General features: G+C 47.7%; 1 protein-coding gene across 2 annotated transcripts; it reads left to right on the top strand.

Annotated features, from left to right (window-relative positions):
- The first annotated feature begins 44,889 nt into the window (after positions 1-44,889).
- Positions 44,890-104,163, top strand: RPS7 (ribosomal protein S7). 2 transcript variants are annotated; one of them, XM_085610756.1, is made up of 7 exons: positions 44,890-45,026; positions 48,264-48,345; positions 51,190-51,261; positions 52,188-52,331; positions 78,618-78,682; positions 80,613-80,763; positions 104,054-104,163. In XM_085610756.1, exons 2-7 carry the CDS (start codon positions 48,271-48,273, stop codon positions 104,129-104,131), a joined length of 585 nt encoding a protein of 194 aa, XP_085466882.1. In that variant the 5' UTR covers positions 44,890-45,026; positions 48,264-48,270; the 3' UTR covers positions 104,132-104,163. The 2 variants fall into 2 exon arrangements, with proteins under 2 accessions (XP_085466882.1, XP_085466883.1); XM_085610757.1 differs by having other exon boundaries at positions 45,004-45,368.
- The last annotated feature ends 40,016 nt before the right edge of the window (positions 104,164-144,179 follow it).

Genomic DNA, 144,179 nt, shown 5'->3' with positions numbered 1-144,179 from the left:
GCCATGGCAGCAGTGGGAATGGAGCGCGCCGGGAAGGGGGCAGGCGGGGAGCGCGGGGGGGACACCCTTTGACCCGGGTGTCAGCGGGGGGGGCACGGAGCGCGCAGGCCCCGGAGGGACCACGGAACTCCCACCGGGGGAAGCGAGCGGACGGTGGCGAAAGGTGAGCGGCAGTAGAGCGCACAGGTGGAGCTGAATGAAGGGACACGACGCCGCGCGCCGCGCAGCGCTGTGTGAAAGGCTCAGTAAATAACAACCCAAACCCAAACAAAACAGTCTCGTAAAGAGAGACCCCAAACAAACCCCGAACCCCAACCCCCCACCCCCCACCCTACACTTCAAAACCAGAAGCATCTGTCGCCCGAACTGAACCAACAGTCACAAGACCCCAAGCTCAGGTGCTCGGGTATAAAGAGCGTAGTGGACCCCTCCTGAAGTACGGATTACAATGTGCTGACCTGGGCTGGCACTGGGGAGCGCAAGATTGTGGAGCCCCCCACCCCCGCCCTCGGGCAAGGCTGTTACCTTCCCTGCGACTGCAAGAGAGAAAGTCATATAGCGGGACTGCGAGAAAGGTCTGATGAGTCAATGTGCGTGTTGAGGGGGGTCGGAGACCCGGTCGGCCCAGGCGATGCTCGGTGCCGGGATCCCCCGGCCGCCCGGGAGGAGGCTTCAGAAGAGGCGGAGGAGTCTCTCACTGGTCTGCCAGAAGCGCTCACAGACCGGGCCTTGATGACCGCGGCACCTCGCCGCTGCCGGGAGCGTGTGCGCTTCCCGCGCCGCGGCCGCTGGGACCCAGCCACAACGGGGCGCCCGGGCCCTGCAACGGACGGCCCTCCGCCCGGCTGCCGCAGAGGCCGCTCCTCGGTAAGCCATGTCCAGGCCGCCCTGGGGGTATCGAAGAACAGCGTCTTACCCTGAAAGACAAGTCGGAGGCGGGCCGGGAACTGGAGCTGGTACTGAAGGCCCAGGGAGCGCAGCTGCTGCTTCACCTCCGTGTATGAACGGCGCTGCTCCTGGACCTCCCGGGTGTAGTCTGGGAAAATCATAATGGTGTGGTTGTCATAAGCCAGTTTGCCACTCACCCGAGCCTCCCGCAGAATGGCATCTCTGTCCCTGAAGTTAAGGATCCGAAGAATAAAGGGGCGTGGGGGGGCCTCTACCGGAGGCTTGGACGCCAGCGACCGATGCACCCTCTCCACCACAAACCAGGTTGACAAGCTGCCCGCCGGCATCCAGGATTTAAACCAGGCCTCCAGGAAGTCATCGGCCCGGCCCGACTCGACCCCCTCCGGAAAGCCCACCAAGCGAAGGTTGTTGCGGCGGGCGCGATTTTCGGCATCCTCCGCCCGCCTGTGTAGTTCCTTGGAATGGGTCGTGAGCTCCCGGACCTGGTCTTGTAATTGATGGATGTCGTCCTCCATCGCGGAGATCCGCGATTCTGCCTCCGTGATGCGGGCCGTGGCGTTGCGGAGATCCTGCCTCAGAAGCGCAACATCTATCTTCACCTCCCCAACCATCCCTTCCAAAGAGGTGCGAGAAGCATCGATTGCGTGTAGGATGGTGGCCAAGTCCTTGTTGGGGGCGGGCGCCTCCCCTCCGCTGGCGTCCGGGGTCGCAAAGCGGTCAATCTTCGTTTGGTGGGATGCCGCCAGCTGCTTAGGGCCTTTTTCCTTGTCCATGGTGGGTCCACGCGTCTCACCCTCCGAGTCCGAGGCCGGGCCAGCACCGCCCCGCCACTGGTCCCGCGCCGCGGGCAGTCCCCAGAGATGGCCCCTGGACAAGCCGCGACACTCGGGCCGCACCAACGCTGTCCACGGCCTCAATCCGCAGGGCCAGTCCAGCAGCCCGGAGCACCGCTACTGCCCCAGCTCAGGGCCTACAGCCCGATCCCTCCCGGGATGCAGAGGTCACAGGGCGCCCCTTTCCAGCCCGACGCAGCTCCGTGGGCAACCTCGCCGGGCAGGGAGGACGAGGGGCAATGGGCAGGGGGGGCCCCCTCGGCAATAGCCCCCCAGCAGGTGGCACCAGGCGGAAACAGTCCAGCGTCGCTCCCCCGTCAGGTCGCCGCCGCGGGCGCCAGGGCGCGACACCGCTCCATGCGCGGGGGCCTTCCACAAGATCCGGGGGGGGGCCGAGCCTCCACGTGGGCACCTCGCCAGCAGCAAATCTCCACTAGGTGTGCAGAGCAGGAGGGCAGGGGGGGCAGAGGAAGGCAGTCCTCCGGAGGACGCACCGGTCCACAGGCCAAGGCACGAAGATGCGGCGGGTGGCGGCAATCGCTTAGCCGGGCCCAGCCCCACGAGCTCCCATTACCCGGGCCGATCCGCCCGCCGATCAGGGCCCCCGCGGCCTGGGGCGGTCCGGGGAGGCGCTTAGGATCTGTCCCACCCCCCCCCCCCAACTCACCCGCAGTGTGCCACAGGCCGAGGTGCTTCTCCGCGGGCTTCTCCCGCCTCCGGACAGCCGCCAGCAGACAATGGCCTGCGCCCCTCGTGTAGCGCCGCGGGCGCTCGTAGCAGGCGCCGCCGGCCGAGGAACCGGCAGAGTGCGCGCCTCAGCCCCGGTGTCACTTTCAGGCGGCAGAACTCAGTCCCCAAGGCTCAGAAGCGGCCCAAAGTTGCAGCGAGGGTAGGGAAGCGGAGTGCGTCCAGGACGGCAGCAACGGAGTAAGAACGGATGCGAGGGGTCAGGCATCACAGAGCTCTACCTCGGCGCGGCCATCTTGGCTAGCGCCACCTAGCGCTTCTGTACTCATTATTTTTACTAAGTTGGGAACCTTTTTGGAGAGGAAAACAAACCTGGTTTCCTAACTACAGTAAGATTTTGATTTGTTTAAACTGTTGTACTATAAGGGACCTAACCAGGGCCCTATCAATTATTTAAAAATGTTGAAAAATAGTCCATTTGAAAAATACAATTTAAATAAAGTCAATTGTGACTCTTTGTGTGGTCACTTTATTGTCAGAGTGGTTCACAAAACGCAAAGTTGTAGACCCCACCATGGATCCACCAATGTAGGAAACCCACCTCTCTATATAGTGCACCACAATGGGGTACACTGTGGAGAGAGGTCGAAGAGACCCTTATTGGTTTACAGAAGCGAAAGTAGATAATACTAATGCTCTATTTTGTGGTAGTGTGGGTGAGCAGTTAGGCTTATCAGAGGGTAGTGCTAAGCATTTGTTGTGTTCACAAAACCAATAGATGATAGACACACTTATGGAATGAAGTGGGGCCCAAAAAAAGAAAATAAGACTCTTGGTATATAAATATTTAGACCAAGAATTTAGGTAGAAGATAAATACTTTAAAGCACAATAAGATGCAATAATCACAGCTGTGCGCATTTACGCACAATACATTTCCGATGGAAAGAGAAAGGCAATTGGTAAGAGAAATGCAGTGTAGTGATGATCGTTATCTACCTATGAACAACGCTAAGTTAGCATAACCGCGTTCAATGTTAGAAAGCCATCTTTCCGCTTTTGCTGCTTTTGCACACGACACTGTAGTCACATGTTATTAGAAGTGAGAAATGCTTACTCGACTTTGCTTCACATGAGAACTGTCTGTTGTTAACATCTTGAACAGTGAATAGCGACCTTGGTCTGTACACAGTGTAACAGAAACAGTCTGGATCGCTAGACGGTGCATGTTGTTGAGTTCAGGTTGATCGGCCCACTAGTTTAGCCATAACACGCACGCAGCTCCAAATACCTGAAAGTCGAATGCTTTTAATATTGCAGTGTTACATGTTTTCAACACATTCGGAAGAAGAGTGTTCCTAGGAGCAGAGCATAGCTGATCCTGTGATGTGAACTCTGAGCTGATCTAGACGGTATGGGGTTCCCCATTCAAGCCTAGAGCACTTTTATTAGTCTAATAATACTATTAGTGTGTTAGAGAAAGGAAGGTGGCCAATAGCCACTGTCATTTTAGTATGATTGCTCCTTTCATTTTCTATGGTATTGTAACTATGCTGATGGTTTTGATTTTAATCGTTTGTCTGCTAATGTTAGCCAAACTGCTGCATATTGGGACACGAGGTTTATAAAATAAACTCTTTAAACTTTTCCCGTGTCTCTGTTTATTCTGTTGTGGACTGGTACGAGAATAATTACGAAAAGGTGTTTCTGATTCCCACCATTCCTGAGAAATATACTAAGTCGCTTGTTCTGGGTTGTCTATACATTGGGACCGCCGAGCTAAACCTCGGATAACAAATGGAACACTGATGCTGGCCGGATAGGAGGTTATGGGTTCTGAGGTGAGTTTTTGGTACACCGCAATTCACTGAGGGCCTGGGTTCCTGAGCATAGTTCTGCGCATAAGCGGAAACCCTGCAACATGGCGCACCTAACGTTTGGTCTATTGATTTGAGACGCCTTAGTAGTGCTTGTATTAGTCCACAACACCCTCACTCTGGTTTCCGGATAACGGGAGTGACGGTTTAACCTACCTGTGTTTCGACTAAATAGGTTCATTCAAGCTTGATCATTAAAAAGGTTATTTAATCTGAACCCTAGTGCTACTGTTATATTGTAGATTTACTGTTTGTGTCCTAATGGCGGTCGATATTGCGGCTCATAGCCGGGCACCTCTGAAACGTCATCTGGCGCAATATGGGGTGTCAGACGATGGTATGGCTGTGATTTTTGTAGTAAGTGCCGATGCGTTGTTTCCATTTGAGTTGTTCTACTCTTGGGTTACTTTGTCGGCGGTGAGTGATGACGATGATACGTTCCACACCTATACCGCCACGGCTCTACCAGCCAACTATACGCCATATAGGACTTAGGAAATTCCTATTTCTGCCTGGCAGCATAACATTTGGTTTAATGGCGCCCTTCCCCATGCGGTTATACCGGCGAGAATGGGCCCTTTGTCAATCGCAGGGGCCACATGGCCGGTGTTAGCCGGATATACGCCTCATCCCCGCTACCTACAGGTGACGGTGGCTGAGTTGCGTGTACTGCACACAGCCCTTATTACAGTACATAGGGCTCTGGTGCAGTACGTGTCACGCAACGTGCAGGTGGTCGCTACTGCTGTTGTGGGACAACCGACGGACCACCACGCGGTGGTTATTAGTCCTGTTATGGTCAATTTGGTGGTAGGCAAGCGACCTCAGAATAGGGATGATTTCCCTTATTTGCTTGCTGAGAAATTTGACCAAATAGAAGCGGTTTATCCGCGTACATCTCCTGTGGAGAAGCACAGGATCCTTACCATAGCCTTGCCTAAAGACTTGGTCCCAGATCTGATTGTGAAAACTGGGGTAAGGTCTTTGCAGCGACATACTCGAAGTGCTATGGCACTCCGTCTCTGTCGGTACTGCCCTCCGTTATAAAACGTGTTCAGGAGAATCATGGTGCGGAGGCTGCTTCACCGACGCCTGCCGTTTCCTTGTGGATTGACGGAGGCGGCCTTAGAGCTGCAGCGGCGCCACCTCCTGCTCCCTCCCGCCTGCCTCTGGTACCCTCTACTCTCACTCTCAGCGAGGCCGACACCTGAGGCCTAGCGCTACACAGATAGCACACACGCCTACTACATACTGCCGCCCCGTCTTGAAGCAGTGCAACCAGCGCGTAGCTGGGGGCTCAGGCGGAAGGACGAGGCCACTCTGCCTCGACCTGCCACTCCCCCTTCAGCGTAGCAGAGCGCCCTGCGCGCAACGACTCCCACCGTGGGCGCTGCATAGATGCTTTGGACTCTCGACAAGACCGGGGGCCCCTCCACCCCCCCCCCCCCTCCCGGCCGCTATCTCCCGCGCACGGCGCACGAACCCGCTATGCCTCACTGGGCGGCTGTTGACCTCCCCGCACTGGTGCAAAATGACCTCCCCCCTCACCCCCCCCCCTTGACCCTGTTTGAGTTAAGACCCTTCACCCCTATTACCCCTACTGCCGTATAAGCGTCGGGAGCGGTTTGCTTATCGGCTGTGTTTCCCGACTAGATTCCTGATTTGTCGCAGATAACACATGGCAGTTGCGCTGTCTAGCATCCCCGAAGCGCTGCCCTATTTTGAGTGCCCTGCTTACTGACGGTGGAGCGGCGATGACCTGTCTGCCCTGCCAGGGATGGGAGCGACCGAAGCTTGCGGCAACCTCTTGTCAAGGGCGCGTAGAGCTGAGAGCTGGGCATGCCCCGATGACCAACAGATTGAGAGACACAGCGCTCGGGGACTGGGCGCGCAACACACAGCACACACATGGGCCCGAAAACGGCAGCACAGACTAGAATTGCTTGACTTAAATGCAAGGCTACACCATTGCGAATCAGGTACACCAAGCACACGCATACAACAAAATAGACCTATCACTTGCTCAGGTGCGCGTCCAAGGGCTACAACAATGCCACCATGTACAACGCCGCCGGACCCCAGGGTTGTCGGCTGAACGGCTGTGTCATATTGTTAAACAAGCACTCATCAATTGCATAACTGATTTGATACCATGGATGGTGCACGTACACTATGTAAAGATACCGCTGTGAACAATAAAGGTTTTCCCAAAAAAAAAAAATGGTGCGGAGGCTGCTATTGAATTGGGTATGCGGCTTGTCGGTGTCTTTGATGTGGTTGCTACCATGATATTGGGCAACCTCAAAGGGGATGCTATGCAGTGCCAGGTGCTTAATAAATTAGACGCAGTGGACGAAGACGACAAGCCAAGGGAATTCGCGAAAATTATTGCGATGGCCTATAAACAGGTTGGTCGTAGCGCTTTAGGGGTTAAGCCGACTGAAAAATCCTGATTCTCAGCAGACATGTCTCCCCCTGATAGACTATATAATATAGTCCTTCACATTGAAGGTGACATACAACGTACAATTCAAGGTTTTTTTTGGGATAATCTGACCACTACCTATGATATTCTGTTGGCGGAGGCAGATTGGCCCCCGGCTTTCGTTTTGGCTGCTCCTAGAGGGGAGGAAGGGGAATGGGCTCAGGTGCAAGCGCCTGCGTTATATCGGACTCAGGTGGGCTGGGATAAATTGTCCCCCGGCCATGAGATTCCGTTGCGGACTACGCCACAGCCACAACCCCAATACCCCATGCGTCGTGAAGCTAGATCTCACGTAGCATCTATCCTTGAACAATTGGAATATCAGGGAGTTATCGAAACATGTGTGTCAGCTATGAATAATCCCTTATTTACTGTGACGAAGCCTGACGGGTCGTACCGCCTAGTTTTGGATTACCGGCACCTTAACTCTCATTGCCGGACCTGTGCAGTACAGAATACCCACAGTTCGGCTCTCGTCGATAGTCTCGTGAGAAAAAGGTTTAAAACCACACTTGACTTTTCCAATGGCTTTTACAGCCATAACCTGTCCTCTCTTAGCAGTGAGTGGACGGCTTTCACCTCTGGTGGCAAACAAAAACAATTCAAAAGATTACCAATGGGCTACAAGAACAGCCCGGGAGTCTTTGCCGCTCGCGTGGTCTCCCTCTTGGAGGGTATAGACCCGGATGCGTACTCGTACGTGGATGACATTTATCTCACGGATGACGAGTTAGACCCGCATCTTCGGCGCGTTGATCGCATTATTGTTTTGTGTGCAGACTTCGGTTACAAATTCAATTTTGCGAAGTCTCACATAGCAGAGTATACAGTGTTGTTCTTGGGGTACGAACTCAACAATGAAGGTCGAGGATTGGCTCCGCACTTTCTAGAAAAGTGCGCATGCCTCCGTGCTCCTACTTCACTGAAAAAATTGCAATCCCTGCTGGGTTTTCTGAATTTCGGTCGAACTTATATCCCGGATTATGCCCAGCGTATCAAGCCGCTTTACGCCTAGGTACAACCTACTTTTTCCAAATCCTGTTAGCTGCCTGAGCATTCAGCTATATTGCAGCTATTGCAAGATGATCTTCTTGCTTCTAAGTACTTACTGACACGTGATAACCAAACTAACCTGGTCATAAGAATAGTGCCCGGCGCAGTGGGTTTCACATACTTAACGTTCAATGAGGGCGACACCGTCCCCATTGCTTACAAATCTCACTTGTACACTTCAGCTGAACTGCGTTTTTCCGCTGTCGAGAAAGTTCTGACAGCAGTCCAGATGGCGATTCTGAAAGAACGAGCGCTGTCGCAAGGGAAACGCATGTTGGTGGTAACACCCTATCCTGCTCTAGAGGCAGTGACGAAAGAGTGTACTGAATTCTAAAGCTTTGCATCCAAGGTGGATACAGTGGGCCAATTCCTTGACCTCGCCGGATGTCACTTTTATATTTGACGCGGCACTTCAGACTCAGGAGTTTTTGCAGTATGAATTCGTTCATCCGGCTCCTCTGTCCTTGCGCCCGCTCGAGGATTACCATTGTGTCATATACACTGACGGGTCTGCGCAACCCGCAACTGGATCAAAGCACGCCTATTCAGCGGCTTGCGCAATTGTAGTGGGTACTTTCGTAAATGGTGAATTCCTGTCCGATTTCGTGCACACGCAGTCATTGGGTGATTGTACCGCTCAGTTGGCGGCGCTTCGTGCTCTGGTGCTTGCACTGGAGTTTGCTGATCCCCGAGTCACTACTCTTATTGTGAGTGACTCCTTCTATTGTGTTCAATCTTACGACAATCTGCATTTCTGGTCTCAGAATGACTTCCATGATTCCAAAGGTAGCACGATTAAGCATAAATTGCTTTGGGTTCGAGTGGCAGATCTTAAAGAACGTCTGCCCCTCGTGAATGTAATTCACACTCTTGGTCACCAACGCGTTGGTGTCCATCCTGTCGGCAACAGCTTAGCTGACGAGGCAGCTAAAACAGCAGTGGCAACATACTTAGTAGCAGCAGTTACAAGATCCAAAAGTAAGATCGATGATGACATCTTGGCAGCTATTGCGGCTACAGAGCAGGGCACGAAGCCGCCGAAAGGTTTCCCTGCTCGTTACCATTATCGCTTAAGTCCTGATAAAGTCCCATTAGTGAGGATTAATGACGTTGGTGACAGATTGATTCCCAACGCGGACTGCAGACCTTCTTTGATATTAGCAGCCCACGAGGGCATGGCGTCCGCGCATGCCGGCGTTGCGGCTACTGTATCTTTGTTACAACGTTACTGGTGGTGCGGTTTGTACAAACAGGCCATAGCTTATGTTCTTAATTGCGACATTTGCCAGCAGATTCATTGCGACATTTGCCAGCAGATTAAACCTTCTTCTGCGGCGCGCCCACCACAAACTCAGTTGTACATATCTAGTAAACCATTGGGTTGTGTTTATTTAGATCACTGCGGTCCTTTTACCTCTGATACTGCTTTCTAGCAGTGGATTCGTGCACACGTTTTCTGTGGGTATGGCCACAAAGGAGTGCTGATTCTCGCACTGTCATAAAGGATTTGCGTGTCTTTGTTGGAAGTTTTGCGTGTGGTACCTTTCATTCTGATCAGGGCCCGGCGTTCGCCTCGAAGGCGTACAAAGAGGCCATGAGAAATTTGGGGGTCCAAGTCAAATTTTCGTCTCCGTACCGGCCTGTGGGCAATAGTGTAGTGGAGCGAATGAACCGTGACTTACAGCAATCTTTGACAGCCAGGGTTTTGGGTACTGGCCGGAACTGGCTTGCCCACTTGTATGACGTGCACTTAATAATCTCCCTAGAAGGTCTCTGGGTGGGCGGACCCCATACATGATGCTCTTTGGTGTTCGAATGTTTGTTCCTGACCTTGATGGTCTAGACATGGCGGCGTCAGCCGCACCCTTTGAGATAAACACTGTGCTGTATTGCAGACTCTTCAAGAAGCCAGAAACAGTCTAGCGAAGGAAAACGTACCCTCCTCATCTGAATCTGAGGTTCAGATTCCGGTAGTCGGCTGGCTACCTCGAGTTGGTGATCTGGTCCGTGAGAAGGTGGAGAACAAGAAGGAGTTCGGCCCCTCTTATCGTGCACCGGTTCCAGTGCTTGGAGTGCAGGGTTCAAGAACTGTCATTTTACCTCCTCTCCCTGGTCGAAAGGATAACAGGTACATTTCGATTGACAATGTCAAACTACGAGTGGCCGATTCTTCTTAGTATGACTCCGGCAGTTTCGTGCCTTTTGATGCTGAGGAATTCTGTTGTGGCCCGAGCTTCTGACATAGTGCCTGATGTTGCCATCGAGATGCATGCCGTTACTGGTCCCTTGTTGCCACAAACACCTAGTGGCGTGCTTGAAGAAGTTGAATATGCTTATCCTGCGGATGTTACCTTGCCTGCTTTGCAATCCACCACAGTTGCCCTCTCACAAGACTCTTTTGATTCTGGTTCAGTAACTTCCATTGTTTCAATTTTTGTGGCTTGGTTCAAGAGACATTTTTTGATACCCCCTTGGACTTACATTTGGCTGGTGCTCATATGTGTTTTTTTGTTTATGTCCATTGGCTTTGTGGTAGTGTTTTTTAGACTTATCAATGGACACTACCTGAATGAACGATCTACGATTCGACTGATTAATGGAACTTTGGCCCCCCACTCCTCATCACACATTATGAAGAGGGACCAGACTTTTGTGAACATTACTGCCTGGCCTGTACGTGATGGGATCGCTTGGGATGCCGTTAAATTTCAAATTCATGGCCCCACTGACTTGATTAATGTGCCAAATGTATTTCGTGTTTCTATGGGTGATGTCGTTAAACAGAACATTCACTCAGATGATTGGGATGTTCAAGCCATAGAAGCACTGTTTTCTGATTTGAAATATTATGCTGCTTTTGATGCTGAGGATTTGTAGTTAGATACTGCTAATTATGATGAGCAATTTTGTTATCAACATTATGGCACACATTTCCTGCACAAGGCAAATACGTTTAGAAATTTTGTAAATTTTACACAATGGGAACACTGCCCCGCCCCTAGGATGGGCAGCTCTACCACGTTAGTTGAAAAATTCCCTTATTTTTCTGATTTTAGTGTAACCCATCCAGCGTCCTTTTATTTTAAGGTTGCGCCTGAGGCTGCTTCTAAAGTCAGACTGACACACACCAAATTATTGTATTCCAAGTCCTTTATGGAGGAGTTGGCAATTGGCGGGTATGATCTGTGGAAGGCTACAGTCGTTCTTAAATCGGTTTGGGGCTCCAAACGATGGCAAGTACAGGGAACAGAAGCTTTGCATCGTGCCTGTCTTATCCCGAATCACATATTATTTTTAAATTCCTCGATTTTTCAGACAACCTGTTTTGGATTGGCTACGTCTAAAAAATTAAATTCTCCCTCCATGCCGGATCTGGGTGCTTATCCCAATTGGGGTAATCATACTGATCTATCCCTTGATATGTTGCAGACGCAGGTTTCCAACACGTCCTTCAATATTTCTACATTGAATCCGAAGGGTTGGTTGGTGTGGCAAACGAGTTCGGACTCCTGTCAATATAGGTTTCTGGATTTGAAGCAGGGGTATACACAGGTTTGTGTGGACCCCCGTTTTGAATCCTCTCACACTGTAACTACCTACTCAGTAGGAAAGTTATGCCAATCTTGGCTGCAACATTCCACTTTAGCGTCTGTTAAACTCCATTTAGCGCGATTAAATGACAAAATAGATTTGAATGATTTTGTGACGGGTCCTGCAGTCGGCAGACCCAAGCGATGGGTGTATGCTGTTTATAACGAAGTTTGGAAGTTGTCACAAATTGAGGCTGCTTCCAGATTACGTGCTATTGATCAAGCCAATATGGAAAACGTATTGGCTGTTATAGATAATAGCATTAACACTCTGTCTTCCAGAATCTATACTTTAGATAATATTGTTTCATCTGTGGTAGACATTGTGCAGGATGATTTATCTGTATTGTATCATGGTCAAAACCAATTGCGATCTATTATGCGGTTTGCATGGACATTGCAAACGTTGAAGGCGGGGAAAGTCCCTTGGGATTACATGAATACTTCATCTTTATTCCTTCCCTTTAACTTGACTGCGAAACAGCAATTCATGTTCATGAAAGATGCTACATATTCATTGTTGCACATTGAAAAGTTAGAACCTTTGCCTTTCTCTGTTGCCGAACTGAATTCGGCCGTGTGGCTAGTACATGGGTTGATCACTTTACCGTTTCCCTTGTTTAAGTTTAGTTCGTGCATGAAACATTATGCCTTAGGCAGGTACGAACAGTTGGGTACTGCCTTCCTACATGAAGTCTGGTCGCTCCCTTTCACATACAGATGTGTAAGGGACGGCAAGGAGGTTTACTTGAAAGGTGAAGAGTGCACTTCCGCACCGGATCACTCTGTTGTGTGTAGGCACATTCAATTGCATGGTGCATGTAATGTCCATGCCCCTAATTTAGCTTACGTCCTGAAAGGGATTCCAGTGCCAGTTATTACTCCATCTTTTACGCTGCTTGCTAACGGTAGTTATTTGCTGTTAAATAATGAAGCTTGCTGTGGGATGTTAGTGGGGATTCCCTACATCGTGACTGTATCACGGAGAGTAGTTTGCTGTAATAACGTCCTTTTCCCACCCCCGCATGGCCGGCTGGATGTCTCCATATGGCCTTCGATTCCAACCTTGAAAGCAGAGTTCAATAAGATGAGCAGAATAAGGGCTCTTTTGTCTCAAAAAGAAGTTGCTCTGACTTCATCCCGGGAAACATTTGTCCTTCACGTAGCTAACACGCGCACTGAGGTGCAAGCGCTTTTGAATACTGATCTCCCACTTCATTTTGGGACCTTGATACAGACTATCTTTAATGCCTCTTCTACAAGTGGCAAAGCTCATTTTTTTTAAATCGTGGGCTCCGGCCTCGTGACCTCTTTTCAAACTATTTTTGGAGTGATCCTGGCCTTTTTTCATTCTATTTTTTCCAGTGTCTTCGGAGGTCTCCCTTTACTTCTTGCCCTCGTAGCTGGAATACTATTGTTGATCTGTGCCTTGCGCTATGGATGCACAACTTGCGTGGCACAACAACATGTCCCGGCTGCACCATCTTCGTAACCAGATGATTGACTTCTATGGCGCCTTACCACTGGCGACTCTGAGCGTCGCCTATGGATTGTCCTTCCGGTTTGCCTACTTTACTTGTGTGCAGCCTGTCTTTCATTGCCTAGATTGTCCGTTCCAATGGGCTCTGGATTTGTGTCTGTCAAACCCGGTGTCTCCTGATCCGGATTATGATCGGCTTATGAGCCCCTTAGTGGCCCACGAGTCGGACTGTTCTGGTGTCGGGATTATGGCCTGTGCTGCAGCGCATGGAGTTCTTGGTAATTGGAACATCGGAGCTGCAGCGATTGACTTCTTAACGAACAGTTATCTTGAGGTGCACCCCGGTAGTCCTCGCCAGGTGCTGGAGGCTCCGGTGGTTGAAGAACATGTCTGTTCTTTCCCCGTCCTGAACTGGATGGCAGATACTTTTGCGGAACGTTCCAATAATTTCCTCTTGGAAGCAGTAGCAATGTATTGTGCATACACTTTGATGGATTGACTTTTGAACTTCCTTTCGGTCCTCAGTCCTTCATCGATTTTTAGTCAACTAAATGTTTTTTTTTTCTTTCGAACTTTTTCACTTACCTTATGTGGACTTCTAGTTCATGCCCTTGGTTCCGTTCTATCGAACTTGAACTCTGCGTTCTTGCTAGTGCGCCCCTAGTGGTTAGTGGTCCGATCATGGGGGGGGTGTAGTGATGATCGTTATCTACCTATGAACAACGCTAAGTTAGCATAACCGCGTTAAATGTTAGAAAGCCATCTTGCCGCTTTTGCTGCTTTTGCACACGACACTGTAGTCACATGTTATTAGAAGTGAGAAATGCGTACTTGACTTTGCTTCACATGAGAACTGTCTGTTAACATCTTGAACAGTGAATAGCGACCTTGGTCTGTACACAGTGTAACAGAAACAGTCTGGATCGCTAGACGGTGCATGTTGTTGAGTTCAGGTTGATCGGCCCACTAGTTTAGCCATAACACGCACGCAGCTGCAAATACCTGAAAGTCGAATGCTTTTAATATTGCAGTGTTACATGTTTTCAACACATTCGGAAGAAGAGCGTTCCTAGGAGCAGAGCATAGCTGATCCTGTGATGTGAACTCTCTGAGCTGATCTAGACGGTATGGGGTTCCCCATTCAAGCCTAGAGACCTTTTATTAGTCTAATAATACTATTAGAGTGTTAGAGAAAGGAAGGTGGCCAAAAGCCACTGTCATTTTAGTATAATTGCTCCTTTCATTTACTATGGTATTGTAACTATGCTGATGGTTTTGATTTTAATCGTTTGTCTGCTAATGTTAGCCAAACTGCTGCATATTAGGACACGAGGTTTATAAAATAAACTCTTTAAACTTTTCCCGTGTCTCTGTTTATTCTGTTGTGGACTGGTACGAGAATAATTACGAAAAGGTGTTTCTGATTCCCACCATTCCTGAGAAATATACTAAGTCGCTTGTTCTGGGTTGTCTATACATTGGGACCGCCGAGCTAAACCTCGGATAACGAATGGGACACTGATGCTGGCCGGATAGGGGTTCTGGGTTCTGAGGTAAGTTTTTGGTACACCGCAATTCACTGAGGGCCTGGGTTCCTGCGCATAGTTCTGCGCATAAGCGGAATCCCTGCAACAGCAGTACAGTTATTGTGAGGTTACCCTTTTGTAAATCAGAAGGTTCAGGGCCAAGGTCCAAAGTGCCATGGCCAAGTTCCCTGGAGCTTCCTGGGAAACAAGGACCAAGGGGACTTAGTAGCTGGTACATCATAAATCCGGGGTGCCCCAAGTGAAAGCAAAGCACTGGGGGGGATTAAAAGCATGTCTGGGGGCTCTCGGGGGACAGTTGGGTTCGCAAGGGCTCTAGGGCCTCATGAGCACAAATGGTTTGAAGATGCCCTGACCGGGCTGGCTGGGTGCTGTGACGATGGGCAGCTGGGCAAAGGCGCGGAAAGAAAAACCTCACGGTCAGGGGCTGGCACCATGGAGTGACAATTCTGGAGCTACTAAGCCACTGCCAAGGTGGGTCTCCGGAGTCCTGAAGTCCCTCGTCGGGTGCTGGCTTGCTGTAAAGGTGGAATCCGTCTGGACTTGGTTTTGAAGATATTTGCAGCAGGGGGTCCGGTACCCCTGGAATTGATGCCTTGCTGCTCCGTTGGGTCCTTGTTCACTTACAATATTCAAGAATCAACATGGAAATTGCAGGGACATATCTGCTCATGCAGAAATGTCCTCACAGGAGATATAGTGCACCCTGTCATAGGACTACAAGTCCTGCTATAGGGGTGTCTTAACTATATCCCATGGAGTGTCTGTGGGCATGGCATACAGGGATGTGTACCATCTCGACTTTTCGGTTTTGTATGCACCAAGGTACGCAGTCTGCAATGGCAGTGTGCATGGCCTTGGTGAGGGGACCCTAGGGTGGCACAATTCGTGCTGCTACCTTTGGGGTCCCTCTTCAGTGCCAATGCCCTAGGTACCAAGGATACCATTTACTGGGGACTTACAAGGGGTACTCAAATTGCGCCAATTGGGAAACGAAAGGTACCGTTTAGGGATAGAGCTTCTGGCACAGGGGACCTGGTGGGCAGGGACCTTGTGCACTTAGTCAAAATTACATCATGTTCAAGGCGATAAGTGAGGGCTAACCATGTCTAAAAGAGGCACTTTCATATACAATATATATATATATATATATATATATATATATATATATATATATATATATATATATATATATATATATATATATATATATATATCCAAGTAAAAGAAACGCCCATTTGAGGAGCCACAGAGGAAAGTTGATGCCTTTAATGCAGGAAATTGGCAGCGTAGTATAACAACCGTGTCTTTCTTCCAAATTGCAACCCAACGCGTTTCGAACGTGAAAGTTCTTGCTCACGGGTTCAGGAGGTGCAGTGGCAGTGCTGATTAGGAACACCTTGATAAGTAGACTTGGCTCCGCCTCCGTTAGTGAGTGCTGCTGGGCATGCTGGAGCCTGTAGTTCTGCCTCGTTTTCCCCAGTGGGGTCTGCCAACAAACAACAAAGTAATCCATAGTAAAAACCTCAGTAGGTGAAGGTGGACTCAGTGATAACTTGCGTGCTAATATTTCTCAGTCCTGCATGCAGCCTTTCCCCTCTATGCGCTCGAAGTTTCCCAGCGCTCGATCTGCCCTAGATTCGGCAGCGAGCTTCCTCGCGACCGGACAAGGCCGCTTTACATCCAAGTAAAAGAAACGCCCATTTGAGGAGCCACAGAGGAAAGTTGATGCCTGCATTAAAGGCATCAACTTTCCTCTGTGGCTCCTCAAATGGGCGTTTCTTTTACTTGGATATATATATATATATATATATATATATATATATATATATATATATATATATATATATATATATATATATACATATATACACATATACATATATACACACACACACCATTAAAAGCAACCGCTTAGGCTTTCCTGTCTTGCAGGGGTGTTGCATTCAGTCGGGCACAGTGGCCGACATCAGTATCAACGACATCAGAACCACACCATACTATAGATCAAAAAGACGCACTCAGGACTGCAAAATAAACCTTCCTTTATTCAAAAACTAAACAGCTCAGCGACGTGTTTTGGCCATCTGGCCTTGCTGAGGGTGATCTGTTGAGAAGCATAACAGGGGAAATGAGTTACAACTCTTTTCGTGAAACAGGTCTCAACCCTGGATCCATTCAAGAAGTTCAGTACAGTCAGGATTTTAATGGTTACAAAGATGTATTCATGTTTGTTGGAGCTTCTAATGACATAATGAATAGTGTTGAAGAAGAATTCAACAAATATTTAATGCACCATATTCCATCAAAATAAATCAGTGTAATTGCATACTGGCATTCACAGAAGCAAGCATGGCCAACACTGTGTAATCTTTCCTTGATTCTTATGGCAATTCCAGTATTGTCTGCAAATATTGAATGGATTTTCAGTGGTCTTCATCTCACTAACAAACCAAAAACAGCCTCAGTGTCTTCAATGTCTCTTGAAATGCACATGTGTTTGTACCACAATGGCAAAGTTTTCAGATGAATATATTGTGTTTACTTACTTTTGCGTATATATAAATATATCTAAACCGAAGTTAACTGAATGCAAGCTTGCATTGTCTATTTAAATAAATGTGAAAACATACTAGATGAATTATCTTCTTTTGCCTGCGACAAAAATAAACATGAATAAATGCAGATAAAATGACAACAAAATATGCATAAATACAGACAGAAATGTGTTTGAAAAAAGGTACAAATACCATAACACTGGGAACCCTGTTCCCCATTATTTGGGAAAGATGTATAAACAATACATTTATAATTTGACCTTGTGCATTTAGATACATGAAATGTAGCACCCTTATGAAAAAATACTCAACCTGTAATATCCAGAACATGCACATCCAATACTTGCCTACATGACACCATGCATAAAATCATTGTCAATTTAGGAAATAGTTGTTTTGTTAAATCAGGGTTATCTGATCAATGCTCTAAAAAGCACAAAACCCCCAACATGTTCCACAATGTTTTATTTTTGGGTAGAGGTGGATTAGAAAACGTAATACCTTGTAAAAGTTTACAGATTAAAGGTGTTCTCCTAATGGCTTGCCATTTACCTGGCAATGCCCTGCTGATATGGCAGATTGGAAGTTGTCCACTGACCTATATGCAAGCCCTCCCCCTTAGGCTACTTTGCAAAGAAATTTACTAAAGAAAGTCAGGGGGGGGGGGGGGGGGGGGGGGTTGGCTTGACTTCGAGCTTTAAGATGGCAGTCGCACTAAGAGTGCTATGGAACCCTCCGTCATCTGCTCACATCCTTGTACTCCTCAAGTAACGGATACCTTTCCAAAGCACCCTGAACAGAGTGGTGCCCAAAGCGGCAGTGCGACCAAGTCCGAGGGGCGTTCGGAGCTGGGCTATGGATGCCGGTAGCACCGATCCGTGGCAGTACCTGAGTTGCGGCAAGATGGCAGCGGAATAGCCTGAAACGGTTTAGGTTATGGGCTGCAGACCGCAGGGTGCAGTTGGGCCTCGCTGGGAGGTAGAGGAGGCCACTGCTGTGCATTCATCCTTCATCTGTGGTGATATATGCCCTGAGGACAACCCGAGAGGGATGGAGTGCCGCTGACCCGTTCTGTGGTCTGGCAAGATGGTGTCCGGCATATTGAAGATGGTGGGCCCGGCAGGGAGCAACACCCACGTGAGGTGAGGTACCAGGTGGGAACCACCGGACGGCCGGACCTGCTGACAGTGCCGTGGCAGCCCTCCTGCTTTTCTTTTTACCTCCCTGTCAGGGAAGGTGGTAAAGACATCGGCTTGCGATCTGCAGGACAGCGCATCGGCGGCCACCCTCCCCTGCAGATGTGTGGGCCCTGTGCGACAGAAAAGGCAGCGCAGGCGTTTCGGCTGCTGTTGGTCCTGAGCTGAGGATACAGCCACCAGAGCTCTTCCAAGCCAACGGGACCCAGAGACAATAAACTCTTTCCTGGGGTGTGCTCGAGACAAGGCTGAGAATTTCTCCCTGAACCACTGCAAGGCCAGCAAATAATGGATGGCAACACGACAGCGGCGCCCTAGGGAGGGTTGACCGGCCCCCCCACATGCCCTGGCTGAAGCAAAGTATAGGGTGGAGAGTTGCTGAGAGGGCTGAGTTTGTGAGAGGGCTGATCTGGTCGGTGGATTTGGCAAGACTGGGCTCCCCCCCCATTGGGCCCCGGGCCGACCTGAGGTGTGTGGAGTGACATCTGCGGCATCCGTCCAACACCCTCCAAGCTGGGACTGCCTCTCTCGTGCCCCCCCTCCCCGGCACACTCGACCTGCGACTCGGCAGGGCGGCTGCTGGAGCCCTCTCAATCCTGAGACTGGGCTATCACCTCTACTGAGGTCCTGCTGGGGGGGCAGTGACACACGCGGGTGGACCCAGGGACCCAGCTATAACGAGCCCATGGCCTGGATGGACAATTTGACTTGCCTTCTGCAGTCCTGTGATTCAGCATCTACATCGGTGGCACAGCTGTTGGACCCCGAATGAAGTGCAGATGTCCCAGTTCCTGAGGCAGCGATGCTAAAATCAATATTGAGCGGCATCTCCTGTAAGACTCTGGGGCCCTGAGAGAGTGTGTCGATGGGCTAATCGCCCTGGCCCCTTTGGTCCTGCGGTGCTCCAGATGCTTCTTGGGAGGGATCTCCCTGCTTGGGCCGCGAGGAAGCCTGATTGACGGTCAGGGTCCAGCCCCACCTCGGATCAGGTCGCATGATTACTTGAGCCGCGTGGGCACAGTCAGGGGCAGGCAGTGAAGCGAGTTAATCTTGCTAGCCATTACCAACACTGAGCAAGAAATAAGAGAATCAAACGGCCCCCCGAGCATCCCCAGAGTTCGAACAAGGACTCCTCTGAGCCCCACCCTGATAAAGGCTCTTATGGAGGATCCCCGCAGGAGCTGAGATTGGCATGAATAAGCGATCTTGAACACGCACCATTAAGAGCTGAAGATTTAGTCCCACCACCACAGATATTCAGGAAACTGGGATCTTGGCAACGGTCATACGTTGCAAATTCACACTACCTCCTCCAACGCAGCTCTGCCATGGAGAAGGAGCGAAACTGTCGCTAGCCCAGACCCGCATGGAACAGTATGCTACCGGAGGCCCCAGTGGCGGGGAGACTGCACAAACTAAGATCACTCACTCGGAGGGAGACCTAGCTACGATCCTGCAAGTTAAAAAGTCCCCCTAAGATTTTGTGGAGACCAAGATAGGTGAAGTTTGGGTAGATACGGCCCTAATCAGCCAGGATCTTCGTAATGCCACAGCCCGAATAACTGAAGCCGGATCTTGACTGTCGGAAGTGGAAGATGACGTATCACACTTGAAGGAACAGGTCAAGCAGCTATTATCCCACACGAACGACCTCCATAAGCATGCTGAGGATGCGAAAAACCAATCATGCTGGAATAATCTCCACCTAGTGGGAGTTCCTGAGAGGGCGGAACCCGCGCAAGTGACCACTTTTATTGAAGATTGGATCAAATCCTGAATGCCTCCGGACACACTTTCAACATGGTTTGTCGTGGAACACCCCCACCATGCACTTACACCCAAGTGGCCACCAGGAGCCCCATCCTGGCCAACCATTGTTAAGATCTTTAACTTCATAGATCGAGATGCCGTCCTGCAAGAAGCTCGCACCCAGCCTGCCTTGTTCTACCAGGGCACCAAAATATTGATCTTCCCGGACTACACTAAGGAAGTGCAAGTACAAAGGAGATCATACTTCGCTGTAAAACAGAAACTGAGAGCCCTTAACCTGCCCTAAAGACTAATTTCTTCGACAATCGGAGGCGTCATGGATGAATGGTAAATGCCCCGCCACTTGGACCGCAGGCACCATCGCAGTGACGAAATCTGCAGGCTCCCTCGGTCCCAGGAAGGGTGAAACACCCAGAGGGCGGTGTTTACCTCACCTGTTGGCACCCCCCAGAGAACGCATTTATCGCCTGCACCTCAGGAATCACCGAACCCCTCAAGGAGCCTTAATAACTTGTAAGGGGCTCCAGGAGAGAAACCTCCTGAATCTCCAATGCTGCGATCAGAAGACACAGACCTCTCGCGAATCCCCCAAAACTAGTTTACAATGCACTGCCACCACTATTCTTACTTTGGAGGACTTAGAATCCTGATCTACGAAGGGGTCCACCACTCTGTTTCACACTTAGCTCCATAGCCTACTCTGTTTTGAGTTTTAGTTAGTTGGGCGACAGATGCTTCAACAAGAGAAGTATATGGTGGGGGGTTGGTTGGGAGGTTGGGTAGGGACTGTTATCCCTGTTTTTGTTAGTATGGTTCTGTTTAACTGCAACACTGAGAGTGACATCCACGATGCTCTGCCAGGCGTCCTTCGTAGCACGACTGGACACCCCCAGATGCTCCCAGGTTCTAGGCACTCGAATCCATTAAGTTGCGCAGACCAATGGCCAATCCTCTGGGCCACTTTGTCACCCTCACAGGAACCCTAGGAGACACCACCATCAATCTGGTATCACTTTATATACCTCCGATGACCCTGGAACCCACCCAATGAGCCACGGTAGAAGTAATATCCTCACTTTCCCAGGGTTTGACAGTGATTGGAGGATACTTTAACACAGTTTTAGAACCCACTAGGGATGCCACAAGGACAGCCTCTTCCCATAGAAGGTTGGGCGCTAGACGACTTGTAGACTGGACAACCTTGTTGGGCCTTTGTGATGTCTGGTGAACTTGGAACCCCAGAACACTCCAGTACACCGACACATCTGCTGCACATAATACCCACTCCCGTATTGACCTAATCATTATGCCAGCTCCCGACTGTAGGACGGTCACCGATATCCAAATATTATCACAAGGCATATCTGCTCACTTTCCCCTCCTCTTCCAAGTTTGGGGCCCCAGGGGCGCTCCACATTCTGTTTGGAGACTTAACGCCTGGTTTCTCCAAGATCAGGAATATAAAAAGGTGATTGAGGATGAACTTAAACATTACTTGCACACTAATGAGGGTACAGTACAATCTCAGTGTACATTATGGGAGGCGGGTAAAGCCATGATACGAGGCCACGCTAAGGGATATCTCAAACACAAACGCTTGACACAGGATCTTCACCTATCCCAGGTGAGGACCAGGCCCTCCGGCTAGAGCAAAACACCTCTGCGGCAGATGGATAAGCTGATCGCCGGCAGCTCCATTTGATAAGGGAAGAGATGAGGTGATAAAAATGCAAGATGCTTCATTGGATCGCTTCCCATCCCCTGGCCAACAGTATAGTTCCAGAAATCCGGGATACTCAAGAATACACCTTTCAATACTTTTGGGAGCGCGCAACCAAGATGGCCGCGTAGGCTTATGGCTCTCGAGGGCCTCCGCAACCTCCCACGTCTATCCTGACTTAATCCTGGTTTATTTGACGGGCTTTTGCTGATGAACTTGCGCTGAGGTGCCACCCGTTTTCCAGGTTCAGATCGGACGCCGGGAACCGGAATGGTTGCACTCCGAAGTTTGCGGCCTGCTCTTGCCTTGGTCCCGATCTCGAGCTGGTGAAGTGCCCGGGTACGAAGTGAACAACAGCGGCTGGCTGGGCTTGACCTGCCACGGACCCTGCACTTTCACTTTCGTTTTCAAGCTTGTTTTCTGATATCGGCTGAGAGACTTTGGTGTTTCAGAGGGGCGCGGATGGCGGAGTGTCTGGCCTGACTCTTGGACTATACAGGGGCATACTGTCGGCGACGGCTGTGTTCAATTGAATTAGCTACCTGGTCCCTTTTTCCTGGTGCGGGCGGGTGCCAACCTTGGTGGCCTCCGGACGATGGCGGTGAGACTAGACGGAGACAAGTCGAAACCCAAGTCAACCCGGAGGGGTGCCTATACACAGGTCAATAACATGGATCATTATGCGCAGGCAAAGGGATCCCCTAGTGGCTCGCATAAATCGCCTGAGAGGTCTAAAGAGGTCTCAGGCCCATCGTCAGAATTGACTTTGCTGGACGTCATGGGCGCCATTGAGGAGATGAAGACCGCTGTGGGTCAGCAGTTTGATACCCTGGCTCATAAATTGGACGCGGTCCTGATCGATGTGAATTTGGTCAGGGCAGACCTGTCCAAAACTAACGAGCGGGTCGACTCCTTGACTCAAGCGGCGTCGAGCCTAACTGTGGACGTGGCCGCCCTGCAGACGGAGGTCCGTAGGTTGCGGCTAGCCAGTGACCTGACGGACCGTCGACTTGAGGACTCCGAAAGCAGGGCTAGACGGAACAATGTTCGTATCATTGGAGTGCCAGAAAGATCGGAGGAATCTGCTGCGGATCTTTTTGTGGAGGATCTGGTGATCAATCGTCTCGCGCCCAAGGGACTGAGCAAATTCTTTGCGGTGGAGTGGGCCCACAGGATTCCGGGTGGTGCGCCCAAAGTGGGTGCTCCCCCGCGGCCTATAATCGCCCGACTCTTTAACTTTCGGGATAGGGATGCTATCCTTCAGGCGTCGAGGGTGGCCGGGTCGCTGAAGTTAGAGAACTCTAATGTCAGCTTTTACCCGGACTTCACGCAAGCGGTCCAAAAACAACGGCTGGGATTTTTGGGCGTCAAACGGCGCTTGAGGGACATGGAGCTGAAATATGCGATGTTATTCCCGGCTAGGCTGCGGGTTGAGTTCCGGGGTCGCTCACACTTTCTCGACCGGCCGGAGGCGGTTGGAGACTGGTTGGATGCCCTGCCTCGGGGACAGGATCGAGACAGTCGGATGGCGGAGAGCGGAGAGGATTTGGTGGGGCAGGACTAGAACTTGGTTCCTGGTGATGGACTGGACTGGTGACGTTTTGTACCTTGGCTCAACTGGACCCTAGTTTGGCACAATATGCCCTCCAAATGCCTGGGGGTTGTGGGGAGCTTATTGGGGTCCTTTCCTCCTTCTGGGATTCTTTTTGTGGTATATGTTAGGGCGACAGGCACACTGCGAGTTGGGGGGGCTGTTTGGGCTCAAGCAGGGGTGCAGGGAGGGGGGAGTTGTGGTTTTGGGATTGTGGGGGAGGGAGGTTGTTGGGGATTGTTTGTTTGTTTCGCAAGGCAATGTGAAGTTCTCTGCTGATTTGTCCGGGTTGTGCTTTCCGGGATGTGGGTATCATGCACGGGAGTGGGATGGGGGGTAGGGGATTGAGAATCCTTTCGTGGAATGTGAATGGACTGGGGGACACGATCAAGCGCGGGGTGATGTTGCAGTTTTTGAAACGGATTTCGCCCGACATTGTTTTCCTGCAGGAGACGCATTTGATTGGGAACTCCTTCCATGCCCTAAATAGGAGGGGCTATCGCCTTGCCGCTCACTCTGGTTTCACTTCTGGCTCTAGGGGAGTGGGCATTTTGGTTAGGGCCTCTCTCCCATTGGAGGTGGACGAGGTGCTTCACGATGATAGGGGGCACTATGTGGCACTGGTGGGGAGATGGGAGGGTAGGACTGTTTCGCTCGTTGCTGTGTATGTGCCTCCGGGGTTACAGACGGCTACATTTGCTGATTTGGGGCGTCTGGTCCTGGGACTCCCTGGGGGGGTTCTGGTGTTGGGGGGTGACTTTAATGCTGTCGTCTCCGGGTTGGAGGACCGTCACCCCCCCAGGGATCTCCCTAGGGCTCAGGCCTGGTTGGGTAGCTTTTTGGACACTTTGGGACTTGTAGATTGCTGGAGATTGATGCACCCGGGACAGGCGCAATATACCTTTCACTCGGGGGCCCATGGGAGTCTCTCGAGACTTGATTACATGCTTATGCCGGCGATCCAAGCTGGGATGATTGGGGAGGTGCGTCATTTAGCCCGAGGTATTTCTGACCATTCCCCTATATGGTTGCAACTGAAGGTTGTCCCTGGGGCAGAGGGGAGAGTAGAACCCATTAGCCCCTGGTATCTACGTAACCCTAAGATCCGCGCGGAACTGGTCAAGTCCACTGATCACTACTTCAATGATAATGTGGGGTCGGTGTCGTCGGCCGTCTCCCTATGGGAGGCTTATAAAGTGGTGATCAGGGGGCAGGCCTTGTCCCTTATCTCCCATGCTAAGAGGTGCGAGAGAGCAGAGGTGGTTCGCCTGGAAACTGAAATAGCTGAAATGGAGGAGGACTTGGAGCGGGGAGTTACTGATGAGAAATTGCACGTTCTCAGCCTCAAACAATCAGATTATAGAGCGCTAGTCACGGAAGCCGCTAAAGGGATGAGTAGAGAGCAGCAAGGACGACTGTATGATGTGGGGGATAAAGCCGGAAAGTTGATTGCTTGGTTGGATAAGAAGGAGAGAGCGAGCAGGGTGGTGCCCGTTGTGGAGAGAATGGATGGAGTGCGTGTGACTGACCCGGTGGAGATCGTTAACTGCTTCGCGGATTATTTCCGCGGGGTATACTCTCCGGTTTCTGTGCGTTCGGAGGAGGATTCTCATCTGTTGCTTAGAGACATTGCATTGCCAACCCTATCGGAGGCTGATGCAATATTGATGGAGGCGAAGTTGTCGTCAGATGAGATCGCTCTGGCCACTCGCTCGATCGCATCTGGTAAGGCTGTGGGTCCTAATGGTCTTCCCATCGAACTATATAAGTTGCGTCCCGATAAGATAGCGCCATATCTTCGGGACATGTTTTTCGCGGCACGTGCGGCGGGCTTCCTCCCCCCTGACCAACGCCTCGCCAATATAGTTGTGATACACAAGGAGTGGAAGCCGCGAGATCGCTGCGCCTCCTATAGGCCCATTTCACTGTTGAACGCAGAACCCAAAATTCTGGCTAAGGTATTGGCTAATCGGCTGGTTCGGGTCGTGGGCGACTTGATTCATCAGGATCAGTCCGGTTTCATACCCCATCGGAATACCGCTCTGAATTTGAGGCGGTTGCACGGCGTGCTTGCTAGAGCGGAGTTTATACGTGAGCCGGCCATCTTGGCATCTTTAGATGCTACTATGGCGTTCGACACTTTGGAGTGGCCGTATATTTGGGCCGTGTTGGCGAAATTTGGGTTCGGCCCTGAGTTTATTGGTTGGGTAAAATTACTATATGCTGACCCACTGGCTCAGGTGGTGGTGAATGGTAGGGTGTCGGCTCCCTTCGCACTGGGGAGAGGTACGCGGCAGGGATGTCCGTTATCACCCCTTCTCTTTGCACTTTCTTTGGAGCCTCTCGCCGCCTGGTTGCGTTGGGAGCCGTCGTTGCGAGGCATTAGATGGACGCCGGAGTTTGAAGACCGTGTCTCCCTTTACGCGGATGACATCCTTCTGTATCTCACCTCTCCCCGACAGTCGCTAATTGTATTGGTGGACGTACTGAATTCCTTTGGTCGCAACTCTGGCCTGGTCATCAACTGGGCCAAGTCGTGTGTTTACGTCCTATCGGGCGAGGCCCCCCTCCTGCCACGGGATTGCCCTATCCAGATTGCAACACTGGGGTTCAAATATTTGGGAATCTTTATCTCTCTGGATCCCGCGGTCCGCTATGAGCGAAACCTTCTCCCTCCCCTCCAGCGATTGAAGGCCGACGTCGCGAGGTGGCGACGACTTCCGCTCTCGCCGCTCGGACGGGCAGCATTTTTTAAAATGATGTCGCTACCTCGCTTCTTGTATGCTTTGCAAAATACTCTAGATGTCGTGGAAGCCCGTTATTTCCGGGAGGTGGAGGGTCTTCAGCGCCAACTGTTTTGGGACGGGCGGCCGCAGATCGCTCTCGCCAAGTTGACGCTCCCTTGGTACGATGGGGGGGTCGCCCTCCCCGATATTAAACGATACTATTGGGCGTCTCAGTTGGCAGCGGTGAACCACGGGATGTACGGTCCTGCCTTGAATCCGGCCTTCGAGATGGATACATTTCTGCTCCCGGGTGGGGATTATAATAGGGCGCTGTACTCGGTGACCCCGGATACGCGGTTGACAGAACCCACGCAGGTTGCGGTACGTGTGTGGCACGCGGCGAGTGCTGCGATGGGGTGGAGGGATCGCTTGACTCGGGCGACGCCGTTGTATGCCTCCGGGCGGCTGGGCTGTTTGTGGAGATCGAAAGGCTTTGAGAAATGGGATATGATTGGTATATGTAAGGTGGGTGATCTTTGGGCGAAGGGGTCTTTCAAAACGTTTGAAATGCTTAAAACTGAATACAAATTAAATGATAGAGAGTACTTCCGGTATGCACAAGTCTACCATGCGCTGTGTTCGGTTTTTCCGGACGTTGCTGCTATCCCCGAGTATTCCCCGCTGGAGGATAGAGTGTTGGATGGCTACGTGCCCGACAGCACTATTTCTCTGATTTATAAAAAACTCATTAATGATCGCGCGGACTTGCTGCTCCGTTTGCGGGAGGCATGGACGGGCGATGGCTTGGAACTGGACGATGAGGACTGGGTATCGGCGGTGGCCTCCCCGAAAGAGGTGGCGATCCCGGCCCGCTTACGATTCGTACAGCTGAAGATCCTTCATAGAGTGTATGTCACGGGGCCCGGTTTGCTGTGTATGGGTTACTCGAGGGATGGACTGTGTAAGCGTGGATGTGGCCTGCCGGGTACCTTTCTTCATATCTTATGGGAATGTTCGGAGGTTGTGCGATTTTGGAACGGTATCCACACCGTAATGGAGGAGGTCACACACGTTGCTCTGTTGCCAGAGGCTAGAAGGTGTTTGTTGAATGTCTGGGAACCGAATGATTATAATGCGGCACAGACGCAGTGGGTGACTTTGGGGTACATGGTGGCTAAGCGTAACATTGCACAGCTGTGGGGCTCCCCGAGGCCGCCCATGGTCGCGGTATGGAAGGAGAATATGGACTGGTGTATGTTTAGGGAAAAGACGGTGTATGTGGCGAGAGGCAAGCCAGGGAAATGGACTAAGGTATGGGGTCCATGGAATTTATATCGTGGACGTATCTGCACCCCGCCTCTGCCATCAGAGGTCGATATTGCTTTGTCCCCCTAGCCACACATTCTGCAGGATTGTGTGAGGTGTGTTCCATGCTTTGTCTTCCCGTTGCCCCCCGCTACCGCTTCCAGTCAAGAACTACTTTGGACATTGTACGTTGTTCCCCATCCTGGGAAGAGTACGCTGCTATTTCGGACTCTCATTGCCTTGAGTGTGTTTTGTATTTAATAGAAAATGAAACAGTTTTTTCCGATTGCTCCTGGCCTATGGCCACGGCCTGTTGCATGTACTCACGAACTACCGGGAGCTCGGCCTCTGGTTCATTTGAATGTGTGGCGTTGCATTGCGGGCCCTCGGGCTCTATAGCGGCCGGCCTTGGTGGTTGTAGGCTCTTGTATGTATTTTATCGTATAATAAAGGTTTCTAATAAAAAAAAAATAAAAAAAAAGAATACACCTTTCACACCCCCGCCACAATTGCACAAACCTTTGAGTACTACTACATGGAGCTCTACTCAGCAGATCAATCACAGACACCAGACTCCACCTCCCAATTTCTACTGGGTATCACTCTTCCGAGGCTTTCAGAAGTGGAAGCCTAGGTCATCAATGAGTGCATCACAGGAGAGGAGTTTGGGGAGGCAATCTCACTACTAACTCTGGAGGAGGATCCTCTGTAGCTGCCTCTGGAGTATCTGTTACGACCACCTCGCCTAGATGGGAAGAACGTTCCCCTCTCCCACTGTTGTTCCAGTTACCCTGTGTTCCTGATGGGAAACCTCTTTGGTATCCTTGGTACACAAAACTGCAAGGCAAACCTCCTTGGTATCAACCGGCGCAAGCAAAAAGGCCAGGCTGAAAACCCTTCTTTAATGACATCTGTGCCTTGTCTAGTGTTGGAAACATGGTAATGAATCTGCTTAACTCCCTGACAAACGATCGTCAAATAATAATCTATTAGCAACAGGCCTTACATACGCAGACTCTATTTCCGTCAGTTTCGGGTTGACTCGTAGGAGAATGGATTGCAGTCTTTCAATCGAAATAGCACAGCAAATATTCCTTAGTTAGCATAACGCATTTTGAGACCAGCCGACCAGAGTAAATGAGTAGATGGGAATGTTAGACTCCTTTGCCTGGTAGGCCATCTCCAGTATTTTTATTAGTGGCCCTGCCATATCAAGGAGCTTTTCTGGTCAAGCGTACCAATATCTGTCCAAACCCTTTTTGAGATCTCTTAGAAACTTTTTTTATGAACGTAACCATTCGAGGATCCACCTCGGGCTTGTCTGCCACTGTTCCCGAGAAAACTGGCCCGGGGCATTCCACCCTAAGGCAATTACGTACCTCTTTTTGGAACTCTTTACTTAACCTAGATTGTACGTGATCAGCCACCTCAGGGTCGAATATCAGTCTGATGACCTTGGGTGGATAATCTCATCCAGGTGAAATGTAAGGCACATCTCCTGGTTTTTCTGCTTCTTCCTGCTGTCAGAAGACTTGCATTTTCATTTTACTTTGTCCAATAAAACGGGTTCTTGCAAAGAGTTAGAGTGCATAGAAACAGCATATTTTGCATTTGTTTGAACCAGGATTTGTAACCTGACTCTGTTAGCGGCACCGAGGAGGCACTATAGCTGTGGTCAGATGGGCCAGATGGAAGAGCCTTTCAAGAGTTTCAGAGTACTTCCCAGACTTTTCTTTGGCCTTGGTAGGCTTAGTATTGGAGGCACTTGAAGTGGAACCAGCAATCTTGCCCTCCTTCTGTCACTGCGCATACCATTGCAGCCACTGGTCCCTATAAAGTGCGCGCCTGGGTCGCTGTGGACGCTAAAATGAGTCTTTGTGCAAGCGGCACACTGGAGCATGCATCAAAAAGAGGAGACCTTTAAAGGCTAAGTGAAGAAATGAAAAGAAATTAGGCTACTTCAACATAAAAAGCAAACATTTGCATCTGTGGATGAGATCGGGTGATCTTTTTCGCATTTGCCAGTGTTTATCTTTGTGCTCTAATTTATTGGAAATAAAAGTTAAAGTATGACATTTTTGGAAAAGGCAGCTACAGGGTTGCCCACTGTATGCACTGAGAGGTCTGGGGAAATTTGCTGATGCCTTTCGACTTCACTGCAAGGCATAGTGAGATTTCCATTCCCACATAGTTTTGTTTTTTTCCTGTGATGTGTCATTAAACCCCAATGTTTTGCAGACATTTAATTCCAATGATAGCTACTATTTTTAGTTTAGCCATTCCATAAACACTATATATGAATACATCTCAAGATAAATAATATTTAAAACTGAGTACAGATAAACATTTGATTGTCAAAAGAAGGTAGAGAAAAAGTTATATATAAATGGCAGTTGAAGGCGTCATGCAGAAACGCATCAGCCAGAGTTCCTGTTTTTATCCGGTCATGGATTGAATAAACTATGCATCAAAACAATAAGACTTGGTTAATGTAAGTATTACTCTGTCCGGGTGCTGGTGGCACCGAATGGAGCCATGTTCTAGTTGGCGCATGAGCATATATTATATACACACACACAAAAACACATGTATAACATTTTCTTTCCCTTCTCTTGACAATTGTTTACCTGTATTCAGAATTGAATATTTGTTATTTTTCTTGATGCTATCTCCTTTTTGTCAATATTGTATATTTTTAATTGCTTTTTGCCAGTCTCTTTGTGAAGCGCTCTGACGCCTGCTGGGCCTTGTGTTTGCTACATAACACTACCAAAAAATGCACATTTTATTTTTTTAGACCAAACAAAAAAAATTATTTCTCTTTTTTTTTTTTAGACAAATGACGCATCTAAGTCTACATTACTTTATGAACTGAAAGCTATATTAGCCAGTCTGGTGGAAACCTTTTGAATTTAACATAGTTTTAAGTGCTCTAATGGCACAGTTCCATGAGTTTAACAGCACCCCTATCCTCTTCATTGATATGTTTATTTAACTAAAATTGGAGAGAGAGAGAGAGTGTACAAGTATTTAGCGTAGGACCTGTCACTGGACACTTGGGGACCACTTTGCCAGCCAAGCTTTTGCTTCCAACACAAGAAACTGTTTGCTTTGCCTCAAGCAGTAGCCAACCCCACCCACACCGCAGCCACTACAAACCACAGTTTTAACAACCAGGGGGTGGTTACATAAGACTGCCTGACTCAACTTCCCTTTACAGACATTACTGCAGAAGCATTGGCGAAACCAGCTACAGTGTTCACGGGCAAGGTGACCAAGCCCTTGGTTTTTGGCCAGCAGACTCCTCTTCACCACTACCTTTCAAATCAGGCTAAAAGCAGACTCGCATGACAACCAGCAGTAGCAGGTAGCGTGGTGGGAGCTTAGGGGCTGCCACCAAAGTGTAGAGCCAGGGGGGAGCGGAGATGGCCTGACTAGGTTCAGGTGCAGTCTGTAAGCCCCCTGGAGCTTCCCCGCACCTGTACCCCGCCCTATCCGTCAGCCGAAATCGGCCTGTCTTTCTGCTCCAGCACCTCAAAAGGCTGTCAGCCTCAACTACAACGACAAACATAACCACCTGGAACAGCTCCTGAACTAGTGACTAGCTCATCCCGCATAGCGCTGGGGACTACAGACAACAACAACACCTACAATGCCCAGCACAGTATTGGAAGCCTTGCCACTGTAGTGTGCTTGTGCCCTACCTATCCACCTTGACCAAGCCCCATAGGACAGGGTCAAGATAGCAAAACGGCGTTACCACTGTCTCAGCCGCGTCCCGTCAACCGTGCCAGCTCAGCCCGACCTACTCCAAGCAAGCTAGGATACATGTAAAGCCCTAGGGGTCATGCCAAAAAGAAAAATAGTACCTCGGAGGAAAGGAACCACTCTCTGAGCGGACATCTCTTCAGATCTACTAGCCACCACGCCTCAGGGGCTAGAACCCATAGCCCTTCCTTCTACCACACCAGGAGATAAAGGGGTGCAATCGTCACAGTGACTCATCAGTGAATACTTAAGCAAGGCTCCACCTCAGGTGTGTCTGTTTCCACCCCCAGCGGCACAGCTGAACTCACCAGCACTTGATAAATCCATTAACACCACAAACAGACCTCCAGCCAGGCCATCATCCGACACGCCTTGCTCTCACCCAAATCAACAACAGGTGGCCATGGGCACCTCTGAGCCTCTCCAACTCTTCCATCCCTCCCCAGACAAACTACCATTGACCCAGGCCAGTGCACCTGTAAACCCAGATACAAAGGGATGCAACTAACATTCTAGCTCAAAAGGGTCCTGGGATATCAAAGCTTTGCCAAGCATCCGCATGCGAACATCAACAACTGCCCAGATGCACACATGCGCAATCGACTCCATTTCTCTGCCAACATCTGAGGAGACATCCAATACCACTCAGCTGGATAGCAACACACCAGAGTCAAATCACACCCAGACACCCATAAAGAAGAGGGAAAGCATACCAGACCAGGAGCTAGGCAACCTATCCAACCGCTTCCTTGAAGCCCACATTGAAGCCTCATTGGCTCAAACATGGGGTCTCTGCAGAAAGCATCCCCCCTCCTGTTCCTCTGAGCCCCTCCTCAGACTCACTGGCCTCTTACACTGCAAGACACTCATATGGCAATCCCAGAAGATGGAACTTCAGATAGACCTAATTCAATCAATGGCCTCAACCTTAGCAGGCCTGAGCTCCGAACTAACCTCCATGGAAAAAGTAATTGGGCTATCGGAAGCAAACAAAACATGTCCAAGCTCCCTATTGGCTCAATAAACTAAGCTCTCTTCCCGAAATACTATGCTCTCTCAGAGACAGCGTCAATAACAATGTCTGCTGCGCCGGAAACCCAATAAAAAACTTACAACAGTGGAAAACGTCCTTTCCTACACCAACCGAAAACAACAGGGCTACATCTGTACTAACAAGGGGAATCATCCCCTCCCCAATAAAGAGGGCTCTACCCTGTTACCAAACAGTTAACACACTCTGCCGTTCTCTTAGCAGAAACACCTTCCCTGGAGGCGAAGGGTGCAGTGATAGCCACCCGCAATCATAGCACTGGGGTCTCACCCTCCCCAAGCCTGACCAAGGAAGACGAAACTGCTCTACAAAGGGACCCATCAATTTCATCTCCCCCCTCCAATAAAACCAATTCCCTCCAGAAAGGAAAAAAAGAAACTTAAAAAACAGTCAAAAAAGCAACGCCTCGAAAAAAGGAGATCCTGGATCTCAGGGATAGGCAACACCAACAAGGCAGACAAGGAACAGGGGTCTGCAATGCCCTTCCCCATCTTTAACTTGAATTTAAAACCAAAAACAGAGATTACCGAGCAAAAGGAAGTCATTAATGACACAAATCACCCCTAAAAAAAACAACCAAACCTGCACAAGAGACATTCAAGGAATCCACCCAGGAAATGCAGAAGCTCCTAAACTTACCACTGGGTCAATCAACGCACACAAGGAAGACCTGGGAGAAAGCCTCATACTTAGAGGGTCGTATGAAGTAGAGGGTAATGCTCCTCTCCCACGCACCACTAAGATGGGACTGAGCTCAGAAGCCCCCCCACACTCTCTAACGAGCATACAACACAAGTATGCCATGACAACCACACAAAGTTTCAATGGGACCAATAAACCTAACACCAAACCACAGGCCTCCGGAATCCTCTATACCACTACAGTGGTCTACCCGAAAAAAAAAACCAACAGATATAAGTACTAACACAAAGCCATCACATGTCATGCTAAACAACAGCGCACCTGGCATCGACACCCCCACTTTTGCAGCAGCACTCAAAATACACTTTGGTTCAACCCTCTATCGCTCAATAATCACATCCAGGGGGCACGCCACTTGCATCAAAATGACAAGCTCCAACCAACCCTCTTCAGCCACCACCATGCCCAGACGCCTGATGGCTAAAGACAGATCAGGGTTGCATAGAGGCCCTCATTGGACTCGATGAGCCGCCTCTCTGGAGAACTCAGACCCTAACCACCTCCTCGGGTTCCACAGTTTCTACCTCCAAACCAGACGAGTCTTCAAGTGAAAGCACCTTAGAACAGCTTGAACTGGCTTTTATTCTGCACTATACCCTCAAGGACTTGCACGACATACTCAACAGGGACAATCTACGCCTATTCAAACATATCCCTGCCTGGAGGGGGCTAGCCTCCTTCGAATTAACATCCACAGCGTTTGCCCGAATCCACGATAAAGGAACCTCAGAGGCCACCATTACCACATGGTCTGGAGCGAGCTGAAAGGACCCTATCATGGGCAAAGAATGAACTTTCATGGGGTGGGGCATCAAGTTCCTAGAATCTCATCCGCAGAAATATCCACATGTGATGCTTCAGGAAGAAACTGCAAGACCTCATAAGAGTGTGCTGAGGGGGACATGGGGAGCACCCATGACTGGCTCTCAAAAGCTGAAAATATCATCAAAGTTGTATGCGCTAACAACCAGCGACAGGTAAGATGCTCAACAAGTACCAACTTCAACTCTAGTGGGTGGAGCCAGCTGGGCAACCTCCATAGAGGGATTGCAGATAACTGCTCCTACTTTGAACCCCCAAGGCCGTCTTCATGCTTAGACCTCTCAGCTAAGGCCCAAATTCACAATCACTTCCTGAAACGTGGCGGGGCTTAGGTCAATACTCACAAGCAAACCCATGCTAACCTATTTGAACAGAAATGAAATTTTCTGCCTACAGGAGACATGGGCTCTTACTCCATGTGTTATCGCTATCACAAACTCTTCAAACCAGCAAAATGCACCAATCTTTTTGAGCGACCATCAGGGGGCCTATCTATTTTTATTAAACACTCTTGCAAGATCAAGGCCGTAACCATAAAACGTAATTCTCTGGCCTGGCAAGCAGTCCTCGTTTCTGGCATATCAAGTAGCAAGAAAGATACTTCCCTTCTTCTAAGAAACTCCTACCACAACGTAACCAAATATCCAAATTGCCTGCTACCAAACACCTAACCGACAGCCTGGAGAATCTCCTCTTGGAGTTTGTCACCCATGAAAACTTGTTAGTGGGAGATTTTAATATCAGGGCACTGGGGAGCACCTACAACTTAGTACATAAAACCAAAGAACAGGACAAAATGAATACTCTTTTATCTAACCACAATCTACTTTCTGCCAAACAAATCTCTCGGGCACAAGACCCTCACGTTCAGTTCCCTGTCACATTCAAAGGGATCTTAACCATAGACTATATTTTCCTATCAGCCCACTTAGCCACTCAATTGGTCAAACTGGAGATCCCTGACTGCCCTGAAAGCAGCCACAACACCCTTACTGTAATACTTGACCTAAATGCCACAACAGCCGCCAATGTTCAGAAGTAGGACTTTCTTCGCTGACTGAAGCACACAAACTAGTCAAGAGAATCAAATGGTGACTGTCAGATACCTTCAAGGTAGGCAAGCAGCTGGAATACGTAATCTTACAATTCAACAACAACTCACTGGGAGACTCTTACTACAGGTGAGATTATCTAATAAACAGGTTAAAGGTCAACCTGGTGGGATCTGGTGCCTCCCATCAACACCCCAAGACCCTGGTGAAGGACTAGACCTGAAAGCCGCATAACAGGGCTATTATCACTGCACAAAGAGCATTAAGGAGGGCAACACGCGCTCACAAACTAAATCCCACTGCAAGCTCCGCAAAGAACACTGCCAATCTATGCAAAACATACAAAAAACTAACCTGGGAAGCAAAGAAAAACACTGAGCTAAATAAATGACTAAAAAATAAACCAAATGTTGCAAGAGAAAAGCCTGGCCCACTGCTGGAAGCACATCAACAAACTCAGACCTCCCAACTGCTCTGGGAGACGTGTGGTTCCAGGAGAATCCTGGGTGTGACACATCAAAGCTCTATACAACAGTCTGCATCTAGGCCCTATTGACGCTTCTGGCTGGATGACTGTGGAGTATATGCCTGGGGAAACTCAAGCTCTGGCCACCGAGCCCCAGGTCTGTAAATATATAAAAGCCATGAAAATCGACGGAGCTCCATACCCCAATGGCATCCCAGACAGTATATTCAAATGCAGCAAGGAGGAGTGGGCTAAGGTGTTAACCCCCCCTCTTCAACCAAACCTGCATTGCTGAACAGATCCCTTACTCATGAAGGGGCTCCATCCTATGCCCAATCTTCAAAATAGGAGACCAGACAATTCCATCTAATTACCGACTTATAGCCCTCCTGGACCAAGAGGCCAAAGCCTATGCCCAGTCTCTTCTCAAACAGCTAGAGGAATTAGTTACAGAAAACAACATTTTCTCTTACTTCCAAACCGGGTGTCACGCCACTGCATCAACAATCAATAACATCACAGCACTTGCCATCCTCAGTCGTCATGCAGCCCAAAAATGCCAGCCTCCTCTTTACAGCGGTTTCATTGATTACAGTGCTGCATTCAATAAGGTAGACTGCAACACTCTTTGGAGGAAACTAAATGCATTGGGGTTACCCTGGCAGCTGCTTGGGGCCATCATCTCTCTGCACTCAAATAAATGAGTCGGTGAGAATGGGCCTCATCACTGTATCCTCAAAAATCACAACCAATGACAGCCTGAAGCAGAGATGCGTCCTCGCTCCCCTCCTTTTCAACCGATTCACAGCTGACCTGGGGAAATTCTTGGAGTGTAGTTGCATGCTACCACCACAACTCAGCCACTCAAAGCTACACATTTTACAATATGCTGACGACATCGTCATAATGGATCACACCAAACTTGGAATCCAACGAGTCCTGAATAAGCTCCAGGAATACAATGAAGCCAACTTTCTTATGATCAATCAGGACAAGTCCAAAGTCCTGATCTTTGGTCACTGCAAAAAAAAGAAACTTTTTACATGGTGTATGGGAGCCGGGACTATTAAAACAACCATGAAATACAACTAACTACCTGGAGGTATGGTTCAACAAGGCCACCAGACCAACGGCCCACCTAGCCGCCCTGAAGAAGAAAGCAGGAGCAATCATACATTGCTGGACCTGTCGTAATAAGAACTTAAAAAGTGACTCCGCAGTACTCATACTAAAGGTCATGAAAGCCTCTCTTATAATTGCACTACAGTCAACGAGCCTTCCCAGAGCCCTGTGCCCCAAGCCTAGATCACGCTCAATGTACGGCCTATAAGGGAGTACTTCAACTCCCCAGATATATACGCAGGACCGGATTACGATTGGAATAGGGACTTCCAAGACAATCCCTCACCCGCAAGGCTGACACCCTGAAATGTTATATAAGGGTCCTAATAGCACTGGCTAACACACTTAAAGTACGCCTTGAGACATTTGAGAGTCCTGGGAATCCCTGGTACGGACAAGTTCAAAAAGCTTATAGCCTCTTCACAAATCGAAAGCACTGTGATAAACTCAGGCATTATCCCTAACACAGCCTGGAAAAGGGACAAAAACAGGCAGCTGAACTTAACCTCACATCTGCTGGAAACCTGCTCTTTTAAGTCCTCAACTATCTAATCCCCACTGAATGATTCCTACCTACTGGGGAAGTCACAGCCATACCTCTCAGAAGGTATACACAGACATCCTATTCATGCACCTGCTAGGCCTACCAATGGCTGACTTCAACCAATGGGCCACATTGGGAAAGCAGGGGGCCTGCAGATTGTGCAATTATAAGAAAGAATCATGGTTTCACCTTCTGTGCTGCCGTCCCATGCTTGCTGTCCCCAGGAGATCTCTCCTTAAACCAATTTATCTAAAGAAGGAAATCCACTCATGCCTGGATTCATCGCCACTGTGCTTCTCCCACACTGACACAAAAAGCTTTAAGACCTACTTCGACCCCGCCCTGCATCTCCCCACCTGCCAAATTTGCTCAAAAACTGATAACAGACTATTTCATGACATGATCCAAAAGTAGGAAACGGGGCAGCAAGAGTCTCTCTGGCAAAGCATAACACACTAAAAGTAAAGTGGTTCCCCTCGCCAACCTTTTCATCGCTCTAAAATGCCCAACATGCATCTCACACAGGCCCAGTCCTGTTCATTTTTACCCTCCCCCCCCAGCACTCCTTGGGGGTATCAACACCCGCACTTTGCACTTTTTTTGTTTTTCTCACTGTTTAAAGAAGATAGGGCAAGTTGCTTAATTTTTAGACACTCAAACACTGTACATATGGCTTCCTCATTCACTGTATAACCTTATCCTTGCTATGGCTAACATCGGTGCTTCTTTTATCCTTTTAATAACTGTTTTATTGTGAAATTGTTATGGCTTTAACTAACTAAATAATAAAGCTTTACTTACTCACTGAACTGAAACACAAACAATTTAGGATTGGCTTTACCCTTATAAGGGCTCATCAGATAGGTATGGCCAGACATTGGTTCCTCACACAGTGTGACACTGGAACCGAGCTATACCTTGCTGATTTGCACTTAGCAGGGCGAAACCGGTGGCAGGTTGCTTATGTGTTTGATGTACCGCCCTAAGAGGCAAGGCCTCTTCCCATGAGGCGCAGGGTCAATGTTTTGTTTGAAGATAATTATGACAGCGCTTATCTCTTTAGAGCAACAGAGGAGAGGAGTTGGCCTAACGACTGGGGTGCTCGACCTCGGACCTGGGGAACTGGGTTCGAGTCTCGGTAATGACGCTGAACATCCTGTGATTCTGGGCAAATCACTTCATCTCCCCGTGCCTAACAAAGAATGAATGTGTGTCCTAATGTAACGTAACTGGTGCTATGTAAAGCGCTCTGATACCTGATTGGATTCAGGTCAAGTTTGCGCTATATAAAACTCTGCAAAACAAAAAAAAGAAGGGTGATGGTGCTTGTTATATATGATGGGTGAACAGAATGGTGATTGGTGCACTGTGTAATGTAACATTGTTCAGAGATTTCTGGAAATGTAGTTTATCGGAAGAAAAAAATTATCTGATTAACTGCTATCATATTCTCAGGACCAGTAGCGGTCCGTGGAGGGAGTTCCGTGGGGCGGTGAGGCGGGGCGGGGGAGGGGCAGGGTGGGGGAATGTAAACACCGGAATATGGATGAACGGAGGTAAGTACACATTTAAATAAATAAAACTAATTCCTTTGCGCGCGCTGCATCGCAAAATGCGATGCAGCGCGCGCAACAAAATTTGTTTTATTTATTTAAATGTGTACTTACCTTCGTTCATCCATATTCCGGTGTTTACATTCCCCCACCCTGCCCCTCCCCCGCCCCGCCTCACCGCCCCACGGAACTCCCTCCACGGACCGCTACTGCTCAGGACTTAGGTCCTAACACAAAATTGATCTCCCAGTAACAAGTGGAAGGAAGAAGCAGTGGGAAGGATAGGACAGTTTAATGTTTTTCTGTACATTACATCATAATACATCAAATCTACTGTGACTATGACCCATATTTTATGGCAAGACCGGAGGCTCCTATTATGCTTTCTTATCTTGCTTTTATTATACAGCAGCCAAGATAAGTGAAACACTACAGTTCCCAGGGGTCCAAGCGTGAAGGCTGGCCAATGGGAACTCAGGAAAAACGAGACCGAACAACCAATCATCAAGGAACAACTAATAAAACGTCACATCTGACTGCGGAGCTTTCTCTTTTCTTGCTGCTCGCAGTCAGATAAGTGACTTATCTTTTGCTCCCGTATTGTTTACGGTTATTGTGCATGTGATAATATTTGGGTTACTCTGCCATTTTATTTCAATTGCTGTGCACTCGCGCCCTAACGGCGCTTTTGTTGTAGCGCATTTCTCGCTCCCGGCTCCTCACCCCCGCGCGGGTGCCTCCAGTGGTTCGCGCTGTTGCGCACTTGATTCTGTGAGCTCTCTCCCGCTCCCGCTTACCGTTAACTTCCTGTCAGTGTACTTTCTCACGACCTTGCTCGCTCTGCTTCGTGTATTCAGCCCTTTCTTCCCTACGCTCCCGGTCTCCTCTGCACGACCGTTTATCGGAGCTCCGGAGGGTTTTTCCCATTAACCACACCCATAGGAGTGTTTTGCTCCTCACGCCCCTCCCTCCTCTCCTTTTGTTAACCCTTCATTGCCTCTCTGGTACATTTTGTTCATTTTACTATGGAAGTTGACAGTTCTCCCGAGCCTATTCAGCTCAATGATGAAGGTGAAGCCTTTAAAAAGGACCTAAATAAATGTATTAATTCTTCTGTGGAAAATGCAGTGGAAGTGTCTATGAGACGTATGTCCAAAGGTATGGAATCTTCCATGTTGAGTCTCCTGTCCAAAGCTTTGGCCCAATCTGCGGGGGATAGCAGAAAAAGAAAGGTGGTTTCCTCTGCTTTACATGCTTCTCATTCTGCGTCACTTTCGACTGGCGGGGTTTCCTCGCGCTTGACTGAGGACAAAGTGCCTCCCAGGCCTCCTGCTCAGGAGAGGATTCTAGGTTCCGAGGGCAAACGTAAACAAAAATTGAAGCATGCAGAGTCACCAAAAAAGTTGGTTATATCCACAATTTTGGACACGGATGACGACATGAATGACGCAGATGACCTTTTTGATGTTTTTGATATCTCTGACCCTCCTTCTCCTTCTTCCAAAAAATTCAAATCTGATTCTTTTACTTTTGACCCAGTGTTTGATTCCGAAGGAGTACCCATGTTCGACCCGGCTGTAATTCGCCATCCCAATTCCACTGAATGGCTGCCCTCCCCTCATGTGGGAGAATACATTGCAGCAAGATTACGCCTTCCTTTAGATGTCTCGGTCAGATCCAGGTTAAAGTCGGAGTGCCCCAACCCCTCTTTTCCTGATAAGGTTACCTTGGTCCCTTCCATCGACCAACCCTTACTTACCTTTTTCTCCAAATTCGGCAAGGACCCTCGCAAAGGGGTGGACAAGGCCTGGTCCACCTGCCAGGATAAATTGCTCGACGTCGTGGGTCCTTTGGAGCGCATCTTCGACATGGCCGAAACTGCCCGTTTGGACGGTTCAGAACTATCGGCAGAGGACGTCTCCATGTGGGTCCAACGTGCCTTTTGTTTACTGGGCAATGACAATGCCGCCATAACACATGAACGTCGTAAAGGACTTTTGATCAAATTGGACCCCAAACTGGCCAATTTAGCTCCTCAAGACCCCGGTGCCAAGGCCAATGGTCTTCTCTTTGGGGAGTCTTTGGTTAAAGATCTAAGCAGATTTGTGTCCACCTTTGCTTCTTTGGACAAAGCCCAACAATCTATTAAAAAGGTGTTTTCTCCACGGGTTTTTGGACGGGCCGGAAGAGGCAGGGGTCGCTCTTCCGGCCGTTCCTTCAACAACCAAGGCTCCAGAGGATCCTTCAACAACTCTGCACAAGAATACAAGCCGCAGTTCTACCCTCAGCGGGGTAGAGGTTCCAGGGGATGCGGCCAGAGAGGCTATCACACCAATAACTCCAACCAACAAGGTATGTTCTTCTTCCCCTCCCCCGGTGGGAGGGCGCCTATCTCTGTTTCTCCAAAAATGGCAAACTATCACCTCAGACCCTTGGGTTCTAAACACCGTTCAAGGCTATCTTATAGAGCTTTATTCGCCGCCTATCCTAACGGTTTTTCCTCCACCGCTAGTGTTTTCAAACGACATGACCGCTCTCATCTCATCAGAGATTCAGACCCTTCTTCAAAAACAGGCCATTCAAATTGCCCCGTTTGATCCGTCAGGTTTCCTAAGTTCCATCTTTCTTGTCCAGAAAAAGAACAAAAAATTGCGTCCAGTGATCAATCTGAAATGGTTCAATCGGTTCGTGGTTTATCGCCACTTCAAAATGGAAACAATCTTACACCTAAGAGATACCCTTCGTCCACACGATTGGATGGTTCGTCTGGACTTACAGGATGCTTATATCACCGTCCCTATTCATCCGTCCCACGCAAAGTTCCTACAATTCCAGCCGTCAGGCATGACTTATCGCTTTACCTCTCTACCTTTCGGCCTTTCCTCGGCTCCGTGGTGTTTCACCAAACTCTTAAAACCAGTGGTAGCTTTCCTGCGCTCTCTGGGGATCAGAATGATCATTTATCTCGACGACATTCTCCTCATGAATTTGCACAAACAACTTCTACTCTCCCAGCTAGGCGTTACTCAGTCCCTGCTCTTGGATTTGGGTTTCTTACTCAATTTTGAAAAATCAATGCTTATTCCTTCTCAGAGCATCGAGTTCTTAGGCTTCCGGGTAGATTCCGTTGCAGCCTCCCTCTATCTTCCTCAGTCAAAAGTCTCTTCCATCAAGGCAGAAATCTCCCATGTCCTCCAGACTTCTCTCATTTCACTGAGGTCTCTAGCAAGAATTGTCGGACTTCTCTCGGCGTCCATTCAAGCCATCCTTCCGGGTCCCCTGCATTACCGGGCCCTTCAACGCCTAAAAATCAGGCATCTTCGCCAAGGTTTAGCCTACTCCGATCTTATCGTATTAGACCAAGAATCTCGCATAGAGCTTCAATGGTGGATAGACCATTTAAGATACGTGAAACGGGCGAACTATTTTTGCTTCGGCCCCAGATCTTGTGTTAGAATCCGATGCCAGCCTGTCGGGATGGGGCGCCCGTTGTGGTCCAATATCGACTGGCGGTACATGGTCACGCGAGGAGTCGAGATTGCACATCAATTGTTTAGAGATGCTTGCAGGCTCCTTTGCAATCCAAAGCCTTTCAAAGAACAGAGTTCGCTGTTCTATCCTTCTTCACATGGATAATGTTTCTGCGGTCCGCTACATCAACCATCTCGGTGGCACCAAGTCCAAACCTCTGGCAGAATTGGCAAAGAGCCTTTGGGAATATTGCCTGTCAAATCAACTTTCCTTGACAGCGGAATATCTGCCGGGAGATCTCAATTCCGTGGCAGATTGGCACTCTCGTTTCCTTCGGGATTCCACCGATTGGAGACTGCTTCCATCCGTCTTCCAATCCCTTTCCAAAAAATGAGGCCCTTTCTTTATCCATCTCTTCGCTTCTCGCCTCAACTCTCAGTTTCCCTGTTTCTTCAGCTGGCGTCCAGATCCTTCGGCCCTGGCAACGGATGCTTTCCTTCAGGATTGGTCTCGTCACCTCAACTATGCCTTTCCCCCTTTCATCATGATCAGCAGAGTTCTTTCCCAAGTACGTCGCCAGTCAACCTCTCTGGTTTTGGTAGTCCCTTTCTGGCAATCTCAGATTTGGTTTCCGTCCCTGCCGGAAATGGCAGTGGACTTCCCGGTTCTTCTCCCGTTCTGCGAGGACTTGCTTCTGAATCCTCAGGGCTCGCAACACGATCTCATTCTCAACAATTCCCTGGTTCTTTCGGCCTGGAAAGTTTCCAGCCTTTCTCTCCTGACGTCCTCATTTCACAAGAGGCTTCTCTCTTCATCAGCAAAGCCTGGGCCCCCGGGACCTCAAAAGCTTACAAATCCGCTTGGTCTCTTTGGGCAAGCTGGTGTCTGGAACGGCATATCGATCCCCTTTCAGCCCTTCTAAATTTTATAGTCAAATTTTTGGCCTCTGAAGCTAGTTCAGGTAAGTCTTACAGAACGGTAAACTTATACAGGTCCGCCATTTCTCTCAACCATTCTCCCATCGACTGCAAGCCAGTTGGCGCTCATCCTTTAATCTGTTGTCTTCTTAAAGGAGTTTGTTGTTCCAAACCTCCGTTGGCTAAGTATTCTAGTTTATGGGATGTTTCTGTTGTTCTTAAACTGTTTCCGGATTGGCCAGACAATGATGCCCTTTCCCTCAAAATGTTATCCGCTAAACTTACCATGCTTTTGTGCCTCGTTTCCATTAAACGAGTTTCTGATGTTAAAGCTTTGGATATTTCTTCCCGTCAGTTTTCCCCAACCGGAGTTCTCTTTCAGGTCCATAGACGAACTAAAACGAATTTGAATTCAGTTTTTTATCCTTATTTTCCCTCTCACCCTAAATTGTGTGTAGGCCAATGTTTAAAAATGTATGAACTTAGGACTTCTGATCTCAGAGCGCCCTCTCATTCCAAACTCCTTATCTCTTTCCGCAAACCTCATCTCCCTGTCTCCTCCGCTACCCTGGCCCGTTGGGTTATGTCCCCTGCGGGCATTGATGTCTCTGTTTTCGGAGCCCACTCCACTAGGGGAGCCATGGCTTCTAAAGCCTCTTGGGCAGGCTCTCGCCTAGAGGACATTCTGAGATCAGCAGACTGAACAAACGACAATGTTTTTCGTATGTTTTATTGCAAGCCTATTGATACTGTTGCTACCTTGGTAGTAGATATGCTTTGAACAAGCATAATAGGAGCCTCCGGTCTTGCCATAAAATGTAGATTTTCCTAGTTATTATGACGGAAAGTCTTAATTTTATTAAAGACACGGAGGCGAGTATTATCCCACCTCTTCTCTACTAACATGTGTTTCTCCCTCCCTTCAGCAAATCCGGCTTTGCCGCCTGCATCTTCGTGATGGTCCGTTTCCTCAACAGAGATGGTCTTCTCCTTACCGAATCATCCTTCCTCCCAGTTTGGACCTGTCCTCTGCAACTCCTGTTGTTCGTTCCTCCTGGATGGATCTGGTGCAAGAAGTTTGTTCCTGGACTTTGGCTATTTCTATTGTTTTTTCGATTGCTCCTTTGTTTTATGACTTTATCTGATCTGCTCGTCAGCGAAAAGAGGAAGCTCCGCAGTCAGATGTGACGTTTTATTAGTGGTTCCTTGATGAATGGTTGTTCGGTCTCGTTTTTCCTGAGTTCTCATTGGCCAGCCTTCACGCTTGGACCCCTGGGAACTGTAGTGTTTCACTTATCTTGGCTGCTGTATAATAAAAGCAAGATAAGAAAGCATAATACTCGCCTCCGTGTCTTTAATAAAATTAAGACTTTCCGTCATAATAACTAGGAAAATCTACATTTTCCTGGACAGTCCTGGTTCTCCGAAGACTTCCCCGGCGTCCCAAAGCTTTTCTTGATACATTCCTTGGTGTTTTGCTCCAGTCCAAGCTTTTTCATTTACATTATTGGACTTGTAATTCTGTTTAATCGAACAAAAAAAGACTATGTTCCAGAATTTAAAAGAAAAATACCTGGGCTGGAGCAGCTCATCACACCTGGAAAACTTGAAGGGGTGTGGTGTACACACACAGGGCTACGCAAAAACCGTGACATACTAGACATAGAAAGGCTTTAGTCCTGCTTTTATGTCTGGCCTGTATCGCTTTTTGAAAATCAAAATCTGGTGATTATCAAAAACCAGTAAAGTACAACCAGCTTAAATTCTTATACCATATACACCTAAATTTAAATGCATAATGGTAACCGACGCACGCCTATTGTAATGAACAGTATTATTTTAACGGCTCTTTACCATGGGGCAATATTTTGATAAGGTGCCGATCACCTCTCGCTCGCTCGCTCGCTCTTTCAGTGGACGTGGAAGGTGGCAGCCATGTTGCAATGGGATCCGCGATTACCTAGCCATTCGGTGCGAGGTACTTTGTTATGCTTTTTAGCATGAAAAGGTATTTCATATAAAAGCACTGCTGCTTCTACGATGTTAAATGCATGCCGGAGATAAACGCCAGTATACCAGTTCTACAGCAAAACCAAGACTTGTGTTATCCACTTCCGGTTTAGAACTTAGAAACCAGCGTGGGCCCCTCCTTCTTCCCTTTACCCTTAGCGCGACAGCGAGATCAAGCACGCTCTCGCGAGGTTTCTCCCTCTTCCTAGGCCGTCGCTGAACGAGGTGGGTGCGAGCGATTAATGCCCCACAACGTTTTGCTTGTTTTCTTTTTTTCTATTTTTTGGATCAAGAAAATTCACGTTTAAGTAGCGACAGGCTTTGGAGGGCTTGCTGATGCTAAACTGTGAGCTGCTGGTTTAGGATGATGATGGATTGTGCTGCTGCCTCCGGTGATAGGGAGCCACCATTGGGGAATGGTGTCCGTGCTGCCTTATTACTTTTAATAAGGGCCTCAGCCAGAGGGTTGTATGCGCGGCCAGAACTCGCGTGTTCTCATGTCACTACTGGCTGTCTCTGGTAACCGGGCGTCCCTTCTTGGAAAGATCATGTTTTCTACAATCTTTGGTAAATTTGTTTGGAATCCGATGTACTATCCTTTTGCAGACTTTGCACTTTCTCGTCCGTGCTGTCTCGAAGTATCCCGTGCTGTAGCGGAGGCAAGTTGAAGAAGCCTTTCTGGCTAGAGACTAGTTTACCCTGTTGTGGTAGCCGACTCTCGCTGTACAGAAACGCCAGTCCTATCTGACTGTGGCCCAGCTTAAAACCTTCGATCTTGGTTTTTGTTCGAAATATGCACAGTGCTAATGGTAGATGTGTAATGATGAGCGAAATCACTTTGCAAAGTTAGACTACCAGTCCAGAAACAGGACATACTGACCTGACATCTCGTGGTTATGGCGCGTTGTTATACCAACATTTTTAAGTTACGCGGTTGTATGAGCCAGTTCAGGTTTTCTGCTCAACGGCTGGGGGTTTTTAAGTGTGTTCATTTGAATCTGATTTGCAAGTCCCTAAATTAATTTATGCCGTCTAAAAAGCTACAACAAGCACGGTGTAGGCAGTTTATTTGATGGTAATGCAAGTTTAACCTACGTTACCTATCCCGAATATAACTTGTGTTCCCGCACATACCATGTCAATGAACATGACGCGTTTTTTTCTCATGTAGGATTATCCTGTAAGTTAAACTTTAGCTATAGGTTTGTATTTCCTTGTAGTCTCCAATCTAGCTATGTCATTCTTCAAAGTAGATCCGTATTGATAGGATATCTTTTATTGGGTATAGTAGTATCCAAACTGTTGAATTGATTTTCGACCTATATTGGGTTGTTTGTGAAGTACTTCATTGTGGTAATATGTTCATACATGTCCAGAGTAATAGCGTTAGGATGTACTTCAATCGTTAACGTGTGTTGACCATCCTGCATGTTTTTTAAAAAGTGCGATGAATCACATATTTCAACAGACTTAAGTTATCAAAGTACAATTCCTTTTAAACGAAAACAAGCCACAACTGTGAGCCAATGAAGGAAGAACCATATGATCTATCCAGCTCCCAATTCAGGCTGGAACACGAACATGCCTCAATGTTCCCTTTCTATACCCCTACCACAACAGGCAACTCTGCTCTGTTGACGTTACAGATAAAAACTTCCCTACCGCATGGCACAATGATGTATCGCACCTTAAGATTACTGTCATTAGATCTTGTACAGCGAAGCCGTAACAATCTAAAAATCGGTAGAAGCAGTATTCTTCTACTAATGTCAAAGCTGATGCAAACTAAGTAAAATCAAAAAGGTTAATTATATATTGGCAAAAGGGACACTTCTCCTTGTGCCCATGCCTGTCTAGCCAATTTCCTTCTTGTAAAAGCTGGGACCTGCCTTTATAAGATGCTTCGGGGCCTACCTCCTCATATACCTGCTTTTTATATCTCGCAGGTAAGGCTGGATATGCAGCTCCCCCCCCCCCCCCTCTAGATTTCCTCATTTTAGATTATACAAATTATCTATATTCCACACATCCTCTATCACTCTTGGAGCACTCTTTGAGATGAAACATGATCTTCATATATTCTGTCAATTTAGTAGTGTTAGTTTTGAGATACAAACAGGAGGAAACGATGTACTACTGTTGGCATGTTTTTTTCTCTATTTTATTAAGTCTGTCCACATCGAGGTAGCTCGTGACCTACTGGTAGCTCACAGTTGCTTGTAAGTAGCATTCCTGTTTTCTTTGTTAAATTCACATATATTCCATTACTCATAAGTTGATGTTTGGGGGAAAAAATGGTTACATTTCAAAAATATTTTTAAATTGATATTTGAGTGATGAAATTCAAAAGGTTTTGGGTATAGTTTTTACTAATATTAATTAGCAGCAGTGCAGTAATGGCCGTTGGGTGTTAAACATGTAGACATCGAGTACGCATTTATTACATCACTGCTAGCAGCCATGCCTGAGGTGATTACAGCTGGTAATCTTGCATATGTTGTCCTCAAGTGCTTATCTTGTCTTATGTGGTTACTATTACATATCTGACATTAGTAGTAGCTCCGGAGGATTTTCATATAACCTAAGTAGTTACTTCCAGAATAGGTTGGAAACCCCTGGTCCACATATTCCACCTTACTTTCACATACTGTTATGCAAAGTAAGTATCCTTTAGCAAGGTTTACAAACAGTATGTTAGACGTTTAATATATCTCACTGCTTTGAAGATATGTATCCTTGTAGAAAATAAAATAGTACAAAACAATCGAATGATCAGTGGCAGTGCCATCATTTCAGGAAGCATAATTTGACCCATTAATCCTCCATTCACTGTGGTTGCCCCGCTGCCAATTTCGACACTTGCTTTGACTACTGTATTGACTCTGGGTATTCATCATGGACTCAACGAGGGGGCTGCAGTTTACCCTGTAAACAATGAAAATGCAGTTTTGGTCAGTTTAATACTAGCAGTAAGGTCGAGGTCTACGTAACACTTGGCTTGTGTGTGTTTTAATTGACCTATGCTTAAAAAGCATGATCTTTTACATGTGGACGGCCAGTAAGAGCAGTTACTCTAAACTATTCAGTTTTAAGAGCAAATATGGCCCTTTTACTGTGCCCCAGCAATTTTGCTGCTAATGTACGCTTATTCAGTGTAGACCTAGAGTATGTTTTTTCCGCCTTTTTCTTGCATTTTTGCTTTGAGAAAAACGTGGTAACTTCTGCTTTGTAGTCCAGAATCCTTGTCATCAACAAACATGTTGTTAAATAGTGAACTGTTAGGCTAATGACCTAGTTAATCACATCTTGAAGTGTAACCACCGTGGTCCCTGCATCCAAAATCACAACAGACCAAGAAGACTGTTCCAGTGCGTTTTTATTACAGTTTCGCTTAAATATGTTTTTTAGCTTAGTTTGTATGTTTCATTGCTGTTTTTTAATGGGACCATAATTCTCACCCAGACAGGCCATGTTCAGCTCAAGTGCAAAGATCGTGAAGCCAAATGGCGAAAAACCAGATGAGTTCGAGTCTGGCATTTCCCAGGTAAGATCATTGGTTCCAGTATTGAAACGGACTTGTTTAATGTGGTTAACTCTGAATAACTTCGCTAGGTTGCCCACCATAAAAAAAGATATTTTGGTCGTTGGGTAATGTTTTCCTCTGTGGTCCTGAACGGTTAACCGTTCGTGATATTCTCGTTAATATTTCAGTTGACAGAGCAAGTTTACAAAAGCCTTAAAAGTGGGTGCTTTTATGTGTATAATTTAGCTACATATGTTGTATTTACCATGGTTATTTTCTGCCCGTCTTGTTTGGTTTAGGCATGGGTACTCAAAATGTTCCCATGAGGCCAAAAAGTATGGTCTGTGGTTTGCTCAAGAACTGCATTGATTCCAGCAGGGTGGGAGTGGGGCGTTGCAGGGTGTTTGTATACAGGGCGATGTGCCGTTTAAATTGAGTCTCTAAAAGTCATAAAGCGGACAATACAGTGTTATGCTGTATCTTAATCTCTATTGCACCATGGGGTAGGCATTCTCTAGTTGCTATTGTTACCGTGTGAGTCCAGTGTACAAGGAAGTAACATGATTATTGAATTGGAATGAAATAGAATTGCACAGTGTGAAACCCGAAGACCTTGGACCGGCTTCCCTGCTTGACCAAATCGTGTGATCCCTGCAAATTTCACTTCCCTCCTAATATTTTTTAATTGTCGCACACAAGAATACCTTGAAATGAATGAGTTGAGGATGTGCGGTGTACAGAACATTGTTGTGTTTGATTTGATACTCTTAAGATTTTGTCAGTGAAATAACCCAGGCCACCCAGTTGGGTCCACATGACCACTGACTAATCTTAGTTCACTATTGTCATTGTTGGCGGAGGCATGAATGTTGCTACCTTTTTTTTTTTTAATTATTATTTTTTTGCTACATCACTTTTAAAAATACTCCTCAGAGCGATTATTTCATCTGATGTACTAAGGTGACACTCCTCTGCATGTTAATGAAATACACTTTTTTGAACATTGGATATATGTCATATTTACACGTTTTTAGGTCTCGCCTGAGACAGCGCTTTAGCGCTGTTCTGGCGAGACTTATAGTAAGCACTTTTGGAAGTGCAAACGAGTGCTTTCAGGCCGCCAACTACTGTGCATGTGTGCCGGGCGCGCGCACCATTTGGCAGCCTGAAAGCACTAGTCTTTCACTTTCGCCTGTCACACAGCCCGCTGTTGTTTCCAACCTCCCCTTGAACAGCGTGAGCAGAAAGGCCACAACAGTCCCGAGTCAGCCTCCCCCTCCCAGATGGCATCGGCTGAGAGGACTCTGTAGCTCAGCCTTCTGCTTCCCCCTGCCCCCCTCCCATGCTGCCTTCGGACAGTATCAGCAGAGAGGCCACGCAGCACAGCCCTCTTCTGCCCCCTCAACCACCACCTTCGGACAGCATCAGCAGAGAGGCCTCGCAGCCCAGCTGTGTTCTGCCCCCCACCCCGCCTTTAGACAGCATCAGCAGAGAGGCCGCAACAGCCCCCCCCTCCCCCCCCACACGCCACCTTCAGACCACATCAGCGGAGACGCATAGATGCCAAGGTTTCATATTGCTTGTGTATGACATTTTCATAACTTCACTTTAATTCTGAGTGGCATTCAGCGATTATGGGTGACACTTTGTTGCAAGCAAAATGAAGACGAGGGAAACATATACATCAGAAATTACCTGTCTTTTTCAAAAATAAATTGACTGCTAAAGGTGACATTCGACATCTTGAAATCGTAAATAATAAAAAAAAAAGGCAAGGCATACACGTGCATACGTCATCACACTGGGCCGCCACTTATTTTTGCTGGTCTGTCCCTTTTACATCCATCTGTCCTCTTTGACCCCCGCGCCTCTTACATTGTCCCGCTGTTTCTGCCGCTCTTATATCCACATCACAAAAGTCTGATGCCGCAGGGACGCACACATATACCGCAGCAACTCAAATGGACTTGGGAACCTGCATGTCCAAGCAATACCTGGTCCCCGTCAGAATTTTTAATGAGCAACACCATTATGCTTACTGATCTGTGAAAGTTAAGTGCATTAACGCATTTAATAACATGAAGCCTACATGAGTCTTCTAAACCTGAACAACAAATACATAACCTACATGGACCACCATGATGCGTCCATAGATTGTTTTTGCATTGCAATAATAAATATATAAAGTATGACAACACAACGTGACACCAAAATATATATCAGTAGCTTTGGGAGCAGCTTCACCCTGACTATGCTTTTTACAAGTATCCCCGGCCTCCAGCATGTAACTCTACCTTTCTCTAACTCTCTTTTCAATCTCTATCTCATTCTCTTTCTCTCTCTCTTCACTCTACCTCACACTTGTATACGCAGATAACTCTAACTATCTCTATGTAGCAACTCGTTCTCCCTTTCTATCATTTTCGCACTTGCTCTCACATAAGTAAAATACATTTCCATTACAACGCCAATAACTCTAACTCTAAAAAAATGCGAGACCTATTGCATTGCAAATGCTTGTTTGCAGTGTGTCCATACATGGTGTTCTAAAGTTAAGTAGTGTAGTACACCTTTGTTTCATTACTTTTTTTTTATCCTTTAAAATAAATTCTGTGTTTATTTTCTGACTGTTCTTGCTCTGTCAGGTAGACAGCAGCTGTTCATCAATGGGCCAGTAAAGGTCTGGAGGGCCTCACTTTGAGTATCATTGGCTTAATGCTTTAAAATAATCCCTTCCGACTAGGCAACCCCCACCCCCCACACACACACACGTGGTGCGGATTCTCAAAATGCCTATTAAATGTAACAACTTTTATGCTGTTTTAATGTTCATTGTGAAGGATGGTTTGTTGCACTTTTCTCTAGGCTCTCCTCGAGTTGGAGATGAACTCTGATTTAAAGGCGCAGTTGAGAGAGCTGAACATCACTGCAGCTAAGGTAGTTATATTTCATTTGTAAAATTTGGAATTTATTTAATGCATTTATTAAGGAAGGCAATTTACCATATTACTGCAGAAACTGGTTTAATTTGGGTGTAAACTTTCATGACAAGTTTTTTTTGTTTGTATAAACCATTGTCACTTTCATATTGATCAACATTTTAATGTTCTGTCCCTCGCTGTGATATTCAGTGAGGTTGCTCTTACATGGCTCTGTCCAGGTGGCATAAGGGAGCATAACACCACTTGATGCTGTGGTGTACAGCCCTGTTCACATCGTTTGGCTCAGCTGCTCATTCCTTCAACTTCCTGAAGTCCTCGGACTGTTACTGGGAAACAAAACCATTCTGGATATACATTAAACGTAAATAGCAGAACTGGTTATTTTAGAATATTTACTTATGGCATAACATTTCATTCTCAGGTTTTCAGTGTACTTGTAAATTCTTTTGTGTAGGACAACATTCTACGATGAATGAGATCGTTAGTATGAAACTTGCATCTCAAGCTTTTTATTATTGATTGATTTGGTGACATAATTGTAATAATTGTAATCTATTGTCTACCCCGTTTTACCAAAAATAAGATTGCTCCACTGAATTACTTTTAAGACCTCGGTCCCCACCACCTTTCTGCCCGTTATCCGTATTCAAATGTATTGTGGTGTGTACGTTTTGACATGGTGATCCTGAAAACTCGCAAAATGCACGGCCCTGTCCCTGTTGCTGGTAGACGAGCAAGTGATGGATTTTCAAACCTCTGTTAGAAGTTTTTTATCTTGAAAGTTTCTGTTGAAGTCTATGGAAAACGGCATGCAAGCTAAATAGTCTTTACTTGCAGCACAGTGTTTGTGTTCTCTTACAACTAATGCAAAGGCATGATTGGACTGAAGGGTGTCTACTGATAATTGTAAATTGTTTTTAGGAAATTGAAGTTGGTGGGGGTAAGAAAGCTATCATCATCTTTGTTCCAGTCCCGCAGTTAAAATCTTTTCAGAAGATCCAAGTGCGATTAGTACGTGAGCTGGAAAAGAAATTCAGCGGCAAACATGTGGTCTTCATTGCTCAGGTAAATGGGTATTTGTTTGCTTAAACTATACCTTTTTTAATATTTCACTATCGCTTCACATCTGTTCAGCACTGTGCAGTACTGCGTGGGTTCTTGTAAAGCATGTAGCTCCCTTCTTTCTGGCACCTGTGAATAGTTTACTTAAGATGGAAAGAAGGAATTTGATAGGGGTGGAGTGTACCACATATATACGAAGGATGCAGATTGGAAACTGTGATAAATGACGCACTGTTGCTAAAACAGACCGTTTAAACAAAATCCATTAGGTTTGATTTTCATGTGTACTATTGCAGGTGTATGTTATACTTTTTTTAAGCTGCATGGTGACATACCATTCGGACAAACGATGTATACTTCTATTACATGAGCTTGTTCTAGGTATGCTCGTTTTTGTCGTTAGCAGAATTGTACATCCCTTCTAAGCATGTAAACATGACAGGGGCATTGGGTGTTATTCATGTGAACCTTGAAAGTGCCTGTAATGTAAGTGTTTTTTGTAAAGTGCACTGCTGCCGAGGCGTCGTGGCGCTGTAGACCGCTGGGGAACCCGTCCTGGCTATCCCTGTGAGATGGTCCCTTCCTGGGTATCTCCAAGGTGAAACCAGGCATCCCCGGCGAATGTGGGGGGCCGTTGTGGAGATGAGCCAAGCTAATGCCCAGAGTTGCCGAGTGTGATCCCTGGTTAGAGTAGGCACCGAAGCGAGAATTATCGGTCCGCTGGCCCTGGTCCACGACCCTGCTGCGTCGGGAATTGAACCCTGGTCCCGGGCCGTCCTCTGCTTCCGGGTCTGCCGCCTCTAACCAGTGAGCCACACTACTCCACTATCCTGTAGATATGATTCTTCTAAACCGCATCGCATACAAGCAGTCATGAGAATGTTTATTGGGTATAAATTAATATAGCTGTTATTTTGAAGACCGTAACTGTAATTAGTGGAGCGTGAAGCGCAGAAGAAGGGCGTGCCGTAGTAGAAGGCGGTTTGGATTGTTTGCTTGCTTCTCATGTACACAGATGCACTCCCAATAAAGGAATTCATGAAGTACTTTAGAGTCGTAATTGTTTTCCAGAAATGTATTGTTACAGACTCCTACACTGGCAAAAAGCGGGATACTTAATCACACTGTAAAACAAAAAGTATAGATATATATATTAACTTTGAGGGCTTGCGATTGGGTGCCTTTTTCCTGCTCATTTCACAATTGGTTGTGAGGCCATAATCTGATTGGAGTGCCTCCATGCGGACGCGCGCAGCTGGCGCCCCAAAAGTAAGCCCGCCTGGGCCGGGCCTAGTGCCAGAAATTTTATCTCTGCTGCCAGAACAGTCTCTCACGAGTGAGTTTATTCTATCTTTACATATTGTTTTACCTAATTGTCACAACTCATGAGACGCCGCTAAATGGGAGGGACCCATTAGTTGTAAGAACTGCAAAATACAGTCCATACAAGTTCCTGTAAGAACGCCACGCTAAGCAGCCTATGAGGTGGCCTTATAAATGCAAGGTCCATGTGCAAGCATGCCCTTCATAGTTACAATTTTAATAAACCATGACAATCTTGATTGCCTCTTTGTTACCGAAACCTGGCTAAAGGCCTGGTGCAAGCCGGATATTGTGTGGGGGAGACCTTGCAATTATCTATCGTAGCATTCTTAGGTGCTCTGTAGCTCAATTATCCGACCTAAAACGAGCAGAGGGCATCAGTTTCTGCCTCCAGTTACATGACTCCTTGTCGTTTGCAGGAGCACTATTCTACCACCCACCAGAACCCCATAATGACTTTTTAGATAATATTGGAGAGGTGGTCAGCGCACTGGCTCTCAGATTTTTCTAACTTCACTCTGCTAGGTTATGTCAATATCCTTCTCGACTCATGCAATGACTCGGGGGCAACATGTTTCAAGGAGATAATGGGCATACTTTGCTTAGAACAACACTCCTTATTTGTCACATACAATGCCGGCCATACGCTGGACTGTTTGTTCTAATTTGGAAAACCTTAAAGTCAAGCCCCCAGCATATCAAACATGGACCGATCGCAAATTAATTCCTTTTGAGATTTCGGCAAAGAATAGGCCTCTTTAAGGATAGCACCAGGGCCATCCAACAGGACAAGCTCCCCTTTTGATACCTGTACCCCCATGCTATTACATGCTCTTTCCAATATCGTTAACCTCAATATAAATATTAAACTCTTCTCTCTCAACAGCCAAGATTCCGGCAGATTGGAAACTTGCAGCTGTAAAGCCACTCCAAAAGAAACCACTTGCGGATCCTGGTACTCCTTTCCAATGTGCGTCCTTTGCCTCTTACCAAGTCTGTGTAAGGCGGACTTGCAGTATTTCTTAGCGAAGACTTTATCTGGGACCAGGAGATAATACCTATGAAGTCACTGAACAGTCAATGTATTAAGATCAAGTGCCAGAAGGAGCAAACCGGCATACCAAATGATTTGCTTATCTTTAATCTATATATTCCGCCTGGCCCCAAATTTGATCCTCTTATGTGCGAAATATTCCAGGAAATGGAAGAGGTGGTGGTAAATCAAGGATTCCCGTCATTATTCCTTACAGGTGATTTTTAACGGGTAAAATCTCCAATGATCTACTGGAGAAATGGGAATATGGACAACAAGAGGAGGTCCCGTCAATATCTACCCCTACCTTTCCCGCAGGAATTAAAGCGGATAAACGAGGGAAAGTGATACTTTCCTCGTTCCAAGCTATTAATGGAGTCATCTTAAATGGTAACATCGAAGGTGACATACAGGCAGCCCATACAAGAAAAGGTATTTTTATTTCCTCAATACTAGATTTTATGATATGTAATCAGGATCTGTTCAGGAGAATAATACACTTAAGCATCAACTTCAATAAGGGCAATAATCACGCAAGCTTAAAACTCACCACTGGTTTAATAGTGAAATCTAGCTCTACAGGTTACACTATGGTCCCACAAAGTCCAGCACAGGTGAACCAGGGGCAAGGACGTCTCATTTGGAATATTCGAGTACTCGATGGCGATAAAATAAGGAAAACACAAGTGCAAATACTTGCGAATTCAGACCTCACAGATCCAATAGGAAAGTTTGGAGTTACTCTAAAGAAATTGGTGGAATGTCTGCAAGGATTTTTTTAACCAGCTTAACTCACTCAAAGCACAAAAAGAAAAATATGGATATATATGCAATAAAACTCAAATTAATTTGGGCGCAATTTTTACAGTATTCCAAAAGTAGACAAAAGGAAATTAAAACGCTTAAAAATCGTCATCGAAGGGCAAAAGATAAGCAAAGAAAAGCACAACAGGATAAGAAATGGATGGACATCCAGATCGCAGTTAAGCAAAAAAAAAACATGTGTGAATACTGGGCCCGTTTCATTGCAAAAGAAACGGGCACAAAAAAATCCCTACAATCGGCACCAGTTTCTCCAAGAGAATGGGAAGGGTATCTAACAAGATTATACAAGGAGAACGAGGGAGCAGAAAGCATGAAACCCCAAGTAGATAAGACCGGAGTAACCACTTTCGACAATCTTGCTCCATCACCCCCCCACCCCCCCCCCAATCGAACTTGTAAGAAAAGCAAGATCCTCTGAAGTAATGGGCCCAGATTTGATACCGATAAAGGTGCTCCAAAAGAATTCAAAGGAGTGGAGCTTGTTTCTAGCTCCTCTCTTTTCTTATTTCTTTGTCACTGGCGAAATTCCTAGTTCCTGGAAAGGAAGTATAATCATTCCAATTCATAAGGGCGGCTCTCGACTGTCGCCCTGTTACTGGAACATCTCAGAGTGGGCTTTTTCAACTGGATCCATACCGATAAATCAAGCTGGGTTCTGGGAAAAACATTCTGTAAATGATAATATAGCTATGCTCCAAGCAATAATTGATAAATACGTGGTCTCAATCACAGGTCATCTACTCTGCCTTCATTGACTTCTCAACAGCATTTGACAGGGTGGACAGACCAATACTCTGGCGAAAGCTACAAAAATTGGGAATCCCAGAAAATCAACGTCCTATAATTGTTGCACTACATTCAGAAACCTGGTGTCAAGTGTTACTTGGGCAAGAAAAGGGCCTTACATCCCCAATTAAAACATCGAATGGACCTAATCAAGGGTGCCTTTTAGCTCCTCTATTTTCTCTGTACCTCAGTGACCTTCCGCGTTGCTTTGTGCAGGTAAACAACTTTCCTCCGAAAATAGCAGTCTAAAATGTACACCCTGCTGTACGCAAACGATGTGATTTTTCTCGACCTTACTCCATTCGGTCTTCAAAGGAATCTGGATGCACTTTCAACATATACTGAAAAGAATTTCTTAATCCAAAATATAGCAAAAACAAAAATAGTCCCTTTCTGAGGAAAATTAAAACGTACCAACTACATCTGGACCTTAGGAGGGAAATTGCTGGAAATAGTGGAAGAATACACCTATCTGGGGCGTATTTTTACTAAAACTTTAAAAAAATCTTTCCCACTTCCAGCACTTGGCCCACAAAGCAGATGTTCACACTGGGGCGCTCCAAAGACTGTACTCCTCTAAAGGGCGCAGGCATTTCTTATCCCTTCTGCAGGTCTTCAGTACAAAGATTCCATCTGTTCTTTCATATGCTCTCGAACACATCCCAATAAGTCAATGGCATTCAATACAACTTAAAGAAAGCCAGAGCCTCCGCAAACTAAGGTGCCCCAAGCTGTGCCTGTGCAAGCCCTGCGTCTTGTTTTCTCTAACCAGTACATATGCCAGGGGAATTACCAACATAATACGATGGGCATATAACATCTTGCACGCAGAACCAGGAACCCTAAGAGCACTGCTAAGATCGGAAATCTTTGATCAAGGATCTACAAAATGTTTTTTTATCAAAATCTAACGTTTGCACTGAAGTTAGCAACGTACAGTGGATCTGTTGAATCCCGGCACACTTGAAACTTTTTTTTAAAACATTCAGCTCTAAGAATAAGTTACGATCTTGAAATTTTACACTGTTCAAAACTGCTACTATACAAGGCATATGCAGACTCAATGGAATTTAAGTAAAGGCAACACTATCTTACTTTTACTTTAAGTAACGTAAGTAACGGCGCCCAGCGATGTATGATTTTAATTCGACTTGGGATTCTCCCTTTTAAATCCCTAACTTGCAACTATACACAAAATATGCGACCTCTGTCAAGGATGAGTTCAAGACTTGATACATGCACTGTTCATATGCCCTAATCCCACAGTCGTAGCAGCTAGAAAGAGGTTCATAAAGCCAATCCAAACAAAGTGCAACTGTACAGAGTTTGATTTCTCTTTTAAAATCACCTCCTAATGAATTTACCCGTTATAACCTGTTAACATTTTTAAAAGTATTTATAAATTTATATTAGGATGAATGTTGTAAAGTTTCTTAGTTGCAGATGTCATTTTGCTGTTTTTAAACTTATTTGCTCTCAGTAGAGAACTAAATCAAATAAAAATTCTTGATTCTTGACAAATTTGTCAATGTTAAACTCTCTGGAGGAAGTAAACCTGCTCCAATCAATCCAGTTTCAGCGCTCAACACTACAGAATCTGCCCTATTGTATAAGTCCGAAACCCTAAGAGCAGCCCTGGATCAAGGAAAAAGAGCAGTCCTGGTGTTAGACCTGTCGGCTGCTTTCGACAGTCTCACACGCCATTCTTTTAGACCGTCTAGCATCCTTTGGCATTTCTGGTATTGTCTTAGCTTGGATAAAGAACTTCCTGTAAGATCGCAGACCAGTGAATACACTAGGTCAATACAACTCAGAAGAAAATACACTGCTCTCAGGGGTACCCCAGGGTTCGAGCCTTAGCCCAACTTTCCTCAATGCCTATATGGCTCCACTGATCAGGCTGATATCGTCCTTTAATATGGAGACTCTCGTATGCGGACGATCCGCAGCTTATTCTGGTCTTAGACAATAACGCCACTCGGGCGGAAGAAAATCTCCTTACCGCGACTTTCAGTTGGATGAAGACTGACCATCTTAAGTGTAATTGTTTAAACTGAAATTCTACCTTTAGGCCTAGAAAGCTTTCTCTCCCAAACTCTGGTGGCCAGCGAACACCACCCCTCCTCCAAACAGTAAACGTGGTCAGGAACCTGGGAATAAAATTTGATAACTTTATCTTTTAAACAGCAATCTTTCAGTTGCCGACACCACCTGTTTTCTCATCATAAATAGCCCAAAATTCTTCGATCTAATTCCTATTTCAGCTAGGCAAACAGTTACAGTCGCCCTAATTACTTTCAGAATAGACTAACAGCCTCTATGCACGTACCAACAAGTCGGTCCTACACAAGCTACAAGTGGTCCAGCATGCTGCAGCACAGTTAGTGCTGGAGTGGCCTAGGAGGTCATCTGCTTCTGTGGCGCTAGATATACTCCACTGGCTGCCAATCCATAAACGCGTCCTGTTCAAGGTCCTAATCATCCCTTTTAGGGCATTCCATTCCTTGGGCCCTCAATAACTCCTAACAAGATTCAAGTGCTCCACTCCCTCCTGAAGTCTAAGATAATCAAATGCCAATCTACTGAAAATGCCAGCTTTCATACTGGCATCGAAGGGAGAAAAATCGCCCATAGTGATAGGCTCAAAGGCATGGAATAAACTTCTACAGCTCCGCCAGATCACATCAGTCACTTTTTAGGAAGGCCCTAAAAACCTGAATTTTTAGTGCATCTGACACTGCAAAACTCTGATCTGGTTTCCTGTTTCTTACCGTCAGCAGTTAATCGGGCCTTTTGATTCCATCTCTGGGTTCCGTTTAGGGCCATGATGCTCCTGAGTGAGTCGCGCTCTATAATGTGCTATTACATTACATGTTGGAAATCCCGCTTTTCTCATTGGATGTTTCTGTTTTTGGCCATCTGTTGAAGCCGATAGGAAGGTTATGGAGTCTATTTGAGGGTTAGAGTTTTCCTGAGTCTGAAGGATTTTAACGCTCTTATTGGGTATCTTGTTTTTGTCCATGCCAGTTTGCCGAGGTTGTAGGAAACATGGATTGACTCGGTTTTAATCACTGTACTGCATTTCTCACCCTGGAAAGCGGTGTATTTCTAGAACTTTGGAGTTTCCCAGTAAATCTAACTCGTCTTTATGTAGACAACAGTGACTAGTGTGTTTTTTTTTTTTTCTTTTTTTTTTTTTCTCTAGTCTCGCAGCTTTGGTATTGTGCATTTTTTGTGTGATCATTGTCTGGCATTGTAGATCTCCTAATCGTTCCTCAACTGTTCTGGGGTACCACCCATGGACTGGGAAATGTAGGAGGTTCTATTTCTAGCATATGTAGAGGTATTGGAAGGAGAAGATTGCGAGCCTTAAAGGAAACTTGCCTTGCTTAAACATTGTCTTTGTGAAAGAATTCAAAAATTGGAATGATCTGCCTTGGTCCTGGCAATGTCACAATCTACCTGTTTGCATCTAACCTGCTTAATTTAAGGTATGGGAAGAAAACCAATATTGTCATGGAAAGATCCTTTTTTTTATTTATTTCAGGAAGCAACGTGCACGTATTTAAGAATGTGTCCACACTCCAGTCTTTAGCAACCATATGTGATTTTGCTCATATTCCTTATGAGCAGGTACTTGGACCAAATTTTGATGAGTATCAATAAGAAAATACGAGTTTATGGACAAGCACTGACCTGTCCCTCAATGCTGCCATTGACATTTCCAAAGTTATTGAGGGTTCAGAAAAATGTATATAAGAAATAAGAGGGGTTGAGAAAGGTGACATCGATGTTGTACACCAAATCAAAAAGAACGAGTTCATATGCCCAAAAAAAATTCATGGCAATCTAATAATGGAAGTCTTGAGCAGCAGAAGCAAGATGCAAGGAAGAATGCATTTGTATCTTATAGATGTAGTAGCGATACTCATTTGGGCAATGCAAAAGTGTCCTGCTATGGACAAAATATGTTTGAGGTGTATCAAGAGGGATATTTTAGCAGTGTACAAAGTCATGAAGGATCTGATGGTTCTAATGATAGCAGTGAACCTGACATTATTACAGTATTGGTGAAGAATCTTATTACAGTTTCCTTCATGGGAAATCAGTGTTGATGGAGTCTGGCTGTGTGCACTAGTGGATTCTTGTGCTTGGTACTCCGTTATTTCACATGTTCTTAAACAAAACTGGCCTAGTAGGGAACTCATTGTCTGTCACACCTAAAGGATATACTGGTTATAAAATTGATTTGTTAGTTTTGGGGCCAAAATATAATTTTCTGGGAGGCAGACATTTAGAAAGATTTACTTTGCCAGACCGGACCGGTCCTTGTTGGGTTGGCCACATCAAGAAGAAATGGTGGTCAAATTTGATCCTGAAGCGTTCCATCCTGTGTATATTGTAGCTGCCAAAGTTACAAGGCATGTGAATGGCACTGTATTGGATCTAAAATCAGTTTACCAGGGTTTTTAGCGGTACGTTAGGAAAATGCAGCTCTTTCAAGCGCCACATTAGACTATGTGAGGATGCAGTACCCATTCACCATGGAGTGCTTATAGGGTGAACTGTAAGACGTTTTGCATGATCTTTGTCAGATGAAAATAGAGCCAGTGGAATCTTCAGCGTGGGTTTCTCCCATTTTCATCTTGGTGAAACATTCTGGAGAATTGATACTTTGCATTTACTTGCACAGCCTCAACAATGCCAAATGTGTGGATACACATTGCCTACCAAATCGACACAATGGTCATGTCTTGACTAGTGACCTCATCTCACCGGGTTAGTTTTAGAATAATTATCAAGGAATTTAACAGTATTTAATACTCTAGAAGGGTTATTTCGGTTCTTTCTTATGGCCTTAGCTGACATGGGTTTTACATTGCGTCCTGAGAAATGCAAGTTCAAGCAAACTGAAGTGTTGTATTTAGGACATTCTATTAGTGGTTCGGGTATTAAGCCTAAACCATGTGGAGAACATCACTAAGGCTCCTATTCCTAGTTCAAAGGAGCAATTAGTGGCATTTTTAGGGTTAACAGTTTTACTCTAATTCCCAATGTTGCTGCTACAGTGGAACCTTTTAGATGTTTGCTTAAGAAAAATGCACAGTTCAATTGGACTGATGGGTCTATTGCTTTTCAAACATTGTTGGAGTTTATCGTTGACGCACCTAGTTTGAAACCTTTTGTAGTTGTGAAACTGTGTTGTGATGCTAGACGCCAGCAATTGTGGATGAGGGTTTGTACTTGTGCAGAGAGATTGAAGTGGTGAATGGATAGTTGCCTATGCTTCCAGAGCATTAAGAGAAGCAGAACAAGATTACTCTAATTGAAAATTATTGGCATGCGTGTTGGGTGCAGAATATTTTTAGAACCTTTTTAAGGGGGTACTAAGTTCATTATCAAAACGGACCGCAGACCATTAATTTGCATGATGGCACCGGGCGGTGGACTTTCTATGTTTGCAAGGTTAGCAAGATTAACGTCTATGCTGCAAAACTTCCAGTGCCAATTTGTGCATGGGAAAAATAATGTGCATTCTGATTGCATGTCCTGTTAGCCTTTTCCTAATGGTGTGGATGATTGTGGAGTAGATGAGGAAGACTGCGAGGTTGCCTTCACCCTACAGGATGTCAACTTTATACATGCTGAGCAACACACGTTACTAGAATCTAGTTTGGCTGAGGATATGGACAATAATAGTCAATTTAAGAAGGTTAAGCAATCAATCCTGCATGGTTTGCCAGAGGAAAAATGTGTTTCTGGAGAAATTATAGGATACTTGAAGGTGAAAGAAGTATTGGCTGTGAAAAATGGTATCGTGTGTGGGGATACGTTTCTTCCTCCGTTCAGTCTAGGGAGACTTCTTGTGGACATAGCCTATGTGAGTCACATGGATATAATCATTCTGGAAGGCGGGTCAGGGAGAGCTCCTGGTAGGGATATATTTGTTGAGCATCAGGTAAGATTGTGCAACAAGTGCGCTTCTAGTGATAAGTGAGCCAGGACTATTTGTATTGAGCCTCAGCCAGCGGAAATGTCCCTTGGCGTACAAAGGGTTTGTATCTTATCGGCCCATTTGCGGTATTGCCCAGGCACCAAGCTTTTGGCATAGAATTGATTGACTATTATTCCATATGGCCAGCGGCTAAGATGGTGAATGAGGTCACTTCACAAGTTGTGGAATGTTTAGATTAGGTTTTTTGTAGGGAAGGTATTCATCCGGAGCTTATAACTGAGAATGGTCCCCAGTTTACCATTAGGATAATGAATTTGTTTTTGGGGGAAGTGTAGTGTGACACATAGATTAGATGTTTTCCATCCTGAGGCCAGTGGTTAAGTTGTGAGATTAGACTGTAGTCAAGGAGGTGATCCAATTGACTGTAAAAGGGGGACTTAATTGGAGAAATGTGTTAGTCTATGCTGTTAACTTATAGGACTTCACCTACTTCTGTAACCAAATTGAGTCCTTTTGGGTTGAGAGGACAAGACTTGGTATCTGGTTGGTCCCTTTGTGGCCATGGAACAAACGTAGTGACATTGGCAAAGCATCTGTTAGATTTCAAAGGGATACGGCGTAGAGTGGAGGAATAGAAAATGAAAATTTAAAAAAGTTAAGGAGTAAGGGCCATTTAAGCAAGTGGGTGATTTGGTCATGTCAAGAAGCAAGAGTTGACGGAAAGGGTTATGCTGTATGGTCCGATCCTGTCAAAAGTATTGAGGTGTTTAGAAATGCTGTGAGGATAGATAGTGATGGAGTTTGGAATTTTAACAGTGCCTTTTTGTTTAAAGAGCAGGCGTGTTCAGACTTACATGGGAACAATGTTTTCCAAGACGTGGAGGAACAAGATTGAGAAATTATGGTTTGGTGTGAGTAACGATGTCCAGGACACACCCAGAAGTTGGGTCCCACTTGGAGTTACAGGATTATATTTTCCCCACAGCAATGCGACACGTTGTCCCCAGCCACAGCCTCTCGCTGTTACTCGCAGGCTGTGAGCACCACCCGCTTCAAGTTACAGGCACCCAGGGCTTACGGAGGGCAGCACCAGCCTGTGCAGCATCCCTAGACTGGGGACCAACCGCTCAGAGCAGGTTAGGTCCACATGACTTGGGAAGTGAGTAGCTCACAAACGGAAGTTTTGAAGCGTTAATATTTCTGGTTTCGCTATGCTGTGCATTATTCTGCGGTCTAGTGGTTGGGTCCGGAATCGTAGTATTCCCCCCCCACCTCCCCCTCCCTTAGTTTCCCAGGTGGGCATCGACGTCCCACCATTTGGTGTCCTCCCGTGAAGTCAGTGCGCTTCTGTTTTCCGCTGTTGGGTCTGGATCGTCACCGAGGAGGGAGTTTTTGGAAAAGAGAAGATGAAAATCAAGCAGAAAACGCCAACATTTGGAGTTTTTCAACACCCGACCAGGAGCACAGAGCTGGGACGATTAAGAGGGTGAGAAAGATAGAACTTCGACACCCAACGGAGGATGTGCACACAGGGGGGGCCACCCTGAGAGCAGGAATGGCCAAAACCCCATTAAAATTTTGCCGTAATTGCCACAAAAAGTATGCGCTGAAGGACCAGCACCCAGTCTGCAATCTCTGCCTGCCAATTGACCACGAAAGTAAGGATTGCTACGCCTGCTCGGCATTCACCCCCAAGACCCTCAGAGTGAGGGAGAGACAGAGGATAGCGAACTACACCATGCAGGGGCAAGGACAACCCCCGTCGCTCCGGGACTTGGGCGGAGAAGAGGACAACATGGCCGAGGGACCAGAGGACTACACGGTCGCAGAGACCGTTAAGTCAACAAAGGAGGTAAAAGACGTCGACCCTTAAGCCCCGACAGACTCTCGAAAAACTGAGCCAAAGTACTCGAAAGGATCACTGCTGTCGAAGCACTCAAAAGCCACAGCTGCGTCCACGGACAAACAGCCCAGCGGATCCCTCAAAAAGTACTCCCAGACGGCGAAAGCTCTAGAAAAGCCTAGGTCATTGAAGCACGGTCCCGAAAAGCCACGCTCGACACCGAAGGAAAAAGAGCTGAAGGCAACTTTGACGTCAACCTCGACCTCTAAGAGAAGCGCCAAAACTCTCGACGCCGAACAAGCGGCCAAAATGGACAGTATCCTCCAAAGGAAAAAGGACTTCGAACGGATGAGCAGATACATCATCCCTACGAAGCCCTTGACGGTAGTCAAAACTGAAGTCGAAGAGGTGTTCGGCGCTGCTGACCCGCTGAAAACTCCGGAACCAGCAGAGCAACAGGACGAATAGGGGTACTGTATTACGAAGGAGAATGCGAGGACGATCAGCAAACATACTTGGGCTCGACATCGTCGGAGGCGCAGGGCCTCGAGGCCTTCATCGCCAGACAACATTGGTATCTACAACATGGTCATCAAGAACGCTGCAGCAACATATGGGGTTAAATTAGAGGAAGAGTAACAAAAGCTTGTTTCCTATTGGAGACTCTGCTCCCCACTCAAACTAGGAGCCAATTCCTACCCATGCTCCCAAGTGTGCTGGACCAGGGCAAAGAAGCTTTCCAGGAGCCAGCAGCTTGCAGATCTGTCACCCCTAGAACAGAGAAATACAAGCGTTCCTCAAAGGACCCAACATATATCCAGGGATCTGTACCAGCTGACTCCATTATAACCAACAGCCAGGAAGAGGGCCAACATTCCCACAAACTCGGGGCCGCCTCCAGACAGAGTAAGATTAGACCTCATGGGGAGGAAAGAGGAATGCAGTGAACGCCAATGCCCTAACAGGCGCGCATACCAACTTTGGGAGGAGGTCGGGCAGCTGCTCAAACATCTCCCAGAACAATACCAGCAGAGGGCAACACCTGGTGGAGGAAGGCAAAACCATGGCCAGCACCTGCCTAAAGTCATCCCTGGATGCGGCAGACACATCCAGCAGGCGTATGATGATTGGGGTAAAGGAGAGGAGGCGTGCCTGGCTGAGGATCTCTGGTTTCAAACCGGAAGTCCAGAACAATATTCTGAACACACCCTACAACGGGGAACAACTGTTTGGGACATCAGTTGACGAGAAGCTGACATCACTCAAAGGATAATGAAACTGCAAGGTCCATGGTAGCCCTGCAGTTCAGAGGTATGAGAAGGGGCACACCCTCAAGGAGACCGGGCGGCAGAGGAGGAAGCCAACCGGGAGCATCGCACCAGGCCTTCCAGCAAACTTATCAAGGAAACAACCAGGCGCAGCAGCAAGGTCAGCAACAGCAAAGCTTGCAGTACCAACAGAGGGGTCAGTCCTTTCGGGGGTGATCGGACGGGAACAAACGAGAAGAGGGGTACAGCCCGCCTCCAAGTGAATCCGCTGTACCAAAAGTGCCCACCCAGACAACCTCTCTAGAGGGGCGGCACAACAAACTACTCAAAGCAATTAGAGACACACCAAGGAGAACTCATCGAACATTCAACACCGGTAGGAGGCAGACTAAAACACTTCTTCCAGGAGTGGAAGAAGATAACGGACAAATGGAAACTAACCATACAGTTTGGCTACTGTATGGAACTGAAAAAAACGCCACCAAACAGGCGGCCAACCAACAAAACTTGCTCAACGAGCGCTCTCGCTCCTCCTTCAGGAGGCATAAGAACTCTTCCACAAGGAGGCGATAAAAACAGTGCCGTACAAGGAAAGACACAAGGGAGTGTACTCAAACTACTTCCTCATACCAAAAGTGGACGAAACATTAAGACCCATCCTAGACCTACAGTTCCTAAACAAATGCATAAAAACGCAAAAATTACCTCGACTGGCTGGTAAAGGCGAACTTCTACAACCAATGCAAACTACATGCTCAGCGGGTCACGCACACGCTGACAGAACTAGGGTTTTCGATACATTGGGGAAAGTCCTTGATAGAACCAGAACAGGTGAAGATCTTTCTGGGCGCACAGATCAACACCATTCAGGGCAGGGTGTTCCCCAGCGAGAAGAGCACCTTCGCCCTGCTAAATGAGACACGTCAATACCGGAAGGGGCAAGCTCTGACAGTGAGGACAGTGAGCAAGCTGATGGGGATGATGGCGTCCTGCATACACCTAGTCCCCAATATTCGACTCCACATGAGACCATTCCAGGAATGGCTCCAACAACAATGGTCACAGGCAACAGGGAGTTGGGAAGATCTAGTGGTTGTAACGCACGCCGTGCAGGAGGAGATAGCGTGGTGTAACAAAGAGAGAATAACCAGGGGGAAGCCATTTACACCACCAACTCCAACAGTGACCATCACAACAGACTCTTCCCAAATGGGGTGGGGAGCGCACATGAACCGGCTCAAAGTGAGGGCTTTGTGGATACAAACTGATGCGATCAAACACATCCACTACCTAGAACTAAAGACCATGTTCCTTGCCCTAAAAGCCTTTCAGAAACAGCTGTATGGGCAAAGGGTGTTGATACAGACAACACCACAACGATGTTCTACATCAACAAGCGGGAAGGAACACAATCAATGGCGCTATCGAGGCAGGAGATGTGGAGATGGCCCATCCCACTACAAATAGACCTCCTGGCGATACATCTACCAGGGAAGGACAATGTGAAAGCAGACTCAGCAGGCAGACATCAGCATCCCATGAGTGGGAGCTCAATCCACAGGAAATGCAAAAGCTATTCAAGAAGTGGGGGACCCCATAAATAGACTTGTTTGCAACACACCAGAATGCAAAATGCCAATACTTCGCATCCAGACAGCCAGGTCTGCAATCCCAAGGAAATGCCCTATGGGTAAGCTGGTTGAAGACATTTGCTTACGCTTTTCCCCCGATACAGCTGATGCAAAAGGTGCTCAGCAAGTGCAGAACCAGCAACATAACGATGATTCTGGTAGCACCACAGTGTGCCAGGCAGTCCTGGTTCTCACAAATAGTGGAAATGGCACAGGGGCCACCACACAAGTTCCCAAAAAGAAACCTGCTCTCGATGCAAAACGGAAGGGTACTCCACCCAGAACCAGAGAGCCTCAGCCTAACAGCATGGCTCCTGAAGACTTGGAGTTCGTGCACCTAAAGCTCCCAGAGAGCACGCTGGCGGTGCTGCGGGAGGCAAGGAGACCCACCACACGGAAGTGTTGCGTAGCAAAATGGAAAAGGTTCACCCAATGGTGCATCAGGGAAAAGCTCCAGAAGCGAATCTCCAGGGAATCGACATTGCTAAGATGCTTAACACACTTGCTAAAGAGTAACCGAAGCTACAACTAAGAGTGCTCCTAGCAGCAATAGTAGCCTATAAAAGAGGAGAAACTGGGAAAAGTTTGTTTACATCCCAGGTGGTAAAAAGATTCCCGGAGGGGTCCAAACTAATAACCACCACCCCCCCAAAAAAAGGATGCCACCTCCGGCATGGAACCTCAATGTAGTTATAACGCAACTTATGAAGGCACCTTTCGAACCCATTCACAAGGCCTCTCTACCTATGCTCACCATAAAGACAGCCTTTCTGGTGGCAATCGCCTCGCTACGCAGAGAGAGCGAACTGCAAGCGCTAACACAACCCTAAATTCAAATGCACAATGACAGGGTGGTAATGAGAACACACACATTTCATGCCAAAGGTGGTGTCAAGTTCCACATAAGCCAGACAATACAGATACCAAGTTTCTTCCAAAAACCATCCACAAGCGCAGAGGGCACTGCACACTCTGGACGCTAGAAGAGCAGTGATGCATTACATTGAAAGGACTAAAGATTGTAGGAAAACAAAGCAATTCTTTGTGTCTTTCGCAAGCAGTTTCTTGGGAAGACCGGTAACTAAAAACACCATCGCACGATGGATCGCACAGACCATCCAATTCTGCCGCAGGCAGGCCAAGAACTACAAGGAGCAGCACAAGCTCACTCTACCAGGAAAAAAGGGAGCAACAATAGCTTTCCTGGCAAACACACCCATCCAAGACATTTGCCTGGCGGCAACATGGGCTTCAGTGCACACGTTTACTACGCACTACTGCGTGGATATACAGATGAACAAGGAAGCACAAGTAGGACAAAAAGTGCAACGCTCATCTTCCACCGAGCCGCCGCAAACCGCTACAAAGTCTATGCACATCATAGTGAATCCAGAAAGATTCACGCTGTAAAACAAATAGTTTCTTACCTGTCGGTGTAGTTTTGCAGCTTGAAGACTTTCTGGATTCACTAGCGAAACAACCCACCTCCGCCAGAAAGACTAGGCAGGAGGAAAGGGATTAAAAATGGAAAAAGACTTTGAAAAAAGAAGAGGCAAAACAAGAATAGTAAAATACCAGAATAAAAGAATCCGAAGATGTCGCCCAATGGTGGGAGCTTCCTGAGAAAGCGCGCTGATGTCACGGGAGGACGTCGCCCCCCCACCTGGGCCACGAAAAACAAAGAAATACTATGATTCCGGACCCAACCACTAGACCGCGGAATAATGCACAGCATAGTGAATCCAGAAAGTCTTCAAGCTGCAAAACTACAATGACAGGTTAACTATTCATTTAAAGCTGCAGGTAGCTCCCTTAAATCTACCTCACAAAGCAGAGTTAACGAAAGGCGAGGGAAGAGACTGGCCACATATCGGGCAGGATTTAAACTGCGGAGACTGGAGCTCAGAAAGGAATGTTTGGTAGGCCATCTTGCTTGGCCAAGCCCCCTAGAGTGTAAAGGTTGAGGTCTTTACAAAGTCTTTGTGGGAGGCAATTTTCTGTTGGCCCGTGAAGTGAATATACCCAAGTATTACACTTGTTTACTAATTTTTAGGTCGGTCCAACAGACCATGCAAGCTGTGTGTTTGTGAAGCAACCATTGTTTGCTTACAAAGAACTTAAAACAAAAAAGATTGAATTCAAACATATTGGAATAACGCTGTTCCAAAAAGGGGATGCAAGACCATTTGTCCAACAAATCTCACCCCCCCCCCCCTCCCCCACACCCCTAAGCATATCCACACAATATGCCATACTACTTGATTCCAGTCAACACAGGTCCACTGTTTGGTGTCCTCACTTGTCATGTTATCAAATTTGAATAAGTTACGTTTTTACCACAGTTGTCCATATGAGTCGCTTTGGGTGTGTATTTGTGTACACGGTCAATTAGTCTTCGCAGCATCACAGAGCGAGTTTGCTTGGCAATTCTCCAAGGCAATAGATCGCTCCGCTTATCCTGTAACTGCAGCATTCTGGTTATTTGAAGAGTACTATTGCAGCAGAGCCTATACATCTTGAGGTCTAGTCTACGGCGACATGAGTTTCCAGTATGCGTCCAGCTGTTCATTGCAGTAGGCAGCATCATCCAAGCCATGCTGACATTTTTGCACTCTGCCCACAACCACACTTGGTTGTCAGTCTTTGCTCAACAAGTACTAGCATAAATACTGCAAGTCTTCTATCTTGACGATGGGAGGGGGTGTTTGCACATCTCCGAGCAACGCAATGAAGGAGTTTGATTTGCAAGCTATGGTTTAGGCTCTGGTATTTAGTTTAACAAGAGCTCGGTGTTCTTAAAGCCTGCCCATTGCTTATCATTTGATTGACTTTGCCACTCTTATTTGCTTGCTTATTATTCAGTGACTTGCCTTCTCCATCTTGTTTGTACCGGCCCTAAAGAATAGTATGTTCGAGGCATATGAGCTGCAGATTACACACTTTTGCATAGATCGCCATCTGGTGTTGGGCCCGGATGTTTGCAGTTTGTTTTTCCTCTTGGAAAGTCTTTGGAAGTCACGAGGTCGGTGACTCCTCCCTTGGATCGTATTGCACATGGGCTTCGGCTCCATCCTCAGATTGTTTTTTTCCGCCATCGGGCTCTGATGTAATACTTCGCGCTCCGGTTCCGAACATTTCCAGTTCGACGATCGAAGCGGAATCCTCGCTCATCGCGGCATTGTTCAGATCCAGATCTCCTCAATCACCTTCTCTTCGACACATCTTCGATTCCAGTCGTCGACGGCGGCCTTCGGGCCTATCCAAGCTCCGGTCCCGGCTGATGGAAAGAACTCCATTCAAGAAGTGCCCTCTGTGGGTCCAAATTCCCCCACACCGATCTTCATGAGGTATGCAACCTCTGCCTCTCCCCTGAACACGAGGCTCGAGACTGTCCTGCCTGCAAGTCTTTCAGATCGAAAAAGACTATTCGAGATCGAAGGGCCAGACGAAACATGGCGCACTCCTCGACCTCTGTTCCAGTTGACATCTTCGGAGACTACGGCGAAGCTCCGGGAAAGCAGCACACCGAAGAGGACCTCGTCAGTGCTTCCGAAGCCGACGACTCTGATGTGGAGGACATCACTCCAGCGCAGAGGGTCGCGAGTACTATACCCCCTCCCACACCCGCGCTGACACCCAAAATGGCTTCGGTCGCGCCTTCGCCTCCGGGGCTAGGCAAGACCAGAGACACTGCTTCAAACACCCCACCTTCGGGCCCGGTGAAGAAGCCACATAAGCCTTCCGGCTGCTCTGGCTCCAGCCAGCCTTCCAGCGGTGCCGAGAAACACACTTCGGCACCGAAAAAGAAACCACCCTCTACCTCGACACCGAGCTCCGCTCCGAAGCCCTCGGGGTCAAAACCCAGCCTTTCGGTACCGTCCAAACCCCATAAGGCCCTCTGCACCGACACTTCCACGCTGAAGCCCACCTCGGCGCCCGCAAGAAATCGGAGGTTCCCAAAAAGCACGGCACGGACAAGCCTAAAAAGTAATCGGCCCCGAAACCTTCGGCGCCGACGGAACAAACGTTGTCACAGGAACTGTTTACACCGGATCCCTTGCAAAAGACACTTACCAAGGATCCAAACACTGGACATTTGGCACTCTTCTATAGAAATTTGGACAAACCGGCTCCGCCTCCACCTCCAAAGAGGAAAGACTCTGCTACCTCCCCTTTCAGAATGCCTTCCCACCCTCTCCACCTCCACCCCCTCTGCCCCCACCTCATCGCTCCCCGACCCAGTCTCCAGACGATGATGATCAGGGGGACCCGTATTACGATCCAGGGGATGTGCCACAAGACCCCACCCCTACAGGATCCCCAGACCCATGGGACAACTATAATAATCCAGATATTCCAGACGTCCCACAAGATGACCTTTACCCGTCCAGGCCATCTCCACCGGAAGACTCATTAGGTTTCCACCGCCTACTTCAGAGGGCGGCACATTATCACGGGGTAGAGCTACACACTGACCCGGTAGAGGAGGATTTCCTCCTAGACACCTTTGATACCGCACATAGGTCTACCTCCATACTACCTATGCTCAAGGGGGTAATAAAACATGCGCCAGAGGTTTTTAAAGACCCAGTCAGGGCTAGGGTCATTAACCCACGCATAGAGTACAAAGCTGCCCCCACAGATCCTGCCTATATCAAAGGGCCAGCGCCACTAGATTCCCTAGTGGTTTCCACTGCACGGAAGAGGTCAAACTCCCAGGCGTCTGGCGAAGCACCACCACCTGACAGAGTCAAAGCTCCTAGACGCGTCAGGAAAGCGCACTGCGTCACAGGCAGCCAATATATGGCGTATCGCCAACACTCCAGCGCTATTGGCCAGATACGAGAGAGCGCATTGTGATAAGTTAGAAACCATCATGCACCATCTCCCAGAAAAATACAAAAATAGGGCCAATGAATTAATTCAAGAGGGTAAGACTATAACTCCTCTATACGCTATGCCTTTAGACGCAGCGCAGACAGCCTCCAGGGCCATTAACACTAGCGTCGTCCTCCGTCGCCATGCTTGGCTGAGAGTTTCAGGCTTTAAACCTGAGGTACAGGCCTCCATCCTAAATAATCTTTGACCATCATCATCTATTTGGCCCAAAGGTAGATGTGGCCCTCGAGAAAATGAAGGACACTGATACGGCAGTCTATGGGAGCCCTGCAGTCACGCCCTCCTAGGCGCTCCTTTCACCGCTCTTCCTTTCGGGCTACGGCTAGAGGCTACTCCTCAGATAGCGCGTCCACTTCCTACAAATCTCCTGCTCAATCCACCTTCACAAGGGGTTATCAAAGAGGCGGCAATAGGGGCAATAACAAAGGTAGAGGCAAAACAAATATCGCCCGCTCTGCCACACCGCCTACCCAATGACACCTAACCCCCCCCCCCCCCCCGCTCCCTTCAGACCATCCCACTCCGGTCGGGGGCAGGCTACAAAATTTCCTTCAGGTCTGGGAGACCATCACCTCAGACAGATGGGTGACCCAAATTATTGTCTCGGGGTACTGCCTAGAATTGACATCTACACCTCCCCCCACCCAGGCAACGCCCAATGTCACAAGAACATTCCACATTACTAAAACAGGAGGTAATCTCCCTCCTACAAAAACAGGCAATAGAACAAGTCCCCGCCAATCAGCAACATTTAGGGGTCTACTCCCTATATTTTCTGATACCAAAAAGAGACGAGACTCTACGACCTATTCTAGATCTCCGGCCTCTAAACACATGCATACATACATTCGGACCATTTTCACATGGTAACACTTCAGCAGGTACTTCCGCTCCTCTCCCAGAACGACTTTCTCACCACACTGGGCTTGAAAGACGCATACCTACACATTCCGGTACACCATGCTCACAGAAAGTACCTCAGATTTGTAGTGGACGGGCAACACTACCAGTTCAAGGTGCTCCCATTCAGGGTCACAACAGCACCAAGGGTATTCACCAAGTGCCTAGCGGTAGTGGCGGCACACCTCAGAAGACCGCACATTCACGTCTTCCCATATTTGGACGACTGGCTAATAAAAGTCACGTCCTACAACCAATGTGTACATCACACCGCCACTACAATCCAACTACTTCACCAGCTAGGCTTCACGGTGAACCACCAAAAGTCCCAGCTAACACCATCCCACACAAAGCAATACCTCGGTGCCACCATACACACCTCAAAAGCCATAGCCTACCCCAATCCTGCCAGGATTGCAAACATTCAGGCTTTGCGTCAAAGATTTATACCTCAACACTCTCTCCCAGCAAGAGTGTCTATGCAACTGATAGGGGTGATGGCCTCTTGCATTTTCATAGTGCCTCATGCAAGACTCCAGATGCGTCCACTCAAAGAGTGCTTAGTGCGCTGATGGAACCAGGCCCAGGGGCAACTGACAGATCTGGTGTTGGTAGACGGTCGCACCCATCGCTCTCTGCAGTGGTGGAACACCACAAACCTTTCCAGAGGTCGACCGTTCCTGGACTCGGTTCCACAAATAATCCTAACAGACGCATCGCTCTCCGGCTGGGGAGCTCATCTATTACACCTCACAGTGCAGGGCACATGGACGACGCAACAAAAGTTACTCCATATCAACCACCTGGAGTTACTGGTAATCTTTCTAGCACTAAAATCCTTTCAGACACAGATTTTAGGCAAGGCAGTCCTTATTCGCACAGACAACATGACGGCCATGTACTACATTCAAAACAAGGCGGCGCACACACTCCACAGCTCTCAACTAGCACAGAGCATATGGAGATGGGCAATTACACACAAAATCTTCCTCCTAGCCCAGCATGTCTCAGGAGTCCAACACCATGGCAGATCTGCTCAGCAGACAGACGCAGCAGACCCACGAGTGTGAACTTCACCCGTTCTTTCAGACGTGGGGGCATCCACAGATAGATCTCTTCGCCACCCACGAAAACAAAAAATGCCCAAGCTTCGCTGCCAGATACCCACACCCATTGTCCAAAGGCAATGCGATATGGATGAACTGGTCAGGCAAAGACGGAGGTCCTCATCCTGGGCTCCTCACCCTCCGCCTGGGACGACTCCTGGTGGCCTCCCGCCCTGGGCACCGCACCCAAACCGACAGACCATGCACGCAACCTGGGCTTCCTCCTGGACTCCTCCCTCTCCATGACCAGGCAAGTCAACAACGTCTCCTCTGCGTGCTTCAACATCCTACGCATGCTACGGAAGATCTTCTGGTGGATCCCCACCGAGACCAGGAAGACCGTCACCCAGGCCCTCGTCACCAGCCGACTGGACTACGGCAACGCCCTCTACGCCGGTACCACCGCCAAGCTCCAGAAGAGACTCCAGCGGATCCAGAACGCCTCAGCCAGACTCATCCTCGACATCCCACGAACCAGCCACATCTCCGGACATCTGAGAGACCTTCACTGGCTCCCCGTCAACAAAAGAATCACCTTCCGCCTCCTCACCCACGCACACAAAGCCCTACACGACCAAGGCCCGAGCTACCTCAACAGCCGAGTCAACTTCTACGCTCCCAAACGCCACCTCCGATCAGCCAACCACGCCCTCGCCGCCGTCCCCCGCATCCGAAGAGCGACTACAGGAGGAAGGTCCTTCTCCTACCTGGCCGCCAAGACCTGGAACTCCCTCCCTACCGACCTGCGCCTGACCCAAGACCACCTCTCCTTCAGCAAGAAGCTGAAGACCTGGCTGTTTGAGCAGTAGCGGCTCCTCCCCCCCCCCCCCCCCCCCCCCCCCCCAGCGCCTTGAGACCCTACGGGTATGTAGCGCGCTTTACAAGTGTCATTGATTGATTGAAATTTGTGTACGCCTTTCCACCTCTCCCATTAATTCCATTAGTGGTGCGAAAGCTACAACCGCACTCCCTCACACTGATCCTAGTAGCTCCAACGTGGGCCAGACAATCGTGGTACACCACGCTGCTGGAACTCTCTGTAGTACCACATCAAAAGCTACACCTCTCACCATGCCTCCTAACCCAGAACCATGGAGAGATCAGACGCCCGGACCCAGCTCAGCTCAACCTTGCGATCTGGCTCCTGAGATCCTAGAATTCGGATACCTTAACCTTCCCCCTGACTGTATGAACGTCATCCGAGAAGCTAGACGCCCTACCACTAGGGCCTGCTACACTGCAAAGTGGAAAAGATTTGTTGTGTATTGCCATCACACAATCAACCCTCTAGATGTATCTATACAGCACATCATATGCTACTTGCTCCATCTACAAAGGTGTAACCTAGCGTATACATCCATTCGGCTACACCTCGCAGCAATTGCCGCTTACCTACAGAACAGACAGCACTTATCGCTTTTCAGAGTGCCTGCCATTAAAGCCTTCATGGAAGGCCTCAAACGAATAATTCCCCCTAGAGTGTGTGGAACTTAAATATAGTTCTCACGAGGCTAATGGGACCGCCCTTCGAACCTTTGCATAAATGCGGACTGCAAATTCTCACATGGAAAACAGCCTTTCTTGTAGCCATCACTTCCCTGAGAAGGGTCAATGAGATACAAGCACTTGCTATACAAGAACCTTTTCTCCAAAAACACTATTTCAAACCACTGCAACAGATACTGGTGGTCGCCGCTAAGTTTGTGAACTGCTATATAGTTTATGCAAAAGTGTGTAATCTGCAGCTCATATGCCTCGAACGCCATATGCTACTTACCAGTATGTATCTGTTCTTGGCATGTAGAGCTGCAGCTCTACACCCGCCTCCCCTATCTTATTTAGATACAACACACATGGGTTTCTTCACTATTATTACTACGCTCCATCTTTCCCTGTTGGCGAAAAACAATCTGAGGATGGAGCCGAAGCCCATGCGCAATACGATCCAAGGGAGGAGTCACCGACCTCGAGACTTTCCAAGAGGAAAAACAAACTGCAAACATCCAGGCCCAACACCAGATGGCGATCAATGCAAAAGTGTGTAGATCTGCAGCTCTACATGCCAATAACAGATGCATACTGGTAAGTAGCATATTCCTTTTACTTATGTTCTTCCACTGCTCACTTTCATGTACTTCCCCCATCCCATGCACTCAATGTGGCTCCCACCCCGCACTCTGTTGCTCTTGTTGGGGTGCTTCCTACACCCTGCTTTGTTTTGCCTTAAGTTTCTCCCAATGGTTGAAGTGTATTAAAAAAAAAGTATGGAAACTATGATGGTGTGTGTAAAGGCAGTGTCATGGGCACGGCTAAAAAAATGAAATCCATTAACTTTTGTCTTCCACCTTCAGGTAGCTAAATACATTTAAAATCAGGCACAGATTAAATGAAAATAAAATGCAATTTAAGTTTCTGTGGGCAATGCACTACAGTACATTCTAAAACAATTATTTGTTAATGCACTTTATAGGTCTGCTTTGTAACCAGAATGTCCCAGTCTTTGGCGCTTCTATTTTAAGAATAGCCACAGCCTTTCCCTTCCCAAAGCGTCTTATATCCCAACCCCCGCAGCATTTGCTGCTCAGCCATAAACAACTACCGCCTATCCTGTTAATATCCCCACTCCCTACAACACTTTTCACCCAGAGTTCTGCATCTAAATAGCTTAAGGCATTACCTGGCAGCTACACAAACGAGCATTTGCAATTCAGTAGGTCTCGCATTTATGCAAGTTTGAGCTATTGACATTGCAAATAACACTGCTTTTTATTTTGAAACCCTAAATAAAAGGCATTGTCATTTACACAATGCCATTAGCTTAAACTCTAGTAACTGCAAGACATATTGCATTGCAAATACTTGTTTAGGACTTGGGCTTGCTGTCTGTCTAGTGCCACTGCGAAACACTGGTGAGAAGGGTTCAGATACATATGCTCTCAATGAAAGGGATTTCATGGGCGCAGAGGAAAGAAAAGCTAGAAAGCTGAGGGTGAAGCTAAAAATAATACAATTAAATCGGGGCAGTCCGATCACAAGCAATTCTGTTTGCCGGCCCCAGTCGAGCTTCCATTAATTTCGACCAACTCCAAGCGCTGTGTGAAAGGCGCTGTGTTTTCAGAGAGGCTTCCGGAGAGGCAGCGTCACAGTAGATGTCTACTATGCGAAAACTGATCCTGCTCGCTTTGTGTGCCCTGAAGCTGGCGCTGCCAAAAATGCACATCGCTGGTACCCTTGGCTTAGTTGTTACTATAAACTATCGCAGCAGTTCGTGCGCCCTCCCCCCCCCCCCCCCCCCCCTCCTTCTTCCCCTTGGCGACAAATACATCTTGCCCGGGTAGGTTGATGGCGGTGCTTTAGCAAGAGCGTAGCCTAATTTATCCCACTAATGCGCGTCATTGATTCTGTGTCGGAAAATGAAAAGCCAGGACTCTTCGCAAAGACTCATCATTAGGGTTTAATAATTTAAACTGTGATAATGAATTTACTGACCATTTAAGTGCAGTTTCAGTATTTATATATCCAGTACTAAAATAACTCAAAACCAAACTGTTTCCCGGTGGAAAAACTGTCACGTGGTTTGTGTGGCCCCCCTCCCTGATTCCCTGCACTCTTTACGCAGAACGAAATCTTCCCTTTCTAAACCTACATCCTTTTCTAAATCAATGACAGGTGTCCTTAATGTAATTGGATAGTGACTGAGACCCTTGACCAGCTGTGCGCAGGCAGCGCGGCTGAACTGAATTCTCGCAGATATCCCCCCCCCCCACCCCCCCCAAAAGAAATTCCTCTTTGCTCCGAGAGTACAGGCAAGTGTGCTTTTCAGCCTTTTGTTCATATCTTGACCTCAACCGAGCTAAACGATAACAGGCACATCACTCCTACAAGAAGATGGGTCTAGGAAAATAAGTTTAAAAAAAATAAGCGCGGTCCCGAAAGGACCGCGCCGGAGCATGGGGATCTCTGGTCTTTATGGGGCCATATGTTTCTAAATTAAACACATGGCCCCATAAAGATAGTGCTTTGCGACAGCAGCAAAGCAGTAAGCCAGTCCGGCTCGCAGGCGAAAGGGCGTCCACCAAAAACCCTCATTTCCAATTGCAGGCCACCGTTCAGCATAAACGGTGACGCCAGCCAATGGAAATGAGGGGCGGGGCTTCAGCGCATGCACTGCAACGCTACGCGATACCTAAGAACATTGGCAATCTAAAGGGTTTCGCATTACGGAAGTTTAAGCTATTGGCGCTGCAGTAATAGCAATGCCAATAGCTCAAATTTTCAGTAATTCGATACCGGTTGCATTGCAAATGCTGGTTTAATTGCCGTTTCGGGTGATATGCTGGTTGAGCGGTTGGGATATTGAGAAGTGTGTTGTCAGGATCATTATTGAGGCGGGACTCTGAAGAATGCAAATGGAATATCCCATAACGTTTTGTAATAGGATGTTGACTTAATTTGTCTTACACAATGGGATGCGACTGAGCTGTATCTTATTCGACTATCTTCAGAGATAAAAATCTTAAACATATACATTTTCATATAAGTAATGTATTGTTTCTGCTGCACATTTGCAAGTAAGTGTTGGAGTTGGATGTGTTTATTTATTCCAATAAATTCATGGAGGATTTAAATGTCACACTCCTTCGAAAGTTTGAACTTTGTAAAACATTTAACTTCCATTTAAATCAATTGAGCCTCCATCTCTTGCGACTTTCCCAACAGAGAAGGATTCTGCCTAAACCAACAAGAAAAAGCCGCACCAAGAACAAGCAGAAGCGCCCCAGGAGGTGAGCAGTTTCCCCAGTTTCAATTGTGAAGATTATGGGAGCGTCTTGATAGTTGCATCAAATGTGTTCAGTGTAACATTAGGACAGAATAGGATGCATGCTAAAATGAGGTCTAAGCAGCACTATTACACTCCAATTTTCTACACTTCTTGCGTGTTTGATGTGTGGATTTCCTAGGTTTGTCCACTCTAGTTTACTGGGACCTAGTAGTGTCCAGCTTTTTATCTCTGGCTTCATTACCATAAAAGCTTATCTAACCCATTTGTGAATGTTCTGTTTTGGAACACCATTGACATTTTTTATTTTTTGCACAAACACTAGTTGCAAACGTTTCTTAATGTCGGCTTGTTTGGATTATTTGCGGGCTATAGTTTTTTCGGCCCATAGCTTTTGGTTTTGTTTACAGTAATTAAACCTGTATTTAAGTTTTTCGTAAAATGAATTGTCACAGGTGGTACAAGGGTATTATTGCATTTTGGGGGTTATATACACGGATGGTATCTGGCATGATCTGGCTATGCTAAAGTAAGCCATATGAGAGAAGCTAGATTCACATTAAGTGTTCCTCCTGAAAAATAAGTGAATGTCTTGACTGCTCCACTTGAGAAGCTTTGGCAAAAAAGGGACCCAACCTCACTCACTAAATTATCAGTGAAATTGGATGTTTGTGATTCAGAAAAGCATCTGGGGCTGGTAACTGCTGTACCAATCTCCTCCTATTTAATTGGAATTGCAGCATGAATTAATGAGCTTTGAAATAGCACACTGGAGTACTGCCAAACCGGGTTTAGGATTTTTATATAAATTGTCTTTCTCCGTGTAAAGTGTATAGATTGATTTTCTAACTGGCACCCAAAAGTGCCCTCGTGCACATGTATTTTGAGGCTAAATTTGATACTAAAATGTTAATGCCATCCGTAAGGGATATACTGCACCCAAGGACTATTCCCATAGTTGTAAACGTTGTCTACTCAAGGCCACTGTAGTTATGCTACTAATGAAGGCCAGGTTGGTGTTCAAATTGGAATTGTATAGAGGAGCAAACTAATACGCAGCTGTGACTAAATATTGCAGCAAGTAGCAGCACATTGGGTAGCTATTGATATAATGGGGAATCACTTGAAAACAGGCTTATTGAAGAATGAAACAGTTTGTGTTTTCTCCCACATCTTTGCCCAAATAAAAAGGTAAAAGGGTTGTCTCAGGTGACATCTTACAGCTGGGCCCTTATACCCTGCCATCGACCAACTAACTGGTAATAGTGTTGCAGGAGCTGTGTGGGGTGCCTCAAGGCCCGGGGCTCATCCCGTTGTCTTTTTTTTCTTCTTTTTTTACACGATATGATGGCTTTTAATGGTAGCAGGGGTAGAACGTTACTAAGCTAAAAAGGTGCGTCTCCAAACCATCGCCTATCTTTTGTGCCATCATTCCTTTCAGACCTTCCCATAGGCCCTGTAAAAACCAGTGGTCCTTTAAAAGAGCTGCTTGGTTACAGGAAAGCTACAGTGATAGACCCGTGGCATGTCTGGCCAGCTGTTTAACTGATGTGATTCAATTTAGTTAGCTCTAAGCAACAATCATGATTAAATCTGTTTTTGGCTCTTAGGTCATTTAGAATGGCGCGATCTATATTCTCCTGGCCATGTACTAGGGGGGGGGGGGGGGGGGGAAATGTCAACCTTAAAAGTTCACAGTACAACTTGTGGGTCTCAAAGTACCTTTTTTTTGGCCTTGCTATTTAGAGCCATGAATTGGCCGTGGTTACGTAAACCTGAGGTTGACTATTGGCTATTGACTCTTCCGTTAGATTAATGAGCATGCATGTTATTGCCCCAGTACAGTTTATCCCGGAATACCGGAGTTTTGGATTTTTGCTCATTCGACCTCATGCAACAAGATTGGTTGTCTGACTTTGATGCTTGCTTTGCAGTCGTACTTTAACTGCAGTGCACGATGCCATTTTAGAAGACCTGGTCTTCCCAAGTGAAATTGTGGGCAAGAGAATCCGGGTGAAACTGGACGGCAGCAGGCTAATTAAAGTCCATTTGGACAAAGCTCAGCAGAACAATGTTGAACATAAGGTAAGTTTGACCCATGTTATATATTTACTGTTAAATGCTTTTCATCATGTTGTGCATATATTGCCAGAATAACCCTTTTAATGTCTATCAGGGATTTATACAGCGCTAGTCACCCATGAGTGTCTCATTGGTGCTGGAAGGGGCGGGGGAGGTGGTGTGGGGGGTGCAGCTCCAGATCTGTCCAAGAGCCAGGTCTTGAGGAACTTCCTGAAGGTGTGCCGAGTAGGGTAGCGTCTGATGTTGACTGGGAGTTTGTTCCATGCCTTTGCTGCGACGTAGGAGAAGGCTCTTCTGCCTGATCTGGTTCTGCGGATGCATGGGGTCTGCCATGGCTAGGTTGGCGGACGTTCCTTTTGAGTACGTGGAAGGATACTCTCTCGTTGAGGTATTTGGGTCCGTTGTTGTGGAGTGATTTTGTAGGCGTGGGTGAGTAGCTTGAGGGTTACACTCTTCTCGGTGGGGAGCCAGTGGAGGTCTCGTAGGTGCTGGGTCATGTGCTCGTGTCGTGGGGTTCCGAGGACGAGTCTGGCTACGGTGTTCTGGATGGTTTTGAGCTTGTGTAGCAGGGTTCTTTTGATTCCGGCGTAGTGGGCGTTACCGTTGTCCAGTCTGCTGTTTGAGTGCACAATGGTTATGGATTATGTTTTTGGTAGGTCTTTTAGGGCTTGCCTGGCAGCGCATGCACTTCTGCAAGGCGTGCTATATTCCGTTATGGACTTGAAGCTCCACCCACACTCCGCCCATATTTTTCATTGGCTTGTCATTGTCCTTTGGTAACTGTGGCTTTTCATAGGTAAATAGGCTTTGTAGCCCCTCTTTAATACCACATTCTCATTTTTCTAACCTCCCATGAGGACACCCCCTTTTATGTGTTGTTGCTCAGTAGGCGTTAATTACAGCCTCCGATTGCGATTTTGTTTAATGGTTTTAACATGCCTGCTGTTGCTGACAAGACACGCTCTTTCGCTACTTTTACTGGCACACCGCACTAATAGTGGTGTGCTTTATTTGCCGCATCAAACGCGGGGGCCCTTTCAGGTTCAGAGCCCCATGCCGCACTTGCACTTTATGGCAGACGCACCCCTTACCTTGAATTAGCAGAGTCTAAGGAAAGGGACACTTGCAATGCAATTGGTGTCGCATTTTTGAAACTTGTAAATGTTAGACCTATTGCTTTGCAATGCTTGTTTTTTTCTCTTCCATTAAACCTTGTTGGCTTGAAATGGCTGTAGTTTGAGTGCACAGTCGGGAAAACTGGCATTAGCCAAACCGAATAATTTCTGAAGTGAACACTGCTTTCATGTAATGCGTTCTTTGCACAGTCTTTGAAGTTTGAGTATTCCAGAACTTGCCTGTCTTTGGGTACTGGTCCAATTAGTAGTTTCAGCTTCAGTACTATATTTAAGAACCAATTTTGTGGACAGAATGTGAGCACCAAAAACAAGTTGATGAATGGAATTCTTGAATTGATCACAGCCACTGGCAGTCACTCTCGTCCGAATCGATCCTTTTTCATCCACCATGCCACCTCATTTTGGACCCAGCCATATACAAATCAGTCTTGACCCTGCTCCGATGGAAACAGCCTAACCTTAACTGCCAGGCCAAGTCCTTTCTGAATTTGAGCACAAGTAATCCAGGACAGGTTTCACCCTTTATATGGCTCACTCACCATGTATAGCTTGGTTCCAGTATCAGTGAGCATGGGATCCACGTTTGGGCATACCGTTCACAGGGCATCAAGAACAGTGATAAATGAAATGTTTGAGTCCATCTCTGCCACTGGCAATCGCTTAGGGCCCCATCTGAATCAACTGTTTATCCCACCCTGACACCTCAGTTTGAGCCCAGCCAAATGCAAATCATTCTTAAATCTTGACTAGGTTGCGGCCCCCCCCCCCCGAGTAATTGCAGTTGTTGAAGTTAATTCAAGCATTCCATCACTTTGTTTTGGTATAGTTAAGTGGTCACTGGCACTCTTGAATGATCGTTTTGATCGGCCAGGGCCCTGTTCATGTAAATGAATGCCTTTGTCAAATTTTAAACATTGTTTTGCAGCCGATGTGCTCTTGAACTCTGTTAACGGAGCCCTGTGAATTAGTGTGGCTTCCCTGATCTTATAAGAGTGGAGTATAGTGTTTATTTTAACCAGATTGTTGGTTTAAATTTCTTTAAAAACTAACATGCATACTAGGTAACCACTTTGTCACTACTGTATGTTCGTTAGTTAATAAAATGACACCTGTTGAGATGTATGACAGAGTACACATCGGGGATGGAAAGCCAGGAATTGTAGAGCATATAATAGAGTGTCTACCTTCCCATCTCCCGGTGTTGCAGATGGTGAGCCAGACCTAGCTGTGAACACTGTGCTAGGCGAGGGAAGTAGTCTCCTGCATAATGCCTCAAGAATGGGTCAATATCCCAATAATTGTGTGTAACATATCCGAAAGAGACAGTTGTAGATTCTTCTCCTTTGAATTACCCCCAGGCATCAGACTGTATCTGGAGAATATTTTCTTAGCAGCACCCCTGCATGTCATTTAGGTAGCGTCTGTCGACTCCGCGTTCGAAGTCGTGGTCGCAGAGATGACTTCCCTGTGTCTACTTAGAAGCCACCCCTGCACGCTGATGTTGGTGGTTCTTTTTCATTGCCAGCCCAGCGCACATCCAAAGAGTGCTACCCTGTCACTTTTTGACTAACCTTTTGCGATGTTTTGTCGACTTTTTTTCCGAGTCTTCGATTCCTGGTGCGCGATGGCTGGCACAACGCAGGACCAGTTTCTAGCCTTACGACTCCTGTCACAGGCTGATGTCTGTGACGTATCGGTGCTCCAACTTCCGGACCATGAATCAAGTCTTTGTGGGAGCGGTCCCGAAAGGTATTGGATGCCCGACAGTCTGCTCTGTCGCTCCCGGGCTTGTTTGAGAGGAAGGACTCGGATGTTCATGGAACCCTCACACCTCGTTGCACTCCCAAGTCTTTGAGGTCTTAGGGTAAGTCCAAGAAGTAGGCGAAGAAGCACAGATGCTCTTTGCCTTCTCCCCATCGGTTGGCTGATGTGATGCAGGACTAGGAGCGTCGCCGCTCTACGGCTCTGTCTCCAGTGCCTACTTGAGGGGAGACTCGAATCCTCACCTGTTTCTAGGAGCCAGAGCATCCCCTGCCCAATTTCACAAGTTCTACGAGGCCCTCCACCTTGTTTTTGATCAGCCCAACTCTGCCTGTGCACATTTGGGCCCTGCGGAGACCGTTAGGGGCCCTGGGCCTTTAATGCCGACAGCTCTGACCTCGAAGGGCCACTGCGGACCCAGGTCTGTGTTCGGATCGACAGTCTATCTCACTGGACCATCCCCATGCGCCGATCCCAGTGACACCGCCCCATCCTTGCACCCTGATATGGAGCTGGACCGACGTTTGAGCAGACGCCGGAGGGTACTATAGTTCCCCTGTTTAACCCTGGTGTTCCCTATGGCCCAGAAGGTGGTGATGAGGACTAGGAGGGGTCGCTGGACCCTTTAACAGACTGGCTGGAAGAACTGGACGAGAGAGAGGGGACCTGGGTGAAGCTAGTGGTCTGGACACTTCTCCAGACATTGGCATGCTTTCTCCCCCTACCTTGACTATGGAAGAGGGAGCATCCTACAGTGGGGGTGCGAAGGGCGACCATGGTCTTTGACCTTGAGCTCCATTCAGTGGCAGTCGGGACTAACCTCCTGACAGGTGCTTCAGCCTGCAGCATCCTCCTCTGGGCCCCTTCAACAAAGCACTTTCTGATGTCCTCTTGGGCATCTGGTCCAAGCCCAGCACAGGGGCTCCTGTGGAAAATGATTGTCCGGCCCCAGGCAACCCAGCTTTCATTGCCCCACACCCTTCCCCAAAGAATTTGGTGGTCCAAATCTCTTCTTCAAAGGGTGCATTCCCTTATGCTCCTCCAGATAGGGAATTCAAGAAGCTGCATCACCTTGGGAAGTGCATGTTCTCTTCCTCCAGCTTGGCACTGCGGTGAATGAATACCGCATGACTCTTGGTCCCACGTTTCCACACTTTCAGGGATATGGTTGCGCAGGTGCTGCCTCAGTACCTGGAGGAGGCCCAGGCCGTTCTCTCCAAGGCAGTAGCAGATGGAAGAGACCCTGCCAAATTCACAATCCGATAAGGACTGGATACCACAGACTGGGCAGAACTGTTGCCACGTCGGTAGCCCTTAGGTGCTATGTCTGGTTGAGGACATCTGGCTTTTCGGGGGATGTCCAGTCAACTTTGCTGGACATGCCCTTTGGCAGTTGTCTTTTTGGCGACAAAGCAGATTGTGCTGGAGCGCTTTAAAGATTCTCGGCTACTGCCAGATCTTTAGGCCTCGCTGCTCCTTCCTTAGTCTGCTTTTCACCCCTTTCGTGGCTACGGAAGAGGTGCTCAGCCTTGTTCTGCCCAGCCTAACCACTGGCTCATGCAAGCAGCATGCCTCTGCGTGTCCGTGTACTTGGGACCCAGCAATCTCGCAGGTCTGGGAGCCAGCAGGCTGACTTGTTCACCATCTCCTCCTGCCCACTCAGCGGCTTCCAAACCCTCCTAGTCTGACACTTCAGGCCCATCAATGGCTAGTCTGCGTCAGGATTCACCATCACCTCCCCTCTGGCAATCCATCACGTCGGACAGGTGGGATTTGCAAATGGTAAGAAAGGGCATTCCCTCCCCTTCAACGCTATCCTTCCCTCTGTCTTTCGATCGCATGTCGGAGGATCATTTGGTGCTTTGGCAGGAAGTCTCTGCTCTCTTGCCCAAGCGAGCTATCAAGTGTGTCCCTGTGCCAAAGTAGGTCGTGGTTGCTGTTCCCGCTACTTTCTGGTGCCCAAAAAGGACAAAAGGCCTGCGTCATATCTTGGACCTCAGGGCCCCCAACTCCTTCCTCCGGAAGGAGAAGTTTAAAATGCTCACGTTAGCTCGGGTCCGGTCTTCCTTCGACCCTGGAGACTGGGTTGTGGCGCTGGACTTGCAGGACGCATATTTCCAAATTTCCTTCCTTTCGGCCCACAGACGCTATTTACAGTTCACAGTAGACCACGAGCATTTTCAGTTCCCCGTGCTCTCCTTTGGCTTAACTAGTGCCCCTCAGGTGTTCACGAAAGTGATGGTGGTAGTCGCAGTTTATCTGTGCCGATCAGGGGTTCCAGTCTTTCCCTATCTCGACAACTGACTGTTAAATGCAGGCTCACCTCAGGCTGTCTCCCACTTCCGGACTACGGAGGACCCCCTGCACTTGCTGGGGTTTACTATCAACATGCAGAAGTCCTACCAGACTCCCTCTAAGACCCTCCCTTTCATCGGAGCTGTTCTGGACACAGTGCAATTTTGGGCCTAACCTCCTGAGCAGTGAGTCTGGATGTTTGGGCTATAATACTGATGTTTCAGCCTCTATCCTGGAGTTCGGTGCGAATGACCCTGAGGCTGCTGGGCCTCATGGCCTCCAGCATCCTGTTGGTGCATCATGCCAGATGTCGCATGCGGACTCTGCATTGGGACCTGAATTTACAGTGGGCGCGGCACCGGGGGAAATCTTTCCGACTACGTCCAGATCTCGGAAGGAACTGCACTCCTGGGAAGGGGGCAGCCATCTGGGAGAGGCAGAGATCAGAGGCGTCTGGTGTCCAGCGGAGTCCGGGCTCCATATCAACCTGTTGGAGCTCCAGGCGATCTGCCTGACACAGAAGATCCTTTGAGAGAGGGAGGGAATGCTTTCAGTCGCAGCAACCGGGGGCGGTTCATCACCTGAACCTGTCCAGCCTCCACCTCCTTGCATGGAGATTGAGTGGCGAAAGTTGACAGCTTTTGACCTTCCACCCGAAGTCTGTAATGTCATCTTGGCAGGATTCCCCCTACTTATACGGTATACGCCTGTAGATGTGTGGTGTGCTCCCTTTGAGCCCCTTCACAAGGCTCCTCACTTTGAAAACTGCCTTCCTTGTTGCCATCCCCTTTCTCGCAGGGTGAGTGACTTTTCAAGCTCTATCTTCTAAACCTCCTTTATTCTGTGCATCCGGAAAAAGTGGTGCTTAGGATAAGGTCCTCGTTCCTTCCTAAAGTGGTTACACCATTTCACATAGGACAAACTATCACTTTGCCCACCTTTTTCCCACCTTCACACCCTTCTAAGGAGGAGATACTCCACCGTCTGGCCCTAAACGTACGCTGGCCTCCTACTGTGTCTGCACAAAAGATTTCTGGGTGGTTGATCAACTCTTCATATGCTATATATGTGCCAAGCAAGGTCGGGCTGTTCGAAAGCGTACCATCTCTCAATGGCGAAAAAGGAACCTCTAGTGGGGCTTTGTGCTCACTCCACTAGGGCTACTGCAGCAACCACTGCATTGGCCCGTGGGAGGTCCATCTTCTTGACATCTGCCAGGTGGCCACGTGGGCAATTGCTCATGTAGCCTGTTCCTAGCACAATTATATAGATGGCCCCCTATAAATCCCCCCCCATGAATTTTATTACATCCTAGACATTGATGTTAATTACACAATCACCTACTAGGATCCCTAAATGATGCACTCAACCAATTTTATATCAACTCTAAGCTGTCAGTAGTGACTAGTTTTCCCTAGTTAGGGTCATTCATTTAGAGTCTATGGTGTTTTGGCATTATCATTTTTCCTCCTCGTGTCTGGAAACGACTTCCTGAAAGCTTGCCTTATCTGACCTCAGGACTTAATTTAGCACCTTAGAGGGTGGAAGAAGGGAGCCCCAGCATCCTGCTGCGCTTTTCACCTACTAGCTGTTCGCCAGTCTGATTGGAGAAGGCCAGGCCTCTTCACCAATTGCATCTTTTGGCTGTCAGACTCTAACCCCTAGCGACTCAGTACTGAACAGTTAATGAACAAAACTATCCACTGGATTGTTTTTTGGTATATGGTTTGCTTGTGTAGTGGAATGGTTTGTAGCCATTGTAAAGGAATGAGGGGCAAATTGTTAGGTCAATTTTGCCAGCCCAGTTGGTGCAGGAGAATTGATACGATCATCCTACCTTGCCTCGCCCAGCAAAGTGCTGTGAAGTTATTGCTGTTGGTTTACTTTTTATAGAGATTTGAAGTTCTGAGGGATACAACTTCTCCTGATACATCACAGCGTGTCTCCTATTCCGTGTTCACTGACTGTTTTCTGTCCTGTCTGTGGAGTGTAGCAATGATTAATATGAAGGTCCACTCCCAAAGCCGAAATTGTACCTCAAACTAATGTAATAGGTAGGGTGTCCACCAACCAAGCCTCTTGTCCATAATATAATTATGGAGGCAAACCACTGCCCCCAATAGTAAGGCCTCGCTCTGTCATATCCTGCCCTGAGTAAAGGGTAAAGTTGTTGCTGAGGTGGAACATAACTGCTTGATTTTAAAGTTGGAGTGAAGAACTGCCCTCCTATGACTGTCACTCTATAGGAGACCTGGACCCCTAGGGACATATTCTGTTACGGGTTTATCTGTTCTGACCATGCTTCATCTTCTGGGATGGGAAGGGCACTCTGAGTTGGGTGTTTAGTTTAAAACCACACTTGATTGTAATATATTGCTCATTTCCTCCTATAACTGGCTAATTCACGCATTTAAAGTCAAATGGTTTAAAAAGTATAATTTGTCCTTATAATTTTTTTAACCACATTTTCCACTAATGATCCTAACTTTATCCCTTTTTTGATTTTATTTGTGACCTTGAACATAGTCTTTCCTATTCAGAAACTGCCATGAATATCATCCTTGAAACGACATAAATGCAAAGCTTGGATTCGTGGTGAAAGGTTAAGAAATACATATATTTAAATCTGACTCTTCAGCTGTCCCTGCTGGCATTAGGGAATGTATTGTGTTGTTGATGTATTTAAGTTGCTTAAGTGCAATCTTTGCAGAGTTTTTGAACGAGCTTTACCGTTTATCGATTTTCATCAACTGAGGGGCGAGCACGTCCATAATTGATCGTTTTCCGGCAGGAATTTTCCTAAACTTATTGGGGGTGGGGCAGAATTCGCCAATATCTACTGCGACTTCAATCCACTTTTCGTCGTCCTTGTGAACCACTCTAGCGACATTGCAGTAGGGGGTGTGTGAATTTCCACCTGAGTGTAGATGGACTAAGGCTAGTATGGAGGACTGCCAACTTGAGTGATGTCCACTTTAGGCTTTGTGTAAATCTAGGTATGCCTTATGACTGTCTTAATCAATCCTAGTTTCATCCTGTAGAGTGGACACCTTTCTGCTCCTGGGACACCATAAGTGATCATGAAATTAGGCTTGTAATTCACACAAATACTCCGTGTCTCGGCGCAGTAGCCAAAGAACAGAGGATAGTAACAGTAGTTAAAACCTGAATTAAAAAGCCAAGTTTTCAACCTTTAAAAAAAAAAATGTATTGAGGCTGACCCCTTAGAAACTGTCTCCAGATCTAACTGGAGTTTGTTCCAAACAGTGGCACCCAAAATGGCCAATGATCTATCTCCTGTTCTAGTATTTTTCTGGGAAATACTGCAGATAGTTTATTGGCAGATCTCTGATTTCGGGTGGGAGAATGGAAGCAGAACCTGGCTCTAAGGTACACCGCCTCCTATTGGTGAAGAGCCCCATTTGTCAGCACCAGCAATTTGAGCACAATTCTTTTCCAAATCCGAAGCCAATGCAGATCTTGTATATGTGGAGAGACCTCTATTCTCACAGGCATCTTCAAAAGGAGGTGGGCTGCCATGTTTTGCACATCTACGATTTTGGTACAAGATGTTCGAGGCATGTGGGCTGCTGAATTCATATCTGTGCATAGATCGCCGCCTAGTGTTGGGTCCGGATGTTTGCACGTTGTTGTCCTGGAAGAGTCTTCGAAGTATCCTGGGATAGGTGACTCCTCCCCTGGACTACAGTGCGCATGGGCATCCTCTCCATCCTCAGATTGTTTTTTCCGCCATTGGGTTCGGCTGTGCTTATCTTGACTCAAGTTAGGAAAAACTTTTTCTAGGCCAAAAGGCCTTTAGTTCGCGTCGGTACTGTTCCCGATCGGTATCGATAATATCTTGTTAGTTTACTAACTTCCAGAACCAACTTTTTCGCATCTTACCCGACCATCGACCCGTCATCGACGATGGAATCGGACACCTTTCAAGCGGTGTCCTGTATGTAATGCGAAATATCCCCACATCGACGTCCATCCGGTGTGCAACAAATGCCTTTCACCGGATCACGACGAATCTACATGTATGGCCTGTGCCCGATTCCGATCCAAGAAGACTCTCCGGAATCGACGAGCAGCGAGACTCGAAGCGCAGCAAGCGGCACCGGCCCCGGCCGACATCTTCAGCGCCGAGAATGAAGATGTCGAAGACGTGGAGAACCTACCCTCCAGTCCCGTTTCCGAACATGACTCCGGATCGGAAGACGTCGAGGAAAGCCTCTTTCGCAGAGATGAAGACGACACAGAGGTAGGAGGCTACAATGAGGCCTTAGGGGCCGAAGAGAGTAGCTCCGGTGACGAGCAAGGCCTACCCGTACAGACTGAGGATATCCCAGTGCGCCAGTCTATGGCTCGGTCGAGGGATCGCCTTCGGGCCTTACCCAAGACCTATCCCGCAGTTCTTCGGCCCCGCCCTCTGGCCTGGCCTCGGACATTCAGCGGCAGCCATTAATACCCAAACCGGCTGGTTTCCCTTCTTCGAAAGCGAAACCAAAAGCTGTATTGGTTCAACTGAAACCGAAACCAAAAGTGACGCTGGTCGGATCGAGGCCCACCACACCTTCGACGCCAGCAAAACCCGTCGGCACCGAGCGCACCAAACGAGACTTCGGTGCCGAGCTTGCAGCGGCCGACGTCGGAGTCGACATGCGCAAAAAGACCTTCGGTGCCACCAAACCTACTCGGCTCCCGGCACCGACGCACTCGGCTCCGACCCCCAAAGGACAAACTGCCTGCTGCGTCTCACACCGCTTCGACAGCACCACCAAAGGCGCACTCATCGAAGACGTCGACGGCCCTTACCGCCCCTCGGCTCGACGACTCACCGGCGCCGAAGAAGTCCACGCCCGCCTCTACAGAACCGGTCGGCGCAAAGGAATCAATGGCGCCCCAGGTGCGACCCGTTGCTGCGCAACGCACCAAGAACAAAACAGTCCTCCAGGACACGTCGGGCTCCGAGCCGATAAAAGCTCCAACAGCCTCTTCGGCACCGGCCAACATTACTTTTGGCCTGCCGCCATCCACGGCCCCGAAACTGTTCCAAATCAGGACACGGGTCACCCACACCACAATTACGCCTGCCGAACACACTCCTGCGGAGACGTCTCCATCACATCAACACCGGCAGGATGATGCTCCACAAGAGGAGAATCACTTCTGAGCCAGCTTTGGACTCCTTCCGGATCCCGCTTAAGAGAAAGCTGCCAGTGGCTTCAGAACCAGTTCTTTACGAACCTCTCCATTCCCCCTACCAGGATCCACAGTCCTTCTCTCCCACACACTCCGACACAGATGTTTTGGAGGACTACATAGGTGACCACGTCCCCTACCCCGGAGAGATGGACCCTGAAGGCCAACAGGACCCTGATCAAGCTTGGGATGACCCTGTAGACTCAGGTGCACCTATGGATGCACAGGACCCACAACTCTATGGAGCAAAGACTTCTCCCACAGAGGACACTGCCGCGTTCAACGCTCTAATTGAACGTGCTGCGGCCAATCATGGGGTGCAACTTCACTCTGACACCGTCGGACGACTTTCTCATGGATACTTTCGCATCCTCAGAAAGGAATATAAAGACTCTGCCCATGTTGAAAGGTGTCCTCAAACCAGCAAAGGACATCTTCAAGGAACCCACCAGGGCAAGAGTAATAAACCCCAGGATCGACAAGAAATACAGATCTGCGCCTGGGGACCCTACTTACATTAGAGGCCAGTTACCTCTGGATTCCATTGTGGTTGCGAATGCTCGCAAGAGGGCACACTCGCAAACAGGTGATGCTCCTCCCCCGGACAAAGAGTCCAAGGTGCTAGAGACCTCCGGCAAACGGGTTGCCGCCCAGGCAGCTAACATGGCGCATTGCCAATACTCAGGCACTCCTCGCTCGCTACGATCGAGCGCACTACGACACATTAGAACAACTACTCCAACATCTCCCTGACCAATTCAAAGAAGGTGCAGAGATCCTCATCAGGGAGGGACAACTGCTCACAAATGCATCCATTATGTGTGCACTGGATGCCGTGGATACAGCTGCCAGAGCCATAAACACTAGCGTCCTCTTGCGACGACACGCCTGGTTGCGAATCTCCGGATTCAAACCCGAGGTACAAAATAACATCCTCAACCAACCTGTCAACCCAGACTACTTATTCGGGCCGGAGGTTGACATCACCCTAGAGAAAATAAAAAAGGACACAGACACTGCAAAGTCCATGGGGGCCCTACAAACGCAGTCCTTTCGGAGCGGCTCCTTTCGTCACCCCGGAAATAGAGGAGCAGGTAGAGGACAGGGGTCACAGCAAACATACAACAAGGGCAACACACAAAGCACCTACGATAAAAACACCCGGGGTGGATATCGTGGCTCCAGCACAAAGGGCAGAGGACGCGGCTACGGCAACACCAGGTCCTCCCCCAAGAACAAGCAGTGACGCCCTCTCCCTTCCTCCCGACCACATAACACCTGTCGGGGGAAGGCTACAAAGGTTCCTGTCCACGTGGAACTCCATCACTACGGACAGGTGGGTCAAAGATATTGTCAAATACGGTTACTGCCTAGAATTAACCTCAACTCCACCCACAATACACCCAAAAAACCGTCCTATGTCCTCAGAGCACTTAACGCTCTTACAGCAGGAGGTGCTAAGTATGCTACTAAAAGGCGCAATAGAGGTCGTACCAGTCCACGAGCAAGGTACGGGGGTGTACTCCCTGTACTTTTTAATACCGAAAAAGGACGGGTCACTCAGACCTATATTAGACCTGAGACCCCTGAACCGGTACATTCTTTCCGAGCATTTTCACATGCTCACTTTACAGCAAGTCCTCCCGCTGCTCAAGCAGGGAGACTTCCTGGCCACACTGGACCTCAAAGATGCGTATTTCCACATACCCATTCACCCCTCACACAAGAAATACCTCAGGTTCACTGTTCAGGGGCAGCACTACCAATTCAAAGTCCTTCCCTTCGGCGTGACAACAGCACCCAGGGTGTTCACAAAGTGCCTAGCTACTGTGGCGGCACATCTACGGAGGCAGCACATACACGTCTACCCTTACCTGGACGACTGGCTCGTTCAAGCGAAGTCAGCCCAGCAATGTGCCAGCCACATGTCCCGCACCATTCACCTCCTTCACAGTCTGGGGTTCTCACTAAATTACCCAAAATCCCATCTTCAGCCCGCACACGTACAACAGTACCTAGGTGCGACTATAGACACTCTGGCGGCCACAGCTCAGCCAAATTTAGTGAGAATCAACAGCATGCAAATGCTGATTTCCAAGTTCACCCCACAACACTCCCTTCCCGCGCGAGTGTTCATGCAGTTGATAGGCATGTTGGCCTCCTGCATTTTCATAGTCCCACACGCGAGACTACATATGCGCCCGCTTCAGGAGTGCTTAGCACGTCAGTGGAATCAGGCTCAAGGACAGTTGAAAGACCTAGTGTTGGTGAGCGGTCGGGCATACAACTCTCTGCATTGGTGGAATCCACAAAACCTTTGCAAGGGCCGACCGTTCCAAGAGCCTGTTCCACAAATAATACTGACAGCGGACGCGTCTCTCCAGGGATGGGGAGCTCATGTACTCAATTACACAGTGCAGGGACTATGGACTACACAACAAAGGAAGATGCACATCAACATTCTGGAATTGATGGCAATCTTCCTCGCAATGAAAGCGTTCAAAGTACACTAGTGCAACAAAGTCGTGTTGATCCGGACAGACAACATGACCGCCATGTACTACAGTCAAAAGCAGGGAGGAACACACTCTCCACAGTTGTCTCATCTGGCTCAGAGCATGTGGAAGTGGGCCATTCAGAGGAACATGTTCCTCGTGGCGGAACACCTCCCCGGCAAGGACAACCAGATGGCGGATCTGCTCAGCAGACACAGCCACCAAATGCACGAGTGGGAGTTACACCCATCAGTACTCCAACCGTACTTCCAGCAGTGGGGTCATCCAGAGATAGACCTATTCGCAACAAGCAAACGCAAAATGCCAAAGCTTTGCCGCCAGGTTCCCACATCCGCAGTCGCAGGGCAATGCAATATGGATGAACTGGTCCGGCAGATTTGCGTACGCTTTTCCCCCAGCGCCGTTTATACCGCTGGTGGCACGCAAACTGCGACAACACTCACTGACACTCATCCTGGTTGCTCCAACGTGGGCACGCCAGCTGTGGTACACCACCTTTCTCGAACTTTCCGTGGTGCCGCATCAAAGGCTGCGGGTCAAACCCGAGCATTTGACGCAGAACCATGGAGAGATTCAGCACCCAGATCCGCAACAGCTGAACCTGGCAATCTGGCTCCTGAAGTCCTAGAGTTTGGCTACCTAAACCTGCCACCTGACTGTATGGACATCATTAAGGAGGCCAGGAGACCCACTACCAGGGCTTGCTATGCAGCCAAATGGAAAAGGTTCGTCATTTATTGCAATAATAATGACATTAACCCGCTAGACGCATCCATCCAAAACATTATTTGTTACCTATTACACCTATACCGATGCAATCTGGCGTACACCTCTATACGTGTCCATTTGACCGCAATATCAGCCTATCTACAAACCAGGCAACACCTCTCTCTATTCAGAGTGCCTGCCATCAAAGCATTCTTGGAAGGACTCAAACGAGTCATTCCACCTAGCCACCCACCAGCCCCAATGTGGAACCTCAACTTGGTCCTCACACGCCTGATGGGTCCACCCTTTGAACCTCTACACTCATGCGAGATTCAATTCCTTACCTGGAAAGTAGCTTTCCTAGTGGCGATAACTTCTTTAAGAAGAGTTAGTGAACTCCAGGCACTAACCGTCCAAGAGCCATTTATACAGGTTCACGCCAACAGGGTCGTACTACGTACCAACCCCAAATTCATGCCCAAGGTGATATCGCAGTTCCACATGAATCAAACTATTGAACTGCCTGTTTTCTTTCAAAACCCACAGACTGTCGCAGAAAGGGCACTCCATACACTAGATGTAAAAAGGGCCCTCATGTATTATATCGACAGGACCAAACCCTTTAGGAAAACAAAACAACTTTTCGTTGCCTTTGCCCCACACCACAAAGGTAACGCTATCTCCAAAGCAGGTATAGCCAGATGGAGCGTTAAATGTATTCAAATTTGCTATCAGAAGGCTAAACGCACTTTAACGATTCCCCCACGAGCCCACTCAACACGTAAGTTAGGGGCCTCCATGGCTTTCCTAGGAAACATTCCTTTGCATGATATATGTAGAGCAGCCACCTGGTCCACTACACATACATTTACCAAACACTATTGTGTAGATGTGCAATCAAAACAGCAGGCAGCTGTAGGACAGGCTGTTCTCAAAACTCTTTTTCAGACCGCTGCAGCTGGCACTGGTAGCCGCCGCTAATAAGAGGGCACTGCTATATATTCTATGCACAGATATGAATTCAGCAGCCCACATGCCTCGAACTGAATATGCTACTTACCAGTATGCGTCTGTTCTTGGCATGTGGGGCTGCTGACATTCATATCGCCCTCCCTCCTCCCCGGCGCCTGTAGCAGCTGCAGCTCTCAGAATTACTGTAAAGCATGGTCATCACTTTCTATATCTACTCCATCACTGCCACAATGGCGAAAAACAATCTGAGGATGGAGAGGATGCCCATGTGCACTGTAGTCCAGGGGAGGAGTCCCCTATCCCAGGATACTTCGAAGACTCTGCCAGGACAACAACGTGCAAACATCCGGACCCAACACTAGGCGGCGATCTATGCACAGATATGAATGTCAGCAGCCCTACATGCCAAGAACAGATGCATACTGGTAAGTAGCATATTCAATTCCAACTGGCCTGGGTAAAGCAAGTTACTATAATCTTGTTTTGACGTGATGAGAACCTGGATGATGGCTTTCTTTGCAGAAGGAGACGAAGTATAAACTTTATCCGTTATCGTAAAACCCCGAAGCATTTACCAACTGATTGTATTTGTTGCTTAAATAACAGATGAACATCAAACTTTACCCCCAAGTTCCTCACAATACCATCCGAAGGCCATCAGGGAGAAGCCTTTTCAGGCCAAAAGGCCTACCAACTGTTTAGTGGGATATTGCTGAAAAAATCTGTCTTCTCCGCGTTACACTTAAGCTCATGTATTGCCCGTCAATGAAAACCTGCCATTAGATTTTTATCCAGTTCCCAGGTAGCTCTTAGCCCTTCCTTTAAATCTTACTACTTAACGCCCAAAATAAACAAGCCAGCAGACTATTCCAGGTTTGACAAGGCACGTGGGGAGGCTAATGGATGCCTGGGGGAGGAAATATGCATCCTGGTTACCTTCATCAAGACCAGAAATAGCGGCCTGTTTAGATACACTGTCAGTGATCCTAAACATTTTGAAGCCGGCAACATTTGATATGTGCATGAGTCCAGAGGCATGGGTGGGTCACTTTAGATGAGTGTACCACACGTCGCAACGTAGTCTGTAAGTAATCTCAAACAAGAGTGCTTTCCTCTGGGTTTTGAATTCTCTGTGGATGAAGTGGGTGATGCCGCTTGTGTAAGTCCTATGCACAAAGCTACCGGACCCAATTGGGTACCTATGGATATATGCAAGCTGGAGATGGATAGGTGTGCACATGTGTTTGCAAATTATGATAATTTCTCCCACGAGTCGTGGCGTTTGGCCATTATTGTCCCAATTTTCAAAAAAAGGAACTTAGCATTACCTTTTTGGTATAGGCAAATTTCCCTATTGGGTTAATCAGTGAAAGGTATTGGTACGGTATCTTTGATGGAATCATGTCGTGGGTCACTGATTAACAAGTTAACTGTACAATATGACTTTAGAGCTGGTCTAGGTGCACAAGAACAGGGTCTCAACTTGGATCTACTTAGCAAATAAACAGTAGCTAAAGGTAGTCCAGTCTATTTACCATTCATTGATCTGGTCTGCACTTTTGATAGCATGGTTAGATTCAAATTATGGGATATGTTCAAATCCATAGGGATAGATGGTGGCATGGCGTCTTTAATTTTTTTTTTTTACATGCTCTCCTGTTAGAAGTTAAAGTCGTCATTAGATGTGACCTAATGTTGAATGCATAGAGTATTTGCCTGGGTCAAGGTGTACAGCAGTGATGGCGTACGGTTGGTTATTTTATTTCTTACATATCATTGTACTGGATGGTACCCTAGTAGCAAAGGGCAGGGACATGCCGACAGTTAATGGTCTGCATGTCCCTGTCCTTTTATATGCAGATCATGCTATTCTAATGAAAAGAACAGCTAACCGTCTGCAGTTATTTTTTTTTTTTTTTAGATATCGGCATCAGTTATATGAAGGGTCTAGGTCTGGTTCCAAACTTGGCCTAACCTTTGCCATGGTGTATGGCCCCAAAAACTTGAAGTTGTGATGTTACTTGTGGGGGTACTCCAATAGAATGAATTCATTAGTTTACATACCTGGGACTCTCATTTGACACCTTGCTGACTTGGGTCGACCCCTGCATGAAACAGAAGGTTGAAGTTTTTTTTACCTCAATTAGCAACTTATTCATCCTGGCCTACAAAACTGGAAATAATCCCACTGCCCCCCTTATTGAAATTTAGAGAGCGGCCAAACCGTTCTTCACGTATGGTTCTGGATGGTGTAATCCTAAAGACTCACTGAACTGGGAAATTATCGTGGACTGTCTCCTAAGTGACGAGGTTCATCGCTCCCTAGCTAAAGTATATTAAGTATACATGTGCCTCCACGCCCCAGGGAGGCATCAAGTGATCCCAAGGTGGGTGCCAGGACCTGGCCAAAGAAGCTTTGATAACATTGCGCTGTTTTAAGCAGGAAATTAAACGAGCTTCAGTACGCCGCTTTGTAATGGGCCATCACCAACATATTCTGTCCTTCTCCTATCCCAGAGTATGTGTAGTAAGGGAAGGGACGCGAGATACTCTTCAAAACCCCTATTTCTAATAATCAGACTGTGAATACTTTTACATGTTGGTAAGGCCTACCTGACCATAGTTTGTTTGGCAGTCAAGTATTTGGTTGCATTTTTAAAACGATAACGGAACTTATCTGCAATGTTTAAATATGCCTTTTGTTTAAGTTAAATAAGTAGAGTCACATTTAAACATTGCAAATGTAATAGAATAATTGTGAAATTCTGAGGGAGGGGCTCAATGAATTAATTTTTATGTCTCGCTAGCGTAAGGCTGCGCGCATGCGCAGTCTCGCTGGCGAGATTTAGTGTTAACAGGGTATTTTCAGTAAGGGGCATGAAGCCCAGCCCCTCTTTACCATTGGCCGGTGTCACCGTTTATGGTGAACGGCAGCCAGCCATTGGGAAAGAGGTGCTGGTGACGTTTTCGCTTGGCTTTTCGAGCCGTCCAATTTGGACGACCTCGCCTGCTTTGCGTTCGTCGCAAAAGGTTTCTTATCTTTATGGGGCCAAACACATGGCCCCATAAAGACAAACCTTTTGGCAGACGAGGCCGTCCAAGTGGGACGGCAGAAAAAGGAAAGCAAATACGTCATGGCGTGCGCTTGTATATAGCGTGAACCAGACCCAACTGTATTGTAGCGCTTTACAGGAGCAATACTTGCTTAACACTAGGAAAAGCTCCTTTTTGGTAGGCACGGGGATAAAGTGATTTGCCCAGAATCAAAGGCTTTTGAGCCGACATAGAGCCTTGTTTACTGTACCCCGTCTTTTTGTTTCTCATACCCTCTTAGTCTGTCCTTCCTCACTCAGTCCTCAAAATTGTATCCCTTATCCTGTCCAGACTTCCATATCTATCAAAGTCAACACTACAGAAAACAGTGATTAGTTTAAAGAAATAGGGCTGGAAGCAAGCATTTCAGTGGTAGCGCAAAGAGGCCCTTTTGAGGCCGATAAGCGCTCTATAATTCACTCACTTTCTGTTTTATTTTTTTTTGTTCACCCACGCCCAGTCACCATCCCGCCTTCATTCATTTTACACCTCACGCCCTCTACTCCCCGACTCATATCTTCGCTCCCTCACATTTTTTGTTGCCCTCTTTTCCCTTCATTTCTACACTATCTTCTCAATTTATCATCCAGCTTTTTTTTTTTTTTTTTGCAGTTTTATATAGTGGTAACTGGACCCCAAGGTAATGGAGTTTGACACCTCCCCCACTTCTTTCCTCTCTAATGCACTTTGCCTTCCACTGCCTCCTGTGACGTGTCTCCCTACTCCTCTACTACTGCCCTCGCGGCTTCTCCTGACTAGATACCCATACTGTCATTTCCTATGTTTCTCTCCCTGTCCTTTCATCTCCTGTACCCAGCTCTTCTTCCTTTCCACTCCCCCTCCCTTCTCGTGACCACCAACAGGTCTGTTCCCTCTTCCCGCACTTTCTTCAACTTTTTCCTATCTCACTTACCATCCCGCCTTCTCCTTCTCCACTACTCTCCCCTCTGCATTAGCCCGTCCCCTCTCTGCCCATCAACGCTCCTTCCTTTCCCCTGCTGTCCCCTTTTCAGAAAGTTCCAATGTTTTCATCTCCCTTTCATCACCACTACCCTCAGCCCTCCTCTTCATCTCTTCCCTCTTCATCACCTTCCCTCCATAATCCTCAGTGCCCTGCACTCTCCCTAGTCGGTATACTTCCCTCCTTTACTTCTCTGCACGCACCCCTCCCGTGTCTTGGCTGGACCTGCCTGTTCTCCGCACTGTAGCAACTGAACTTTCCCTTCATTCACCTCACCCTCTCTCCTCAGCCCCTTTTTGCCGAATAGCCCCCCTCTCTTCTACACCTTTCTTCACTCGTCCTTCCTCTAAGCCCCCTCCCTTCTGCGATCATGCCACCTCTCCCCACCCTGGCCACCTTCCTCTCACCTTGACTCACATTTACTGTCTCCACCCCCTCGTCATCTTGTCTTCTCCGCCTGCCCTCTACGCCTGTAGAAAAAGATCCTGTGTACAGGAGAGAGCAAAATCCTATATTCAATGGGTCGCCTTCTGCGCCGATGAGAGAGGCCGCTGCTGGGTGAGGTCAGCCTGTGTACAATGATGAGGGCGGCTCTGGAGACCAGAGGTCGGCCTGTGAGTGCATTGATTAACAAGCATTTGCAATGCAATAGGTCTCGCATTTACCCAAGTTTAAGCTATTGGCATTGTAAATGACAATGCATTTTATTTATCTTTTAAAAACAAAAATAAAAGGCATTGCAATTTGCAATGTTAGTAGCTCAAACTCTTGTAAATGCGAGACCTATTGCATTTTTAATGCTTGTTTTCATCGGGGGGGGGGGGCAGCATTTAAGTTTTAAGACCACTGGGGTGGGGGGGAAGAGCTGTCTGAATTGAGGTAGCCTCCAATATAGTACCTGATGGCTCAAACCACACACGGGATGGAACTGTCTGAAGACTGTTCCCAATCCCTGGGATAGGGTGTTACTGACTAGATTTAGGTTTCATCAGATTGAGTCCACTCATTTGCCATTTGCCAGTTTGATTCTAAAACTATTCTCTTCTGCCCTTAGGATGAGCCCACATTGCAAACCCTAGGCACACTTTGCATTTTTATGTAGGTTTTATTGTATTTATGTCTGCTTCATACCTTAGCACTTTAATATCTGAAAGTGCTTTTCACACCTGAGGTAGGTGTTGTCCCTTTTCTTAAATATGACCTCCGTTGCAGGCAAACGGGATGTATGTCGTTACAACGCACACTTTTACAACGCATGCACTTACAAAGCATTTTTTACAACGCAAAATCCATTACAACGCATTCCATTGCATAGCATGACACTACAACGCATTTTTAAAAACTACCTTTACAACGCATTCCATTACAACGCATACTACCTTTACAACGCATACCATTACAACGCATAATATTAAATTGCATTTAAGGTAATTATTAGATAGTATAGGGGTAAAAATTACTTTTCTAACTCCAGGGGGTGCAACAGTAGGGTAAGTGTTGGATAGTATAGGGGTAAAAATTACTATTCTAACTCCAGGGGGTGCAACAGTAGGGTAAGTGTTGGATAGTATAGGGGTAAAAATTACTATTCTAACTCCAGGGGGTGCAACAGTAGGGTAAGTGTTGGATAGTATAGGGGTAAAAATTACTATTCTAACTCCAGGGGGTGCAACAGTAGGGTAAGTGTTGGATAGTGTAGTGTAATGGTATGCGTTGTAATGGTATGCGTTGTAAAGGTAGTATGCGTTGTAATGGAATGCGTTGTAAAGGTAGTTTTTAAAAATGCGTTGTAGTGTCATGCTATGTAATGGAATGCGTTGTAATGGATTTTGCGTTGTAAAAAATGCGTTGTAAAAGTTGCGTTGTAAAGGTTGTTCCCCAGGCAAACAATATTCTTTTAGCCTGTGAATGATTTCTTTTAATAAATCTTGACTTTATTATTTTTCCATATGGTTTGATATTTTGTATATTTGTTAGTGTGATGCGGTTTCTTTGTTTATCTTAATGGCCCGTACATCCATGTTGATACAGGGGACTGATTTGAGGATTTTTGTTCACCAGTAATTGCATTGAACTCTTATGTTGGTTTGTATACAGTGCTACTTATGTTGTAGATGTGTTAACCTGTTTTTATTGTACTTCCATGGTTTATTTTCAAACAAATAAAGCTTTCTAATGTACTTTTCCAGTCTATTGGTGCCCCTTTTAACCTGATTCGCTGGATTGTGGGGAGGCTGGTGTTGACAAACTGATAGCAGTTTTATTTATTTGTAAAGTCCAATATTTTCCCCGGTGCAACTTGCGGTGCCAGTTTGAATACAGGCTACATTTCCATAGCCCCAAACAAACACAATGTTTTCGCTTTATATTTCTATCTCCACCTCCTGGCTGTCTGCACTTTCTACCATAAGGAACTTGGGCAAACGTATGCTCTAGATTCCATTAAATGTTGCCCCTGCAGATTCCATTAAATGTTGCCCTTTGATGCTTTGGTTGTGTGTTTGGAACAACCCCCAGGCAATTTTTAACCATTAGGTAATTATGGAAAGCTGTGACCTGGGGATGAATGTCTTGTCTTTCCTATGTTAAACTGTGTTTCACCCAATCAGGCAGGCTCTTTACTAATATTGGGACCAAACTTGTCACATCTTGGCTGAAACATGCCTATTTTGAAGACTGCTGTCTTGGGAGAGGCGGGTAAACTATAAAGCGTACCAATAGACAGTATATTCTTTTACAAATTGTTGTCCTCAAGCGTTTAATGCATACCTCTAGCGGAGTGTACTGTTGAGGTTTGGAACAGGTTCCATATGTAGACTGCTTTGATTTTCATTGGAACAGTTTTGGGGGTGGTGCTCCACCTGCTTTTCAGTGTGGTATGTTTCTTTTTAAACTCTAAAAATGTTTGGTGGGAGCGTACATTTTACATAAAGTAAGCCAGCCTTTATCTTCTCCCTAACCTGAAAGATCATAACTTCTAGATTTTGTAGACTTCCCCTTTTCTTTCTTCAAACATGTCATAATATGAATTTAAAAAAAAAAATTCTAAAGCATGGTGATTCGTTTATAAATTTCATTTATATTCATACTTTACGATTATGTTTTTATTTGACTAAAATTTTTTCATTGAATTGTAGAAGGCTGTGAAGGCTATGATCGATACCTTTTTCATCTGAAGAAAGCAAAGCATGGTCTTGCACATCTACATATAAAATAGTTCCTCATGTATTTTGAGTTTCTTGCCTTTTTTAATTGATTTTCGCTTTTCTGTTCATCACGTTTGCCTAGAAGCATTTCTATGATTTATCTCTACATAGACATACACATTTGCCTAAATCTTAAACTTAACTCCTTAACTTTAAGATTATTTTATTAGGTCTGTAACAACTGAGATTTTCTTCTGCCATTTAAGCTTTTAGGAGCATAACCAAGTTCAAGTCTCCATAAGTTAGTGTCCAACCACAATCCGTTAATGGAAGACATCCCATGCACACGGCTCCTTTTCTGTTTGAAAGCTTCCCCCCCCCCCAACTATCCAACTATTTACGTAACCCACTGCTCACCTGTTGCTACTAACTGCCAGGTTGATAGTCACATTAAATTCTGCACAATAATGCATTTATAGGAAAACCGTGATTTAGAGTCATGTCCATGTTTCGACGTGACTAAACCAACTAGCTTACAAATGCTGCCTTATTCATTAATTTGAAATACAGCGCTTTTCCAATAGTGAATAAACTTGATGTCTCTGATTGCTACAGGCCCCAAGACCTTTCCCTTTCACACTGCAGGCAGTTGTGAAGATGCCAGTCAATCACCTTCCTGTATGTTTATAAAAAAAAATAACCTCAAATTTGTAACCTACGTAATGTTTTGTGGTTAATGTTGGAGTGTAAAATCTGAGTAGATGTTTAGGATTTAGATTGGTCTTGCACTGCAACATTAGCCCTCTGCACAGAATAACTTTTCTGTAAAGTTGCTTTTGCGTGGCACTTTCAAGAGGACTCGGAGTTGTGCACTAATTTATATTATAGCGGAACCCTTCTGACAGCTTTCTTCTCCGAGACCGCAGAGACTCAGTCACTTCATCAGCAGGAAGACCTTGCTATTTACTGAAAACCGCCGTGAAAAAGCCCAAGGCCAATGGGCCACTAGGGCGAAACACGTGTCGGCTTGTTTGCTTTTTCTTTCGCAATTTATACCTGCACTGACTACTAGTAATAAACATCGCAAGCAATTTCAATTTGAGCAAAGTTCTTGATGTTGATTTTCCACTGACGTGGACCAATTAAGAAGGCACCACCCTCCACCATTTATCAACCTTACCCTTTCAATGGCTCTTGGGTGTAGCCATTCACGAGGATTGTGCCACATGTAAATTTGGGCCCTGACAACTGTAGCGCCGTAAGTCCAGAACTTTCCACCCATACAGCGTCTTCATATACTAATTTATAGCTAGACTGTTTGACCTAGTTTGTCATTAGCCTTTGAGCTAGTGAGGTTGCCTTCATGTTAGTCTATGATGTTCACTGGGAATGCAAACCATGCAGCATCTTTCTTATTGTAAACTGTGTCGCTTCGATTATTTATTGAATGCTATAATGTGAAATTGCTTGTGGTATTCATTATGCTTGCTTTCTTTGCAGGTGGAAACCTTTTCTGGCGTCTATAAGAAGCTGACTGGCAAAGATGTTGTATTTGAATTCCCAGAATTTCAGTTGTAAAATGATTCATAAATAAAAAAAATCAATTTCTATTTGCTTTTTTAAATTTATATGTATAAATAATCATGTTTTGACTTTTCTTTAGTTTGTACTCCTGAAGGGATTGAAATGAAGTACCTTTATTAAGTCTTGGTTTTCCGTCACAATGGGGTAAGGAGTGAGCTAGATTAGAACCATGGGTTGCTATGTGGCTGCTAAACGTGCTGCTGGAAGCTGGGCATTTTTTAAGCGGGGTTGCCATTCTTTTTCTTTCCTGCATCAAAAATTATTACATCTTATCAATTCAAGCTGCCTATTTTTCTAGTCCTTGGGGCGCTCTATACATTTTGAAGTTTCGTTTTCTGGGGTGTCTTTAAAAGATCAAGCAGCAAAATCGGATTATGTTGGTGATTATGTAGGATAAACCATAATCCTAGTAAGGGGAAAATACATCCAGCTATGCACAAGGAAACCCTAAAGGGGTTAGATAACTATATCTTGGAACATGCACCCATTTAATCGTGAATTGAGTGCGCTTTCATTGGAAGAGGAATCTCACAAGCTTTCACCTTTAACTCCTAACATTATTTAAAAAAAAAAAAAAATGTGTGAGGCATGTGAGCTGTAGATCACATGCTTTGCATACTCCTGCCATCTAGTGTTGGGTCCGGTTGTTTGCACTTTGTTTTTCTTTGAAGTCTTTCCAGTTCTGAGGTAGGCATCTACGCCTTTCGGTGATAATGCGCATTGACTCCATTGTTAATTATTGTTTTCCGCCATCAGGTTCGGACGTGAATTGCTGCGCTCCGGTTCGACAGTTTCTCGGGTTCCCCACGGCGCGCAATCCACTTACCCTCGACATTGTGGAAGGCCGTCGGGCCTTGCTGCAGCGAGCGCTTTTGCAGGCGATGGAATGGACTCCATTTAAATGTTGTCCTCTGTGCCACACCAAGTACCCGCACACTAAGTGTGCAACTTGTGCCTCTCCCCAGAGCACAACTAACACTGCGTTGCATGCAAATCTTTCCCATCCAAGAAAACGCTCCGTGACAGTCTGGCTTGACGTCACCGAATGCAACAACACAGCAGCTCTGTTCTGGATCTATTTGGAGAAGATTCCGATCAAGATGTCTTATGCGCAAGGAGCCGAGGAAGAACACCTTTCCGTGTCGGAGGCTGACTCCGACATGGACGAAGACATTCCGCAGGGTCAGCGTACTGTGAGTACTGATACTCCCCTGCCCCAATCTTTACCTCTACCCAAGAAAAAGGCTTCGGTCCCTCTGCCTTCGGGCCAAGGTCTGCACCAAGAACAAGTTTTCAATGCCCCGCCTCTGGGCATGGCACCGTAACGTACATCAAAGCCTTCTGGTTCAAGTCTGCCACATTTGGGCACTGAGCCAAAACAATCTCCACCGAGACCAAAACACGTTGTGGTGACAATCCTGTCGGTTCCGAAACCAAGATCATCTTTGGATTCGAACACTCGGCGCAGAAAACAGTCTCCTAAGATATTGGTACCAAAAGACGAAACAGCTCCTACTCAGTCTAAGTACAATTGTTTCGACATCCCACCTTCCAACCCGGACCGAAACAAAAAGTTGTCATCAATCCCAAAACTGGACATATTCTGACATTAAAATGCACACCAGAACCTGAGGACAGACACTTACAATAAACAATCAGATAGCAGATCTTCTCAGCAGGCAGACAACAGATTAGCAAGTGGGGAACTTCCCCCTCAAGTTCTCTTCCCATTTGTTCAAATGTGGGATTTCCAGAAATAGATCTGTTCAAAACACACTAAAATGCCCAAACTTTGCCTCCCGGTATCCACACCCATTGTGCATAGACCATGCACTATGGATGAACTGGTCTAGTATATTTGCCTAAGCTTTTCCGCCTTTCCCACTCAATCCACTAGTGGTTTGGAAGCTCACACAAACATCCCTCACACTGATCCTAGTAGCTCCGACATGGTCATGTCCTTCTGGTTTCACTACCCTGTTGGAGCTTTTAGTAGTTCCTAATCAAAAACTACATCTCACACCCAGTCTCTTCACACAGAACCATGATGAGATGATATCTACATCCCAAAGATCTCAACCAAGCGATCTGGCACCTGAAATCAGTTTGGCTATCAACCTTCCACCAGACAATGAATATCATTAGAGTACAGAAGGCCTACTACAGGGGCTTGCTACGCAGCTAAATGGAATCGCTTTGTTTGATATTGTTAACAACCACATCAACCAGCTAGATGGTTCCATTTAAAATAGAATTGATTTACTACACTTACAGCTGTCAAGATTAGCTTACACATCCATACGCTTACATCTCGCTGCAATAGCTGCATACCTTCAAAATAGACAGCATCTGTCCCTTTTTTAGAGTACCCGTCATCAAGGCTTTTAAGGAAGAACTCTAGTTATTCCACCAAGACTTCCACCTGCTCCAGTGTGGAATCTTAACATTGTCCTTACCAGACTAATGTGTCCACCCTTTGAGGCATTGCACAAACCTAAACTGCAATTTCTCACTTGAAGTTGCTTTCCTCATCGCTATTACATCACTGAGGAGAGTGGGTGAGCTTCAGGCACGAACCATGGAGGTACCATTTTGTCAAGTCCACCAAAACAAAGTCCTTCGCACTAACCCCAAGGTGGTATCTGCCTTTCACATCCACCAATTCGTTGAGTTGCCTGTGTTCTTTCCTCAACCAGGATCAGTGGCAAAATGAGCTCTGAACACATTAGATGTTGAATGAGCATTATTGTAGTACATAGAAAGAACCATTTAGTAAAACGAAACAAATCTTTGTGGCAGTTGCTAACCACACAGGCAATCATATTTCTAAATCTGATATTGCTAGGTGGATAGTTAAATGTATTCAGACATGCTATGTAAAACCAAAGAACTTTTCCTGTACCACTAGAGCGCATTCCACTGGCAAACTAGTGGCTACTGTGGCTTTCTTAGTAAATATACCCATAGCTGACATCTGGAAAGCTGCAACATGGTCTAAAACCACACACATTCACCAAGCACTATTGTGTAGATGTGTTGGCGAGACAACAAGCTAATTTAGGCCAGGCAATACTTGGGACATTCTTTCAAACCACTGCAACGGCTACAGGTTAGCCACCGCTTTGGGAGAATACTGCTGTATATGAAAAGCGCATGAACTACAGCTCACATGCTTCGAACTGATGTTATTTGCCCAGTAAGCATCTGTTCTTTGCATGTAGAGCTGTAGATTCACATGCACCCACCCGTGTTCCTATACCTGTTGCAGTTCTTACTTAAATACATACGCATGGACATCTCTATTCTACTCTTACTAACTGTTCTTGCCCTCTGCGGAAAAACATTAACAATGGAGTCGATGCCCATGTGCACTAACACCGAAAGGAGGAGTCGTCTACCTTGTGTTTGGAAAGACTTCTTCGAAGAAAAACTAAGTGCAAACATCTGGACCCAGCACTTGGATGGCAGGAGTATGCAAAGCGTGTTAATTTACAGCTCTAAGTGCCAAGAACAGATGCTTACTGGGTAAGTAATATTATCCCTTTGTCGTACCATTAAGCAGGCTGTGGCCCGGAGATGTTTTGACCTGTATAATGCCATTTAGTGTGGGGCTAAGGAGGGCATCTGGTTATGGGTGGAACAAGAATCAGCAAAACCTTTGGCTGTTGGCATTCATGTACTACATTCCCATGTATAATGGGGTTGGTTCCGCGGATCAGTTGCTTTGCAGAGTTGTAGGAAGCTGGCTTTTCATGTAGTAGGACCCAATGTAAGGCACACATTGGAAAAACAACCCCAAATGCTCTATTTGTGGTAGTGTGGTCAAGCAGTTTGGCTTATCAGCGGGTAGTGTTAAGAAAAAGAAAACCGATCTTTGTATAACTTTAGACACCACGATCATTGGAATCAGGCGAGTACTTTTGAGTTATCAATTTTTGTAGGATTAGAAAAATTGCAGTAAATGCATATTTCAATGCTTGAGCCTTGACCATGGTAATGTTATCCTATGGGAGAAACATACACTGCATAGATATACTTTAAAAAAAAATTTGAGGATCTGTTCTAGGAAAGAAGGTGCTTGGGGACAAAGGTCCAAGAAACCACCAGCAGTTCTGTTTTACCTGCCCTGGTGTGTGTAGTAAGCAGGACACTGGATGAAGCAGATCTGTTGCTTAAGGTGGTTTATTTCACACCGGTGCAATGCAGCAACCGGCAGAAGAGATCGTCTGCAGCAACTGACACAGTAAGTTCAAAAACAACTACATACATTCTAAGATAAAATGCTCTCAGCCAGAACACCCTGGCACGAGCGTACTAGGCAAACCAATATGAGAAAGACCGCTACAGTGTGCCTGGGTGCAGAGCTGCTTTTTGCGTTAACCTCGAGCAATACACTGTAATGTCTATGGAGAAGTACCTGCAAAAAGAAAAGGCTGCAGAACCCAAAGTGGGGCTTTGCTCATGAGGGTATCTGTTCTACATGGACACATGTCTGTTTCCGTGAAACTGGGCTTGGGTGCAGAGGTGTTGAGTCGCTGTAGTTGGGGGCTCTCACTTGGCTTTGGTGGCCTGGAGAGGAAGAGAAAACAAGACAGCAGGACCACTCTGGATGAAGAGCTCTGGGATCCAGAAGTCACTTTGACAGGTCTGTTTTAGCATAGATGTCTGGACTAGGCATGCAACAAGTCTTTGTGGCTGCAAGGGCTCTGGTGCCCAGGGTATTAATGCTGAGAGGCCATCCTGAAGGGGTCAGCGGCTTGAGACTTGGTGACAGTGTAGGGGCTGACCTGGACTCGCGTCAACCTCCTCCTGGAGAGTTGCACCCTCTGTGTGCCCGATGGCCAACAAGAAGTAGTACTGAGTCAGTGCATGCTGATGCAGGGGGATGGCTCTTCTACCCCAAGGGAGATGCTGCTTCGTTGTTAAAGGTAAAAACAGTCCTCCAAGGGTTTGGGGAGGCTGTTCAGCTTCTGGGCATGTTGGTCTTTGTGATTGTCGTGGTACAAGCAGCCAGGCAGGGTTTGATGCCAATTTCGGTGCAGGACCTTTGTTCTCACTACTTCAAATATTTTCGGTTCCCAGTAGACAAATCTGCATTCTGGTGTCAGGGGGACCCCTAAAAGCTGACTTGAGGGTTGTTTAGGGAAGTGTAGGTTAATAGCCTATGGGCTACCTAACACAGGGGTGACTACACCCTCTATATGACCACGTGCTTGGAGTGGGCATAAACCTGACCCAGGGCTCCTAGTTTCACCAAATTCAAAGTAGTGAAACCCTTCCTTGGCTGTCCACTTCGGGTGGCCACCTTGTGGGGGATGGGTGGGGGGGGGGTGAAAAGTGTGATATGCCTTCTAACTAATTTCCCACCTTCGCTGGTGCCAAATGGGCCCCAGGGTAGGTGTTGGCGTTCCCCCCCAGTTCTGGGGGTGAAGTTCCTGCATATCTAAGGCGGCAGAGGCTTTGACACCTCTGCCCTTGACCGTCTAATCCACTAGCCATCTTGCTGGCTGGGAGGTGTGAATTTTCCTCCAGAGCAGACAGTTTCTGACCAGAGTGTGGGCTCTCACCTACATCAAACTCTTCTGTAGTGGCAGGCGGTGAGATATGTCAGCCAGCACACTAGGGGACCAGTAGGGTTTAAGGGGGCACCCCTAAAGAGCACTCTGGGTGCATGTCATGATAAATCTAGTACTGCCATCAGTACAGATTTATGAAGAAATTGTTTGATACCATTGGTTTAAATGCAGCCATCGTGTAGCTGGGTACCTTGTAATGAGCACTGCTCATTACATGTCCTTAAGATGGCTGCCTGGTCACTTGCAATATCTAGTAATGGAACCGGATATCGCAGGGGGTCTATCCACTAATGTAGTTGGGTTCTCACATATTCCCCCTGCGGTAGGGCTCTAATGCCCACTGCAGGGGCTGCCTTGCATATAGTACATGCACGGTGTGTGGGTATTGCACACCTGCTGTGTGCAGTGTACTTAGAATGGCTTTCACCATTTCATGCATCCTGCAATGGTAGTCGGCATGCAGTTTGTATGTGGGTCCTTTTGGGTGGTATGGTACATGCTGCAGCCCATAGGGACCCACTATACTACCCATGCCCTGGTTACCATTCACTATGGGCTTACAGGGGTGCTGAAGTCTTACCAATTGTGTTGCAATTAGACATTTACTTTGTTTTAAGGTGAAGAACACTGGCACTAATGGCCTGGTTAGCAGGGACACAATGCACTTTCAGTCCATATCAGTACTAGGGCAAAAGGTGGGAGTGACCATGTCAAAAAGGGCACGTCCTTATCTCCCAACCCCTGGGAATGAGACCAACCTTTTCTGGGAAAGTCTTCATTGTCTAAGTGGAGGAACCTGGAAAGGCCATCTGCATTGGCAGTGTTTGTTCTAGGTCTGTGTTCTGCTATAAAGTCCATTCCCTGTGGAGAGACAGACCACCGTAACGCTTTAGGATTCCCTTTTATTTGCATTAGCCTTCTTACAATCCTGTGGTCTGTTTGTATGAGAAAGTAACTACCAGACTGGTATGGTCTCCGCTTCTTCTGGGAGCAAACGACAGCACGGGATTCTCTCAATGGCACTCCAACGCTGTTTCCTGAGTAACCACCTGCTAATAAAAGCAACTGGCTGGTCCTGGCCATAGTCGTTGGTCTGTGATTGTCTGCACCTATCTCATGCTCAGCAGAGGCAACTATCTGCACAATGAACTGCTTTTGTATGATCAGGAACTTTCTTGGGTTGTTTCTTGGAGGTCAGTTCTTTGAGGGGGGGATAATAGTACCATACTCCTTCACAAACCCTATAGAACAGAGTCAAGCCAAGGAGTGCCATGACTTGAATGTGGGTTGTTGGAGCCTCCCTGTCAAGAATGATCTGGATCATGACCTCTAAGGGTTGGACTGTGCCTCGACCTACAAGGTGGTCCAAGTATACAACGGAGTCCTGCCCTATCTGGCACTTGATAGTGTCCAGCTCTCTGCAGTGCCTAAAGGACCTTCCCAAGGGGAAGTGGGTGATCCTGCCAGGTGCAGTTATAGACTACAAGATCCTCCAGATATGCTGCACTAAAAGACTGACCCAGCCAAGACTTTGTTCACCAAGCTTTGGAAGGTGCCTGGGGCATTCTTTAAACCAGGGGACATCTCAACTGGTAATGTCCATCTGGAGCAGAGAATGTGGATTTCGTTGGCTCCTGGTGAGTCTAATCTTCCAGTACCCTGATGTCAAATCAAAAGTACTGCGAAATTTGGCTGCACACAACCAGTCAATCAGGTTATCAGGCCTTTGGATAGCGTACGCATTCGCCTTAGTGACGGATTCACACTTGGGGATCGCGGTGTTAAAAGAGCTCCGCATACTGCCCCAGGACTCGTCTGTAGTCAGTTTGCTGTTGGGCAGTCAGGGTGTCTGAAAAGACCATATCCTCAGTAGACCTATCTTTAGGGTGATTTGAGAGGAGGTAATTGAGAGGTACACACTTCTTCCAGATCCTCATCAGTGACTCATCATGGTCACATCAGCATGGTCATAAAAAGATTACATGGATGACCCTGTGGGGGCTTCTGCAAGTACCTAGGTCTACCTAGTAGTTGATCTCCCCATTACTTTATATGGTTGGTAGGACTGCTCCATTTGTCCTGGTGGGCCCTAAGTGCCACTTACTCCAAAACCTATGCCTTCTGCCCTGGCTGAAGCTCAACCAGTGCAGCCTTTTGGTCATTCTATTGCTTCTGAAGCTCTTGACTGGCCTCAAGGGTTTTGTTTGCCTTCTCCAAGTGCTTGGCCACCCTGGAACGCAGGCCAATCCCATAATCCACAATGTCAAGTTTGGGCTCTTTTAGAGGCTTCTCCCAGCCTTCCCTCACTAGACTCAGTAGTCCATCAGGATGGCCATACAGAAGCTCAAAAAGACTAAAGATTCATCCTTTTTGTGGACTAAAGATCATGCTTTCTGTGGTACCTCTCAGGCAAAAAACAGGCTTGTCCAAAGGATATCTCATCTGAGTTTGTTAGGGAGTCCCATGATCTTAACTTTCATGGTCTTGTTGAATATCTCAACCAGACAATTTGTTTGTGATGTGGGGTAGTGAACCAATGGTCTGGTTGAGAGACTCAGCAAGACCATTCCATGTTACTTTTAGGTAAGCAGACATGAAGGTACTACTTCTGTTTCAAACCACCTCCTTTGGGAAACACGCCGTAGTAAAAAATACTTTTGTGGACCCTGGAAACTGCAGGAGCATTGACAGTCCTAAGGCGAATTGCTTCAGGATGCCTGCATTACTTACTTGTGGTACAAAAGGGGGTGGTGATGGACGGGGCATCAGAACCAATCAAACACTCATACCCAGTCAACAGATCTGGGTTTGATCCATCACCGTTCTTTAGCCCACTCTGCCACCCCAGTTCAGACATGGCCATATGCAAATCAGTCTGACCCTGTGCCTCATGGGAACAGTCCAGCCCGAACTGCCAAGCCATGCCTTCACTGGACCGGAAACAAGCTTCCTAGGACCGGATTCTGGCATTTCAGCCGTCTTCAGCCAGGCTTGCTTGAATCCAGTGGCAAAGTGAGCAAGGGACTCACGTCTGAGCATACCCTGCCAACTTATGGCGAACAAAGCGGTACAAAAGGGGGTGGTGATGGACGGGGCATCAGAACCAATCAAACACTCATACCCAGTCAACAGATCTGGGTTTGATCCATCACCGTTCTTTAGCCCACTAAACCGGTCCTAGGAAGCTTGTGTTCGAGGCATATGAGCTGCAGATCACACACTAAGGATAAGATCGCCATCTGGTGTTGGGCTCGGATGATTGCAGGTTGTTGTTGTCTTCGGAAGAAGTCTTTGGTCACGAGATTGGGGACTCCTCCCCTGGACAACACTGCGCATGGGCATCCACTCCATCCTCAGATTGTTTTTTTCCGCCATTGGGTTCGGATGAACTTTTTTCCGCTCCAGCAGAACTTGTAGCAATCCCTACAACTCTCATAACTTATAAACTCGACGTTGATAACCATATCGGACCGACTCCGGACGCGGCTCATGGAAAGGACACCTTTTAAAAAATGCCCCCAATGTGGAGCAAAGTTCCCTCATAGTGATCACCACGAGGTCTGTAATTTGTGCCTTTTACCAGACCACAACGAATCCAGCTGTCCAGCCTGCGCCGCATTCCGTTCGAAGAAAATCATCCGGGACCGGAGAGCTCGACTCCATATCATGGCCAAGCTGGTTCCGGAACCAGAAGACATCTTTGCACAGGACGTCCCTGACGATGACTCAGATCTCCAAATCGTGTCCGAGGCCGCCGACTCAGATCCGGGGCAGCCTGTGAGTACCAGCCCCCCTACCCCAACACCACCCAAAAAGACATTGGTCAAGACTCTGCCAACTGGGCCCAGTCACAATCCAAAAACATCTTCTGAAGCCCGCCCTCGGGTCCGGCTCCGAAGAAAAGTAAGCCTGCAGGTGGCTCGGGCTCGAGCAAACCTCACATCATTGTGCCTTCGGCACCAAAGCAGGCTTCGGGACCGAAAAATCCATCGGACCCGAAACGTCACTTGGTCCAGGCATCTCCACCGGCACAAACGTTCTTCGGCGCCGAAATCTCCACCGACTTCAAAGGGCTCGTCGGCACCAAAAGGCTCGTCGGCACCAAAAGGCTCGTCGGCACCCAAAGGCTCGTCGGCACCCAAAACCTCTTCGGTGCCCCAACACGTCCATAAAGACCGGAAAAAGTCGGCGCAACAGCCGCCTTCGGACACTGAGGAACTCTTTCGACCTGATCCTAAGCAGCAACGGATTTACATAAATCCGAAAACTGGACATGTCACAGCGGTGCCCTACAAGAAAAGGAAGCTGGACTCTCCACCTCCTCCAAAGAAGGACTGTGCCGCTTCACCCTTGCGTCCTTGCTCTCCTACAATACCTCCTATTCCATCCCACCCACCGCCTGCACCTCTACCATCTCCTTCTCATACACCACCTCCACAGGATGATGATGATTTTGGGGGAGGGGGCGACCCAGATTTCTTTACTTATCCTACTGATCCCGTTACACTCCCGGACACAGCACCAGTAGATGACTGGACTTACCCTATGCCTGACCCCGCTCCATACCCCTCGAAACCCTCCCCTCCTGGTGACCATTTATTTTTCGGCCAGCTTATTAACAGAGCAGCGTCGTTTCATGGTGTCACCATGCACACACACTCCTGAGGAGGATTTTCTACTTGACACTTTTGAGCAGTCCCAAAAAACAGTCCACATTCTTCCCATGATTAAGGGAGTGATAAAGCATGCCACTGAGGGTTTTAAAGACCCTGTCAGGGCCAGGGTCCTCAACCCCAGAATAGAGAGAAAATACAGACCAGCGCCACAAGATCCTGCGTACATCAAGGCGCAACTCCCCCTAGACTCACTAGTCGTCTCCAATGCCAGAAAAAGGGCCAACTCCCAAACGACCGGAGAAACACCGCCTCCAGACAAGGAGTCTAAATTCCTGGAGGCTTCTGGCAAAAGGGTTGCCGCTCAAGCGGCTAACCACTGGCGTATTTCAAATATACAAGCCCTATTGGCTCGTTATGATAGAGCCCATTATGATCAACTGGAGGACCTCTTGCAACACCTGCATGAACCTTTCAAAACACAGGCCACTGACCTCCTACAAGAAGGCAAACTAATATCCAATGCCTCCATTAAATGTGCAATAGACGCAGCGGACACCGCCTCTAGGGCAGTTAACACAAGCGTGTTGCTTAGACGCCACGCATGGCTGCGCATTTCCGGCTTCAAGCCGGAAGTACAAACCTCCATTCTTGCTCAACCCTTTAATCAGGAGCAACTATTTGGCCCGGCAGTGGACACTGCCCTGGAAAAAATGAAGAAAGATAATGAGACTGCAAAATCTATCGGAGCATTGCAGTCTACTCAACCCAGAGGCTCCTTTCGTCGCTCCTTTTATAGAGGAGCTTCCAAAAATGTGGTAACAGATAACTCTTCCACCTTCAAAACATCAGGTCAAACATCCCCTAACAAAGGATATTTTAGAGGAGGGTATCGGGGAAACAATAATAAAGGCCGGGGACGGGGAAACAAGAACAACACCCGTTCCTCTACAGCCACCAAACAGTGACTTGCCACCACTACCCCCAGACCATCCCACTCCGGTCGGGGGCAGACTTCAACAGTTCCTACCTGTCTGGAATACCATCACTACAGACAGGTGGGTAAGACAAATTATCCAATATGGCTACTGCCTCGAACTCATAAACCCGCCCCCAAACATACCACCCAGACACCGTCCCATGACGTCTCACCACCTCGCGCTCCTCAAACAGGAAATACAGTCTTTGCTTCAGAAAAACGCAATAGAACATGTTCCACTACAGCATCAGGGCACAGGAGTATATTCCCTATACTTCCTCATTCCCAAAAAGGACAAAACCTTAAGACCCATACTGGACCTCAGACTACTGAACCAGTACATACAATCAGATCATTTCCACATGATCACTCTCCAACAGGTCCTTCCATTACTTCAACAAGGAGACTTCCTTGCCACATTAGACCTCAAGGACGCATATTTTCACATCCCGATGCATCCCGCTCACAGGAAGTATCTACGATTCGTGGTAGACGGTCAACACTATCAGTTTACAGTTCTCCCATTCGGAGTAACAACTGCACCAAGGGAGTTCATAAAGTGCTTGGCAGTTGTGGCAGCATATCTCAGGAGGCAACAAATCCACGTCTTCCCCTATCTGGACGACTGGCTCATAAAAGCCAATACTCTAGACAAATGCGTTCACCACACCCACCGCACTATTCAGACCCTGCACAACTTGGGATTTACCATCAACTATCCCAAATCTCAACTACAACCCTCCCAAGTACAACAATACCTGGGAGCCACCATAGACACAGCCAAAGCCGTAGTTTATCCCAGCATAGCCAGGATAGCCAACATACAAAGTTTGATCGAAACATTTCAAACACAACACTCTCTCCCCGCAAGAGTGTTTATGCAACTCTTAGGCATGATGGCGTCATGTATCTCTATAGTACCCTACGCACGCCTTCAAATGCGTCCCTTACAGGAATGTCTAGCACAACAGTAGAATCCGGCCCACTGACAACTTACCGATCTGGTGTTGGTGGACAGCCGCTCACTGAAGTGGTGGAACACCATCAACCTGTCCAAAGGGCGGCCGTTCTTGGAGCCCCTTCCACAAGTTGTGCTGACAACCGACGCATCTCTCACAGGGTGGGGAGCCCACCTCCTTCAACACCACTGAGGGACGGTGGACCATTCAACAAACAGTTCCACATCAATCACCTGGAACTTCTAGCGGTGTTCCTAGCACTGAAATCCTTCCAAGTGCATCTCCAAAACAAAACTGTCCTCATCCGCACGGACAACATGACCACAATGTATTACATACAGAAACAAGGAGGGGCACATTCTCTACAACTGTCCCAACTGGCGCAACAAATTTGGAGATGGGCAATTCTCCGGAACATCTACCTGCTAGCAGAACACCTCCCAGGGGTTCAGAACCAGGTGGCCGACCTCTTAAGTCGCCACACACAACAGATACACTAATGGGAACTACACCCCAAAGTCTTACTCCCATTCTTCCAAAAGTGGGGACAACCAGACATAGACCTGTTCGCCACACCAGAAAACGCAAAATGCCCAACCTTCACCGCCAGGTACCCACACCCGCGATCAAAGGGCAATGCAATATGGATGAACTGGTCAGGCAGATTTGCGTACGCTTTTCCGCCTCTCCCTCTCATTCCATTTGTGGTACGCAAACTGAAACAGTCGCTGACACTCATCCTAGTGGCTCCCACTTGGGCACGTCAACCCTGGTTCACCACACTTTTGGAACTATCGCTAGTTCCACATCAAAAACTGCATCTCTCCCCGGATCTCTTAACCCAGAACCATAGAGAAATCAGACACACAGATCCTCAAACACTGAACTTGGCAATCTGGCTCCTGAAGTCTTAGAGTTCAGGTACCTCAACCTTCCTCCAGACCAGAGGTCTTCAAACTTTTGGATGCCGAGACCCCCCTGTCAACATTTTGAGGCGTAAGGACCCCCTCTTGACAAAAATTTCTAAACCTGTTGACTAAATTGCGTGGGATGAAAATGTAAATAAGGTTATGTGATGCCGCGTATTTTGGGATAGCATTGCTTCATTATTTTGATATTTGTTACACACAGTAACGCTGAGGAAAGATTTCACCCAATCAGTACCCATTTATAACCAAAATACAGCAATTATCATCAGAAAGATTTCAAGTCAACCTTTGTGAAGGGCCTTCCACTCTGCAGCAATACGTGCTGCCACATTAGAAGCTCACCTGGCCCTGACCGGAAGAAGCAGGGGTCCCTTAAAACCCTGGCGGTTTTGTGTAGAGTTAAGCCTTTTACCCATGCAGCTTTCCTCTCACCCGCTCCCTTCCATCCCTCTCTCCTCACCCCGGATCCCTCTCTCACTTTGCAGGTCATTTTCTTTCACCCCTTTTTACAACTTCTGAACTCTCCCCATTCAACCTCTCACTTCACCTTTAATCACCTCTTGCCATTCTGTCCTTTCACTGCCCTCATCTCTAACAGTCTCTCACATTTATCTCATGGCCTCTCTGGCCCTGTCACCTCCCGTGCCCCTCAGCACTTCTCATTCACCTCGTCTCTTCATTCAAATTTTTGTCTATTTGTATCTTACACCTCTCCAGTCCCCCCATTCCTCTTTCACATCTCCCCTTTGTTCTAACAGAAGCCCTCACCTTTGGATCACACTCACTTCTTGCGTGTCCACACTTCTCTTCGGCAATTCACATTTCTCTTCATCCCTGACCTCTTCAATCAAATTCTCTCACTCCCTTGCTGTCCTCTCTCATTTTGGGTGCGGATGCAAGTTCAGAATGGGATGAATGAATGTATGATTACTGATGGGCTTGTTTGAGTGAGTTGCATATTGAGTAGTGAGGGGGACAGGTGAGTGAAGTGTCACATGAGTGCAGGATGAGTAGTGTACTCGTGTGACTGCAGGTTGAGGTATAGTGTGAGCAGGACAAGTGCATTTTGAGAGCAGAGTGATCACTGTGAGTGCAGGGTGAGCGGGTGAATGGTGCAAGTGCATGGTGATCAGTGTGAGTGCATTGTGATCACTGTGAGTGCAAGGTGAGCGGGTGAATGGTGCAAGTGCATGGTGATCAGTGTGAGTGCATTGTGATCGCTGTGAGTGCAAGGTGAGCGGGTGAATGGTGCAAGTGCATGGTGATCAGTGTGAGTGCATTGTGATCACTGTGAGTGCAGGGTGAGCGTGACAATGAAGGGCGAGAATGAGGAATGAGTTGTCTGAATGCAGGGTGCATTCCCAGACCCATGAAGTAACTCAGCATGTTATTGACGGGGCGTAGACTTTAAGATCTAAGTTAAACTATTGCGGCATTAATCGGGGATCGAGGGTGAAGGAAATAAATAATGTGCTGATCCTGCAACAAACTTCCAGTCCTATGGTTAGGGTTGCCAGCAGATTATTTTGGTGGCCCAGTCGGTACAAAAAAAAAAACAGTCACCTAAAGCGGTATTTTCAGCGCTTATCTGTGCATACTTCCCAGGGCCGGCTTTAGTGCTGGTGGTGCCCTGTGCGACCATGTTTGTTGGTGCCCCCCACAATGACCACCCCCACCACGGATTCTCTCACTAGCACCCTTTAACAGTGACCAAGTCTCCATAACCCCACACTCTGATGCATTGAATTAGTTATATAGTGCCACTCATACGAGTGTAGGGTGTCCGAGCACTTTGCATCACACACACATTACACAGAGAATCAATCATAAGTGTGTAAATCAGTGTATAGGAAATGTTACATAAGCCAAAGGACTAAAAGTATAGGAGTCACATGTCATCCATGGTAGGCAGTATAGTTCAAGAGTGCTTGGTGTGGAGAAGCACAAACTCAGAGTCGAAAAAGAAACAGCATAGTTGGGAGTTTCCTTTAATAATAAGAATTGATTTCTAGCCAAATTAACCCTTTTTGCAACATTAATCAATGGTCTAAGAATGTATTCTTGCTGTTCTAGGATGAAAGTTAATAGCTCACTATTCTCTATTAGGACTTTAAGTTATAAATTGCAAGTAACAAAAGGATGTCTCTTTTGAAAGCAGTAACCTGCTGATCTCTTCACATCATACGCACTCTGTAATCTACTTGGTACACGTTCTTTGCAGCAGGCATATTAACCCTCTGCACTAACATCACCCAAGTCAAAACCTCAACTATACAACATTCTGATCTCTCTCCAGGAAGATAATTAATCACACAAGTTATCTTGACATTTATGTGAGGCCTGGTAATTGCCGGCAGAAAGAAACGCTGCAGCAGGTGCTTCAAAAGCATAATAAACTTTAAAAACACGGCGCCCCCAGGAAGCCAACTTTGTATTCCTTTCCATAAAATGCATTCTCACACTACGGCAGTGAATGTAAAATCCAAATGTAAGGAATAGGCACAGTGGGGACCCAGGGGGTACTGGAACCAGCAAAAAAACCTAAGCCTCTGTAAGCAGTTTACAAAGGCATGTTAAATGGTCTTTAAAGACCTGTGAAAAAACACGGGGGTGCCAGAGATAGGAATCCAGACACTGCCCAGCTGAGCCCCCAGCAGCTCAAGTTTCACTGCAGCAGCCCGGGCTGAGACACAGGACGGGGGGGGGGGGGGGGCTGAAGCCCTTGGGCCTGGGCAGAAGTGTGACTGGGAAGGCGCGACCCCCCTTTGCATCACTCCACGGCCCCCCTGGGGGTCGCGCCCCACAGTTTGAAGACCCCTGCTCCAGACTGTATGAATATCATTAAAGAAGCCAGGAGACCTACTACTAGGGCATGCTATGCTGCAAAATGGAAGCGATTTGCCATTTACTGCGCTAACAATGACCTACAACCACTGGATGCTTCTATCCAGAACATCATTTGCTATTTATTGCACTTGCAAAGATGCAATTTAGCGTATTCCTCTATACGTCTACATCTAGCGGCATTAGCAGCCTATTTGCAAAATAGACAACACCTGTCCCTCTTTAAGGTACCAGCTATTAAAGCATTTATGGAGGGTCTTAGAAGAATCATTCCTCCAAGGTTGCCACCTTCCCCGGTGTGGAACCTTAATATTGTTCTAACAAGGCTCATGGGTCCACCATTTGAACCAATGCACAAATGCGAACTGCAGTTCCTAACATGGAAAGTGGCTTTCCTCATCGCAATCACATCCCTGCGAAGAGTAAGTGAAATACAAGCCTTAACTCTCGAACCCTTCCTACAACTACATCGGAACAAAGTGGTTCTTAGGACGAATCCAAAATTCCTCCCTAAAGTCATTTCCCCTTTCCATCTGAACCAGTCTGTGGAACTGCCAGTCTTCTTCCCTAATCCAGACTCAGTAGCCGAGAGGGCACTTCATACCTTGGATGTTAAAAGAGCCTTGCTCTATTACATCGACAGAACAAAACCCTGTCGGAAAACCAAGCAACTGTTTGTTGCTTTCGCTCCACCACACAAAGGCAACCCCATTTCCAAATCGGGTATCGCCAGATGGATAGTCAAATGTATCCAAATATGTTACCAAAAAGCTAAACGTACTCTTACCGTTCCCCCTTGGGCGCACTCCACGCGTAAAATAGGGGCCTCTATGGCATTCTTGGGGAACATCCCCTTAGAAGACATTTGCAAAGCAGCCACATGGTCTACTACACACACCTTCACTAAGAATTACTGTGTTGATGTGCAATCCAAACAACAAGCTTCAGTAGGCCAAGCTGTCCTAAAAACTATTCCAAACTGCTGCAACTGATACAGGTGACCACCGCTAGGGGAGGCACTGCTATATAGTCTATCCTTAGTGTGTGATCTGCAGCTCATATGCCTCGAACGGAATATGCTACTTATCAGTATGCATCTGTTCTTGGCATGTAGAGCTGCAGAGCCACACACGGCCACCCGCCTCCCCAGGACCTGTATCTGTTCCAGCATTGTCTTAATTAGACACTACACATGGACATCCTTTCTCTTTACTTCTTACACACTCCATCATTTCCCATCATGGCGAAAAACAATCTGAGGATGGAGTGGATGCCCATGCGCACTGTTGTCCCGGGGAGGAGTCACCAATCTCGTGACCAAAGACTTCTTCCGAAGACAACAACAACCTGCAATCATCCGAGCCCAACACCAGATGGCGATCTTATCCTTAGTGTGTGGCTCTGCAGCTCTACATGCCAAGAACAGATGCATACTGGTAAGTAGCATATTCCTTCCGGTCCAGGGAAGGCATGGCTTGGCAGTTCGGGCTGGACTGTTCCCATGAGGCACAGGGTCAGACTGATTTGCATATGGCCATGTCTGAACTGGGGTGGCAGAGTGGGCTAAAGAACGGTGATGGATCAAACCCAGATCTGTTGACTGGGTGTGAGTGTTTGATTGGTTCTGATGCTCCGTCCACCACCACCCCCTTTTGTACTGCATTACTTACTGGTGGCATGATCCACTACCACCAGTATAAATCTGTGTTCGAGGCATATGAGCTGCAGATTATACACTGTGCATAAATCGCCATCTGGTGTTGGGCCCAGATGTTTGCAGTTTGTTTTTCTTCTTGGACAGTCTTTGGAAGTCACGAGTTCGGTGACTCCTCCTTTGGTCCGCACTGCGCATGGGCTTCGGTTCCATCCTCAGATTGTTTTTTTCCGCCATCGGGCTCGGATGTAATACTTCGTGCTCCGGCTTCAACCTTTCCAGTTTGACCTTCGACGAAAAATCCTCGTCAATCGAGATTCTTAGACGAAATCGACTTCATCTCTCTCTTCGGCACTTCTTCGATTCCAGGCAGCGGCCTTCGGGCTTACCTCGACTCTGGTCTCGGCCGATGGAAAGGACTCCCTTCAAGAAGTGCCCAAAATGTGGGTCTAAATTTCCCCACACCGACCTCCATCAGGTGTGCAACCTCTGCCTCTCTCCCGAACACGAGGCCCGAGACTGCCCCGCCTGCAAGTCTTTTCGTTCGAGAAAGACTATTCGGGATAGACGAGCTCGACGCACCATGGCGCACTCATTGACCTCGGCTTAACCTGACATCTTCGGAGAAGACACCGGAGCTTCGGGACAGCAGCACACCGAGCTGGAGGACGACGTCAGCGCCTCCGAGGCCGACGACTCTGACGTGGAGGAAATCATACCGGCGCAGAGGGTCGTGAGTACTCTATCCCCTCCCACTCCCGCGCCCATGCCGAAAGAGACTCCGGTTACCCCTTCGCCTCCGGGCCTAGGAAAAACCAAGCATACTGCTTCCATCACCCCACCTTCGGGCCCGGTGAAAAAGCATCACAAGTCTCCTGGCGGCTCGGGCCCATGCCAGCCTCCTAGCGGCGCAGAAAAACATTCTTCGGCACCGAAGAAACCAAGCTCCGTTCCGAAGCCATCGGTGTTGAAACCTGGCCTCTCTGTGCCGACCAAACACAAATCCCTCGGCACCGACGCTTCCGTGTCGAAGCCTGCCTCGGCGCCGACCCAAAAATCGGACACCCCGAGAAAGCACGGCGCGGACAAACCGACGAAACCTTCGGTTCCGAAGACATCGGCACCGATAGAGGAATCGGTGCCGGAGGAGCTTTTCACACCGGATCCTCTTCAAAAAACTTTAACAAAGGATCCAAGGACTGGACATTTAATTTTGTCTTCCAAGAAAAGACTTTTGGACAAGCCAACTCCTCCTCCACCACCAAAACGGAAGGACTCTGCCACATCCCTGTTCAGAGTACCCTCCCCACCACCTCCACCTCCTCCTCCTCTTCCTCCTCCTCCACCCACTCCATCTTCGCCCCCACCTTCTCCACCCTTGCCTCATCGGTCTCCAACCCCGTCTCCAGACCCTGATGACCACGGAGATCCATTCTATGATCCCGCAGGACCCCACTCCTCCGGGAACACCTCACCCATGGGAGGATTATCACAATCCCGATGTCCCAGATGTGCCTCAGGATGATCTCTATCCATCCAGGCCGTCTCCACCAGAGGACTCCCTGGGGTTCCACCACCTCTTACAACGGGCGGCACATTATCATGGGGTGGAGTTACACAGTGATCCAGTTGAGGAAAACTTCCTACTTGACACATTTGACATAGCAGATAAATCCACCGCTATATTACCAGTGCTTAAAGGGGTGACCAAGCATGCCACAGAGGATTTCAAAGACCCCGTCAGAGCTAGGGTCTTAAACCCCAGAATAGAAAAGTACAAGGCAGCCCCCATGGATCCTGCCTATATTAAAGGACCTGCGCCCCTAGACTCAGTGGTTTCCACAGCTAGGAAGCGCTCCAACTCTCAGTCGTCTGGTGAGGCTCCGCCACCTGATAAGGAGTCCAAGCTCTTAGATGCGTCAGACAAACGCACTGCCTCGCAAGCTGCCAATATGTAGCGCATCGCCAACATGCAGGCGCTGCTGGCAAGGTATGATAGAGCGCACTATGATGAGCTGGAGGCTCTCATGCAGCATCTCCCAGAGAAATATAAGACTAAGGCTCATGAACTGATACAAGAGGGAAAGATTATTACCAACACCTCTATTAAATGTGCACTTGACGCAGCAGACACGGCGTCCAGGGCTATAAACACCAGTGTTCTGCTTCGCCGTCACGCCTGGCTCAGGATCTTAGGCTTTAAACCAGAGGTCCAAGCGTCTATATTAAACCACCCTTTTGACCAACAATACTTATTTGGCCCAAAAGTAGACGAAGCCCTGGAAAAAATGAAGGACACAGATACGGCGAAGTCTATGGGAGCCCTGCAATCACAAACCCCTAGACGCTCCTTTCGCCGTTCCTCCTTTCGAGGCTCTGGCAGGTTACTCTTCCGATAACGCCTCCACGTCCTACAAGTCCCCTCCTCAGAATACCTTCTCAAAGGGCTACCAAAGAAGTGGATATCGGGGAATCAATAATAAAGGAAGGGGCAAAACCAACACCGCCCGTTCTGCCACACCGCCCACACAATGACTTTCCCCCGCTCCCCCCAGACCATTCCACTCCGGTCGGGGGCAGACTACAAGACTTCTTCAAACCTGGGAGGCCATAACATCAGACAAATAGGTGACCCAAATTATTCGGTCAGGGTACTGTCTCGAACTAACTTCTACCCCCCCCAAATATTCTACCCAGACACCGTGCGATGTCACAAGAACATACCACACTTCTGAAACAAAAGGTACTCTCCCTCCTGCAAAAACACGCAATAGAGCAGGTACCCGTCGATCAGCAAAATCTAGGGGTCTACTCTCTGTACTTTCTCATACCGAAGAAAGACGAGACTCTACGGCGCATTCTAGACCTCCGGCCTCTAAATGCATACATCCATTCAGACCATTTTCATATGGTAACTCTTCAGCAAGTTCTCCCACACCTTTGTCAGGGTGACTTTCTAACTACACTGGACCTGAAAGACGCATACTTTCATATTCCAATACACCCTGCTCACAGAAAGTACCTCCGATTTGTGGTAGACGGCCAACATTATCAGTTCAAGGTTCTCCCCTTCGGGTCACAACCGCACCACGGGTGTTTACCAAATGCCTGGCAGTAGTGGCAGCACACCTCAGAAGACAAAACATTCACGTCTTCCCCCTACCTGGACGACTGGCTCATAAAAGCCGCGTCCTACCACCAGTGTGTGCAGAATACAAACACTACCATACAACTACTCCACCAGCTAGGCTTTACGGTGAATCACCAAAAGTCCCACTTAATACCGTTTCACACAAAACAATACCTCGGTGCCACTATAGACACCTCAAAAGCTATAGCCTATCCCAACTCAGCCAGAATCACAGGCATGCAAGCCCTGCGCCACAAATTCCTTCTTCAGCACTCTCTCCCAGCAAGAGTGTTCATGAAACTAATAGGGATGATGGCGTCTTGCATTTTCATAGTGCCCCATGCAAGACTTCACATGCGTCCACTCCAAGAGTGCCTAGCACGCCAGTGGAACCAGGCCCAGGGACAGCTGATGGATCTGGTGTTGGTGGACGGCCGCACCCATCGATCTCTGCAGTGGTAGAACACCACAAACCTTTCCAAAGGGTGACCGTTCCTGGACCAGGTTCCTCAGGTGATTCTAACGACGGACGCATCGCTCTCCGGCTGGGGAGCTCATCTATCACGCCTCACAGTCCAAGGTCTATGGACGCCACAACAGAGGTTACTCCACATCAACCATCTGGAGTTATTGGCAATCTTTCTAGCCCTGAAATTGTTTGAGAAACAAATTTCAGCCAAGGCAGTCCTCATTCGCACAGACAATATGACTGCAATGTATTCTATTCAAAAACGGGGGGGGGGGGGAGCACTCTCCCCAGCTCTCCCGCTTAGCGCAGAGCATATGGAGAAGGGCAATTCCACAAAAAATCTTTCTCCTGGCACAACACGCCCCAGGCTTTCAAAACACCATCGCAGATCTGCTCAGCAGACAAACGCAGCAAATGCACGAATGGGAACTGCATCCACAAGTTCTTCACCCATTCTTTCATAAGTGGGGGCGTCCTCAAATAGACCTCTTCGCCACCCACGAAAACAAAAAATGCCCAAGCTTTGCTGCCAGATACCCACACCCATTGTCCAAAGGCAATGCGATATGGATGAACTGGTCAGGCAGATTTGCATACGCCTTTCCACCTCTCCCACTAATTCCGTTAGTGGTAAGGAAGCTACAGCAGCACTCCCTCACACTCATTCTGGTAGCCCCAACATGGGCCAGGCAGCCGTGGTACACCACACTACTACAGCTATCGGTGGTACCACATCAAAAACTGCACGTGTCCCCATGCCTCCTAACCCAGAACCATGGAGAAATCAGGCACCCGGACCCAGCTCAGCTCAACCTTGCGATCTGGCTCCTGAAATCTAAGAATTTGGATACCTTAACCTTCCCCCTGATTGCATGAACATTATCAGGGAAGCCAGACGTCCTACCACTCGAGCATGCTATGCCGCAAAGTGGAAGATTTGTTGTTTACTGCCGTAACAATACAATCAACCCTTTAGATGTCTCCATACAGCACATCATATGCTATCTGCTCCATCTTCAAAGGTGTAACCTGGTGTACTTATCCATCCGTCTACACCTAGCAGCAATTGCTGCTTACCTACAAAACAGACAGCATTTATCACTGTTCAGAGTGCCTGCTATTAAAGCCTTCATGGAAGGCCTTAAAAGAGTAATTCCACCCAGGGCACCACCTTCACCTGTATGGAATCTAAACGTAGTTCTTACAAGGGTAATGGGTCCGCCTTTCGAACCAATGCATAAATGTGAGCTACAGTTCCTTACTTGGAAAACAGCTTTCCTCGTAGCTATCACTTCCCTTAGAAGGGTTAGTGAGATACAAGCGTTCACTATACAAGAACCCTTTCTACAGATACATCACAGCAAGGTGATACTTCGCACAAATCCAAAATTTCTGCCTAAGGTCATTTCCCCCTTCCATCTCAATTAATCGGTGGAATTACCGTTTTTTTTCTCGCAACCTCAATCTGTTGCGGAAAGGGCTCTACATACACTTGACATTAAAAGGGCCTTACTGTACTACATACAAAGAACGCAACCTTTCAGAAAGACTAAACAGTTGTTCGTCTCCTTCTCTCCACCGCATAAAGGCAACCCCATTTCAAAATCGGGGATAGCTAGGTGGATAGTAAAAAATAATACTTTTGTGGACCCTCTAAACTGCAGGAGCATTGACAGTCCTAAGGAGAATTGCTTCAGGATGCCTGCATTACTTACTTGTGGTACAAAAGGGGGTGGTGATGGACGGGGCATCAGAACCAATCAAACACTCATACCCAGTCAACAGATCTGGGTTTGATCCATCACCGTTCTTTAGCCCACTCTGCCACCCCAGTTCAGACATGGCCATATGCAAATCAGTCTGACCCTGTGCCTCATGGGAACAGTCCAGCCCGAACTGGCAAGCCATGCCTTCCCTGGACAGGAAACAAACTTCCTAGGACCGGATTCCGGCATTTCAGCCGTCTTCAGCCAGGCTTGCTTGAATCCAGTGGCAAAGTGAGCAAGGGACTCACGTCTGAGCATACCCTGACAACTTATGGCGAACAAAGCGGTACAAAAGGGGGTGGTGATGGACGGAGCATCAGAACCAATCAAACACTCACACCCAGTCAACAGATCTGGGTTTGATCCATCACCGTTCTTTAGCCCACTAAACCGGTCCTAGGAAGCTTGTGTTCGAGGCATATGAGCTGCAGATCACACACTAAGGATAAGATCGCCATCTGGTGTTGGGCTCGGATGATTGCAGGTTGTTGTCTTCGGAAGAAGTCTTTGGTCACGAGATTGGTGACTCCTCCCCTGGACAACAGTGCGCATGGGCATCCACTCCATCCTCAGATTGTTTTTTTCCGCCATTGGGTTCGGATGAACTTTTTTCCGCTCCAGCAGAACTTATAGCAATCCCTACAACTCTCATAACTTCAAAACTCTATGTCGATAACCATATCGGACCGACTCTGGACACGGCTCATGGAAAGGACACCTTTTAAAAAATGCCCCCAATGTGGAGCAAAGTTCCCTCCTAGTGATCACCACGAGGTCTGTAATTTGTGCCTTTCACCAGACCACAACGAATCCAGCTGTCCAGCCTGCGCCGCATTCCGTTTGAAGAAAACCATCCGGGACCAGAGAGCTCGACGCCATATCATGGCCAAGCTGGTTCCGGAACCAGAAGACATCTTTGCACAGGACGTCCCTGACGATGACTCAGAAGAGCTCCAAATCGTGTCCGAGGCCGCCGACTCAGATCCGGGGCAGCCTGTGAGTACCAGCACCCCTACCCCAACACCACCCAAAAAGACATTGGTCAAGACTCTGCCAACTGGGCCCAGTCACGATCCAAAAACATCTTCTGAAGCCCCGCCCTCGGGTCCGGCTCCGAAGAAAAGTAAGCCTGCAGGTGGCTCGGGCTCGAGCAAACCTCACATCATTGTGCCTTCGGCACCAAAGCAGGCTTCGGGACCGAAAAATCCATCGGACCGAAACGTCACTTGGTCCAGGCATCTCCACTGGCACAGAAACGTTCTTCGGCGCCGAAATCTCCACCGACTTCAAAGGGCTCGTCGGCACCGAAAGGCTCGTCGGCACCGAAAGGCTCGTCGGCACCAAAAGGCTCGTCGGCACCAAAAGGCTCGCCGGCACCAAAAGGCTCGTTGGCACCCAAAACCTCTTCGGTGCCCCAACACGTCCATAAAGACCCAAAAAAGTCGGCGCAACAGCCGCCTTCGGACACTGAGGAACTCTTTCGACCTGATCCTAAGCAGCAACGGATTTACATAAATCCGAAAACTGGACATGTCACAGCGGTGCCCTACAAGAAAAGGAAGCTGGACTCTCCACCTCCTCCAAAGAAGGACTGTGCCGCTTCACCCTTGCGTCCTTACTCTCCTACATTACCTCCTATTCCATGCCCCCCACCGCCTGCACCTCTACCATCTCCTTCTCATACACCACCTCCACAGGATGATGATGATTTTGGGGGAGGGGGAGACCCAGATTTCTTTACTTATCCCACTGATCCTACAGATCCCTTTACACTCCCGGACACAGCACCAGTAGATGACTGGACTTACCCTATGCCTGATATGCCTGACCCCGCTCCATACCCCTCGAAACCCTCCCCTCCTGATGACCGTTTAGGGTTCGGCCAGCTTATTAACAGAGCAGCGTCGTTTCATGGTGTCACCATGCACACCAACACTCCTGAGGAGGATTTTCTACTTGACACTTTTGAGCAGTCCCAAAAAACAGTCCACATTCTTCCCATGATTAAGGGAGTGATAAAGCATGCCACTGAGGTTTTTAAAGACCCTGTCAGGGCCAGGGTCCTCAACCCCAGAATAGAGAGAAAATACAGACCAGCGCCACAAGATCCTGCGTACATCAAGGCGCAACTCCCCCTAGACTCACTAGTCGTCTCCAATGCCAGAAAAAGGGCCAACTCCCAAACGACTGGAGAAACACCGCCTCCAGACAAGGAGTCTAAACTCCTGGAGGCTTCTGGCAAAAGGGTTGCCGCTCAAGCGGCTAACCACTGGCGTATTGCAAATACACAAGCCCTATTGGCTCGTTATGATAGAGCCCATTATGATCAACTGGAGGACCTCTTGCAACACCTGCCTGAACCTTTCAAAACACAGGCCACTGACCTCATACAAGAAGGCAAACTAATATCCAATGCCTCCATTAAATGTGCAATAGACGCAGCGGACACCGCCTCTAGGGCAGTTAACACAAGCGTGTTGCTTAGACGCCACGCATGGCTGTGCATTTCCGGCTTCAAGCCGGAAGTACAAACCTCCATTCTTGCTCAACCCTTTAATCAGGAGCAACTATTTGGCCCGGCAGTGGACACTGCCCTGGAAAAAATGAAGAAAGATAATGAGACTGCAAAATCTATCGGAGCATTGCAGTCTACTCAACCCAGAGGCTCCTTTCGTCGCTCCTTTTATAGAGGAGCTTCCAAAAATGTGGTAACAGATAACTCTTCCACCTTCAAAACATCAGGTCAAACATCCCCTAACAAAGGATATTTTAGAGGAGGGTATCGGGGAAACAATAATAAAGGCCGGGGACGGGGAAACAAGAACAACACCCGTTCCTCTACAGCCACCAAACAGTGACTTGCCACCACTACCCCCAGACCATCCCACTCCGGTCGGGGGCAGACTTCAACAGTTCCTACCTGTCTGGAATACCATCACTACAGACAGGTGGGTAAGACAAATTATCCAATATGGCTACTGCCTCGAACTCATAAACCCGCCCCCAAACATACCACCCAGACACCGTCCCATGACGTCTCACCACCTCACGCTCCTCAAACAGGAAATACAGTCTTTGCTTCAGAAAAACCCAATAGAACCTGTTCCACTACAGCATCAAGGCACAGGAGTATATTCCCTATACTTCCTCATTCCCAAAAAGGACAAAACCTTAAGACCCATACTGGACCTCAGACTACTGAACCAGTACATACAATCAGATAATTTCCACATGATCACTCTCCAACAGGTCCTTCCATTACTTCAACAAGGAGACTTCCTTGCCACATTAGACCTCAAGGACGCATATTTTCACATCCCGATGCATCCCGCTCACAGGAAGTATCTACGATTCGTGGTAGACGGTCAATGTAGGAGAGTAGGGTCTGCAATCCTATGATCACCCAGATTTTTTGCTTTTGCTTCATTGGTTTACGACTTTCCCTGGCTGTGGGCCTGCCAATCAGACCCACAGCCTAGCTGTTCTCTCTCGAAATTAACACACATGTACATTAGGTGCATCCACTAATTGGAACTGGGCCACCTTGTCAGTCCCTGTCTCAGCATACCACAGGTATCCAGGGCATCGGTGTACCCAGGGCCTACCAGGGGCTGCAGCATGTATTATGCCACCCCTGGATGGCCGCCCAAATCTGACACAACTGGCTGCACGACAGCTGGGGCAAAGTGGTGTAATCACCCGTTGCTGTAGGTGTAGTATTCCTATACCTAACCCTAAAATGGACGCATGGATTCCTGTCAGTCACTCCTATGGCAGGCCTTAACAATCCTGAAGGCAGAGTGCTGGGAATCATGTGAGATGGTGCTCTGGCGCGAGCTGAGCCCGTCGACGGCTTGCGGAACCAAATCCTAAATAGCCGTTCCATGGTGACGCGGGCCAACTACCTTAAAGTGCATTATAATCCTTGCGGTTATTTGCTAACTTTGGCATCGCATCACCCAAACATGTCGAGTAAGGTGTCATACGAATTGGAATACGAACCCCTCGCCAGTTCTGGCGACGGGGTTAGCATTCCACCCTTCTAGAGGGACACGACATGGAAGTAACCTTGAACCCCGGTTAAAAGTTGACTCAAGCCTCAGCATCACATAATGGATGCTGCCACCAGACACAAGTCTGACCTCCTGCTGCTGGGAGACCTTCCAGCGAGGGGAGCTTGGACAAAGGGTTTCCTGTCGAGGGCGGTGTTAGCACCATCCCAGACAGGGTTTGTGTATCCCAGGTAGGCAGGGCTGAAAGGAAGGTGATTGCAAGTGGCACCCCGGTGCTCACTGTGCATAGCCCGGCTCAAACCAGTTTCGGGGGCCCACCAGCCCCTGAGCTGGGGCGAAGCCGGACAAAGAATAGGGGTGTAACCACCCCCCTCCTGGTCCCACCCATAGGTAGGACCTAGTCACGGGCCAGCCCCTTTTTCCTAGAATAAAGGTGGGAGCGGGTCCCCTTCCCAAATTGGATAATTCTGAATCTTGAACTACTTTCCACGAAAGGAACTCTTGACTTTTCTGAAGACTCTCCCTTGTGGCTAAGGAGTAGCCACCCTGCACCAGCAGGCACCAACTAAGCGCTTGCGGTTTGCTGTACGTCTCTCCCACGGATCAAGACTGCCCAGCTCGACGAGACCCGGGTTCCCTGCCATCTCTGACCTCTACCTACATCGTCAGCCCAGCTGAGATTCGTAGGTGTGACGAGACCTGCGGGACCGGCCATCTTCAGAACCTGCACGACTCTTATCTAACACGCCCACCGAGGGACCCTCGAGTGAGTGTACCTAGGGTTTGAGAAGCCCTAACCCTGAGCGGCTCCAGCACTGAAGTCCGCCTCCCCAGCATCCACGAGATCGGCGTGGGGGCCCTTCTGCTCCTTGCTGTTCACCGCGTTGTCCGACCACTCGCCGACCGGCTTGTGGCCCTCTTCACGACGCACCACGATAGTTTGTTTTCATCACTGGTCTGGTTGCTCCAGACTGGCCCTTGCTCCCCTTCAACAGAGGAGTACCTTGGACCCTCCTGGTCCACTCCAGACGCCATCTTGACTTCCCCCGCGTGGGTTTGCCACTGCCAAGACCTGCTGCCCCACTCCCGGGCCCAGCATCATCGACAGCAGACACCTTCGTGGGACAGCTCGCCCTCCATCCTGGTCGCCGCCGCGCCTCCTGGTCCGAGGAACAGCCGAGTCCGACGTCATCCACTCACCTGGTCGAGGTGACTTCAGCCGGTACCTTCCTGGTACCCACACGATCGCTGGCTAGCGGTTGAGAACTGAGTCCCCTCTGCTTTCAGGTTTCCTTCAACACCGATCCAGGCTTGGATCTCGCTGAAACATCGACACTGGTCGCCTGCCAGCAACTTCTTCTTTCAGGCTCCTGAGACTACAACGAGGATTCCCGACATCTTGCCGAACCTCACGCAGCCGCAGCCTCTGGGCTAGGTAACTCGAGCATTTCGGTGCTCCATCGCAGGTTCGCTCTACAAGTGTCCAGTTCCTTTTTCGTTTAGTCCCACTGATCGGATCACTCCGGAATCAGTAACTCCAGACTCTAACCACTCGCATTTCACTGTTGGCGTAGATGGTTTCTCGTGCCCTTCGGGCATTTGTGTAAATTGTGCAACTGAAGTCTTTTCTAAGAGTTTTGTAGTGTGCTTAGCTCCCTGACTCATAAAGAGCCAGGGTAGTCTTGTTATAAATAAATATCCTTTATTTTCATAACAACTTGTGTGGTGTCCTTTCACTTGACGTTCAAGGGGTATATGTGATGGTAAACAGCTGGCTTAACACGCCCTCTAGAGTTTAGCCTAAAGACTGCTCGTATCCACGCTACTAGGATAGCTGGTCTAAAAGGTTGACTTACAACCAATCATCAATAAGGGTCGTTTGGAATGATACACAGTGATCACTAGAATAGTGAGCACTACATATCAGGCCAACTTCTCACAGTCAACACTATCAGTTTACAGTTCTCCCATTCGGAGTAACAACTGCACCAAGGGTGTTCATAAAGTGCTTGGCAGTTGTGGCAGCATATCTCAGGAGGCAACATATCCACGTCTTCCCCTATCTGGACGACTGGCTCATAAAAGCCAATACTCTAGACAAATGCGTTCACCACACCCACCGCACTATTCAGACCCTGCACAACTTGGGATTTACCATCAACTATCCCAAATCTCAACTACAACCCTCCCAAGTACAACAATACCTGGGAGCCACCATAGACACAGCCAAAGCCGTAGCTTATCCCAGCATAGCCAGGATAGCCAACATACAAAGTTTGATCGAAACATTTCAAACACAACACTCTCTCCCCGCAAGAGTGTTTATGCAACTCTTAGGCATGATGGCGTCCTGTATCTCTATAGTACCCTACGCACGCCTTCAAATGCGTCCCTTACAGGAATGTCTAGCACAACAGTAGAATCAGGCCCACTGACAACTTACCGATCTGGTGTTGGTGGACAGCCGCTCACTGAAGTGGTGGAACACCATCAACCTGTCCAAAGGGCGGCCGTTCTTGGAGCCCCTTCCACAAGTTGTGCTGACAACCGACGCATCTCTCACAGGGTGGGGAGCCCACCTCCTTCAACACCACTGAGGGACGGTGGACCATTCAACAAACAGTTCCACATCAATCACCTGGAACTTCTAGCGGTGTTCCTAGCACTGAAATCCTTCCAAGTGCATCTCCAAAACAAAACTGTCCTCATCCGCACGGACAACATGACCACAATGTATTACATACAGAAACAAGGAGGGGCACATTCTCTACAACTGTCCCAACTGGCGCAACAAATTTGGAGATGGGCAATTCTCCGGAACATCTACCTGCTAGCAGAACACCTCCCAGGGGTTCAGAACCAGGTGGCCGACCTCTTAAGTCGCCACACACAACAGATACACGAATGGGAACTACACCCCAAAGTCTTACTCCCATTCTTCCAAAAGTGGGGACAACCAGACATAGACCTGTTCGCCACACCAGAAAACGCAAAATGCCCAACCTTCACCGCCAGGTACCCACACCCGCGATCAAAGGGCAATGCAATATGGATGAACTGGTCAGGCAGATTTGCGTACGCTTTTCCGCCTCTCCCTCTCATTCCATTTGTGGTACGCAAACTGAAACAACAGTCGCTGACACTCATCCTAGTGGCTCCCACTTGGGCACGTCAACCCTGGTTCACCACACTTTTGGAACTATCGCTAGTTCCACATCAAAAACTGCATCTCTCCCCGGATCTCTTAACCCAGAACCATAATAATAAAAGGGATCTTGTTATGCGCAAACATAGCCCAATGGGCGTCAAGGCGCCTAATTCCAAATCCAGCTCATAACAAAGCTCCTGCAGCTCAGCCTGTGTAAGCTCTGGAAAAGCACCAAGTTTTTAGGGCCTTTTTAAACAGCGCTAAAGAAGGCAAGGTCTTCAACTCTATCGGCAAGTTGTTCCAAAGTTGTGGAGCAACGACTGAAAAAGCCCTAGCTCCCCATCTGGTGAGCTTAAAGCGAGGGACAACAAGTTGAAATAGTCCCGAAGAGCGCAAACGCCTTGTAGGGTGGTAACGAGTAAGCAGAGAGCTGATAGCGCCTTTAGATTCATCCTCAAGTGCTCTATATGTCAAACACAGAATTTTGAAATAAATTCTGTGCTGAATAGGCAGCCAATGAAGGTCTCTCCTCGCAGCAGTAGCAGAAGAAGCCCTGGAGAGATCCAAGACAAAACGTGCGGCAGCGTTCTGCACGATTTGCAGTCGGTGTATAAGGCCCTTGTTGGATTCCATGTAAAGAGAGTTGCAATAGTCCAACCTGGAACCAACAAGGGCAACTGCAATCTGCTTGCGAGCTTGAAGTGACAGATAGCTGCGAATTCTATTGAGCGTCCTGATCACGCCCCAGCAGGTCGAAACAGTCCGATTCACCTGTAAGGACATCGAGAGTGAAGTATCAAACATTACACCCAGATTTCTGGCAGATTGAGATGGAGTCGGGCAGATACCAAGAGAGGAGGGCCACCACTCACTCGACCAGATCTCTTGGTCCTTCCCAAAGATCAAGACCTCAGTCTTGTCGCCATTTAGCTTCAGGGAGTTGGTAACCATCCAGTCTGCAACATGTTGCATGCAGGACCTGAAGCTAAAGGCAGATGTTATGACAGAGGATTGAGTTAGTGAGACCATGATCTGGGTGTCATCGGCGTATGATACCACCTCCATCCCCTGCGATCTTACTAGCCTAGCAAGGGAGGCCACGTAGATGTTGAACAGGGTCGGACTTAGTGCCGACCCCTGTGGCACCCCACATTGCAAAGACTTTGCAGGGGAGAGGTGGTTGCCGAGCATCACTCTCTGTTCCCTATCAAGGAGAAAGGAATTAAGGAGACTCAGGGCCGAGCCAGTGACACCTGCCTCCCTAGGCCGAGATGTTAAAATGGCAGGAGACAGAGTGTCAAATGCGGCTGTGAGGTCCAATAGCACAAGAACAGTAGTTTGTCCAGCATCAACCTTGCGTCGGATGTTATCGACTACAGAGGTGAGGGCAGATTCTGTGCTGTGGTGTTTTCGAAATCCATGCTGGGTAATGTCAAGATACTCCGAGGCTTCAAGAAAAGAGGATAAATGGCGATTCAGGTGAGCTTCTAAAATTTTAGCGGGTGCAGGGAGCAGAGAAATAGGTCTAAAATTTTTCAGGAGGCCGGGATCAAGTGAAGGCTTCTTAAGGAGCGGCTTCACAATAGCCTTCTTCCATATTGAAGGAAAAGTACCTTGAGCAATTGCCTTATTCATCACCTCAAGTAGGGGAGGAAGAAGGCTGTTCCTACACTCTTTTAGCTTTTTGAGCGGCAGTGGATCAAGAGGAGAGGAGGATTTGATCTTATCCAAAAGAACATTCAAACCCTCCAGAGACAGAGGGAAAGACAGAAAAGAGGCTGGGAGGGACTATTTCCAGTGTCTCAAAAGAGCTTATACCTGAAGGGAGATTTTCCGTCAAGGAGAGACGTTGTGCTTCCAAGGAAGTGTGAATATCTAAGATTTTAGTATAGAAAAAGTCTGCAATATCGTCACAAAGACGCTGAGAGCTGACTACGGGGTCTGGAAGTTGGAGGGAGCACAGCGAGTCAGCAATTTTAAAAAGCTCCCTAGAGGAGGTGAGTGAGCTGGTGAGATTGGAGAAGTATTCCTGCTTCTCCATTATCACTTTCTGCTTATACTGCCGCTGGAGAGTCTTGTATCATTGGAGAACACCCCGTCAAGGATATGACCAGCTATGTGAGTAGCGTTGGTAACAAGCTGGATAAGATCACAGGCTGCAAGTGATTCAACCAGCGATTCAACCATAGAGAAATCAGACACACAGATCCTCAAACACTGAACTTGGCAATCTGGCTCCTGAAGTCTTAGAGTTCAGGTACCTCAACCTTCCTCCAGACTGTATGAATATCATTAAAGAAGCCAGGAGACCTACTACTAGGGCATGCTATGCTGCAAAATGGAAGCGATTTGCCATTTACTGCGCTAACAATGACCTACAACCACTGGATGCTTCCATCCAGAACATCATTTGCTAATTATTGCACTTGCAAAGATGCAATTTAGCGTATTCCTCTATACGTCTACATCTAGCGGCATTAGCAGCCTATTTGCAAAATAGACAACACCTGTCCCTCTTTAAGGTACCAGCTATTAAAGCATTTATGGAGGGTCTTAGAAGAATCATTCCTCCAAGGTTGCCACCTTCCCCGGTGTGGAACCTTAATATTGTTCTAACAAGGCTCATGGGTCCACCATTTGAACCAATGCACAAATGCGAACTGCAGTTCCTAACATGGAAAGTGGCTTTCCTCATCGCAATCACATCCCTGCGAAGAGTAAGTGAAATTCAAGCCTTAACTCTCGAAGAACCCTTCCTACAACTACATCGGAACAAAGTGGTTCTTAGGACGAATCCAAAATTCCTCCCTAAAGTCATTTCCCCTTTCCATCTGAACCAGTCTGTGGAACTGCCAGTCTTCTTCCCTAATCCAGACTCAGTAGCCGAGAGGGCACTTCATACCTTAGATGTTAAAAGAGCCTTGCTCTATTACATCGACAGAACAAAACCCTGTCGGAAAACCAAGCAACTGTTTGTTGCTTTCGCTCCACCACACAAAGGCAACCCCATTTCCAAATCGGGTATCGCCAGATGGATAGTCAAATGTATCCAAATATGTTACCAAAAAGCTAAACGTACTCTTACCGTTCCCCCTTGGGCACACTCCACGCGTAAAATAGGGGCCTCTATGGCATTCTTAGGGAACATCCCCTTAGAAGACATTTGCAAAGCAGCCACATGGTCTACTACACACACCTTCACTAAGCATTACCGTGTTGATGTGCAATCCAAACAACAAGCTTCAGTCGGCCAAGCTGTCCTAAAAACGATTCCAAACTGCTGCAACTGATACAGGTGACCACCGCTAGGGGTGGCACTGCTATATAGTCTATCCTTAGTGTGTGATCTGCAGCTCCTATGCCTCGAACGGAATATGCTACTTACCAGTATGCATCTGTTCTTGGCATGTAGAGCTGCAGAGCCACACACGCCCACCCGCCTCCCCGGGACCTGTATCTGTTCCAGCATTGTCTTAATTAGACACTACACATGGACATCCTTTCTCTTTACTTCTTACACACCATCATTTCCCATCATGGCGAAAAACAATCTGAGGATGGAGTGGATGCCCATGCGCACTGTTGTCCCGGGGAGGAGTCACCAATCTCGTGACCAAAGACTTCTTCCGAAGACAACAACAACCTGCAATCATCCGAACCCAACACCAGATGGCGATCTTAACCTTAGTGTGTGGCTCTGCAGCTCTACATGCCAAGAACAGATGCATACTGGTAAGTAGCATATTCCTTCCGGTCCAGGGAAGGCATGGCTTGGCAGTTCGGGCTGGACTGTTCCCATGAGGCACAGGGTCAGACTGATTTGCATATGGCCATGTCTGAACTGGGGTGGCAGAGTGGGCTAAAGAACGGTGATGGATCAAACCCAGATCTGTTGATTGGGTGTGAGTGTTTAATTAGTTCTGATGCTCCGTCCATCACCACCCCCTTTTGTACCGCTTTGTTTGCCATAAGTTGGCAGGGTATGCTCAGACGTGAGTCCCTTGCTCACTTTGCCACTGGATTCAAGCAAGCCTGGCTGAAGACGGCTGAAATGCCAGAAACCGGTCCTAGGAAGCTTGTTTGCGGTCCAGGGAAGGCATGGCTTGGCAGTTCGGGCTGGACTGTTCCCATGAGGCACAGGGTCAGACTGATTTGCATATGGCCATGTCTGAACTGGGGTGGCAGAGTGGGCTAAAGAACGGTGATGGATCAAACCCAGATCTGTTGACTGGGTGTGAGTGTTTGATTGGTTCTGATGCTCCGTCCAGCACCACCCCCTTTTGTACTGCATTAGTTACTGGTGGCATGATCCACTACCACCAGTATAAATCTGTGTTCGAGGCATATGAGCTGCAGATTATACACTGTGCATAAATCGCCATCTGGTGTTGGGCCCTGATGTTTGCAGTTTGTTTTTCTTCTTGGACAGTCTTTGGAAGTCACGAGTTCGGTGACTCCTCCTTTGGTCCGTACTGCGCATGGGCTTCGGTTCCATCCTCAGATTGTTTTTTTCCGCCATCGGGCTCGGATGTAATACTTTGTGCTCCGGCTTCGAACCTTTCCAGTTCGACCTTCGACGAAAAATCCTCGTCCATCGAGATTCTTAGACGAAATCGACTTCTTCATCTCTCTTCGGCACTTCTTCGATTCCAGGCAGCGGCCTTCGGGCTTACCTCGACTCCGGTCTCGGCCGATGGAAAGGACTCCCTTCAAGAAGTGCTCAAAATGTGGGTCTAAATTTCCCCACACCGACCTCCATCAGGTGTGCAACCTCTGCCTCTCTCCCGAACACGAGGCCCGAGACTGCCCCGCCTGCAAGTCTTTTCGTTCGAGAAAGACTATTCGGGATCGACGAGCTCGACGCACCATGGCGCACTCATTGACCTCGGCTCCACCTGACATCTTCGGAGAAGACACCGGAGCTTCGGGACAGCAGCACACTGAGCTGGAGGACGACGTTGTCAGCGCCTCCGAGGCCGACGACTCCGACGTGGAGGAAATCACACCGGCGCAGAGGGTCGTGAGTACTCTGCCCCCTCCCACTCCCGCGCCCATGCCGAAAGAGACTCCGGTTACCCCTTCGCCTCCGGGCCTAGGAAAAACCAAGCATACTGCTTCCATCACCCCACCTTCGGGCCCGGTGAAAAAGCATCACAAGTCTCCTGGCGGCTCGGGCCCATGCCAGCCTCCTAGCGGCGCAGAAAAACATTCTTCGGCACCGAAGAAACCAAGCTCCGTTCCGAAGCCATCTGTGTCGAAACCTGGCCTCTCGGTGCCGACCAAACACAAATCCCTCGGCACCGACGCTTCCGTGTCGAAGCCTGCCTCGGCGCCGACCCAAAAATCGGACACCCGAGAAAGCACGGCGCGGACAAACCGACGAAACCTTCGGTTCCGAAGACATCGGCACCGATAGAGGAATCGGTGCCGGAGGAGCTTTTCACACCGGATCCTCTTCAAAAAACTTTAACAAAGGATCCAAGGACTGGACATTTAATTTTGTCTTCCAAGAAAAGACTTTTGGACAAGCCAACTCCTCCTCCACCACCAAAACGGAAGGACTCTGCCACATCCCCGTTCAGAGTACACTCCCCACCACCTCCACCTCCTCCTCTTCCTCCTCCCCCTCCATCTCCGCCCGCACCATCTCCACCCTTGCCTCATCGGTCTCCAACCCCGTCTCCAGACCCTGATGACCACGGAGATCCATTCTATGATCCCACAGATGCCCGCAGGACCCCACTCCTCCGGGAACACCTCACCCATGGGAGGATTATCACAATCCCGATGTCCCAGATGTGCCTCAGGATGATCTCTATCCATCCAGGCCGTCTCCACCAGAGGACTCCCTGGGGTTCCCCAACCTCTTACAACGGGCGGCACATTATCATGGGGTGGAGTTACACAGTGATCCAGTTGAGGAAGACTTCCTACTTGACACATTTGACATAGCAGATAAATCCACCGCTATATTACCAGTGCTAAAAGGGGTGACCAAGCATGCCACAGAGGTTTTCAAAGACCCCGTCAGAGCTAGGGTCTTAAACCCCAGAATAGAAAAGAAGTACAAGGCAGCCCCCACGGATCCTGCCTATATTAAAGGACCTGCGCCCCTAGACTCAGTGGTTTCCACAGCTAGGAAGCGCTCCAACTCTCAGTCGTCTGGTGAGGCTCCGCCACCTGATAAGGAGTCCAAGCTCTTAGATGCGTCAGACAAACGCACTGCCTCGCAAGCTGCCAATATGTAGCGCATCGCCAACACGCAGGCGCTGCTGGCAAGGTATGATAGAGCGCACTATGATGAGCTGGAGGCTCTCATGCAGCATCTCCCAGAGAAATATAAGACTAAGGCTCATGAACTGATACAAGAGGGAAAGATTATTACCAACACCTCTATTAAATGTGCACTTGACGCAGCAGACACGGCGTCCAGGGCTATAAACACCAGTGTTCTGCTTCGCCGTCACACCTGGCTCAGGATCTTGGGCTTTAAACCAGAGGTCCAAGCGTCTATATTAAACCACCCTTTTGACCAACAATACTTATTTGGCCCAAAAGTAGACGAAGCCCTGGAAAAAATGAAGAAGGATACAGATACGGCGAAGTCTATGGGAGCCCTGCAATCACAAACCCCTAGACGCTCCTTTCGCCGTTCCTCCTTTCGAGGCTCTGGCAGGTTACTCTTCCGATAACGCCTCCACGTCCTACAAGTCCCCTCCTCAGAATACCTTCTCAAAGGGCTACCAAAGAAGTGGATATCGGGGAAACAATAATAAAGGCAGGGGCAAAACCAACACCGCCCGTTCTGCCACACCGCCCACACAATGACTTTCCCCCGCTCCCCCCAGACCATTCCACTCCGGTCGGGGGCAGACTACAAGACTTCCTTCAAACCTGGGAGGCCATAACATCAGACAAATGGGTGACCCAAATTATTCGGTCAGGATACTGTCTCGAACTAACTTCTACCCCCCCAAATATTCTACCCAGACACCGTGCGATGTCACAAGAACATACCACACTTCTGAAACAAGAGGTACTCTCCCTCCTGCAAAAACACGCGATAGAGCAGGTACCCGTCGATCAGCAAAATCTAGGGGTCTACTCTCTGTACTTTCTCATACCGAAGAAAGACGAGACCCTACGGCGCATTCTAGACCTCCGACCTCTAAATGCATACATCCATTCAGACCTTTTTCATATGGTAACTCTTCAGCAAGTTCTCCCACTCCTTCGTCAGGGCGACTTTCTAACTACACTGGACCTGAAAGACGCATACTTTCATATTCCAATACACCCTGCTCACAGAAAGTACCTCCGATTTGTGGTAGACGGCCAACATTATCAGTTCAAGGTTCTCCCCTTCGGGGTCACAACCGCACCACGGGTGTTTACCAAATGCCTGGCAGTAGTGGCAGCACACCTCAGAAGACAAAACATTCACGTCTTCCCCCTACCTGGACGACTGGCTCATAAAAGCCGCGTCCTACCACCAGTGTGTGCAGAATACAAACACTACCATACAACTACTCCACCAGCTAGGCTTTACGGTGAATCACCAAAAGTCCCACTTAATACCGTTTCACAAAAAACAATACCTCGGTGCCACTATAGACACCTCAAAAGCTATAGCCTATCCCAACTCAGCCAGAATCACAGGCATGTAAGCCCTGCGCCAAAAATTCCTTCTTCAGCACTCTCTCCCAGCAAGAGTGTTCATGAAACTAATAGGGATGATGGCGTCTTGCATTTTCATAGTGCCCCATGCAAGACTTCACATGCGTCCACTCCAAGAGTGCCAAGAACGCCAGTGGAACCAGGCCCAGGGACAGCTGACGGATCTGGTGTTGGTGGACGGCCGCACCCATCGATCTCTGCAGTGGTGGAACACCACAAACCTTTCCAAAGGGCGACCGTTCCTGGACCCGGTTCTTCAGGTGATTCTAACGACGGACGCATCGCTCTCCGGCTGGGGAGCTCATCTATCACGCCTCACAGTCCAAGGTCTATGGACGCCACAACAGAGGTTACTCCACATCAACCATCTGGAGTTATTGGCAATCTTTCTAGCCCTGAAATTGTTTCAGAAACAAATTTCAGCCAAGGCAGTCCTCATTCGCACAGACAATATGACTGCAATGTATTATATTCAAAAACAGGGGGGGGGGGGGGCACTCTCCCCAGCTCTCCCGCTTAGCGCAGAGCATATGGAGATGGGCAATTCCACAAAAAATCTTTCTCCTGGCACAACACGCCCCAGGCTTTCAAAACACCATCGCAGATCTGCTCAGCAGACAAACGCAGCAAATGCACGAATGGGAACTGCATCCACAAGTTCTTCACCCATTCTTTCACAAGTGGGGGCGTCCTCAAATAGACCTCTTCGCCACCCACGAAAACAAAAAATGCCCAAGCTTTGCCGCCAGATACCCACACCCATTGTCCAAAGGCAATGCGATATGGATGAACTGGTCAGGCAGATTTGCATACGCCTTTCCACCTCTCCCACTAATTCCGTTAGTGGTAAGGAAGCTACAGCAGCACTCCCTCAAACTCATTCTGGTAGCCCCAACATGGGCCAGGCAGCCGTGGTACACCACACTACTACAGCTATCGGTGGTACCACATCAAAAACTGCACGTGTCCCCATGCCTCCTAACCCAGAACCATGGAGAAATCAGGCACCCGGACCCAGCTCAGCTCAACCTTGCGATCTGGCTCCTGAAATCTTAGAATTTGGATACCTTAATCTTCCCCCTGATTACATAAACATTATCAAGGAAGCCAGACGTCCTACCACTCGCGCATGCTATGCCGCAAAGTGGAAGAGATTTGTTGTTTCTGCCGTAACAATACAATCAACCCTTTAGATGTCTCCATACAGCACATCATATGCTATCTGCTCCATCTTCAAAGGTGTAACCTGGCGTACTCATCCATCCGTCTACACCTAGCAGCAATTGCTGCTTACCTACAAAACAGACAGCATTTATCACTGTTCAGAGTGCCTGCTATTAAAGCCTTTATGGAAGGCCTTAAAAGAGTAATTCCACCCAGGGCACCACCTTCACCTGTATGGAATCTAAACGTAGTTCTTACAAGGGTAATGGGTCTGCCTTTCGAACCAATGCATAAATGTGAGCTACAGTTCCTTACTTGGAAAACAGCTTTCCTCGTAGCTATCACTTCCCTTAGAAGGGTTAGTGAGATACAAGCGTTCACTATACAAGAACCCTTTCTACAGATACATCACAGCAAGGTGATACTTCGCACAAATCCAAATTTCTGCCTAAGGTCATTTCCCCCTTCCATCTCAATCAATCGGTGGAATTATCGGTTTTTTTCTCGCAACCTCAATCTGTTGCGGAAAGGGCTCTACATACATTTGACGGTAAAAGGGCCTTACTGTACTACATACAAAGAACGCAACCTTTCAGAAAGACTAAACAGTTGTTCGTCTCCTTCTCTCCACCGCATAAAGGCAACCCCATTTCAAAATCGGGGATAGCTAGGTGGATTGTAAAGTGTATACAAATTTGCTATCACAAAGCAAAACAAACATTATCTGTTCCACCTAAAGCCCACTCTACAAGAAAGATAGGGGCTTCTATGGCTTTTCTAGGGAACATTCCCTTACATGACATCTGCATGACATGGTCAACACCGCACACCTTCACAAAACATTACTGTGTAGATGTGCACTCCAAACAACAAGCTAGTGTGGGCCAGGCTGTACTAAAGACACTGTTTTAAACTACTGCAACGGATACCAGTGGTCGCCGCTAGGGTTGGGTACTGCTATATAATCTATGCACAGTGTATAATCTGCAGCTCATATTTTTTGTAAAAACATTTTTTATTGTTTTCTCAACAACACAACTCCCCAGGGCCCCCGAGGGTACCAACAGGTCACAAAAGAGTATCATATGAGTCCGACTACACAATTATACAATGACATAAAT

Source organism: Triturus cristatus, chromosome 6, assembly GCF_964204655.1.
Source record: "Triturus cristatus chromosome 6, aTriCri1.1, whole genome shotgun sequence".
Taxonomy (NCBI): domain Eukaryota; kingdom Metazoa; phylum Chordata; class Amphibia; order Caudata; family Salamandridae; genus Triturus; species Triturus cristatus.
The sequence above is the reverse complement of the archived record's forward strand: the minus strand, read 5'-3'. Positions and strand labels throughout refer to the sequence as shown.

What these genes read in the sequence shown, in the direction of transcription:
- RPS7 (XM_085610756.1), top strand. Translation starts at nt 48,271, where the DNA reads ATGTTCAGCTCAAGTGCAAAGATCGTGAAGCCAAATGGCGAAAAACCA. An exon ending in ATGTGGTCTTCATTGCTCAG is followed by an intron (nt 52,332 to 78,617) that starts GTAAATGGGTAT and finishes CTTTCCCAACAG; the next exon opens with AGAAGGATTCTGCCTAAACC. An exon ending in AAGCAGAAGCGCCCCAGGAG is followed by an intron (nt 78,683 to 80,612) that starts GTGAGCAGTTTC and finishes CTTGCTTTGCAG; the next exon opens with TCGTACTTTAACTGCAGTGC.